The sequence below is a fragment of the Amblyomma americanum genome, chromosome 3, assembly GCF_052857255.1.
Source record: "Amblyomma americanum isolate KBUSLIRL-KWMA chromosome 3, ASM5285725v1, whole genome shotgun sequence".
In the NCBI taxonomy this organism is placed as follows: Eukaryota; Metazoa; Arthropoda; class Arachnida; order Ixodida; family Ixodidae; genus Amblyomma; species Amblyomma americanum.
The window spans coordinates 109,714,444-109,857,845 of NC_135499.1; the positions used below are offsets into that span (position 1 = coordinate 109,714,444).

Below are 143,402 nucleotides of genomic sequence, written 5' to 3' on the forward strand. Positions count from 1 at the left end.
TGATTGGGAAAGGAAATCATAATGATTTGTATTATACTCCTCCTTTGCACGGGCGACAGTGCGCTTAAATGTTGCTGCAACATACTTATAATCCAGCCAATTTTTTGGGCATTGATTGATGAGAAGTTTCTTCCAAGCTGCTTTCCGTCGTCTATATGCACGCGTGCACTCAGCATTCCACCAATTGTTCGCGATTGCACCCTTTGTTCTCTTAACGAAAAATTCAGACGCTTGCCTTGCATGGTCCAGTACTGAACATAGATGTGCAGCCTTGCTTTCGGCACTTATCTGAGCGCGAGTGTCTGAAGTGATTTGGAGGGCTGATTTTAGAGTGTCTTTAAAGCAATTGTAATTTATTAACGAGCGCTGATGTCGCTCAGGAAGAGTTAATTTACACGGAAACTTGAAACTAATCGGTAGATGATCACTGTTTGTTGCACAGTCAACAGGCGCCCAAGACATAACGGAGACTCCTGGGGAGGAAAAAGTTAAATCCAAGGCAGAGCGGCATTGACTGCGAACAAACGTAGGCAATCCGGAATTGTTGCAGATCAAGTTGTTGCCAGAAGCCCAATCAAATAGCCTAGAACCAAAGCTGTCTGTTTTAAACCCCCAAGTCACATGGTGCGAATTGAAGTCGCCAAGTAATAGAACCTGAGATCGGCTACTAGACATGAGTGAGTCAAGGGGCCGAGTATCACGCACACCAGACGGGAAATATGCATTAGCTACCGTAAAGGGCTGTTGACCTGGGACACTGAGGTCAACCGCAAGGATTTCACATTCATTGTCCGCATATTGAAAAGAAATGCATGCCCTGTGGCAAAACTTTGTAGATATGAGCACTAACAACCCTCCCCCTCGTGATGACCGGTCAAGCCGGAACGGATGGTAATCCTTGAGATGATAATTGAAATTTGGAGTTAGCCATGTTTCCTGTAAAGCAACTAAATCTGGTAGAAGCTGATTGCATAGGCAATTTAAATCTATTGAAGCTGAGAATATTGATCGACAATTCCACTGGAGTACACTTAAGAACCCTATCTTGGCGGAAGTGCCGCAGCCGCGACTGCCTTTTCTAGAATACTGGTCTTAGCCTTTTGACTTGCGTTACTTTTCTTTGTCTTTGACTGGGGGCAAGATGGACCTGCAATATTCAGAGGAGACCCACTTCGTTTCTGGGCGCGGAGATCAGACTCCATATCAATACAATCCATAGAGGATGCGTCCATAACGCTATTCGAAGGAGAGGGCTGACAGGCCTTTTGTTGCTCACATTGTTTTTGGCCCTGTGGAGCAGAAACCATTACTACAGAAGGAGAGGTAGCTTCCGAAGCCAAAAAGGACAATAGCGGAGTGGTGGACGCCTGCAGAAGATTGGTCATCTGAGCAGCTATGACCTGCGAAATGCACGTGGACACGGTTTCCATAATGCGATCCATTGCATTTGCCACAGCTTTCTCAACTGCCGCTGTAATAGCCTGGGACAAACTAGAATCCATTATGGGTGGGAATTTGGCGGCCACACTAGAGTAGGCTGAGGCTCTCTCCTTGACTGCGGCAAAAGCCTCTCTCCGCGTGCATCTGCGCTTGTCTATAAGCTCGAGCACCTGAACTTCTTGTGCTCGTGCAGGACAGTCAGGCGAATCAGCAGGATGAGCACCGCTACACAAACAACACTTCTGGTGCTGTTCAGGACATTCCTCTCTGCCATGACGTTCCCCACAGGCACAGCAGCGTAAGGCCGATTTGCAGGCTTTGCCGCTGTGGCCAAATCGCCAGCAGTTTTGACATTGAAGGGGCCGAGAGTTAAAGGCATCTACTCGAAAAACCAATGGCCACACCTTAATCTCTGAAGGGCAAAATAATCCTGCAAATGTGGCAATGACGGACTCCGTAGGAATTTTTACTCCGTCAACCAGCCTGCTGCATCGATGGACAGCAATCACTCCCGCAGGCGAAAGGTTCTCAAGCGTTTCCGCAGGGCTCAATCGAGAGTCGACCCCTCGGACCAAGCCCTTGGAACATGCTAGATGAGGCGGAATGAATGCGCTGACCGGGTGGCTGGCGAAGGTGGTGCACTTTAGAAGATCTTCAATACAGTCTTTATCCGACGACCGGCACAAAACACCACCCCTGCCGAACTGCCGGACATCGGTAATGTGCATAAAGTGCTTCGATGTGGACTGAAGGGCTGCCTGCACTGCCTCCGGGTTGTTCCGTCGGATAGCGCCTCCATCGGAAGGCACTAATGCGACTGGAATGCTTGAAACACCGCTGCGGAAAAAGAGATCAAGTGGGAGCTGGTCTTTAGGAAGAGATGCCGACCAAGGGGAAAACCCCTGGCCAGGAGAAGAAGTCGACATTAAGCTCTCGTCCCGCACCCAATCACCCCAGAACAGGAGCAAACAGGCACAGACAAAAAGAAGGAGAAATTTAGCAAGCTAACGCAACACCGCCAGGTACTTAGCCACTGCCCCGCAGCCTGGGTAGCTGAGCCACGTCAACAGAACAGCAGTCAGGAACGCCAGGAACAGAACAGAACAGGTCCGTGGATCGAAACAACGCTCTGCTATAGTTTTTTTTTCTTCTGTCCTTTTTTTTTCAACATATATATTCAATCTGTACTACAATTTGCCTTCAAATATAGGCTACTTTACTGCGCAGCGGAACCAGCAGAGTGGCGCAGTGCTTGTGTTTTCAGCACCTCGATGAACTTGTGCATCTCCACCTGAGTGGCTATCAAAGCTCGAACCTTTGACGGAACTCAGGGAATTTTAAACTGACAAGGCCTGGCCCTCTTGGAGCTGTAGGCTACCTTTTTGTAGTTTGGGTGTCTACACGTGAATGCTTTTTGTTGTATTCTGTTGAAGCCCGGCAATAAAAAAATAAAAAGCAGAGTGGCGCAGTGGAAGCGTGCTGGCCCCATAACCCAGAGGTCCGTGGATCGAAACTACGCTCTGCTATAGTTTTTTTTTTCTTCTGTCCTTTTTTTTTCAACATAAATATTCAATCTGTACTACAATTTGCCTTCAAATATAGGCTACTTTATTGCGCAGCGAAACCAGCAGGGTGGCGCAGTGGAAGCGTACTGGATTCGACTTCCGGCCACCGAGCGTGACGGACGCGTTATCATGAGCTCCGTCGGAGCGGTTTCAGCGGCCCAGTCGGGCCGCGGTAACAGGTTTTTTGTGGCTACTGCCGATGATTACCAGGTTATTCTGCCCAATCTGCCATCCGGACGCATCGTCGCCAACACCGTTTTCATGCACGGCGATCCAAGAGCCCGGCCGTATCGTGTTGAAGACTACCGGGACACTTTGGCCAACCTTGGTGCGCTTCCCGACGTTGTGGCGTTGGGGGCGTATCAAATGAACCACGTGTGGGCTGTGACAATGACAACTGCTGATGCTGCTCAGAAGCTGCTTTTGGCCGTCGACGTGAAGGTAAAGGATCGCCCATGTTTGCTCATTGATCCGAATAACCGAGAGGTTCGCGTAAAGCTGCACTGGTTGCTGCATGGCGTTACCGACGAAGACGTTCGCGTGGCACTGTCGCCCTACGGGAAGGTGTTGGAAGTGACCCGGGAGAAGTGGCGAGCGCTAGGTGTCACTGAAAAAGGGTCGACGACTCGTACAGTTGGACTAAAATTGCATGCCGACGTCAAAATAGACGATATTCCGCATCAGCTCAAGATAGCCGGAGAGCTAACTCTTGTTGTTGTGCCGGGCCGCGCTCCTCTGTGTCTGCGCTGCAAGAGCACCGGGCACATACGTCGCGACTGCAAAGTGCCGCGCTGTAGTCGTTGTCGTCGTTTCGGCCACGTCGATGCTGATTGCGCAAAGACGTACGCCAGCGTAGCCGGACCAGTGCAGGCAAACGACATATCGGACCACCTGATGGACGAGGAAGACTCAGAGGAAACAGCAAGGACGAGCCGTAACCTGGTTACGCAAGATGCATCGTCGAACTTTCAAGGGGAACAACTAATTGACGGCGGAGATAAACCCGCAGACAACCGGCGACATGACGACGCAGAAGGCGGGAACGAGAAGGATGAGGCAAGCACTACGGGCCACCCCTCTCCCGGAGGAGGCGAGAAACCACCCACCGAGCCGGCACCAGTCACCGTGATGGACAGCGACAGTATTAGTGCCGCTGCAAAGCGACCTCACGGCGCAGGCGAAAATGGGAAGGAGCTCAGTGTCGTTGCTGCAGACGAGCCGCCAGCCAAGACGACTGTTGGACAGCGTCCTTCCTTTCGACCGCAGCCGAACACTTGGGCGGCGCGCAAGACGGCGAAAACGCCGCCTATGCCGCCGTGAGGACCGCCCTGTGCTAGCACACTCCGGATCAAACCGCAGTTGTGAGGTAAGCGCCATGCCCCCGGTTTTCTTTCCCACCTAGCTATGATGACTATGGATAAGTCCATTCGCGTGGCAACATTAAATGTCCGAGGGCTTGCCTCAAGCAGGAATCAGAGTCAACTGTACCGCCTGTTAAGCGACTTTGACCTTGACATTCTAGCAGTGCAGGAGACGAAAGTCGAGGGCGACGTGGAAACCGGGGGCATGGTGCAGCAATTCGTAGCGCGATACTGTGCTATTGTGAGCCATTCCGTGGGATATTCTTCAGGCTGCGCATTGTTGGTCCGACATAGTCTAGGAGCTAAAATAGAAGACGTTACGTCATGCACGTCAGGACGGTTTATTGTATGTGATTTCTTGTTATCGTCCTTGGAGTGGCGTGTCATCTGTTTGTATGCGCCGACTGTTGCCGGGGAAAGGTGCAGGTTTTTTGAACAGCTAAAACAGTATACCCAGTGTAATAGGTTGGTCATTCTTATTGGCGATTTCAACTGCGTTCTTTCATCCCGGGACAAAACTAGCACCCGACCGTACAAGGATGCAAGCACGACTGCCGTAAATGAAATAATAGGGAACAGTAGTTTGGCGGATGTGGCTGAATGCCTTGGTGGTGGAAGAAATACGCAGTACACCCATTTTCAGGCTTCGAGCCACGCTCGTTTGGATAGAGCATACGTAAGCCTTGATTTGGTACCCTTTTGCAGGGAGAACCGAGTGAGCGCTGTTTCATTTACTGATCACTGCTTAGTCAGTTTTCTAGTAGCAAGCACGAAAGAAATGAAAAGAAGCTTCGAGTGGCAGTTATGGAAATTGAATTCAAAATTACTGGATGATGAAATTTTTATGGCAGACGTGACGACGCAAGTTGATGCAATGAAACATATGGGTAATACGACGTACAGAGAAAAATGGGAGAACTTCAAGCAGACAGTTAAAATGAAAGCATTGGAGCGGGCGAGCGCTATACGCAGACAAAAGGGGGCAGAGGAAAAAATGATGCGCAGAAACTTGGAAAAATTGATCAGTGAAGAGTGTAGTAGACCCGGCATGTTCATGGACGATATTCGCGCACTAAAGCATAAAATAGAACAGTTCGACATCGAAAGATACCACGGTGCTCTGGTGCGAGCGAGAGCTGAAAAGCTGATAGCGGGGGAAGTTCCATCAAAAAGAGCGTTGGGCGCAGAAAAGTGGTACGCGCGGCGCAATCAGATAGTGGAAATTGAAGTTGGTGGAAAAGTTAGTGACACAGCAGAAGATATTGAGCGCGCTTTCTTCGAGCACTACAGTGGGTTATTTGCCAACTGCTCAGTTGACATTGATCGTTTCAAGAAGGACTTCCTTTTGTTGATGCCCAGCCTAGACGACAGTACGAAGGAATTATTGGAGGCAGCTATCTCAGTAGAGGAGGTGAAAAACGCTATTGAAAGCTTGCAGCCGGGGAAGTCTCCGGGCCCGGATGGTCTGACCTCAGCCTTTTATAAACGTCTAAAAAGAACAATTTCACCAGTTTTAGCTGCTGTCTATAATGAGGCATTCGATCTCAATGTACTGCCGCCTTCCTTCACATCCTCCCACACTGTTCTTATACCGAAATCAGAAGACCCCTCTGTATTGCGCAGAGTAACTTCTTACCGTCCAATTTGCCTCACAAATGGAGACTATAAGATAATGATGAAAATTTTGGCTAAGCGATTGCAGACAGTCATTACTGACCTGGTGGGGCCGCATCAAACGTGCGGTATTAAAGGCCGATCTATTTTCTCAAATATACATGTAGCGCGTAGTATCCTTGAGTGCTGCGACGCAATGGGCACACAAGTGGCAATGATCCAAATTGATCTGGAGAAAGCTTTCGATAGGGTGCCTCATGAAATTCTTCTGTGCATTCTAGATCATGTGAATGTGGGTATAATTATTCGAGGCGGGGTCGCCATGGCGTACCAGGATTGCACGACAAGTCTAATTGTCAACAAGGTTGTGGGTACACGCATTCCAGTCAAACGCTCGGTGCCCCAGGGTTGCCCTCTTTCGCCACTGTTGTTTTGTTTGTATATAGAGTCATTTTGTTTGAGCGTGATACAGAGCGATTGTATGCGCGGTTTTAAACTACATCAGTTAGAAGTCCGACTGTTGGCTTATGCGGATGATATAGCCATGTTTTGTAATGATTACGACAGTGTAACACAGGCTGTTAAGTGTGTTAAAAGTTTTTGTGCGGCCAGTGGCAGCGCGGTAAACTGGAGTAAGTGCCTGGGATTCTGGCACGGGGATTGGCCGGAGGCCCCAGACACATTTGCCAACATGAGTTTTACTACGACTCCTGTTAAATACTTGGGAGTTCCTCTTGAGTGTTACAAAGACAGCGAGGCCTACTGGAGGAGTGAAGTGGAAAAAATGAGGGAAAGAGTGAATAAATGGAATGGATGGAATTGGTCAATGTTCTCGAGAGCCACAATTTGCAACATATTTTTAGTGAGCAAACTTTGGTATGTCCTTCAAGTCTTGCATTGCTCCAGGGTTCATATCCAAAAATTTCATCGTGTGTTTGCAGTGTTCGTGTGGGCATCTTCCTGGGAAAGATCAAGCCGCACCAATTTATTTCTACGAGTTCGAAATGGAGGACTCAGTTTGTCACATTTGTTTTTGAGACAGGTTGTCAATCGGTATTTATTTCTTCGGGACGTTAAGCACCCGTTTCTACACACTGTCTGTCAACTTCGCCTGGGGAAGCACTTGCCTAATATGGTTGTCTCTGCTGGCAGTATGCCCGGTGGAGTGCATGGTTTTCTACGCGAAGTTGTGGTTTCATGTAGGTTTTTGATGGCGCGGTTTTCACTCCAATACCTGAGTGAAGTCAACCGGAAAAAACTGTATAAAGACCTCTGTAGTGTGGTTCTCCCCGTGCCTTTATATCGGTCCCTTTACAGGGAAGGCATAGGTAATAAGGTACTAAAGCGTGTTAAGGCAATGTTAGTCCCGTCTGGTGTTAAGACTTTCTTTTTCAAATTACACACTGGAACTCTGACTGTCAAACCGTAGATGGCTGAAAAAGGTTTTTTTGTTCCCTGGGGTACTCACTGTATAATATGCAGAAAGGAGGAGACAATTGAGCATGTGTTCCTTGAATGCTGGGATGCTGTGTTCCTTTGGGATGTGCTTCAGCGCACAATCAAAAAAGAATTTCCGCTTGATGGGTACGGAATTCGCTACTTGCCAATTGAAAGTGATGATGGTACCCCATTTGATTTGATCATGCTAATAGCCCTACACAGTATTTGGAAATGCAGAATGGCAGTAAGGCACGCCGATCTCGATGCAAGACCGGCACGTCAATATTTCAAAGAAAGCATAAGCAACTTTGTTCAGGAGAAAAAGATGCTGGAATGTAGTCCAGAGTGGCTGTCACGTGTTGAGTTATTATTGGCGATGAAGGAATTTTAGCATGAACGTGACCGCACAAGCTGAGCGGCCGTTGTTTTAACAAAGATGTTGATTGTGTTTTAGTGCTTATGTATGAATATGTGCTTTCTTTTCATGTGGGTCAAAATACCGGCAATAAAGAAAAAAAAAACAGTGGCGCAGTGGAAGCGTGCTGGGCCCATAACCCAGAGGTCCGTGGATCGAAACCACGCTCTGCTATAGTTTTGTTTTTTTTCTTCTCTCCTTTTTTTCACCATAAATATTCTATCTGTACTACAATTTGCCTTCAAATATAGGCTACTTTACTGCGCAGCGGAACCAGCAGAGTGGCGCAGTCGATTTCGACTTCCGGCCACCGAGCGTGACGGACGCGTTATCATGAGCTCCGTCGGAGCGGTTTCAGCGGCCCAGTCGGGCCGCGGTAACAGGTTTTTTGCGGCTACTGCCGATGATTACCAGGTTATTCTGCCCAATCTGCCATCCGGACGCATCGTCGCCAACACCGTTTTCATGCACGGCGATCCAAGAGCCCGGCCGTATCGTGTTGAAGACTACCGGGGCACTTTGGCCAACCTTGGTGCGCTTCCCGACGTTGTGGCGTTGGGGGCGTATCAAATGAACCACGTGTGGGCTGTGACGATGACTACTGCTGATGCTGCTCAGAAGCTGCTTTTGTCCGTCGACGTGAAGGTAAAGGATCGCCCATGTTTGCTCATTGATCCGAATAACCGAGAGGTTCGCGTAAAGCTGCACTGGTTGCTGCATGGCGTTACCGACGAAGACGTTCGCGTGGCACTGTCGCCCTACGGGAAGGTGTTGGAAGTGACCCGGGAGAAGTGGCGGGCGCTCGGTGTCACTGAAAAAGGGTCGACGACTCGTACAGTTGGACTAAAATTGCATGCCGACGTCAAAATAGACGATATTCCGCATCAGCTCAAGATAGCCGGAGAGCTAACTCTTGTTGTTGTGCCGGGCCGCGCTCCTCTGTGTCTGCGCTGCAAGAGCACCGGGCACATACGTCGCGACTGCAAAGTGCCGCGCTGTAGTCGTTGTCGTCGTTTCGGCCACGTCGATGCTGATTGCGCAAAGACGTACGCCAGCGTAGCCGGACCAGTGCAGGCAAACGACATATCGGACCACCTGATGGACGAGGAAGACTCAGAGGAAACAGCAAGGACGAGCCGTAACCTGGTTACGCAAGGTGCATCGTCGAACTTTCAAGGGGAACAACTAATTGACGGCGGAGATAAACCCGCAGACAACCGGCGACATGACGACGCAGAAGGCGGGAACGAGAAGGATGAGGCAAGCACTACGGGCCACCCCTCTCCCGGTGGAGGCGAGAAACCACCCACCGAGCCGGCACCAGTCACCGTGATGGACAGCGACAGTATTAGTGCCGCTGCAAAGCGACCTCACGACGCAGGCGAAAATGGGAAGGAGCTTAGTGTCGTTGCTGCAGACGAGCCGCCAGCCAAGACGACTGTTGGACGGCGTCCTTCATTTCGACCGCTGCCGAACACTTCGGCGGCGCGCAAGACGGCGGAAACGCCGCCTATGCCGCCGTGAGGACCGCCCTGTGCTAGCACACTCCGGATCAAACCGCAGTTGTGAGGTAAGCGCCATGCCCCCGGTTTTCTTTCCCACCTTGCTATGATGACTATGGAAAAGTCCATTCGCGTGGCAACATTAAATGTCCGAGGGCTTGCCTCAAGGAGGAAGCAGAGTCAACTGTACCGCCTGTTAAGCGACTTTGACCTTGACATTCTAGCAGTGCAGGAGACGAATGTCGAGGGCGACGTGGAAACCGGGGGCATGGTGCAGCAATTCGTAGCGCGATACTGTGCTATTGTGAGCCATTCCGTGGGATATTCTTCAGGCTGCGCATTGTTGGTCCGACATAGTCTAGGAGCTAATATAGAAGCCGTCACGTCATGCACGTCAGGACGGTTTATTGTATGTGATTTCTTGTTATCGTCCTTGGAGTGGCGTGTCATCTGTTTGTATGCGCCGACTGTTGCCGGGGAAAGGTGCAGGTTTTTTGAACAGCTAAAACAGTATACCCAGTTTAATAGGTTGGTCATTCTTATTGGCGATTTCAACTGCGTTCTTTCATCCCGGGACAAAACTAGCACCCGACCGTACAAGGATGCAAGCACGACTGCCCTAAATGAAATAATAGGGAACAGTAGTTTGGCGGATGTGGCTGAATGCCTTGGTGGTGGAAGAAATACGCAGTACACCCATTTTCAGGCTTCGAGCCACGCTCGTTTGGATAGAGCATACGTAAGCCTTGATTTGGTACCCTTTTGCAGGGAGTACCGAGTGAGCGCTGTTTCATTTACTGATCACTGCTTAGTCAGTTTTCTAGTAGCAAGCACGAAAGAAATGAAAAGAAGCTTCGAGTGGCAGTTATGGAAATTGAATTCAAAATTACTGGATGATGAAATTTTTATGGCAGACGTGACGACGCAAGTTGATGCAATGAAACATATGGGTAATACGACGTACAGAGAAAAATGGGAGAACTTCAAGCAGACAGTTAAAATGAAAGCATTGGAGCGGGCGAGCGCTATACGCAGACAAAAGGGGGCAGAGGAAAAAACGATGCGCAGAAACTTGGAAAAATTGATCAGTGAAGAGTGTAGTAGACCCGGCATGTTCATGGACGATATTCGCGCACTAAAGCATAAAATAGAACAGTTCGACATCGAAAGATACCACGGTGCTCTGGTGCGAGCGAGAGCTGAAAAGCTGATAGCGGGGGAAGTTCCATCAAAAAGAGCGTTGGGCGCAGAAAAGTGGCACGCGCGGCGCAATCAGATAGTGGAAATTGAAGTTGGTGGAAAAGTTAGTGACACAGCAGAAGATATTGAGCGCGCTTTCTTCGAGCACTACAGTGGGTTATTTGCCAACTGCTCAGTTGACATTGATCGTTTCAAGAAGGACTTCCTTTTGTTGATGCCCAGCCTAGACGACAGTACGAAGGAATTATTGGAGGCAGCTATCTCAGTAGAGGAGGTGAAAAACGCTATTGAAAGCTTGCAGCCGGGGAAGTCTCCGGGCCCGGATGGTCTGACCTCAGCCTTTTATAAACGTCTAAAAAGAACAATTTCATCAGTTTTAGCTGCTGTCTATAATGAGGCATTCGATCTCAATGTACTGCCGCCTTCCTTCACATCCTCCCACACTGTTCTTATACCGAAATCAGAAGACCCCTCTGTATTGCGCAGAGTAACTTCTTACCGTCCAATTTGCCTCACAAATGGAGACTATAAGATAATGATGAAAATTTTGGCTAAGCGATTGCAGACAGTCATTACTGACCTGGTGGGGCCGCATCAAACGTGCGGTATTAAAGGCCGATCTATTTTCTCAAATATACATGTAGCGCGTAGTATCCTTGAGTGCTGCGACGCAATGGGCACACAAGTGGCAATGATCCAAATTGATCTGGAGAAAGCTTTCGATAGGGTGCCTCATGAAATTCTTCTGTGCATTCTAGATCATGTGAATGTGGGTATAATTATTCGAGGCGGGGTCGCCATGGCGTACCAGGATTGCACGACAAGTCTAATTGTCAACAAGGTTGTCGGTTCACGCATTCCAGTCAAACGCTCGGTGCGCCAGGGTTGCCCTCTTTCGCCACTGTTGTTTTGTTTGTATATAGAGTCATTTTGTTTGAGCGTGATACAGAGCGATTGTATGCGCGGTTTTAAACTACATCAGTTAGAAGTCCGACTGTTGGCTTATGCGGATGATATAGCCATGTTTTGTAATGATTACGACAGTGTAACACAGGCTGTTAAGTGTGTTAAAAGTTTTTGTGCGGCCAGTGGCAGCGCGGTAAACTGGAGTAAGTGCCTGGGATTCTGGCACGGGGATTGGCCGGAGGCCCCAGACACTTTTGCCAACATGAGTTTTACTACGACTCCTGTTAAATACTTGGGAGTTCCTCTTGAGTGTTACAAAGACAGCGAAGCCTACTGGAGGAGTGAAGTGGATAAAATGAGGGAAAGAGTGAATAAATGGAATGGATGGAATTGGTCAATGTTCTCTAGAGCCACAATTTGCAACATATTTTTAGTGAGCAAACTTTGGTATGTCCTTCAAGTCTTGCATTGCTCCAGGGTTCATATCCAAAAATTTCATCGGGTGTTTGCAGTGTTCGTGTGGGCATCTTCCTGGGAAAGATCAAGCCGCACCAATTTATTTCTACGAGTTCGAAATGGAGGACTCAGTTTGTCACATTTGTTTTTGAGACAGGTTGTCAATCGGTATTTATTTCTTCGGGACGTTAAGCACCCGTTTCTACACACTGTCTGTCAACTTCGCCTGGGGAAGCACTTGCCTAATATGGTTGTCTCTGCTGGCAGTATGCCCGGTGGAGTGCATGGTTTTCTACGCGAAGTTGTGGTTTCATGTAGGTTTTTGACGGCGCGGTTTTCACTCCAATACCTGAGTGAAGTCAACCGGAAAAAACTGTATAAAGACCTCTGTAGTGTGGTTCTCCCCGTGCCTTTATATCGGTCCCTTTACAGGGAAGGTATAGGTAACAAGGTACTAAAGCGTGTTAAGGCAATGTTAGTCCCGTCTGGTGTTAAGACTTTCTTTTTTAAATTACACACTGGAACTCTGACTGTCAAACCGTGGATGGCTGAAAAAGGTTTTTTTGTTCCCTGGGGTACTCACTGTATAATATGCTGAAAGGAGGAGACAAATGAGCATGTGTTCCTTGAATGGTGGGATGCTGTGTTCCTTTGGGATGTGCTTCAGCGCACAATCAAAAAAGAATTTCCGCTTGATGGGTACGGAATTCGCTACTTGCCAATTGAAAGTGATGATGGTACCCCATTTGATTTGATCATGCTAATAGCCCTACACAGTATTTGGAAATGCAGAATGGCAGTAAGGCACGCCGATCTCGATGCAAGGCCGGCACGTCAATATTTCAAAGAAAGCATAAGCAACTTTGTTCAGGAGAAAAAGATGCTGGAATGTAGTCCAGAGTGGCTATCACGTGTTGAGTTATTATTGGCGATGAAAAAATCTTAGTATGAGCGTGACCGCACAAGCTGGGCGGCCGTTGTTTTAACAAAGATGTTGATTGTGTTTTAGTGCTTATGTATGAATATGTGTTTTCTTTTCATGTGGGTCAAAATACCGGCAATAAAGAAAAAAAAAAGCAGAGTGGCGCAGTGGAAGCGTGCTGGCCCCATAACCCAGAGGTCCGTGGATCGAAACCACGCTCTGCTGTAGTTTTGTTTTTTTTCTTCTCTCCTTTTTTTCACCATAAATATTCTATCTGTACTACAATTTGCCTTCAAATATAGGCTACTTTACTGCGCAGCGCAACCAGCAGAGTGGCGCAGTGCGTCTTTGTCACAATAATAGCCTGCCATTCTGGAGCGCCATATACTGTGGAGGCCCAAGAGCATTATGAGATCAAATGGTACCCCATCCTCATTGTCTGTGCTTAAATAACGAATTCCCTGCGCGTCAAGTGGTAGTTCTTTCTTTATTGTCCTTTGTAACACATCCCAAAAATAAACCCCTTCCCAGCAATGCAAAAAAACATGGTCTATTGTTTCGGGCTGTTTACGACCTGCCCGAATTTATTTTCGGGAAAGAATGGACTGCTTTCTGGCCATCCAGAAAGCAGCTGCGGAGCCTCCCGAGTGGCTCTCGAGGCTAGAGCCGCTCTGTATGCTTCGTGAATTTTAGTATGACGAAGCCAGACTCATGATGGCTGACCACGACAGTGTCGTATGTACATAGCGTTTTGTGTGTTTTTTGTTGTGTGTTTTTTGTGTAAATGTTATGAGTCAAAGCCAGGCAATAAAGGAAAAAAAAGCAGAGTGGCGCAGTGGAAGCGTGCTGGGCCCATAACCCAGAGGTCCGTGGATCGAAACCACGCTCTGCTATAGTTTTGGTTTTTTCTTCTGTCCTTTTTTTTCAACATAAATATTCAATCTGTACTACAATTTGCCTTCAAATATAGGCTACTTTACTGCGCAGCGGAACCAGCAGAGTGGCGCAGTGGAAGCGTGCTGGGCCCATAACCCAGAGGTCCGTGGATCGAAACCACGCTCTGCTATAGTTTTGTTTTTTTTCTTCTCTCCTTTTTTTCACCATAAATATTCTATCTGTACTACAATTTGCCTTCAAATATAGGCTACTTTACTGCGCAGCGGAACCAGCAGAGTGGCGCAGTGGGATTCGACTTCCGGCCACCGAGCGTGACGGACGTGCGATGACGGGCTCCGTTGGAGCAGCTACAGCGGTCATGTCTGGCCGCGGAAACAGGGCTTTTGCCTCGGATGAAGAGTATCAGGTGATTCTGCCTACCCTTCCTACAGGACGTGTTGTGTTGAACACAGTTTTTTTGCACGCTGACGTGCGGGCCCGTCCTTATCGGGTCGAAGATTTCAGGGATGCGCTGGCTCAGCTGATGCTGCTCCCCGAGGTTATCGCCTTGGGGGCGTATCGCATGAGCCATGTATGGGCTGTTACTTTCGCGAGTGCTGAGGCGGTGACGAAAATTCTTTCTGCCGGAGACCTGAAAGTCAAGGACCGCCGCTGTCTCGTCATCGACCCGGCAAACCAGGACGTCCGCGTCAAGCTGCACTGGCTGCTGCACAACGTGCCCGACGAAGACGTGAGGGTAGCCTTTGCTCCGTACGGCAAGGTGAGCGAAGTCTCCAAGGAGCGGTGGCGCGTCCAGGGTGTCGCCAGCAAGGGGTCGACGACACGCTTGGTTTCATTGAAAATGAATCCTGGCGTGAAGCTGGAAGACCTCCCTCACGAAGTCAGGGTTGGCGGTGAGCTGGCTCTCGTGGTTGTACCGGGCAGAGCTCCGCTGTGTCTGCGCTGCCACGGTACTGGGCACATTCGCCGTGAGTGCAAGGTTCCACGATGCGGCGCCTGTCGTCGCTACGGGCACGAAGAAAGCAGCTGCGTACGCACGTACGCGAGTGCTGCCGTCCCAGTCAACACTGACATTTCGTCCGAACTTGTCATGGACGAGGCTGACGCGGAAGACGCTGCAGCAGAGGCAGGGGACAGCGTGGAGAAGGCCCCTGCTGTGCCCCCTACGGAAATATCCACAAGCGTAGAGGAGCCCAGCAGTAAGCGGCAGCAACAGGCAGCGCAGCCTGCAGAAGTCAAGGCGCCAACGGACGAAGTCTTGAGCGGTGGGGCGTCAGCTCCCGTCGTTCCCCAGCATGGTGACAGCATGGAAGTGTCACATGCATCAACCAGCAACCAAGCAGGGAAGCGACCGCACGAGCACAGTGCGAATGGAGAGCCCAAAGTGAGCGAAGGCGACGAGCCGCCGCAGAAGACTGTTGGTGTCAGGCGACCGACGTTGAAACCGCGGCCGAAAGTACAGGCCGATCAACGAGCGGCGGCTAAGCCGCCGCCTTAGTTGGAGTGAGTGCCCTGTGAGTGGTTTCTGTGGGCGTGAGATGGCCTTTTTCGGTAACGGACTGCATGGGCTGATTTTCCAGTCCATACGCAAGAGGCACTTGTGCAAGAGACTTTGGATTACCGGCACCGCACCCATCGAGCACCTCAGACTAGGCAAGTCACCCGCACCGTCGCCTTGTGTCCCGAGGTATGCACCATATGGCTCCTGTACCTAAACTAGATGGCTTCTACACCTCTTAGAGCGTTGCGCATTGCAACAATTAATGTCAGGGGACTGGCTTCCAAGAAGCGTCAGTACCAGCTAAGCCGGCTGTTCGTTGATAATGACCTAGACATAATAGCCGTACAGGAGACGAAAGTCGAAAGACAGGAACAGGCGGACCTTATGGTGCAGCCTTTTACGGCACGCTACAATGTTTGTGTGTGCCATTCTTCTGGCACATCGGGCGGTTGTGCTGTATTTATTAGGAATTCTCTCGGGATTGTCGAGCAGAATTTAACTGTGTGTCAAACTGGCCGTTTGGTTGTAGTGGATTTTTTTTATTGCAATTTGCTATGGAGAGTCATATGCGTGTATGCTCCTAACAGGGAGAACGAGCGCAAGGAATTTTTTGAGCGCGTTGAACCATATGTGTGCTGTGAGCGGTTAATTGTGCTTTTGGGCGACTTTAACTGCGTTTGTAAAGCAGAGGATAGAATTACAAAAAGACTCCTTCGTGACAAAAGTGCGGAATTGTTGAATTCGATTGTGCAAGAAAATGGTTTAGATGATGTTGCTGAAGTTCTTTCGGTAGCGCCGCATTTTACTCACTTCCAGGGTGAAAGTCACGCGAGACTTGACAGAGCGTATGTGTCGCTTGATCTGATTCCTTTGTGCAATAGCTACGAGGTAAAACACATGTCTTTTACCGACCACAGCTTAGTTACGTTTACCCTGGGGAACAAAGACAAGAAATCTCGTTTCTCGTGGGACCTGTGGAAGTTTAACGCACAATTACTCGAGGATGAACGCTTTGACATTAAAGTTAATGAATGCATTAAAGCATTGCTATCAGCAGATCCTGGGAACTGGGTAATTAGGTGGGAAGATTTCAAAGAACAAGTGAAAATAAACGCGATTGAAAGGGCAAGCATCATATGCCACGATAAACGTGTTAAAGAAAAAGAACTACACTGCCAACTTGACTTGCTCGTAAGCCTGGAAAGTTCCCAGCCGGGAAAATATAAGAAAGAAATAAGAGATACAAAAATTAAACTTGAGATTATCGAAAAAGACAAGTATACAGCTGCCATGATACGGGCCCGTGCTGAACGCCTCTGGCTTGACCAAGTACCTACTAAACGCTCGCTTAGTGACGAAAAGAAGTACGCGACTCAGAACGAAGTAAGACAAATCAGGTACAGAAACGAGGTAACGAATGATAGCAAAGTGATTCAGTTGGCGTTTGTTGAGCAGTATCGGGAATTGCTTGGGCGGCGACGGCTTGAAGAAGAGGGGTTTGCAAACACGTTCTAGTCCCGTATGCCAAAACTAGGAGACGATATAAAACAAGGGCTGGAGGTACCAATCAGCGTAAGCGAAGTGGGAAGAGCAATCGAAGAGCTGAGTGCCGGAAAATCTCCCGGTCCTGACGGCTTAGGTAGTGAATTTTATAAGAAGTTCAAAGCCGAACTCACCCAAGCTCTCCACTGCGTCTTCACCGAAATTTATGAGACAAAGAAAATGCCACCATCATTTAAAACAGCACACGTGGTTTTAATACCCAAGAGTGAGGACCAGGCTAAACTTCTGTCCGTTGGGGCTTATCGGCCGATAAGCCTAACCAACGTTGACTATAAAGTGTTTATGAAGATTCTTGCCAACAGACTGCAAAAGGTCATAAAGGACCTTGTAGGGCCCCACCAAACGTGCGGTATTAAAGGTCGCACCATTGGAACCAATGTGCACATTGCTAGAACTGTTCTTGAATGCTGCGATGCCTTCGGGGGCCGAGTTGCCATGATACAGCTTGACCTTGCAAAGGCCTTCGATCGAGTGTCGCATGACATTCTTTTCGCCTTTCTAGAATATGCCAACGTCGGCTCTGTGATAATACAAGGTGTACAGATGGCGTACGACAACTGTGTTACCCGAATTATAGTGAACAAACAGCTGACTGAACCTGTACCTGTGTGTTCTTCGGTCAGGCAGGGTTGCCCGCTCTCGCCTTTGCTCTTTGCGATCTACCTTGAGCCTTTTCTGTTATCACTGTTGCACAATGATGGGATCTGCGGTTTCACTCTTCTGTCGGCGCAAGTAAAAGTGCTTGCTTACGCTGATGATATTGCTGTTTTTTGCGCGGATCAAGAAAGCGTTAAAGAAGTTGTGAAAGTCGCAGGGGAATATTGCAAAAAGACTGGGTCCGAAATTAACTGGGATAAGTGCATAGGTTTTTGGCACGGTGATTGGGACAGCACACCTGCCGTGTTTGCTAACATGAAATTTACGACCGCCCCTGCGAAGTACTTGGGGGTACCCTTGGAGCACTATAAAAGCAGTACGGAGTTGTGGGGTGAGATAACGCAGAGTGCAAGGAGAAAAGCGGATGGCTGGAAAGGACGTGACCTTTCTGTTTTCGCGCGCGCAAGTGTGTGCAATGTATTTTTAATAGCCAGAATTTGGTATATATTGCAGTTCGTGCTCATTACCCGAGCAAACCTGCAGAAGCTGCATAGAGTGTTTGCTGTCTTTATTTGGAGCTCAAATTGGGAGCGAACAAGTCGAGTTAATCTGTTCCTTCCGGTCAAAAGGGGCGGCCTTGGTCTTTCTAATTTGTTTCTGAAGCAAGTTGTCTCAAGATTTTTGTTTCTACGTGATCAAACCGATCCCTTGTTGCGCACAATGTTGCAGGTGCGCTTAGGCAACGTGTTGCCGGAATTTGTTGTGTCCAGTTACCCGGCCACGAATCGTGCTGTAACAGGTTTTTTGCGTGAAGTTGTGGCAGCCTTTCGCACTTTGAGCGCTCACTTTTCTACACAGTATCTATCTGCTGTACCCAGGAAAAAACTGTACAAAGATTTGCTAGATATATTTATACCTGCTCCCTTATACCGTTCCTTTTGCTGCGGAGGCCCAGGCAAAGATGTGTTAAAGCGAGTTAAGAAGATGCCGGTAAGACCGACTGTCAAATCCTTTTTCTTTAAACTTCATACCGGTACCCTTCCGGTGAAAACATGGCTAAACGATAAAGGCATTTTTGTGCCCTGGACCACCGACTGCATACTCTGCAAAAAACCCGAGACCATCGAACATGTGTTTATAGACTGCTGGGACCCGGTTTTCCACTGGGACATCTTGCAAAGAACATTGAAGAAAGAACTACTTGTAACTCCTTATGGCATCCGGTTTCTACCTATAGAAAGTGAGGAAGTTCCTTACGACATGTTTATGCTACTGGGCCTCCACAGCATCTGGAAAACGAGAATGGCGGCCAGGCACGCCGACGCAAATGTGCGACCAGTGAGAGAAAACTTTATAGAAAGTGCAGTTTTCCTGAGAGATGTTCTTCGCAGTCAACCCCAGCCGCCGGACTGGGTGGCAGTTATGGATGAACTGATTAATATGAAAAAGTTTTAACCCATTGTCTCGGCCAAAGTGTGGCTAGAGATTTTTATGTATTGTTTACCGGTAATAAAGAAAAAAAAAACGGACGTGCGATGACGGGCTCCGTTGGAGCAGCTACAGCGGTCATGTCTGGCCGCGGAAACAGGGCTTTTGCCTCGGATGAAGAGTATCAGGTGATTCTGCCTACCCTTCCTACAGGACGTGTTGTGTTGAACACAGTTTTTTTGCACGCTGACGTGCGGGCCCGTCCTTATCGGGTCGAAGATTTCAGGGATGCGCTGGCTCAGCTGATGCTGCTCCCCGAGGTTATCGCCTTGGGGGCGTATCGCATGAGCCATGTATGGGCTGTTACTTTCGCGAGTGCTGAGGCGGTGACGAAAATTCTTTCTGCCGGAGACCTGAAAGTCAAGGACCGCCGCTGTCTCGTCATCGACCCGGCAAACCAGGACGTCCGCGTCAAGCTGCACTGGCTGCTGCACAACGTGCCCGACGAAGACGTGAGGGTAGCCTTTGCTCCGTACGGCAAGGTGAGCGAAGTCCCCAAGGAGCGGTGGCGCGTCCAGGGTGTCGCCAGCAAGGGGTCGACGACGCGCTTGGTTTCATTGAAAATGAATCCTGGCGTGAAGCTGGAAGACCTCCCTCACGAAGTCAGGGTTGGCGGTGAGCTGGCTCTCGTGGTTGTACCGGGCAGAGCTCCGCTGTGTCTGCGCTGCCACGGTACTGGGCACATTCGCCGTGAGTGCAAGGTTCCACGATGCGGCGCCTGTCGTCGCTACGGGCACGAAGAAAGCAGCTGCGTACGCACGTACGCGAGTGCTGCCGTCCCAGTCAACACTGACATTTCGTCCGAACTTGTCATGGACGAGGCTGACGCGGAAGACGCTGCAGCAGAGGCAGGGGACAGCGTGGAGAAGGCCCCTGCTGTGCCCCCTACGGAAATATCCACAAGCGTAGAGGAGCCCAGCAGTAAGCGGCAGCAACAGGCAGCGCAGCCTGCAGAAGTCAAGGCGCCAACGGACGAAGTCTTGAGCGGTGGGGCGTCAGCTCCCGTCGTTCCCCAGCATGGTTACAGCATGGAAGTGTCACATGCATCTACCAGCAACCAAGCAGGGAAGCGACCGCACGAGCACAGTGCGAATGGAGAGCCCAAAGTGAGCGAAGGCGACGAGCCGCCGCAGAAGACTGTTGGTGTCAGGCGACCGACGTTGAAACCGCGGCCGAATGTACAGGCCGATCAACGAGCGGCGGCTAAGCCGCCGCCTTAGTTGGAGTGAGTGCCCTGTGAGTGGTTTCTGTGGGCGTGAGATGGCCTTTTTCGGTAACGGACTGCATGGGCTGATTTTCCAGTCCATACGCAAGAGGCACTTGTGCAAGAGACTTTGGATTACCGGCACCGCACCCATAGAGCACCTCAGACTAGGCAAGTCACCCGCACCGTCGCCTTGTGTCCCGAGGTATGCACCATATGGCTCCTGTACCTAAACTAGATGGCTTCTACACCTCTTAGAGCGTTGCGCATTGCAACAATTAATGTCAGGGGACTGGCTTCCAAGAAGCGTCAGTACCAGCTAAGCCGGCTGTTCGTTGATAATGACCTAGACATAATAGCCGTACAGGAGACGAAAGTCGAAAGACAGGAACAGGCGGACCTTATGGTGCAGCCTTTTACGGCACGCTACAATGTTTGTGTGTGCCATTCTTCTGGCACATCGGGCGGTTGTGCTGTATTTATTAGGAATTCTCTCGGGATTGTCGAGCAGAATTTAACTGTGTGTCAAACTGGCCGTTTGGTTGTAGTGGATTTTTTTTTATTGCAATTTGCTATGGAGAGTCATATGCGTGTATGCTCCTAACAGGGAGAACGAGCGCAAGGAATTTTTTGAGCGCGTTGAACAATATGTGTGCTGTGAGCGGTTAATTGTGCTTTTGGGCGACTTTAACTGCGTTTGTAAAGCAGAGGATAGAATTACAAAAAGACTCCTTCGTGACAAAAGTGCGGAATTGTTCAATTCGATTGTGCAAGAAAATGGTTTAGATGATGTTGCTGAAGTTCTTTCGGTAGCGCCGCATTTTACTCACTTCCAGGGTGAAAGTCACGCGAGACTTGACAGAGCGTATGTGTCGCTTGATCTGATTCCTTTGTGCAATAGCTACGAGGTAAAACACATGTCTTTTACCGACCACAGCTTAGTTACGTTTACCCTGGGGAACAAAGACAAGAAATCTCGTTTCTCGTGGGACCTGTGGAAGTTTAACGCAAACTTACTCGAGGATGAACGCTTTGACATTAAAGTTAATGAATGCATTAAAGCATTGCTATCAGCAGATCCTGGGAACTGGGTAATTAGGTGGGAAGATTTCAAAGAACAAGTGAAAATAAACGCGATTGAAAGGGCAAGCATCATATGCCACGATAAACGTGTTAAAGAAAAAGAACTACATTGCCAACTTGACTTGCTCGTAAGCCTGGAAAGTTCCCAGCCAGGAAAATATAAGAAAGAAATAAGAGATACGAAAAGTAAACTTGAGATTATCGAAAAAGACAAGTATACAGCTGCCATGATACGGGCCCGTGCTGAACGCCTCTGGCTTGACCAAGTACCTACTAAACGCTCGCTTAGTGACGAAAAGAAGTACGCGACTCAGAATGAAGTAAGACAAATCAGGTACAGAAACGAGGTAACGAATGATAGCAAAGTGATTCAGTTGGCGTTTGTTGAGCAGTATCGGGAATTGCTTGGGCGGCGACGGCTTGAAGAAGAGGGGTTTGCAAACACGTTCTTGTCCCGTATGCCAAAACTAGGAGACGATATAAAACAAGGGCTGGAGGTACCAATCAGCGTAAGCGAAGTGGGAAGAGCAATCGAAGAGCTGAGTGCCGGAAAATCTCCCGGTCCTGACGGCATAGGTAGTGAATTTTATAAGAAGTTCAAAGCCGAACTCACCCAAGCTCTCCACTGCGTCTTCACCGAAATTTATGAGACAAAGAAAATGCCACCATCATTTAAAACAGCACACGTGGTTTTAATACCCAAGAGTGAGGACCAGGCTAAACTTCTGTCCGTTGGGGCTTATCGGCCGATAAGCCTAACCAACGTTGACTATAAAGTGTTTATGAAGATTCTTGCCAACAGACTGCAAAAGGTCATAAAGGACCTTGTAGGGCCCCACCAAACGTGCGGTATTAAAGGTCGCACCATTGGAACAAATGTGCACATTGCTAGAACTGTTCTTGAATGCTGCGATGCCTTCGGGGGCCGAGTTGCCATGATACAGCTTGACCTTGCAAAGGCCTTCGATCGAGTGTCGCATGACATTCTTTTCGCCATTCTAGAATATGCCAACGTCGGCTCTGTGATAATACAAGGTGTACAGATGGCGTACGACAACTGTGTTACCCGAATTATAGTGAACAAACAGCTGACTGAACCTGTACCTGTGTGTTCTTCGGTCAGGCAGGGTTGCCCGCTCTCGCCTTTGCTCTTTGCGATCTACCTTGAGCCTTTTCTGTTATCACTGTTGCACAATGATGGGATCTGCGGTTTCACTCTTCTGTCGGCGCAAGTAAAAGTGTTTGCTTACGCTGATGATATTGCTGTTTTTTGCGCGGATCAAGAAAGCGTTAAAGAAGTTGTGAAAGTTGCGGGGGAATATTGCAAAAAGACTGGGTCCGAAATTAACTGGGATAAGTGCATAGGTTTTTGGCACGGTGATTGGGACAGCACACCTGCCGTGTTTGCTAACATGAAATGGACGACCGCCCCTGCGAAGTACTTGGGGGTACCCTTGGAACACTATAAAAGCAGTACGGAGTTGTGGGGTGAGATAACGCAGAGTGCAAGGAGAAAAGCGGATGGCTGGAAAGGACGTGACCTTTCTGTTTTCGCGCGCGCAAGTGTGTGCAATGTATTTTTTGAATAGCCAGAATTTGGTATTTATTGCAGTTCGTGCTCATTACCCGAGCAAACCTGCAGAAGCTGCATAGAGTGTTTGCTGTATTTATTTGGAGCTCAAATTGGGAGCGAACAAGTCGAGTTAATCTGTTCCTTCCGGTCAAAAGGGGCGGCCTTGGTCTTTCTAATTTGTTTCTGAAGCAAGTTGTCTCAAGATTTTTGTTTCTACGTGATCAAACCGATCCTTTGTTGCCCACAATGTTGCAGGTGCGCTTAGGCAACGTGTTGCCGGAATTTGTTGTGTCCAGTTACCCGGCCACGAATCGTGCTGTAACAGGTTTTTTGCGTGAAGTTGTGGCAGCCTTTCACACTTTGAGCGCTCACTTTTCTACACAGTATCTATCTGCTGTACCCAGGAAAAAACTGTACAAAGATTTGCTAGATATATTTATACCTGCTCCCTTGTACCGTTCCTTTTGCTGCGGAGGCCCAGGCAAAGATGTGTTAAAGCGAGTTAAGAAGATGCCGGTAAGACCGACTGTCAAATCCTTTTTCTTTAAACTTCATACCGGTACCCTTCCGGTGAAAACATGGCTAAACGATAAAGGCATTTTTGTGCCCTGGACCACCGACTGCATACTCTGCAAAAAACCCGAGACCATCGAACATGTGTTTATCGACTGCTGGGACCCGGTTTTCCACTGGGACATCTTGCAAAGAACATTGAATAAAGAACTACCTGTAACTCCTTATGGCATCCAGTTTCTACCTATAGAAAGTGAGGAAGTTCCTTACGACATGTTTATGCTACTGGGCCTCCACAGCATCTGGAAAACGAGAATGGCGGCCAGGCACGCCGACGCAAATGTGCGACCAGTGAGAGAAAACTTTATAGAAAGTGCAGTTTTCCTGAGAGATGTTCTCCGCAGTCAACCCCAGCCGCCGGACTGGGTGGCAGTTATGGATGAACTGATTAATATGAAAAAGTTTTAACCCATTGTCTCGGCCAAAGTGTGGCTAGAGATTTTTATGTATTGTTTACCGGTAATAAAGAAAAAAAAATAGCAGAGTGGCGCAGTGGAAGCGTGCTGGAACCCATAACCCAGAGGTCCGTGGATCGAAACCACGCTCTGCTATACTTTTGTTTTTTTTCTTCTCTCCTTTTTTTCACCATAAATATTCAATCTGTACTACAATTTGCCTTCAAATATAGGCTACTTTACTGCGCAGCGGAACCAGCAGAGTGGCGCAGTGGAAGCGTGCTGGGCCCATAACCCAGAGGTCCGTGGATCGAAACCACGCTCTGCTATAGTTTTGTTTTTTATCTTCTCTCCTTTTTTTCACCATAAATATTCAATCTGTACTACAATTTGCCTTCAAATATAGGCTACTTTACTGCGCAGCGGAACCAGCAGAGTGGCGCAGTGGAAGCGTGCTGGGCCCATAACCCAGAGGTCCGTGGATCGAAACCACGCTCTGCTATAGTTTTGTTTTTTTTCTTCTCTCCTTTTTTTCACCATAAATATTCAATCTGTACTACAATTTGCCTTCAAATATAGGCTACTTTACTGCGCAGCGGAACCAGCAGAGTGGCGCAGTGGAAGCGTGCTGGGCCCATAACCCAGAGGTCCGTGGATCGAAACCACGCTCTGCTATAGTTTTGTTTTTTTTCTTCTCTCCTTTTTTTCACCATAAATTTTCTATCTGTACTACAATTTGCCTTCAAATATAGGCTACTTTACTGCGCAGCGGAACCAGCAGAGTGGCGCAGTGGAAGCGTGCTGGGCCCATAACCCAGAGGTCCGTGGATCGAAACCACGCTCTGCTATAGTTTTGTTTTTTTTCTTCTCTCCTTTTTTTCACCATAAATATTCAATCTGTACTACAATTTGCCTTCAAATATAGGCTACTTTACTGCGCAGCGGAACCAGCACAGTGGCGCAGTGGCGTATTCGACTTCCGGCCACCGAGCGTGACGGACGCGTTATCATGAGCTCCGTCGGAGCGGTTTCAGCGGCCCAGTCGGGCCGCGGTAACAGGTTTTTTGCGGCTACTGCCGATGATTACCAGGTTATTCTGCCCAATCTGCCATCCGGACGCATCGTCGCCAACACCGTTTTCATGCACGGCGATCCAAGAGCCCGGCCGTATCGTGTTGAAGACTTCCGGGACACTTTGGCCAACCTTGGTGCGCTTCCCGACGTTGTGGCGTTGGGGGCGTATCAAATGAACCACGTGTGGGCTGTGACAATGACAACTGCTGATGCTGCTCAGAAGCTGCTTTTGGCCGTCGACGTGAAGGTAAAGGATCGCCCATGTTTGCTCATTGATCCGAATAACCGAGAGGTTCGCGTAAAGCTGCACTGGTTGCTCCATGGCGTTACCGACGAAGACGTTCGCGTGGCACTGTCGCCCTACGGGAAGGTGTTGGAAGTGACCCGGGAGAAGGGGCGAGCGCTAGGTGTCACTGAAAAAGGGTCGACGACTCGTACAGTTGGACTAAAATTGCATGCCGACGTCAAAATAGACGATATTCCGCATCAGCTCAAGATAGCCGGAGAGCTAACTCTTGTTGTTGTGCCGGGCCGCGCTCCTCTGTGTCTGCGCTGCAAGAGCACCGGGCACATACGTCGCGACTGCAAAGTGCCGCGCTGTAGTCGTTGTCGTCGTTTCGGCCACGTCGATGCTGATTGCGCAAAGACGTACGCCAGCGTAGCCGGACCAGTGCAGGCAAACGACATATCGGACCACCTGATGGACGAGGAAGACTCAGAGGAAACAGCAAGGACGAGCCGTAACCTGGTTACGCAAGGTGCATCGTCGAACTTTCAAGGGGAACAACTAATTGACGGCGGAGATAAACCCGCAGACAAGCGGCGACATGACGACGCAGAAGGCGGGAACGAGAAGGATGAGGCAAGCACTACGGGCCACCCCTCTCCCGGAGGAGGCGAGAAACCACCCACCGAGCCGGCACCAGTCACCGTGATGGACAGCGACAGTATTAGTGCCGCTGCAAAGCGACCTCACGACGCAGGCGAAAATGGGAAGGAGCTTAGTGTCGTTGCTGCAGACGAGCCGCCAGCCAAGACGACTGTTGGACGGCGTCCTTCATTTCGACCGCTGCCGAACACTTCGGCGGCGCGCAAGACGGCGGAAACGCCGCCTATGCCGCCGTGAGGACCGCCCTGTGCTAGCACACTCCGGATCAAACCGCAGTTGTGAGGTAAGCACCATGCCCCCGGTTTTCTTTCCCACCTTGCTATGATGACTATGGATAAGTCCATTCGCGTGGCAACATTAAATGTCCGAGGGCTTGCCTCAAGCAGGAATCAGAGTCAACTGTACCGCCTGTTAAGCGACTTTGACCTTGACATTCTAGCAGTGCAGCAGACGAAAGTCGAGGGCGACGTGGAAACCGGGGGCATGGTGCAGCAATTCGTAGCGCGATACTGTGCTATTGTGAGCCATTCCGTGGGATATTCTTCAGGCTGCGCATTGTTGGTCCGACATAGTCTAGGAGCTAAAATAGAAGCCGTCACGTCATGCACGTCAGGACGGTTTATTGTATGTGATTTCTTGTTATCGTCCTTGGAGTGGCGTGTAATCTGTTTGTATGCGCCGACTGTTGCTGGGGAAAGGTGCAGGTTTTTTGAACAGCTAAAACAGTATACCCAGTGTAATAGGTTGGTCATTCTTATTGGTGATTTCAACTGCGTTCTTTCGTCCCGGGACAAAACTAGCACCCGATCGTACAAGGATGCAAGCACGACTGCCCTAAATGAAATAATAGGGAACAGTAGTTTGGCGGATGTGGCTGAATGCCTTGGTGGTGGAAGAAATACGCAGTACACCCATTTTCAGGCTTCGAGCCACGCTCGTTTGGATAGAGCATACGTAAGCCTTGATTTGGTACCCTTTTGCAAGGAGTACCGAGTGAGCGCTGTTTCATTTACTGATCACTGCTTAGTCAGTTTTCTAGTAGCAAGCACGAAAGAAAGGAAAAGAAGCTTCGAGTGGCAGTTATGGAAATTGAATTCAAAATTACTGGATGATGAAATTTTTATGGCAGACGTGACGACGCAAGTTGATGCAATGAAACATATGGGTAATACGACGTGCAGAGAAAAATGGGAGAACTTCAAGCAGACAGTTAAAATGAAAGCATTGGAGCGGGCGAGCGCTATACGCAGACAAAAGGGGGCAGAGGAAAAAACGATGCGCAGAAACTTGGAAAAATTGATCAGTGAAGAGTGTAGTAGACCCGGCATGTTCATGGACGATATTCGCGCACTAAAGCATAAAATAGAACAGTTCGACATCGAAAGATACCACGGTGCTCTGGTGCGAGCGAGAGCTGAAAAGCTGATAGCGGGGGAAGTTCCATCAAAAAGAGCGTTGGGCGCAGAAAAGTGGCACGCGCGGCGCAATCAGATAGTGGAAATTGAAGTTGGTGGAAAAGTTAGTGACACAGCAGAAGATATTGAGCGCGCTTTCTTCGAGCACTACAGTGGGTTATTTGCCAACTGCTCAGTGGACATTGATCGTTTCAAGAAGGACTTCCTTTTGTTGATGCCCAGCCTAGACGACAGTACGAAGGAACTATTGGAGGCAGCTATCTCAGTAGAGGAGGTGAAAAACGCTATTGAAAGCTTGCAGCCGGGGAAGTCTCCGGGCCCGGATGGTCTGACCTCAGCCTTTTATAAACGTCTAAAAAGAATAATTTCACCAGATTTAGCTGCTGTCTATAATGAGGCATTCGATCTCAATGTACAGCCGCCTTCCTTCACATCCTCCCACACTGTTCTTATACCGAAATCAGAAGACCCCTCTGTATTGCGCAGAGTAACTTCTTACCGTCCAATTTGCCTCACAAATGGAGACTATAAGATAATGATGAAAATTTTGGCTAAGCGATTGCAGACAGTCATTACTGACCTGGTGGGGCCGCATCAAACGTGCGGTATTAAAGGCCGATCTATTTTCTCAAATATACAGCTAGCGCGTAGTATCCTTGGGTGCTGCGACGCAATGGGCACACAAGTGGCAATGATCCAAATTGATCTGGAGAAAGCTTTCGATAGGGTGCCTCATGAAATTCTTCTGTGCATTCTAAATCATGTGAATGTGGGTAGAATTATTCGAGGCGGGGTCGCCATGGCGTACCAGGATTGCACGACAAGTCTAATTGTCAACAAGGTTGTCGGTTCACGCATTCCAGTCAAACGCTCGGTGCGCCAGGGTTGCCCTCTTTCGCCACTGTTGTTTTGTTTGTATATAGAGTCATTTTGTTTGAGCGTCATACAGAGCGATTGTATGCGCGGTATTAAACTACATCAGTTAGAAGTCCGACTGTTGGCTTATGCGGATGATATAGCCATGTTTTGTAATGATTACGACAGTGTAACACAGGCTGTTAAGTGTGTTAAAAGTTTTTGTGCGGCCAGTGGCAGCGCGGTAAACTGGAGTAAGTGCCTGGGATTCTGGCACGGGGATTGGCCGGAGGCCCCAGACACTTTTGCCAACATGAGTTTTACTACGACTCCTGTTAAATACTTGGGAGTTCCTCTTGAGTGTTACAAAGACAGCGAAGCCTACTGGAGGAGTGAAGTGGATAAAATGAGGGAAAGAGTGAATAAATGGAATGGATGGAATTGGTCAATGTTCTCTAGAGCCACAATTTGCAACATATTTTTAGTGAGCAAACTTTGGTATGTCCTTCAAGTCTTGCATTGCTCCAGGGTTCATATCCAAAAATTTCATCGGGTGTTTGCAGTGTTCGTGTGGGCATCTTCCTGGGAAAGATCAAGCCGCACCAATTTATTTCTACGAGTTCGAAATGGAGGACTCAGTTTGTCACATTTGTTTTTGAGACAGGTTGTCAATCGGTATTTATTTCTTCGGGACGTTAAGCACCCGTTTCTACACACTGTCTGTCAACTTCGCCTGGGGAAGCACTTGCCTAATATGGTTGTCTCTGCTGGCAGTATGCCCGGTGGAGTGCATGGTTTTCTACGCGAAGTTGTGGTTTCATGTAGGTTTTTGACGGCGCGGTTTTCACTCCAATACCTGAGTGAAGTCAACCGGAAAAAACTGTATAAAGACCTCTGTAGTGTGGTTCTCCCCGTGCCTTTATATCGGTCCCTTTACAGGGAAGGTATAGGTAACAAGGTACTAAAGCGTGTTAAGGCAATGTTAGTCCCGTCTGGTGTTAAGACTTTCTTTTTTAAATTACACACTGGAACTCTGACTGTCAAACCGTGGATGGCTGAAAAAGGTTTTTTTGTTCCCTGGGGTACTCACTGTATAATATGCTGAAAGGAGGAGACAAATGAGCATGTGTTCCTTGAATGCTGGGATGCTGTGTTCCTTTGGGATGTGCTTCAGCGCACAATCAAAAAAGAATTTCCGCTTGATGGGTACGGAATTCGCTACTTGCCAATTGAAAGTGATGACGGTACCCCATTTGATTTGATCATGCTAATAGCCCTACACAGTATTTGGAAATGCAGAATGGCAGTAAGGCACGCCGATCTCGATGCAAGGCCGGCACGTCAATATTTCAAAGAAAGCATAAGCAACTTTGTTCAGGAGAAAAAGATGCTGGAATGTAGTCCAGAGTGGCTATCACGTGTTGAGTTATTATTGGCGATGAAGGAATTTTAGCATGAACGTGACCGCACAAGCTGAGCGGCCGTTGTTTTAACAAAGATGTTGATTGTGTTTTAGTGCTTATGTATGAATATGTGTTTTCTTTTCATGTGGGTCAAAATACCGGCAATAAAGAAAAAAAAAGCAGAGTGGCGCAGTGGAAGCGTGCTGGCCCCATAACCCAGAGGTCCGTGGATCGAAACCACGCTCTGCTATTGTTTTGGTTCTTTTCTTCTGTCCTTTTTTTCAACATAAATATTCAATCTGTACTACAATTTGCCTTCAAATATAGGCTACTTTACTGAGCAGCGCAACCAGCAGAGTGGCGCAGTGCGTCTTTGTCACAATAATAGCCTGCCATTCTGGAGCGCCATATACTGTGGAGGCCCAAGAGCATTATGAGATCAAATGGTGCCCCATCCTCATTGTCTGTGCTTAAATAACGAATTCCCTGCGCGTCAAGTGGTAGTTCTTTCTTTATTGTCCTTTGTAACACATCCCAAAAATAAACCCCTTCCCACCAATGCAAAAAAACATGGTCTATTGTTTCGGGCTGTTTACGACCTGCCCGAATTTATTTTCGGGAAAGAATGGACTGCTTTCTGGCCTTCCAGAAAGCAGCTGCGGAGCCTCCCGAGTGGCTCTCGAGGCTAGAGCCGCTCTGTATGCTTCGTGAATTTTAGTATGACGAAGCCAGACTCATGATGGCTGACCACGACAGTGTCGTATGTACATAGCGTTTTGTCTGTTTTTTGTTGTGTGTTTTTTGTGTAAATGTTATGAGTCAAAGCCAGGCAATAAAGGAAAAAAAAGCAGAGTGGCGCAGTGGAAGCGTGCTGGGCCCATAACCCAGAGGTCCGTGGATCGAAACCACGCTCTGCTATAGTTTTGGTTTTTTCTTCTGTCCTTTTTTTTCAACATAAATATTCAATCTGTACTACAATTTGCCTTCAAATATAGGCTACTTTACGGCGCAGCGGAACCAGCAGAGTGGCGCAGTGGAAGCGTGCTGGGCCCATAACCCAGAGGTCCGTGGATCGAAACCACGCTCTGCTATAGTTTTGTTTTTTTTCTTCTCTCCTTTTTTTCACCATAAATATTCTATCTGTACTACAATTTGCCTTCAAATATAGGCTACTTTACTGCGCAGCGGAACCAGCAGAGTGGCGCAGTGGGATTCGACTTCCGGCCACCGAGCGTGACGGACGTGCGATGACGGGCTCCGTTGGAGCAGCTACAGCGGTCATGTCTGGCCGCGGAAACAGGGCTTTTGCCTCGGATGAAGAGTATCAGGTGATTCTGCCTACCCTTCCTACAGGACGTGTTGTGTTGAACACAGTTTTTTTTGCACGCTGACGTGCGGGCCCGTCCTTATCGGGTCGAAGATTTCAGGGATGCGCTGGCTCAGCTGATGCTGCTCCCCGAGGTTATCGCCTTGGGGGCGTATCGCATGAGCCATGTATGGGCTGTTACTTTCGCGAGTGCTGAGGCGGTGACGAAAATTCTTTCTGCCGGAGACCTGAAAGTCAAGGACCGCCGCTGTCTCGTCATCGACCCGGCAAACCAGGACGTCCGCGTCAAGCTGCACTGGCTGCTGCACAACGTGCCCGACGAAGACGTGAGGGTAGCCTTTGCTCCGTACGGCAAGGTGAGCGAAATCTCCAAGGAGCGGTGGCGCGTCCAGGGTGTCGCCAGCAAGGGGTCGACGACGCGCTTGGTTTCATTGAAAATGAATCCTGGCGTGAAGCTGGAAGACCTCCCTCACGAAGTCAGGGTTGGCGGTGAGCTGGCTCTCGTGGTTGTACCGGGCAGAGCTCCGCTGTGTCTGCGCTGCCACGGTACTGGGCACATTCGCCGTGAGTGCAAGGTTCCACGATGCGGCGCCTGTCGTCGCTACGGGCACGAAGAAAGCAGCTGCGTACGCACGTACGCGAGTGCTGCCGTCCCAGTCAACACTGACATTTCGTCCGAACTTGTCATGGACGAGGCTGACGCGGAAGACGCTGCAGCAGAGGCAGGGGACAGCGTGGAGAAGGCCCCTGCTGTGCCCCCTACGGAAATATCCACAAGCGTAGAGGAGCTCAGCAGTAAGCGGCAGCAACAGGCAGCGCAGCCTGCAGAAGTCAAGGCGCCAACGGACGAAGTCTTGAGCGGTGGGGCGTCAGCTCCCGTCGTTCCCCAGCATGGTGACAGCATGGAAGTGTCACATGCATCTACCAGCAACCAAGCAGGGAAGCGACCGCACGAGCACAGTGCGAATGGAGAGCCCAAAGTGAGCGAAGGCGACGAGCCGCCGCAGAAGACTGTTGGTGTCAGGCGACCGACGTTGAAACCGCGGCCGAATGTACAGGCCGATCAACGAGCGGCGGCTAAGCCGCCGCCTTAGTTGGAGTGAGTGCCCTGTGAGTGGTTTCTGTGGGCGTGAGATGGCCTTTTTCGGTAACGGACTGCATGGGCTGATTTTCCAGTCCATACGCAAGAGGCACTTGTGCAAGAGACTTTGGATTACCGGCACCGCACCCATAGAGCACCTCAGACTAGGCAAGTCACCCGCACCGTCGCCTTGTGTCCCGAGGTATGCACCATATGGCTCCTGTACCTAAACTAGATGGCTTCTACACCTCTTAGAGCGTTGAGCATTGCAACAATTAATGTCAGGGGACTGGCTTCCAAGAAGCGTCAGTACCAGCTAAGCCGGCTGTTCGTTGATAATGACCTAGACATAATAGCCTTACAGGAGACGAAAGTCGAAAGACAGGAACAGGCGGACCTTATGGTGCAGCCTTTTACGGCACGCTACAATGTTTGTGTGTGCCATTCTTCTGGCACATCGGGCGGTTGTGCTGTATTTATTAGGAATTCTCTCGGGATTGTCGAGCAGAATTTAACTGTGTGTCAAACTGGCCGTTTGGTTGTAGTGGATTTTTTTTATTGCAATTTGCTACGGAGAGTCATATGCGTGTATGCTCCTAACAGGGAGAACGAGCGCAAGGAATTTTTTGAGCGCGTTGAACAATATGTGTGCTGTGAGCGGTTAATTGTGCTTTTGGGCGACTTTAACTGCGTTTGTAAAGCAGAGGATAGAATTACAAAAAGACTCCTTCGTGACAAAAGTGCGGAATTGTTGAATTCGATTGTGCAAGAAAATGGTTTAGATGATGTTGCTGAAGTTCTTTCGGTAGCGCCGCATTTTACTCACTTCCAGGGTGAAAGTCACGCGAGACTTGACAGAGCGTATGTGTCGCTTGATCTGATTCCTTTGTGCAATAGCTACGAGGTAAAACACATGTCTTTTACCGACCACAGCTTACTTACGTTTACCCTGGGGAACAAAGACAAGAAATCTCGTTTCTCGTGGGACCTGTGGAAGTTTAACGCAAAATTACTCGAGGATGAACGCTTTGACATTAAAGTTAATGAATGCATTAAAGCATTGCTATCAGCAGATCCTGGGAACTGGGTAATTAGGTGGGAAGATTTCAAAGAACAAGTGAAAATAAACGCGATTGAAAGGGCAAGCATCATATGCCACGATAAACGTGTTAAAGAAAAAGAACTACATTGCCAACTTGACTTGCTCGTAAGCCTGGAAAGTTCCCAGCCGGGAAAATATAAGAAAGAAATAAGAGATACAAAAAGTAAACTTGAGATTATCGAAAAAGACAAGTATACAGCTGCCATGATACGGGCCCGTGCTGAACGCCTCTGGCTTGACCAAGTACCTACTAAACGCTCGCTTAGTGACGAAAAGAAGTACGCGACTCAGAACGAAGTAAGACAAATCAGGTACAGAAACGAGGTAACGAATGATAGCAAAGTGATTCAGTTGGCGTTTGTTGAGCAGTATCGGGAATTGCTTGGGCGGCGACGGCTTGAAGAAGAGGGGTTTGCAAACACGTTCTTGTCCCGTATGCCAAAACTAGGAGACGATATAAAACAAGGGCTGGAGGTACCAATCAGCGTAAGCGAAGTGGGAAGAGCAATCGAAGAGCTGAGTGCCGGAAAATCTCCCGGTCCTGACGGCTTAGGTAGTGAATTTTATAAGAAGTTCAAAGCCGAACTCACCCAAGCTCTCCACTGCGTCTTCACCGAAATTTATGAGACAAAGAAAATGCCACCATCATTTAAAACAGCACACGTGGTTTTAATACCCAAGAGTGAGGACCAGGCTAAACTTCTGTCCGTTGGGGCTTATCGGCCGATAAGCCTAACCAACGTTGACTATAAAGTGTTTATGAAGATTCTTGCCAACAGACTGCAAAAGGTCATAAAGGACCTTGTAGGGCCCCACCAAACGTGCGGTATTAAAGGTCGCACCATTGGAACAAATGTGCACATTGCTAGAACTGTTCTTGAATGCTGCGATGCCTTCGGGGGCCGAGTTGCCATGATACAGCTTGACCTTGCAAAGGCCTTCGATCGAGTGTCGCATGACATTCTTTTCGCCATTCTAGAATATGCCAACGTCGGCTCTGTGATAATACAAGGTGTACAGATGGCGTACGACAACTGTGTTACCCGAATTATAGTGAACAAACAGCTGACTGAACCTGTACCTGTGTGTTCTTCGGTCAGGCAGGGTTGCCCGCTCTCGCCTTTGCTCTTTGCGATCTACCTTGAGCCTTTTCTGTTATCACTGTTGCACAATGATGGGATCTGCGGTTTCACTCTTCTGTCGGCGCAAGTAAAAGTGTTTGCTTACGCTGATGATATTGCTGTTTTTTGCGCGGATCAAGAAAGCGTTAAAGAAGTTGTGAAAGTTGCGGGGGAATATTGCAAAAAGACTGGGTCCGAAATTAACTGGGATAAGTGCATAGGTTTTTGGCACGGTGATTGGGACAGCACACCTGCCGTGTTTGCTAACATGAAATGGACGACCGCCCCTGCGAAGTACTTGGGGGTACCCTTGGAACACTATAAAAGCAGTACGGAGTTGTGGGGTGAGATAACGCAGAGTGCAAGGAGAAAAGCGGATGGCTGGAAAGGACGTGACCTTTCTGTTTTCGCGCGCGCAAGTGTGTGCAATGTATTTTTAATAGCCAGAATTTGGTATTTATTGCAGTTCGTGCTCATTACCCGAGCAAACCTGCAGAAGCTGCATAGAGTGTTTGCTGTATTTATTTGGAGCTCAAATTGGGAGCGAACAAGTCGAGTTAATCTGTTCCTTCCGGTCAAAAGGGGCGGCCTTGGTCTTTCTAATTTGTTTCTGAAGCAAGTTGTCTCAAGATTTTTGTTTCTACGTGATCAAACCGATCCTTTGTTGCGCACAATGTTGCAGGTGCGCTTAGGCAACGTGTTGCCGGAATTTGTTGTGTCCAGTTACCCGGCCACGAATCGTGCTGTAACAGGTTTTTTGCGTGAAGTTGTGGCAGCCTTTCACACTTTGAGCGCTCACTTTTCTACACAATATCTATCTGCTGTACCCAGGAAAAAACTGTACAAAGATTTGCTAGATATATTTATACCTGCTCCCTTGTACCGTTCCTTTTGCTGCGGAGGCCCAGGCAAAGATGTGTTAAAGCGAGTTAAGAAGATGCCGGTAAGACCGACTGTCAAATCCTTTTTCTTTAAACTTCATACCGGTACCCTTCCGGTGAAAACATGGCTAAACGATAAAGGCATTTTTGTGCCCTGGACCACCGACTGCATACTCTGCAAAAAACCCGAGACCATCGAACATGTGTTTATCGACTGCTGGGACCCGGTTTTCCACTGGGACATCTTGCAAAGAACATTGAAGAAAGAACTACCTGTAACTCCTTATAACATCCGGTTTCTACCTATAGAAAGTGAGGAAGTTCCTTACGACATGTTTATGCTACTGGGCCTCCACAGCATCTGGAAAACGAGAATGGCGGCCAGGCACGCCGACGCAAATGTGCGACCAGTGAGAGAAAACTTTATAGAAAGTGCAGTTTTCCTGAGAGATGTTCTCCGCAGTCAACCCCAGCCGCCGGACTGGGTGGCAGTTATGGATGAACTGATTAATATGAAAAAGTTTTAACCCATTGTCTCGGCCAAAGTGTGGCTAGAGATTTTTATGTATTGTTTACCGGTAATAAAGAAAAAAAAGCAGAGTGGCGCAGTGGAAGCGTGCGGGGCCCATAACCCAAAGGTCCGTGGATCGAAACCACGCTCTGCTATAGTTTTGTTTTTTTCTTCTCTCCTTTTTTTCACCATAAATATTCAATCTGTACTACAATTTGCCTTCAAATATAGGCTACTTTACTGCGCAGCGGAACCAGCAGAGTGGCGCAGTGGAAGCGTGCTGGGCCCATAACCCAGAGGTCCGTGGATCGAAACCACGCTCTGCTATAGTTTTGTTTTTTTTTTCTCTCCTTTTCTTCACCATAAATATTCAATCTGTACTACAATTTGCCTTCAAATATAGGCTACTTTACTGCGCAGCGGAACCAGCAGAGTGGCGCAGTGGAAGCGTGCTGGGCCCGTAACCCAGAGGTCCGTGGATCGAAACCACGCTCTGCTATAGTTTTGTTTTTTTTCTTCTCTCCTTTTTTTCACCATATATATTCTATCTGTACTACAATTTGCCTTCAAATATAGGCTACTTTACTGCGCAGCGGAACCAGCAGAGTGGCGCAGTAACACATCCCAAAAATAAACCCAAAAATAAAGAAAGAGCTACCACTTGACGCGCAGGGAATTCGTTATTTAAGCACAGACAATGAGGATGGGGTACCATTTGATCTCATAATGCTCTTGGGCCTCCACAGTATATGGCGCTCCAGAATGGCAGGCTATTATTGTGACAAAGACGCACGACCTGCCCGCATTTATTTTCGGGAAAGAATGGACTGCTTTCTGGCCATCCAGAAAGCAACTGCGGAGCCTCCCGAGTGGCTCTCGAGGCTAGAGCCGCTCTGTATGCTTCGTGAATTTTAGTATGACGAAGCCAGACTCATGATGGCTGACCACGACAGTGTCGTATGTACATAGCGTTTTGTGTGTTTTTTGTTGAGTGTTTTTTGTGTAAATGTTATGTGTCGCAGCCAGGCAATAAAGAAAAAAAAAGCAGAGTGGCGCAGTGGAAGCGTGCTGGGCCCATAACCCAGAGGTCCGTGGATCGAAACCACGCTCTGCTATAGTTTTGTTTTTTTTTTCTTCTCTCCTTTTTTTCACCATAAATATTCAATCTGTACTACAATTTGCCTTCAAATATAGGCTACTTTACTGCGCAGCGGAACCAGCAGAGTGGCGCAGTGGCGTATTCGACTTCCGGCCACCGAGCGTGACGGACGCGTTATCATGAGCTCCGTCGGAGCGGTTTCAGCGGCCCAGTCGGGCCGCGGTAACAGGTTTTTTGCGGCTACTGCCGATGATTACCAGGTTATTCTGCCCAATCTGCCATCCGGACGCATCGTCGCCAACACCGTTTTCATGCACGGCGATCCAAGAGCCCGGCCGTATCGTGTTGAAGACTACCGGGACACTTTGGCCAACCTTGGTGCGCTTCCCGACGTTGTGGCGTTGGGGGCGTATCAAATGAACCACGTGTGGGCTGTGACAATGACAAATGCTGATGCTGCTCAGAAGCTGCTTTTGGCCGTCGACGTGAAGGTAAAGGATCGCCCATGTTTGCTCATTGATCCGAATAACCGAGAGGTTCGCGTAAAGCTGCACTGGTTGCTGCATGGCGTTACCGACGAAGACGTTCGCGTGGCACTGTCGCCCTACGGGAAGGTGTTGGAAGTGACCCGGGAGAAGTGGCGAGCGCTCGGTGTCACTGAAAAAGGGTCGACGACTCGTACAGTTGGACTAAAATTGCATGCCGACGTCAAAATAGACGATATTCCGCATCAGCTCAAGATAGCCGGAGAGCTAACTCTTGTTGTTGTGCCGGGCCGCGCTCCTCTGTGTCTGCGCTACAAGAGCACCGGGCACATACGTCGCGACTGCAAAGTGCCGCGCTGTAGTCGTTGTCGTCGTTTCGGCCACGTCGATGCTGATTGCGCAATGACGTACGCCAGCGTAGCCGGACCAGTGCAGGCAAACGACATATCGGACCACCTGATGGACGAGGAAGACTCAGAGGAAACAGCAAGGACAAGCCGTAACCTGGTTACGCAAGATGCATCGTCGAGCTTTCAAGGGAAACAACTAATTGACGGCGGAGATAAACCCGCAGACAACCGGCGACATGACGACGCAGAAGGCGGGAACGAGAAGGATGAGGCAAGCACTACGGGCCACCCCTCTCCCGGAGGAGGCGAGAAACCACCCACCGAGCCGGCACCAGTCACCGTGATGGACAGCGACAGTATTAGTGCCGCTGCAAAGCGACCTCACGACGCAGGCGAAAATGGGAAGGAGCTCAGTGTCGTTGCTGCAGACGAGCCGCCAGCCAAGACGACTGTTGGACAGCGTCCTTCCTTTCGACCGCAGCCGAACACTTGGGCGGCGCGCAAGACGGCGAAAACGCCGCCTATGCCGCCGTGAGGACCGCCCTGTGCTAGCACACTCCGGATCAAACCGCAGTTGTGAGGTAAGCGCCATGCCCCCGGTCTTCTTTCCCACCTAGCTATGATGACTATGGATAAGTCCATTCGCGTGGCAACATTGAATGTCCGAGGGCTTGCCTCAAGCAGGAATCAGAGTCAACTGTACCGCCTGTTAAGCGACTTTGACCTTGACATTCTAGCAGTGCAGGAGACGAAAGTCGAGGGCGACGTGGAAACCGGGGGCATGGTGCAGCAATTCGTAGCGCGATACTGTGCTATTGTGAGCCATTCCGTGGGATATTCTTCAGGCTGCGCATTGTTGGTCCGACATAGTCTAGGAGCTAAAATAGAAGCCGTCACGTCATGCACGTCAGGACGGTTTATTGTATGTGATTTCTTGTTATCGTCCTTGGAGTGGCGTGTCATCTGTTTGTATGCGCCGACTGTTGCCGGGGAAAGGTGCAGGTTTTTTGAACAGCTAAAACAGTATACCCAGTGTAATAGGTTGGTCATTCTTATTGGCGATTTCAACTGCGTTCTTTCATCCCGGGACAAAACTAGCACCCGACCGTACAAGGATGCAAGCACGACTGCCCTAAATGAAATAATAGGGAACAGTAGTTTGGCGGATGTGGCTGAATGCATTGGTGGTGGAAGAATAACACCCATTTTCAGGCTTCGAGCCACGCTCGTTTGGATAGAGCATACGTAAGCCTTGATTTGGTACCCTTTTGCAGGGAGTACCGAGTGAGCGCTGTTTCATTTACTGATCACTGCTTAGTCAGTTTTCTAGTAGCAAGCACGAAAGAAATGAAAAGAAGCTTCGAGTGGCAGTTATGGAAATTGAATTCAAAATTACTTGATGATGAAATTTTTATGGCAGACGTGACGACGCAAGTTGATGCAATGAAACATATGGGTAATACGACGTACAGAGAAAAATGGGAGAACTTCAAGCAGACAGTTAAAATGAAAGCATTGGAGCGGGCGAGCGCTATACGCAGACAAAAGGGGGCAGAGGAAAAAACGATGCGCAGAAACTTGGAAAAATTGATCAGTGAAGAGTGTAGTAGACCCGGCATGTTCATGGACGATATTCGCGCACTAAAGCATAAAATAGAACAGTTCGACATCGAAAGGTACCACGGTGCTCTGGTGCGAGCGAGAGCTGAAAAGCTGATAGCGGGGGAAGTTCCATCAAAAAGAGCGTTGGGCGCAGAAAAGTGGTACGCGCGGCGCAATCAGATAGTGGAAATTGAAGTTGGTGGAAAAGTTAGTGACACAGCAGAAGATATTGAGCGCGCTTTCTTCGAGCACTACAGTGGGTTATTTGCCAACTGTTCAGTTGACATTGATAGTTTCAAGAAGGACTTCCTTTTGTTGATGCCCAGCCTAGACGACAGTACGAAGGAATTATTGGAGGCAGCTATCTCAGTAGAGGAGGTGAAAAACGCTATTGAAAGCTTGCAGCCGGGGAAGTCTCCGGGCCCGGATGGTCTGACCTCAGCCATTTATAAACGTCTAAAAAGAACAATTTCACCAGTTTTAGCTGCTGTCTATAATGAGGCATTCGATCTCAATGTACCGCCGCCTTCCTTCACATCCTCCCATACTGTTCTTATACCGAAATCAGAAGACCCCTCTGTATTGCGCAGAGTAACTTCTTACCGTCCAATTTGCCTCACAAATGGAGACTATAAGATAATGATGAAAATTTTGGCTAAGCGATTGCAGACAGTCATTACTGACCTGGTGGGGCCGCATCAAACGTGCGGTATTAAAGGCTGATCTATTTTCTCAAATATACATGTAGCGCGTAGTATCCTTGAGTGCTGCGACGCAATGGGCACACAAGTGGCAATGATCCAAATTGATCTGGAGAAAGCTTTCGATAGGGTGCCTCATGAAATTCTTCTGTGCATTCTAGATCATGTGAATGTGGGTAGAATTATTCGAGGCGGGGTCGCCATGGCGTACCAGGATTGCACGACAAGTCTAATTGTCAACAAGGTTGTGGGTACACGCATTCCAGTCAAACGCTCGGTGCGCCAGGGTTGCCCTCTTTCGCCACTGTTGTTTTGTTTGTATATAGAGTCATTTTGTTTGAGCGTGATACAGAGCGATTGTATGCGCGGTTTTAAACTACATCAGTTAGAAGTCCGACTGTTGGCTTATGCGGATGATATAGCCATCTTTTATAATGATTACGACAGTGTAACACAGGCTGTTAAGTGTGTTAAATGTTTTTGTGCGGCCAGTGGCAGCGCGGTAAACTGGAGTAAGTGCCTGGGATTCTGGCACGGGGATTGGCCGGAGGCCCCAGACACTTTTGCCAACATGAGTTTTACTACGACTCCTGTTAAATACTTGGGAGTTCCTCTTGAGTGTTACAAAGACAGCGAGGCCTACTGGAGGAGTGAAGTGGAAAAAATGAGGGAAAGAGTGAATAAATGGAATGGATGGAATTGGTCAATGTTCTCGAGAGCCACAATTTGCAACATATTTTTAGTGAGCAAACTTTGGTATGTCCTTCAAGTCTTGCATTGCTCCAGGGTTCATATCCAAAAATTTCATCGTGTGTTTGCAGTGTTCGTGTGGGCATCTTCCTGGGAAAGATCAAGCCGCACCAATTTATTTCTACGAGTTCGAAATGGAGGACTCAGTTTGTCACATTTGTTTTTGAGACAGGTTGTCAATCGGTATTTATTTCTTCGGGACGTTAAGCACCCGTTTCTACACACTGTCTGTCAACTTCGCCTGGGGAAGCACTTGCCTAATATGGTTGTCTCTGCTGGCAGTATGCCCGGTGGAGTGCATGGTTTTCTACGCGAAGTTGTGGTTTCATGTAGGTTTTTGATGGCGCGGTTTTCACTCCAATACCTGAGTGAAGTCAACCGGAAAAAACTGTATAAAGACCTCTGTAGTGTGGTTCTCCTCGTGCCTTTATATCGGTCCCTTTACAGGGAAGGCATAGGTAATAAGGTACTAAAGCGTGTTAAGGCAATGTTAGTCCCGTCTGGTGTTAAGACTTTCTTTTTCTAATTACACACTGGAACTCTGACTGTCAAGCCGTGGATGGCTGAAAAAGGTTTTTTTGTTCCCTGGGGTACTCACTGTATAATATGCAGAAAGGAGCAGACAATTGAGCATGTGTTCCTTGAATGCTGGGATGCTGTGTTCCTTTGGGATGTGCTTCAGCGCACAATCAAAAAAGAATTTCCGCTTTATGGGTACGGAATTCGCTACTTGCCAATTGAAAGTGATGACGGTACCCCATTTGATTTGATCATGCTAATAGCCCTACACAGTATTTGGAAATGCAGAATGGCAGTAAGGCACGCCGATCTCGATGCAAGACCGGCCCGTCAATATTTCAAAGAAAGCATAAGCAACTTTGTTCAGGAGAAAAAGATGCTGGAATGTAGTCCAGAGTGGCTGTCACGTGTTGAGTTATTATTGGCGATGAAGGAATTTTAGCATGAACGTGACCGCACAAGCTGAGCGGCCGTTGTTTTAACAAAGATGTTGATTGTGTTTTAGTGCTTATGTATGAATATGTGCTTTTTTTTTTCATGTGGGTCAAAATACCGGCAATAAAGAAAAAAAAAAGCAGAGTGGCGCAGTGGAAGCGTGCTGGGCCCATAACCCAGACGTCCGCGGATCGAAACCACGCTCTGCTATAGTTTTGTTTCTTTTCTTCTCTCCTTTTTTTCACCATAAATATTCTATCTGTACTACAATTTGCCTTCAAATATAGGCTACTTTACTGGAAAACGAGAATGGCGGCCAGGCACGCCGACGCAAATGTGCGACCAGTGAGAGAAAACTTTATAGAAAGTGCAGTTTTCCTGAGAGATGTTCTCCGCAGTCAACCCCAGCCGCCGGACTGGGTGGCAGTTATGGATGAACTGATTAACATGAAAAAGTTTTAACCCATTGTCTCGGCAAAAGTGTGGCTAGAGATTTTTATGTATTGTTTACCGGTAATGAAGAAAAAAAAAAAGCAGAGTGGCGCAGTGGAAGCGTGCTGGGCCCATAACCCAGAGGTCCGTGGATCGAAACCACGCTCTGCTATAGTATTGTTTTTTTCTTCTCTCCTTTTTTTCACCATAAATATTCTATCTGTACTACAATTTGCCTTCAAATATAGGCTACTTTACTGCGCAGCGAAACCAGCAGAGTGGCGCATTGTTTTATACAAAAAATCGCTAGAAAAACGCGTTGAAAGAATCCTAACACTTGCTACAATCTCTTTGTAGTAACCAAAAATTCCACCCGAGAGCTCTGCTGTGGTAAAAACAAACTCGGGCAGCAATCGCCGCAGCCTCACCTGACACGCGGTGCGCAAGAACGGGTCTGAGACGTCGCGAAAAAACAAAAAGCGGTTCACCAGCTGCCTTAAAAAGAGGTGCCCTAGCCCCAACCTACCATCTTTTACCCGCCGGAACAGGTTCGTTCGGCTGCAACGTTCCCACTCGGAAACCCATATATAGACGGCAAAAATCCGGTGTATCTTCTGAATGCGCACCCGAGAGCAATGCAAAACCTGCATCACATACCAGAGCTTGCTAATAAAAAACAGGTTGCAGACTGTAGCTCTGGCGGAAATGGAGAGATTGGTGCCTTTCCATTTTTCAGCTCTGTCACGTGATTCTTTCGTTTGCTGTTTCCAATACTCCTCGCTTTCGCGATAAGCATCGAGCAGAACGCCCAAATACTTGCCGGGGGTCGTCGCCCACGATACGTTGCCAAAATGGTCCGGGTGGGATGGCCACCATCCATGCCAGAGTCCGAGGCATTTGGACCAATTAATCCCGCTACCGGTGACTTCGCTGAACTCGCGTACACACCCGACAGCTTCGCTTATGCTCCCCTGATCAACCGTGATTACAGCGACGTCGTCAGCATACGCCACCAGCTTAACTTCAGCAGATTGCAATCGAAACCCATTAATGCTATTGTTTTCTATTATTTTCCTACAGAGCGTTTCGATGTAAATACAAAAAAGAAAAAAGTTGTACCATGATCTTTGTGATATTGTTTTCCCAGAGCCTATGTACAGGGCCTTGTACAGTGTTGGTCCGGGAGCTGATGTTTTAAAAAGGGTGAAGAAAATGCGGGTGCCACCAGGAGTAAAGACCTTTTTTAAATTATACACCGGGACACTCCCAGTTAAAAAGTTTTTGGAGGGAAAGGATTTCTTTTTACCGTGGGGATCGAACTGCTTAATTTGTAAACAGCCCGAAACAATAGACCATGTTTTTTTGCATTGCTGGGAAGCGGTTTATTTTTGGGATGTGTTACAACGGACAATAAAGAAAGAGCTACCACTTGACGCGCAGGGAATTTGTTATTTAAGCACAGACAATGAGGATGGGGTACCATTTGATCTCATAATGCTCTTGGGCCTCCACTGTATATGGCGCTCCAGAATGGCAGGCTATTATTGTGACAAAGACGCACGACCTGCCCGAATTTATTTTCGGGAAAGAATGGACTGCTTTCTGGCCATCCAGAAAGCAGCTGCGGAGCCTCTCGAGTGGCTCTCGAGGCTAGAGCCGCTCTGTATGCTTCGTGAATTTTAGAATGACGAAGCCAGACCCATGCTGGCTGACCACGACAGTGTCTTATGTACATAGTGTTTTGTGTGGTTTTTGTTGACTGTTTTTTGGTTAAATGTTATGAGCCAAAGCCAGGCAATAAAGAAGAAAAAAGCAGAGTGGCGCAGTGGAAGCGTGCTGGGCCCATAACCCAGAGGTCCGTGGATCGAAACCACGCTCTGCTATTGTTTTGGTTTTTTTTCTTCTGTCCTTTTATTTCAACATAAATATTCAATCTGCACTACAATTTGCCTTCAAATATAGGCTACTTTACTGCGCAGCCAAACCAGCAGAGTGGCGCAGTGTCTTTCTACTTCCGGCAACCGTTCGGTGCGGACGCAGAATCATGAGCTCCGGCGGAGCGGCGATAGCGGCCCTTGCTGGCCGCGGAAACAGGTTTGCTGCCGACGCAGATAAGGAATACGAGATTGCTCTGCCTACTCTGCCAACAGGACGTGTTGTGCTTAACACGGTGTTTCTGCATGGTGATGTGCGAGCGAGGCCCTACAGGGTGGAAGATTTTCGGGACGCCCTCGCCAACGCTGGTTCGCTGTAGTCGAGGGTTTGACGGCATACCGTCTGGTCAGGAATCATGTTGATGCAGATTGCTGGTCACTGGCCAAAGTCAAAAGATGATAAGACGTTTCGGGAGCACTACGGCTCCCTTGTTCACTATGAAGCAATCGGCGCACGGATTCGTCCTTTTGTAGCACCCAGTAGCGTTTTTAATGATTTAGCATAGATAGGATGTAGAGTTCCGTCGTTCCTGTTTAATGTGTTAGACGATGTCTGTATGATAAGGGACTCAAGATTCTGCCGTGCTGATGTGTTCTTTTCTGTTGTCAATATCTTTACTTGATCCCAGTTAATCTCGTGGCCGGATTCTTGCACATGCTCGGCGATGCCGTTAGATGCCGCTTTCCGGTTTCGGACGTCGTTCTGGTGCTCTCTCAGGCGTCTCCTGAAGTCCTTTGTTTCACCGATATATATTGATGAGCAATCGGCGCAGTCTATCTCATATACAACACCTGGAAATCTTTCACGAGGGAGCTTGTCCTTCACGTTCACCAGTTCTGTTCGGACCTTGCCAGCGGGGACGTGCGCGATGTTGACGCCATGCTTGCGGAAAATACGTGCAAGCGCTTCGCTAATTCCCGCCACGTATGGGACAGCAGCTCGTTTTTCTTTTGTTTTTTCTCTGCTCTCGCGTTCTTCGGAGGTAGGCTGATTCGCTGTCATTCTTCTTTCGGTGTTCCTGATGAAGGAAAGAGGGTAGCCGTTTCTTCGAAGATCCGACTCTATTCTTTTCATTTCGCTCCTTTAGATCGGCATGTTGACTGCAGACCTGTCTGGCACGGTTGATCAGGGAGACAACTACAGACCGTTTGTGAGCGACTGGGTGCACAGAACTGAAATTTAAATATCTTCCAGTGTGCGTAGGTTTGCGGTAAACATTAAATACGAGGCCAGTAGGAGTACGGGTTACCGTGGTGTCCAGGAATGGGAGGCAGCCGTCGGTTTCTTCCTCAAAAGTGAACTTGATTGAGGGTTCAATGGAGTTCAGGTGGTCTAGAAAAAGGGCCATGTGCTTGCGCTCTAGGACACAGAAACAGTCGTCCACATACCTTAGAAATATTTTTGGTCGCGGCTGGAAAGTGGTTAGGGCTTTGTTTTCGATGACTTTCATCGTGATGTTCGCCGCCGTCACCGAGATTGCTGCGCCCATTGCTGTTCCGAAGGTCTGTTGGTAAAAGGTGCCATTGTAAGTAAAATAGGTGTTAGCGAGACAGAAGCGCAATAGCTCGCAAAGCTCTGCTGCGTCGAAAGGGGTCCGATCTTGCCATGAGTCCTCATCTTCGAGACGTTGCCTGCAAGCTTCAAGCTGGTGGTTCGTTCAAGCTGGTACCTGCAAGCTGGTTCGCTCCCCGACGTCGTGGCGTTGGGGGCGTATCAGATAATCATGTGTGGGCGGTGACGCTCAGCAGAGCTGAAGCCACGAAAAAGCTTGCTGCGTTGAAGGAGCTACAAGTGAAAGGACGCCGGTGCATCATTTTCGACCCGGAGGATCAACAGGTAAAGCTGCGCCTGCATTGGATGCTGCACGGTGTGGCCGACGAAGACATCCGGACTGCTTTCGCGGCGTGCGGAAACGTGACGGAGGTGACGCGGGAGCGTTGGCGCGTCCAAGGGATGAAGGAGAAAGGCTCAACCACCAGGACCGTGCTACTCAAGTTGAAGCCGGGAATGAAGGTGGATGATTTGCCACAGCAGTTGCGAGTAGCCGGTGAGCTGGCCCTCGTGGTTGTGCCCGGGCGACCGATGCAGTGCTTGCGTTGTCACGGCACGGGCCACGTTCTCCGCGACTGCAAGGTGCCCAGGTGTTCCCAGTGCCGGCGCTATGGACACGCGGACTGCGTCCGTACCTACGCGTCGGCTACCGGTCTCAGAAAGGCGAATGACACCACGGAACTCATGGACGTCGCCGAGGCGGAGGAAGCAGCGACTGGCACGGACGAGGCGGGCAAGTCGGCTTCGCCGCTTGCCACGTGTGTGAGCTCCGGGGATAGCAGCAAGGCGGCCGACGAACCAGCGAACCAACCGCCGACGGCAGACTCCCTCGGTGCCGATAACGTGACAGCTGGGAACGGGGCTAGCCCAACAGAGCCCGAGGCCGTCCAGTCAAACGACCCGAACAAGGACGACCACGGGAAGAGCGGCGCTTGCACAACAAGCGTCACGCCCCCCGTCACCACCCCGGCGAAGCGTCCCCACGACCAGACCAGCCCCGAAGGGGACAAGGTGGTAGCGCCCGGCGTCGAAGAACCCCCGGCGAAGACCTCTCAATCCCGGCGTCCGAAGTTCCGGCCGCGCCCGAACCTTTCGGATGACAAGCGGGCCGGCGGCAAGGCACTCCTCGAGCAGGCCTATGTTCTTCCGCCGGATGATACCGGCGTTAACAGTGCCGTCTAGCCGCGCGCTAGACGTGGGAGGTAAGCACCATGCTGTTGGGTCCTTCCTTTTAAGTTAAAATGGCTCCCGCCTCCGCCTTTAAAGTCGCTATGCTAAATGTCCGGGGCCTGGCGACCAGGAAAAAACAAGGCCAGGTGTATCGACTTATTACGGAGCTTGAGATAGATGTATTGGCCGTGCAAGCGACGAAAGTGGACGGCAACGAAAGAACCGACAGCATGGTGCGACGTTTCACGGCTGGATTTTTTGCTGTCGTCAGTCATGCAGTGGGGACATGGGCTGGTTGCGTGCTCTTTGTAAAGAAGATCCCGGGGCTAGAGGTGCAAGCTTATTTTTCGTGCGTGTCTGGCCGGTGTATTGTCCTTGAGTTTTCACTGAATAGCATTGAGTGGCGCATTGTTGTCGTGTATGCACCGAATGGGGTAGAGGAAAGAGTTGCTTTTTTCCAAAGCCTCCAAGAGCGCGTTCGCACGGGGAGGCAGCTCATCGTCTTAGGCGTCTTCAATTGTGTCCTAAATGCGCGCGATAAGTCAAGCATCTGTGGGTTCCGAGACAGGAGCACTGAAGTGTTGATCAGAATTATTGATAACGGGAACCTCGAGGATGTGGTTGAATGGCTTGAGGGTGCGCGGGCAGTGAAGTTCACCCATTTTCAGGGCTCAAGCCATGCACGGCTGGACCGCATTTATACATCAGTTGACCTTGCCCCTGTATGCAGCCGGTACAAAGTTGTGGGAGTGTCCTTCTCAGACCACTGTTTAGTTGAGTGCTGCCTCGGAAGAGTGAAGCGAAGCAAGGCATTTTCATGGGATATGTTGAAGCTAAACAACACGCTTCTTCGCGACGATATGTACTACCGAGCAGTAAAGGATGAAATAGGGAAAATAAACCCGTGCAAGAACCTGAAATTTTGGCAACAGTGGGAGCTAAGCAAAGAATCTTTAAAAATCAAAGCAATAGAAAGGGCCACTTGTATCCGGTATAAGGAAAAACAAGAAGAAGATGAGTTAAGGGCACTGCCGCAAATGTTGCTGAAGCAGGAATGCAAAGCGCCTGGGCAATGGATAGAAGATGTCAGGAAAACCAAGCAAAAGATAGAGCTCATGGATGAACGGCGTTTTCGCGGAGCACTGGTGAGGGCGAGGGCGGAAGACACAGCTGCTGGCGAAGCGCCATCAAAACGTGCTCTCGGTCTAGAAAAAACCCACGCTGAAAGTAATCACATCGATAAAATAGAATGGGGGGGTATCTTATCGGCAGACACTGACCACATCGAAGCAGCCTTTAAAGAATTCTACGAGAAGCTTTTTTCACGGCATCTGGTAGACGCAGTCGGATTTAAGCATCAGTTTCTTGGGGCAATGCCACGGCTGGACGAAGAAAAGAAAACGAAAGTGGAACTAGCAATACCTGAAAACGAAGTAGCGTAGCGATAGATGAATTAAACCTCGGGAAATCACCAGGACCATATGGATTCAGTGCGGCATTTTATAAAGAATTTAAGCATGAAATTTCTCCGGTGCTGTGTACAATGTTTAATGAAGCCTATAGAATAAACTTTTTGCCTCCGTCTTTTGGGACTTCCCATACAGTACTCATTCCGAAAACTGATGATATAGAGAAATTGCAATCTGTTACCGCATATCGACCAATAGCACTAACTAATGTGGACTAGAAAATCTTTATGAAGGTATTGGCGCGAAGACTGCAAACAGTGATATCGGATATTGTTGGACCTCACCAGACATGCGGAATAAAAGGGCGATCGATTTTTTCCAACATTCACAAAGCGCGCAGTGTACTTGAAAGCTGCGATGATATTAATGGGCGAGTGGCCATGCTTCAGATTGATCTAGAAAAAGCTTTTGATTGTGTTCCTCAAGAAATCTTGTTTTCCGTTTTAGACCATGTGAATGTCGGTTCAGTTATTCACGAGGGTGTAGCCCTGGCGTAACGAAACTGCACGACAGGATTGATCGTTAACAAGTGTCTGGGGGCTCCCATTACCGTGCAGCATTCGGTGCGTCAGGGCTGCCCCATCAGCCCTCTTATTTTGTATTTACATGGAAACACTGTGTAGAAAAATAATAGAAAACAATAGCATTAATGGGTTTCGATTGCAATCTGCTGAAGTTAAGCTGCTGGCGTATGCTGACGACGTTGCTGTATTCACGGTTGATCAGGGGAGCATAAGCGAAGCTGTCGGGTGTGTAGGCGAGTTCAGCGAAGTCACCGGTAGCGGGGTTAATTGGTCCAAATGACTCGGACTCTGGCATGGATGGTGGCCGTCCCACCCGGACCATTTCGCCAACGTACCGTGGGCGATGACCCCGGGCAAGTATTTGGGCGTTCCGCTCGATGCTTATCGCGAAAGCGAGCTGTATTGGAAACAGCAAACGAAAGAAGCACGTGACAGAGCTGAAAAATGGAAAGGCACCAATCTCTCAATTTTCGCCAAAGCTACAGTCTGCAATCTTTTTTTGATTAGCAAGCTCTGGTATGTCATGCAAGTTTTTGCTCCCCGCAGGGGGGCGCCAGCAGCTTGCAGGCGTCGCGACGGTGATTGGCGACACCGCGGGATCCCGAGCATCCGCAGGGACATCCCCGCAAGGGGATGATGGTGAACTGTGCATCACCACGGACCCGAGCACCCACGCTTCGCCGTGCGTGGCATCGCCGTGACCGGGGAAAAGGGGATGCTGGTGGTTGAGCCGATGCCGAGCGTTTGGACCTTTAAGGCCCCTCGGCGGAAGCAACACACCACTTTGGCCCCAGCTTCACGTAGACGGCACCTCCGGCCTGACCCGACCGGGGGAAATCGGCAGTCGCATTTTCCTATCCTCCACTCTGTCTTTCACTTTCCTATCTCTTTCTCACAACTCTCCTATCTCCTACTCACTTCTTAGTTTTTTTCACTTTTAATAGGCGGCGAGGGTTAACCTTGTGCGGCCAACCACCCTGAGTTGTGTCGGATTTGGTTATAGTTGAGGTGTACAGCTGGCGTGGGCAGGACTTGCGTTCAAGTTCCAGTCCCGTCCCCTTGTTGGACTCCATGGTGGGTGGCTGGCACCATGACTGAAAAACTTCATTTTTTATGGCTCCCCCATTTCAAAACCCGATCGCTCTCTCAAGAGAGGGCGGAACGAAGCAGCAGACTTTTTTTCAAAAAAGAAACCGACATTGACATTCACCAAGTTCTATGTTATCCACAGCGAAAGTAATGAAAAACAAGCAAGAATAATTTCTCCGTCCCTTGTGTCTAAATGCCTAACAGATACCCTGGGCCCTGGCTACAAGGTTTCTAAAATGGCCAGCGGAGACTTATTGTTAGAACTCCTTGACAACACCCAGAACTCGAAAATCGCAAACATTGCATCCATCGGAGAAACCCCAGTTTCCATAACAGCGCACCGGTCCCTAAACTCAGTCCGTGGAGTCATCTCTGAAAACGACTTCATACACCTAACCGAGAAAGAATTGCTGGAAGGCCTGTCTGACCAAAATGTCACAGATGTGTACAGAATCAAAATCCGGAAAGACAATAAAGAAATAGAGACAAAACACTTGGTCCTAACATTCAATACAAGTACATTACCCGAAACCATCGATGTAGGATACTTAAACGTAAATGTCAGGCACTACATTCCAAACCCACGAAGTTGCTTCAACTGTCAAAGGTTTCGCCACGGCTCACAGAGCTGCCGCGGCCGCAAAACGTGCGCAAAATGTGCTTCCAAGGATCACATTTCTGAGGAATGTGACGCAGCCCTGCGCTGCGCTAACTGCGAAGGAGAACATGCTGCATACTCCAGGGCCTGTCCGTCCTGGAAGAAGGAAAAAGAGATTATCACGATAAAAACCAAGGAAAACATTTCATTTAGAGAAGCAAGAAGGCGGTTTGCCGTTACCAACCAGTTCTCCTTCACAGCAAAATCCAGCTTTGCTGATGTGGCGCGCAGGGGCGGTGCACCACACAGCACCCCGGTCGCTGCCGAGGCCACTTCCATCGAGCCAATGGCAGGACCATTCACGCCCCACGCAGGGTAAGCGAAAGCTGCCCTGCCAGTGTCAAAGCAGGGAGCGCCGGTCCATGCGTCGGCATCCCGCAGGACTTCCCCCTACCGGGGGAGGACTGAAACCCACAAACCCGCGGCTTCCTCGCGGTCCTCCAGCGCTTCTCGTGAGGCGATGGATATAACTGCCACTCCGCCTCCACTACAGAGGCGGAACAGCTCTCTTGAGCGGAAAAAAGACAGGCCCCTAATAACGGGCCCACTACTTAAGTAAATCCCCTTTCATTTCCTCTCAAAAACATAAACATGGCTTTTTTAATCCATTGGAATTGTAGAGGACTTATGCGGAATTACAGCGACATAACACATATTTCAGGGTCAATGTTACCCACAGCTTTATGTCTTCAGGAGACCAATCTTGGTCCACAACATGTACATATCCTGAAACATTATAAAACTCATAGACGCGATCGAGAGCAGGCAAATCGGCTATCGGGAGGCTTCGCGATAGTCGTTCAAAGCAGTGTCCCTGCTCAAGAAATTAAACTGAAAACAAAACTTGAGGCGGTTTGTGTCAGTATCGTAAGCTAGAAAACACTAACAATCTGTTCCGTATACATTCCTCCACATTTTACGTTAACACTCCATGATCTACAGCAACTGATCAGAGAACTTCCGGAGCCATATCTGTTACTTGGGGATTTAAATGTTCACTGCTCCCTGTTGGGAAGCGAACGCTGTGACGCTAGAGGTCAAATAATCGAATATTGTATCCTGACGAATAATGTATGTCTTTTAAATACGAAAAATGCCACATACTGTTCCCCAACATCTGGGAAAATGAGCAGTTTAGGCCTGTCTTTTTGTTCACCTTCTGTTTTTAGCGATTTTAAGTGGTACGTTTTAGACAACCCGTTTGGGAGTGATCACCTACCAGTTTTTATAAGCCTATCATCCTCACCTGCAGTCATCCCTACCAGACCACGGCGATGGAAGCTACATCTTGCTGATTGGGCGTTGTTTAGAGAAAAGGCCAGATTAGAGGACATTTACTCAGAAACACTTAGCATAGATGAAATCAATGAAATTCTCACAAAGTGTATCATCGATGCTGCACGGCTAGCTATTCCCCTGTCCACAGGCGTGGTGCGCCAGAACCACAAGGTATGGTGGACGCGAGAATGTTGGGAAGCCAAAAAACAACAAAATAAGGCCTGGGGTGTATTTCGTAGGTATCCAACTCACGAAAATCTAATAGCTTTCAAAAAGGCAAAAGCTAAAGCCCGATATATATGGCGGAACGCGGAAAAAATGTCTTGGCAAAATTATGTGTCTCCCATAAACAGCTCGGTAACATCAAAAAAACTGTGGGAGCAGGTCAGAAATGTAAATGGCAGCTATTCCCCATTCACCCTTCCTCTGCTGATGGATCCTGGTATTCAGACAAGTATTAAAGAACAAGCAGACATTTTGGGGCAACATTTTTTTATAGTTTCTAGTTCTTCCCACTATACACAGTCATTCTTAAAATACAAAAACACAGTCGAAAAACAAAGACTCCCTACGACAGGCAGCACAAACGAGCCTTACAATAATTTGATTACACTTCAAGAAATACAGAGAGTACTGTCTATAGGTAAACAAACTGCACCAGGCCCCGACGAAATTCATTATGAAATGCTGTCCCATCTATCTGAGCAATCTGTAAAAGTTCTGTTAAAATATTTTAACAAAATATGGGTCGTAGGGAAAATACCAGCTGCTTGGAAAAAGGCCATTATTGTTCCATTTCTAAAACCAGGAAAGCCACCAACCTCCCCTAACAGTTACAGGCCTATAACCTTTACAAGCTGTCTTGCCAAATCTTTTGAGAGTGTTATAAATATTAGATTAATGTTTATTCTAGAATCCCGAGAGCTTCTTGATGTCCACCAATGTGGTTTTAAAAAAACATTTTCCACAGTCGACCATTTAGTCCGCCTGGAAAACACAATCCGAGAGGCCTTTATACACAGACAACACTGCCTTTCAGGTTTTTTCGATATGGAGAAGGCATATGACACGACCTGGAATTTCGGGATTCTTCGCGACCTGGCAGAGCTTGGTATCCGCGGGAGGATTCTGAAATATTTGAGCGACTTTTTATCCAACCGTTCTTTCCAAGTTCGTCTCGGCGCAACCCTCTAAAATAATTTTACTCAGGAAAACGGCATTCCTCAGGGATGCATTTTAAGTACTACATTGTTCATAGTAAAAATGAATTCTTTAACCAGTAAAATTCCACAGTCCAATATGTACTCGGTCTACGTTGATGACCTTCAAATTGTGTGCACATCTTCTAGCCTGGCAACTTGTGAGAGACAACTACAACTCACAATAAACAAATTAGCACTTTGGGCAGACAGAAATGGATTTAGGTTTTCTCCACACAAAATTGTTGCGGTTCTTTTCTCGCTGCAGAGAGGACTGCAGATTGATCCCACCCTCCACTTGAACGACGCCACACTTCCAGTAAAACAAGAACACAAATTTTTAGGCTTAACTTTTAACAAAAAGCTAACGTTTCTACCACATATAAACACCCTAAACAAGAAAGCCACCCAATCCCTGAATATAGTCAAAGTACTCTCTCGGAAGCGTTGGGGATCCGATAGGAGGTGCCTATTGCACATCTATCGCTCTCTAGTACGCTCTTCGTTAGACTATGAATCCACAGTGTATGGGTCTGCGAGGCCATCATACCTTAAAAAGCTAGATCCAGTACAAAACCTCGTGTTGCGCCTTTCAACTGGTGCTTACAGAACATCACCCATAAAGAGCCTTCACGTAGAAGCAAATGAACCGACCCTCACCAACAGGAGAACAATGCTTACCTGTGCATACGTACTGAAAATAAGGTCGCTACCGAAACATCTTTGTTACACCATAGTTACAAAATGCCCATCCAGAACACTGTTCACCAACAAACCTCAAGCTGTAAAACCATTGCTCCTCCGCTTTGAAGAAATATGCCAAGATATAAACATACTAGATGCACTTCCTGGTGTTGCCCAGAGACCCGATAGGTTGCCACCTTGGTACTTGTTTCCTGGTGTATGCGATTTCGCACTGACACACATTCAAAAAAGACATACCCCACTGGAATATATACAGCAAGAGTTTCTTGGTGTAAGTGAAAAATACAAGAATTGCACAGATTTCTACACAGATGGCTCTAAGACAGCACTCTATGTAGGGAGCGCGATAGTGCAAGGGAAATGGGAAAAAGTAGTCAGGCTGCCTCAGTGCGCTTCAATCTTTACAGCAGAATGCTACGCCATTGCTCTTGCTGTAGAACAAATATCGAAGAAAAACATACAGAACAGTGTTATCTACAGTAACTCTCTCAGCGTAATTACAGCAATAAACGCCAGAAATGCAACTGAACCCTTAATAGGAAACATAATACATAATGTTATACGAGCTTATTCACAAGGACATACAATAAAGTTTTGCTGGGTTCCCAGTCACGTGGGCATCAGCGGAAATGAGAGGGCTGATGCAAGCGGCGCACTTGCCCTTAACGCAAAATTAAAACCAGTAAACATACCGCATAAGGACTGCATCAAGTCAGTCCAGAATAAATTGAGAGAAAAATGGCAGGCCTCTTGGGACAACGAGGTTAACAACAAGCTGCACTTTGTAAAACACGTCCTTGGTGAATGGAAGACCTGTAGGCACCAGGAACGATTTATTGAAGTAATTTTATGTCGTCTCCGCATTGGACATACACACATTACACATAATTTCTTACTAACCAAACAAGACAAACCTCGTTGTGAAAGATGTGGAGACGAACTAACAATAAACCATGTTTTATTCTCTTGTGCAAAACTCGAAAAACTAAGAAATAAGCACTTTACGAAGTTTTATAATGAATACATTCCTTTACACCCAGCGCTGCTTTTAGGCGAAAATGCCATTGTTAACATATCTTCCGTTTTTAGCTTTTTAAAAGAAGCAGATGTTCTTCAGAAACTGTAAACTTTGATCCACAGCTTTGCTTTAAAATAAGATGCATTTCAGCCATTTTATCATTCCATGAGAAGAGGGCTGAGGTAGTTATTTGAATGGTTGGGAGCCTCAGGATCCTTGCCCAGCCAAGGATGGCTACTGAGGTTATCTGACCTTCTTGAAAGCGTTTATTTTTAGCCATTTATAAAATTTCTTCTTTCTCTTATTACTACCAGACCGAAATAGCAATTTAAGTCCTCTACACAACCATGTTTCCTCCCCCCTACAGAAAAGTGTTCATATACCTTGAGCCTGGCGCATGATAGCCTTAGCTGCTTATGTGCCATTAAACCCAACACAACACAACACAACACGCAAGTTTTGCATTGCTCTTGGGTGAACATTCAAAAGCTACACCGGATTTTTGCCGTCTTTATATGGGGTTCCGAATGGGAACGTTGCAGCCGAACGAACCTTTTCCGGCGGGTAAAAGGCGGGGGCCTGGGGCTAGGGACCTCTTTTTAGGCAGCTGGTGAACCGTTTTTTGTTTTTTCGCGATGTCTCAGACCCGTTCCTGCGCACCGTGTGCCAGGTGAGGCTGCGGCGATTGCTGCCCGAGTTTGTTGTTTCCACAGAACAGGTCGCGGGTGGAATTTTCGGTTACTACAAAGAGATTGTAGCAAGTGTTAGATTTCTTTCAGCGCGTTTTTCCAGCGATTATTTGTATAAAACTAAAAGAAAAAGTTGTATCACGATCTTTGTGATATTGTTTTTCCAGAGCCCATGTACAGGGCCTTGTACAGTGGAGGTCCGGGAGCTGATGTTTTAAAAAGGGTGAAGAAAATGCAGGTGCCACCAGGAGTAAAGACCTTCTTTTTTAAGTTACACACCGGGACACTGCCAGTTAAATAGTTTTTGGAGGGAAAGGTTTTCTTTTTACCGTAGGGATCGAACTGCTTAATTTGTAAACAGCCCGAAACAATAGACCATGTTTTTTTGCATTGCTGGGAAGGGGTTTATTTCTGGGATGTGCTACAAAGGACAATAAAGAAAGAGCTACCACTTGACGCGCAGGGAATTCGTTATATAAGCACTGACAATGAGGATGGGGTACCATTTGATCTCATAATGCTCTTGGGCCTCCACTGTATATGGCGCTCCAGAATGGCAGGGTATTATTGTGACAAAGACGCACGACCTGCCCGAATTTATTTTCGGAAAAAAATGGACTGCTTTCTGGCCATCCAGAAAGCCGCTGCGGAGCCTACAGAGTGGCTCTCGAGGCTAGAGCCGCTCCGTATGCTTCGTGAATTTTAGAATGACGAAGCCAGACTCATGCTGGCTGACCACGACAGTGTCTTATGTACATAGTGTTTTGTGTGGTTTTTGTTGAGTGTTTTTGGTTAAATGTTATGAGCCAAAGGCAGGCGATAAAAAAAAAGCAGAGTGGCGCAGTGGAAGCGTGCTGGGCCCATAACCCAGAGGTCCGTGGATCGAAACCACGCTCTGCTATAGTTTTGGTTTTTTTTCTTCTGTCCTTTTTTCTCAACATACATATTCAATCTGTACTACAATTTGCCTTCAAATATAGGCTACTTTACTGCGCAGCACAACCAGCAGAGTGGCGCAGTGGCACGTGTGTGAGCTCCGGGGATAGCACCAAGGCGGCCGACGAACCAGCGAGCGAACCGCCGACGGTAGACTGCCCCCGCTTCGCTAACGAGACGTCAGGGAACGGGGCCTGCCCAACAGAGCCCGAGGACGTCGAGGCAAAAGAACCGAGCGAGGACATCCACGAGAAGAGCGGCGCCCGTGCAACTAGCGTCACGCCCCCCGTCACCATACCGGCGAAGCGTCCCCACGACCAGACCAGCCCCGAAGGGGACAACGTGGTAGCGCCCGGCGTCAAGGAACCCCCGGCAAAGTCTTCTCAATCCCGGCGTCCGAAGTTCCGGCCGCGCCCGAACCTTTCGGATGACAAGCGGGCCGGCGGCAAGGTACTCCTCGAGCAGGCCGATGCTCTTCCGCCGGATGATACCGGCGGCAACAGTGGCGTCTAGCCGCGCGCTAGACGTGGGAGGTAAGCGCCATGCTGTTGGGTCCTTCCTTTTGAGGTAAAATGGCTCACGCCTCCGCCTTTAAAGTCGCTACGCTGAATGTCCAAGGCCTGGCGACTAAGAAAAAACAAGGTCAGGTGTATCGACTTATTACGGAGCGCGAGATCGATATATTGGCCGTGCAAGAGACGAAAGTGGACGGCAAGGAAGAAACCGACAGCATGGTGCGACGTTTCAAGACTAGATTTTTTGCTGTCGTCAGTCATGCAGTGGGCACATCGGCTGGTTGCGTGCTCTTTGTAAATAAGATCCCGGGGCTAGAGGTGCAAGCATATTTTTCGTGTGTGTCTGGCCGGTGTATTGTCCTTGACGTTTCCCTGAATAGCATTGAGTGGCGCATTGTTGTCGTGTATGCACCGAATGCGGTAGAGGAAAGAGTTGCTTTTTTCCAAAGCCTCCAAGAGCACGTTTGCACGGAGAGGAAGATCATCGTCTTAGGCGACTTCAATTGTGTCCTAAATGCGCGCGATAAGTCAAGCATCCGGAGGTTCCGAGACCGAAGCACTGAAGTGTTGATCAGAATTATTGATAACGGAAACCTCGAGGATGTGGCTGAATGTCTTGAGGGTGTGCGGGCAGTGAAGTTCACCCATTTTCAGGGCTAAAGCCATGCACGGCTGGACCGCATTTATACATCAGTTGACCTTGCCACTGTATGCAGCCAGTACAAAGTTGTGGGAGTCTCCTTCTCAGACCACTGTTTAGTTGAGTGCTTCCTCGGAAGTGTCAAGCGAAGCAAGGCATTTTCATGGCAAATGTGGAAGCTAAACAACACGCTTCTTCGCGACGATGTCTACTACCGAGCAGTAAAGGAAGAAATAGAGAAAATAAACCCGTGCAAGAACCTGAAGGTATGGCAACAGTGGGAGCTAATCAAAGAATCTTTAAAAATCAAAGCAATAGAAAGGGCCACTTGTATCCGGTATAAGGAAAACCAAGACGAAGCTGAGTTAAGGGCACTACTGCAAACGTTGCTTAAGCAGGAATGCAAAGCGCCTGGGAAATGGATAGAAGATGTCAGGAAAACCAAGAAAAAGATAGAGCTTATGGAAGAACGGCGTTATCGCGGAGCACTGGTGAGGGCGAGGGCAGAAGACACAGCTGCTGGCGAAGCGCCATCAAAACGTCCTCTTGGTTTAGAAAAAGCCCACGCTGAAAGTAATCACATCGATAAAATAGAATGGGGGGTATCTTATCAGCAGACACTGACCACATTGAAGCAGCCTTTACACAATTCTACCAGAGGCTTTTTTCGTGGCATCCGGCAGACGCAGTTGCATTTAAGCATCAGTTTCTTGGTGCAATGCCACGGCTGGACGAAGAAAGGAAAAAGAAAATGGAACTAGCAATAACTGAAAACGAAGTAGGGCACGCAATAGATGAATAAACCTCGGAAAATCACCAGGACCAGATGGATACAGTGCGGCATTTTATAAAGAATTTAAGCAAGAAATTGCCCCGGTGCTGTGTACAATGTTTAACGAAGCCTATGGGATAAACTTTTTGCCTCAGTCTTTTGTTACTTCCCATACAGTACTGATACCGAAAACTGATGATATAGAGAAATTACAATCTGTTACCGCATATCGACCAATAGCACTCACTAATGTCGACTACAAAATCTTTGTGAAGGTATTGGCGCGAAGACTGCAAACAGTGATATCGGATATTGTTGGACCTCACCAGACATGCGGAGTAAAAGGGCGATCGATTTTTTCCAACTTTCACAAAGCGCGCAGTGTACTTGAAAGCTGCGATGATATTAATGGGCGAGTGGCCATGCTTCAGATTTATCTCGAAAAAGCTTTTGATTGTGTTCCTCATGAAACCTTGTTTTCCGTATTAGACCATGTGAATGTCGGTTCAGTTATTCGCGAGGGTGTAGCCCTGGCGTATCGAAACTGCACGACAAGATTGATCGTTAACAAGTGTCTGGTGGCTCCCATTAGCGTGCAGCGTTCGGTGCGTCAGGGTTGCCCCCTCAGCCCTCTTTTATTTTGTATTTACATAGAAACACTGTGTAGGAAAATAATAGCAAACAATAGCATTAATGGGTTTCGATTGCAATCTGCTGAAGTTAAGCTGCTGGCGTATGCTGACGACGTTGCTGTATTCACGGTTGATCAGGGGAGCATAAGCGATGCTGTCGGGTGTGTACGCGAGTTCAGCGAAGTCACCGGTAGCGGTGTTAATTGGTCCAAATGCCTCGGACTCTGGCATCGATGGTGGCCATCCCACCCGGACCATTTCGCCAACGTACCGTGGGCGACGACCCCGGGCAAGTATTTGGGCGTTCCGCTCGATGCTTATCGCGAAAGCGAGCTGTATTGGAGACAGCAAACGAAAGAAGCACGTGACAGAGCTGAAAAATGGAAAGGCACCAATCTCTCAATTTTCGCCAAAGCTACAGTCTGCAATCTTTTTTTTATTAGCAAGCTCAGGAACGTCATGCAAGTTTTGCATTGCTCTCGGGTGAACATTCAAAAGCTGCACCGGATTTTTGCCGCCTTTATATGGGCTTCCGAATGGGAACGTTGCAGCCGAACGAACCTTTTCCAGCGGGTAAAAGACGGGGGCCTGGGGCTAGGGCACCTCTTTTTAAGGCAGCTGGTGAACCGTTTTTTGGTTTTTTCGCGATGTCTCAGACCCGTTCCTGCGCACCGTGTGCCAGGTGAGGCTGCGGCGATTGCTGCCCGAGTTTGTTGTTTCCACAGAAGAGGTTGCGGGTGGAATTTTTGGTTACTACAAAGAGATTGTAGCAAGTGTTAGGTTTCTTTCAGCGCGTTTTTCCAGCGATTATTTGTATAAAACTAAAAGAAAAAAGTTGTACCACGATCTTTGTGATATTGTTTTTCCAGAGCCCATGTACAGGGCCTTGTGCAGTGGAGGTCCGGGAGCTGATGTTTTAAAAAGGGTGAAGAAAATGCAGGTGCCACCAGGAGTAAAGACCTTCTTTTTAAATTACACACCGGGACACTGCCAGTTAAAAAGTTTTTGGAGGGAAAGGATTTCTTTTTACCTTGGGGATCGAACTGCTTAATTTGTAAACAGCCCGAAACAATAGACCATGTTTTTTGCATTGCTGGGAAGGGGTTTATTTTTGGGATGTGCTACAAAGGACAATAACGTAAGAGCTACCACTTGACGCCAGGGAATTCGTTATTTAAGCAGTGACAATGAGGATGGGGTACCATTTGATCTCATAATGCTCTTGGGCCTCCACTGTATATGGCGCTCCAGAATGGCAGGCTATTATTGTGACAAAGACGCACGACCTGCCCGAATTTATTTTCGGGAAAGAATGGACTGCTTTCTGGCCATCCAGAAAGCAGCTGCGGAGTCTCCCGAGTGGCTGTCGAGGCTAGAGCCGCTCTGTATGCTTCGTGAATTTTAGAATGACGAAGCCAAACTCATGCTGGCTGACCACGACAGTGTCTTATGTACATATTGTTTTGTGTGGTTTTTGTTGAGTGTTTTTTGGTTAAATGTTATGAGCCAAAGCCAGGCAATAAATAAAAAAAAGCAGAGTGGCGCAGTGGAAGCGTGCTGGGCCCATAACCCAGAGGTCCGTGGATCGAAACCACGCTCTGCTATAGTTTTGTTTTTTTTTCTCTCCCTTTTTTTCAACAGGAAGATTCAATCTATGCCACAATTTTCTTGACACCGCAGCACAGTAGCCTGGTACCGCTTTTCAGATGCATCCTGCGGTGGGAAGAAAATTACACATTATCAGTTGCAAGTGGGCGGTTCATTATACATGGTGTTTCACCTATGATTTTACAAAATTTCTAAAAAAGGCTTTCTGAGTTTGAAGAGCCCTTTTTTGACATAGCATTTTCAGGGGTGAAGTAGAGCAGAAGACAGCTAAAATGTGCTAACTAGCAGCCTGGTTAACTAATATTGAATACTTAATATTTTAACTATTACAATTAGGCTCCATAATTACTGAAAGGTGTATAGCCCATCGCAAGTATAGCGCATCCTTGGATTATATATGCATTGTGAACCAAAAATAAACCAATAAAAAAAGTAATATCCATATCAGTTTTCAGAATTTCAAAAACACGGTTACCCTCGGCGCTGTGACCCAACCAATTTCGGCTAAATCGCGCCAAAATGCACGCGCGTTCGAGAAGCTTGCAAGGAATGCAACCTCTGCAGTGCACGGAACTCTTCGGAATATCCAACATTTGTTAGACCACAGCGCCGAAGCTAATTGCGTTTTTGAAATTCTAAAAACTCATATGGATATTGCTTACGGTGGGCTACACACCTCTCAGTACTGAAGTAGCCTAACAGAAATAGTTAAAAAGATACAATTCAATATCAGCTAACCAGCCTGCTAATTAGCATCTCCTAGCTGTTTCGAACACATTTTTTCGAAAGTCTCCTAGGCTCTTAGTATACGTGCTCGATTTAGGCATATTTTTTAGTAAGGGTAAAGGTGCTGCTTTACAACGGGTTAGTACTGTCTGTTATGCAGTACCCGGGCAGGTGGGAACTGGGGGTATCTGCTACAGGCAGCGCCGGTGCTTGGGCGGGAGAGGTTGTTGCGACGCGCGTCTGTTGTTTCAATCTTTGCTCTCACATCTCTCAACCCTCCTCTGCCTGCACGTGCCAGCGACTATGGCTCAGCTCATGCCAGTGCCCAGACCCGTGCGTATATTTTCGATGTGCGCCTTCTGCCGATATAAAGAAACCAGGAACAGTGGGATGGTCAAGCTGCCTGCAGGCAGCTTTCTTCCAGCCGCCTTGCCATCTGATATGCAAAATGCAAATAAAACATTGTTATTATCACAATCATCTGTGTGCACACAGAGTACGCCGATGAAGACGAAATTGGGATGTCGCCCTGTCTGTACCGAACGTTTCCAACAGCACCAGAGCCTGAGCCATGGGCCCATCTTTCCTACAGCGGATTTCGAACACGTAAAATTCCTATGGAACAACGTTCTTGCGCATCAAAGCAATGTGAGGTTGCATGGAGCTGTTGCGCTGCAGGATTCATCGCCTCAATCATTATTTATGCCGTTCATGGTTCATAACGTCGAATCTATTTGCGTCAGGTGGGGATGTTGAAACGACACATATTTCATCCTCTTCTGCCGGCGGTTTGCACGGCAGAGAATTAAGGTTTTGCAAAATCCTCTGGCTCAATTAAGGCTGCCGTTTACTCATCCCGTCCTCCTCTCCTTAGGTGCAACCGTATAATGGCATGCCATTAGGCAGGTATGGGAGCTTCTTCACAGGTATGCTATATAAAACGGGTGATTTTTGTGTTCACTTCTCTTTGCCTTTACTTTTCTCTCAAAATTACTTAATTTCAGATTATTGAATTAAAATTTATTTATTCAATCCTCACCGCTTTGTTTCCTCGATTTTTAATCTGATTTCCTCAACATCTCTCAAAATTTGTGACTTTTTTTACAGATCCTTCTATTTATATTCATTAGATGCTTGACATAAACCTGGATGAGTTTTCTTTTGTTTGGATCTGCACCAAACCCTGGCCCATCCCCCAACGTGAGTATGTACTATCACTTTTGAGGCAACAACTAATACAATCGATCGGCTACGTTTGTGCTTTGATAGGCTGTGTTTACCTTTCTGGCCATAGTGCCACCTCCTCACGATGCCTGAAGAACCCAAGCGATCCAGAGGATCTCAGGGCAATCGCTCCGACGTTGCCTTCCCAATTCCGACGTTCATTCTGAGAGGCGGTTAGGCCTACCTCAGCCGGGCCGATTGACATGAACAGTAGTTATGAAATGGAAAGATCACATCCTGCTATCAATGCTTCTGCACTTTTGTCTACCCTTCAGCCTCAAGGACGTGTCCTCAGCACCTCGGCGCCTCCTGCCCCCGGTATTTCACCGCTACTCAAGTCGCCGTCTTCACTTCCAGGGGGCAATTCATCGTTACCCTCTACCACCTAGCCTACTACGGTGTCTAACCCTGTGCTACTCCTGCGCACTCCTGTGCAGCCAGTTTCTGAAGCCAGCATTCAATATTTCTATATTTTTCGTATGAAAATTATGGAAAGCAGCATTACCATATTTCATTCCATGGAACGCAAGCCATCCGTCAAAGACTACACCGAGAGTATTCGCCTTGTCCTTCGTCTTTCTCCAGATGAATTCGCTTCGCAAGTGGCTCTTCAGTTCTTTCCGAATTATGACTGCCCACCTGTACCTGTTCCAATCGGTCCCAAATATGAGGCAGAAGGTAAGATCACATGCCCGTTCACTACGGCTGACCTTACAGGTGCCATTGAAGACATCCGCCCCAACACTGCACATGGCCTTATGCCCTATTCCGTAATCCGGACGGTGAAGCATAGACCTCAAATCTGAGAATTTTTTACGAAATCTGGAATTTCAGTGAAATGCCATTCTTTGGAAACATTCAGTAGTAGTTCCGGTACAAAATCCCGGCAAATCACCCACAACTCTTGGGGCACTACGTCCGATTTGTCTAAGTCCAACTATTCGCAAGCTGTATGAAAAACTGCTTCCCACTCGACTCTCCTAATGACTCGACCATCATCAGGAATGTTTTTTGTTCCAAACAGGTATCCGACCAGGATACTGATCCGAGGATGGTCTTGACCACTTTGCCAACGACGTAACACGTGTCGCACTCCTCAGTGATATCTCGTTCGCGCAGCCCTAGCAACAGATATCACGAAGGCCTCACGCAGCTATTCTCAAAACTATGTCTTGGCATACCCTTGCAGATTTGTTGAGCAATTCATGCTTTTCTTTCTCATGGGACATTTGCTATCCTCGTTAATGGTACACCCAAAGGACACTTCATTTCTAACTGAGCAGTACCGCAGGGCTCTGTTTTAGCCCCTAATCTATTTATCATCGCATCCATTGATCTCATTCGCACTCTTTCCACTCTTACTAGTGTTCATGTTCGAGCACATGCAGATGGCATCACTCTGTGTTCGACAAAAAGCCAGGCTCAGGTGCAGCAAAACAACCTGCAAAATTCCCTCAATCTTCACAAATTTTTTTCAACACTGGCCTCTCCCTCAACCCCTCTAAATCCTGCTATGCCCATGTGGCCAATAAAGCTAGCCGCCTTAATTTTAGAGCCACTCCGTTCCTATTAACTATTCACAATGCGCAACTTCCTGAATTAGAACATACCAATGTTTCGGGCCTGCACGTTCATGCTTCAGGCAAAAGCATGGCTTCGTTGTCAGCTATGTGCAAGAATGCTAAAAACACTTCTGGCCTTATCCGCATAATAGCCTATTGTACTGGAGCTGGCCGCTCAGATACAGCTCGTGGTCTTGTTCGTGCTGTCTTTCAACCTCGGCTCGTACAGCAGGCTCAGTTTCAACAACATACGAAAAGACGCTGGTCCACACTTGAAGCACTCAAACACGAAGCCATGCATGTCATTACTGGCCTACCTTGAGCAACTCATATTTGTCGGCTGCAGGAGTATGCGCAGCTCAATACAGTGGAAGATTTAATTACCCAGCGACAAGCCAACAGAGCGCGGAAAGCTTCCCTTCATCCCACGCCCGAGCCCCAACCACCTCCGTGGGGCTACATTCACATTACTTCAAACAAGCCTGCTCACCTTATGAAGTCAGAGTTCTCCTCTACTCCATTTCCACCATATTTTTCTACGAAGCATGGTGGCTCTATCCTCTACTCAGATGTCGGCACAACCCCAACGGGCGCATCAACTGCTTTTATAAGCCCAACACTCCTCACATCTACAGCCCCCGAACCTACCCTACTAACAATTCATCTCCTCTTGCCTTCGAACTGCAAGCCATTTAAAAAGACGCAGCAGCTTTACCTGCCGACCCTCCTTATAACCAGGTGTACATATTTACTCATTCACACGAAGCTCTGAAGAATATAAAGAAAGTTCGTGGTGCCCTTCGAGTTTCCCGGGCTTTACATGCTGCTTGTCAGTCCTATCCGGAGCGTACAATCATCCATTGGGTTCAATCTAGCACAGATGTTCATAAAATCGCAGCTGACATACTATCCCGTTTAACCGGCATCCCACAAACTCCCCCTGCCTCTTTGTCACCAGATCTACTTCTGACGTATTTAACATCTTCAGCCTGCTTCAGGCAGAGTACACATGATCTTAAGAATTCCCAAGTATACTTACCTCATCCCCCACCTATCGCGGGTGGAGGAAGTCTCTCTGAAGCGTCTGCAGGCCGGAGTTGCCCTTACGCCTACAGTTCGCCACTAGCGGCCAAGTGAGAAGATTGCTGCGCCGGAAAAAGTGCCCTTACTGCGAAGCACCCGCTTCCGACACCATAGTGCACCACTTACTGTGGACTTGCCCAGGAACTTCGCCGGTGCGCGCTTGCGTTCTTCAAGAGACAGTCCTGTCTTCCAATAATGACTCGAATTTCCACTTGTGGTAGACGAAAATCATTTACGGTCCAATTTTTGAGTGGTTTTAACATATCACTAGACTTTCTGCTTTTCTTGCTAACTTTTTATAACGTTCGTTACTGGCATCACATTTTGTGCCCTGTGGAACATATAGCGCCACAAATAGTAATAATAAACATAATAATAATAAGCATCTGTGCGCACACTTTTGAGGGCATGACAAGCAGAAGACGAAAAAAGTATTCGAGATCTTTCTTTCCAGCCACAACCGTTCCGTGGTCGTTTCTTTAGGGCACATTCATTTCGGTATCTCCTAAAATGTTGCCTATTCTTTTTTCGAATGCAAGTCAATTGGGATAGCAAAAGACGATGGAGCACACCACGCTGTGGGCCGAGAAGAAGACGAAGTGGGAAAATAGAGGATATAGACTTCTGACAAGGGGCCATAAAAAAACTATCTTTCTCTAAAAGAGCTTTTGGGTATTCTATATATTTTATTCTGTTATTCTCTTCCGGTGTCTTGTTTTTCCTTCTCTTTTTAATTACTGGCAAATTTCACCCAATGTACAATCACTAGCATGACACCAGTTTACCCTATTTTATGGGGTCTCCCTATTAAACCCTGGCCAATCCCCCGTCGTGGGTATGTGCCACGTCACGAAGGCCACAACAACAACGCCGAGGGGCATTCTTGACAACGCCAGGAGCAGAAGGCCAGCGGACCTCCACAAATCCTCTCCTGAAATCACCAAGGACATGCACGCACCAGGAGCTGCTCCGGCTGCAGCGCCGGTGGCAGCGGCCAGAGTGTTGCCCTTCGGCGTCGGACATAGGCTCCGGGCGTGACGCAGAGGTGCCGCTGGAGTTCCCAACCTGCCGCCATCGCTGCTGCACGGGATGCACCGCCTGGCGCTCGTCGTGGCCGCGTACTACGTGTCGCGTGGCCATCCTCCGGGTTACTTGCAAAATGCCTGAACTCCTCGCGCCTTCGTTTTCTACTGCACCCGGAACTGAGGCGACATCGGCGTTGAGCGCCAGTACTGCTGCTTGGACGGAGAAGACCGTGCTATGGGAGGAACCCGGGCTGCCGTTTCCAAGCCATGTGCAGTCATCCCCAGCCACCTCCTGGACAAGGAAGGTGAAGAAAGGGAGCGCTGCCTCATGACTGACTGGGGATGGGCAGCTTAGGCCATCTGAACATCAGAAACGTGATGGGTTGGAGAAGGCCGCACTCAACGGCACCCAAAGATCAGACGAAGTGATCGCCCTCAGGACTCGACGCCACGGCCGATGGCAGCGAGAACAGCGGGGCCTCGCGTCGTGGAAGTGCGAGGACTGAGCAACAAGAGTTGGCGAGCACAAGTCAGTCCACGGTGACCGAGGGCTTAACTAAGTGTTGTCGCTCTTCGGATTCGCTCTGCTACCCTTCGATGCGCCTGGCAAAATGCTTCGAGAGATATTAAACTGATAGGCAATGTGCAAGGACGACAACCTGTGATATACCACGCAACTTCGGGAAGAGCCAAACCAAGAGCCGAAAACTCTGCAAATAATCCGGGAAAATAATCAACGATACGAACGAAATACATCGAAATAGCGTGCTACCGTGCGCGGGTCCTTTGTCGTGTACGCTGATTGAGGACTGCTTTCAATTTAAACCTTGCTTTTTGTTTTAATTGAAGTATTTGCGAGGCAATAGCGTGCGCGCGGCGGAAATGCCAGACTACACGACAAGCCTCCGCTTTTCGGGAAATACTCGGTGCATAAAGCGCCTTTTGGGGGTATCTGGCTAGACGACGTAGTTTTGTCGGGTCGTTTTATAATGATATCTTCGAAATACACGTACCATACTTTGTAACACACTTGTTTAATGCACTCCCCCACTGTTCACAGTCGCGCGCTGTGCGAAATTAGAGGAAAATATTTCTTAGCGTTGCTTACGTATTTTTCTATCTGCCACGCTCCCGCCCCGCACCGCCTGCCGGGAGTCATCCCCACGTGCGCGTAACGTTCTGTTTTAAAACTTTGAAATGACGCTTCGTACATTCACAGCCCCTTCGAGGATGAACTTGGTAGTTCTTGACGAAAGGACGACATCATAGACGGACAGTGAAATAGGAGAAACTTTTTAAAACTTTTCTTTGCATGATTCCTGCGGGTGCTACCAGTACTCTTCACCCCGAGTCATGAAGTTTGTTACCGTAAACTAGAGGGAAAGGTGGCGGCCCTCCACTACAACCACCAGAGACTCCGATGTATCCCGGGAAGCTGGAGGCTTCGGATTGACGTCTGGTTGGTTGTTTACTATGCTGCCGATTAGATTTCTTGGTTGCCCACTTTCGTTTTCATTGATGTTCTAACGCGGTACGCTTAAAGAGCCCGTGTATCAGAAAATTTGGCGCCGTCGCCGTCGCTGACCGTGAGCGAAATATCTACGACAAATCCCCAGAGAAGCAACACAAGAGGCAAGCTGGCCACTTCGGTGACGTCACGTTGCTGCGTCATCACAACCTGCGCACCGAATTGCGAGCACACTGCGCACCATGGTAGGTGGAAATTAAATAATGATTGGTGAGGAGTGTTTCCCGTGAAGGGCAACTTGGGTCGCACAAGCCCCACCAGTGGAAACACCTGCCATCGCGGGCAGTGGTGCATCGCTGCAGCCGCTGGGCCACTGCCCCAGGGTTTGTATGAGCACTGCAAGGGATCTATGAGTGCTAAGTGGAGAATGACCATTTCTGCATATGTGGCCATTAACCTATTAAAGCTATCGCGTCCTTCTCTTAAGGCGGAGCTTAAGAGCCCTCTCCAATTTGTGTTCGCTTTGTGGTGGTGTGGTATCCAGCTATGCACGCAGATCTTTTAAGATCCATAGCATTCGAATGCGTTTGAAACGAAGTCAGGTGAGCGCAATGTCTGGTGCCGGTTAGGCCTGAAGTCTGTCCGCCATATCGCTTGGAACCATTTGCGCACCAGACGGGATTTGCGTACCAAACTGTGCTATACTTGTGCACTGCAAAGTTAAAGAAGGGAACAAAGACTCGGAGACATTTTTCTTATAAAAGGAGATAATACTTCGACAACCCCAACTTATGTGACCATCACTCGTCGAGGATTAAATTTGCTTAATTTCGAAGTCTGGTGGTGGCCGTGCATTGCGCGCCGGAACGACTTCCACTTTATGAATTAACTGAGGAAAATACTCACTTTGCACTTGTCAGCATGAGCACGGTACTCACTTAATGGTAGGACAGGTTTACATTTCTTATTCATGTTTTTCTGTGCAAAATCTGAAAGCGCAGTCTCATGAAAAGGTGAGAGCGGGCATGTACAAACCAGTTTCTTACGTAAAAGTGCGGTTAGAGAAAGTCTTTCAATACACCAACCAAGCCCATACACGAACGTCGGGCGCGAACAGCAAAAGCAGACGACATCATGAAACGTTTCATTTTCACAGCGCGTCAACGGAATTAAGCATGTATAGTACACTATTTCAAGCGCTAAGAACTATTTTTAATAGTTAGTCCATAAAGTGTCTATCTTAAACGCAAAAAAAAAATATTTGCCGACACGAACAGAAAGGCCTCTCTTTTTCAGGAATTTTTTCCCCTTTCCCAGTGTACCCATATAGGGGCCTGTTCGTAAACATTAGGCGAGCACATTGAAAAAGAAGGTGATGGAGTGCAGTACGAAATTTCGATGCTAACTTTTTAATGTGGCACGTTAAACGCGTGTTTTCAAGCCGGGAAACTTTAAAAGAATTTCTATACGCTCGGTGTTTTCCTGAATCGCGCAAGCTTCTCGTGTAGTATTGCTTGCTGCCAAGTGCGCTGCACTTGCTGACTAATACAGTCGTACTAAAGTCGTGCTCACTAACATGTAGAGCACTAAAAAAGTACGCTACATTTGCTCAATAATACATGTGCATATGTGCATTGGATGGCTCGCAACCTTCAGTGGCAAAGTCCGCAGAGTTTTTCCAGCACCAGGCGCTTCGCATTACGCGTTACCAAGCCCTTTTATTCAGATAACACTGTCCGAGAGAACTGACGGAACATATGACACGTTCGAAAAGACGGTTCTCAAAGATCATTTAACAAGCGAAACTCTACAGTTGATAGCCGTATTCTGCTAAAGCTATTAACTAAGCTAGTCGCTTACTGACTCTACAGAGTACTGCAGGCCAGAACAGCAGAACTAGCATGTCTCCTGTCATTTCTCTCCCGTCCATTTTTTTGTGCTAGTTGCTATGTTTGGAGTCTTACTATGCTGGGTCAAGTGATCCATTCTTATAGTCCTCACAGCTCCGCAACAAACTTTCTTTCGTTTTAAGTTTTCTCTCGCGCCATAACTCGATACAGTACAAGGTCTCTAAATGTGTAATTGTGTCCGACGTAATTACCTACACGTTTTTATTTTTCTTATTCTTTGCTTTCAAATGGCAGCAAAGTTGCACATGTGGCAGAAAAACAGCCACATGTTCCGTTTGCTTGCGATGTATCTTATTCGCCGCGTTCCTCAGCGTCCTCAACATTTGTCCATCTATTCTCTAGCAACCCCATCAAAAGTACGTTTTCGCTCGGAAATGAATGCGTGAAATAAAGCGTGTTCAAGTTGGCCTCCATTTTATTCGTTTTTCTTTTATGTCTGCTATGTAAGAGATGCATGTTGGTGAGCGACGCAACACCAAACGCACAGGGTCTGTTGTTTACAAAGCACCTGACCAAGCACACTCCAAGGGGCGTAACACTAATTCGAAGAGCGACAACACTTAGTTAAGCACGGTGTCGTTGTGAGCTAACTTGTGTGCGCCACCTCGTGCTGCGCTGTCCTCGCACTTTCACGACGCTAGGCGTTCGCTGTTCTCGCTGCCGCCGGCCGCGGCGTCCAGTCCTGAGGGCGACCTCTTCGTCTGGTCGTTTGGTTTCATTCGCTGGTGCCTTCTCCCCCACAACACCCTCCTGATGTATCGAGAGTCTCCGCTGTCCATCCCCAGCCAGTCTAGTCGTAGCGCTGGCTTTATTCACCTTCCTTGTCGAAGCGGGGGCAGGGGAAGACGGCGTATGGCTTCGCGATGGCAGTCCGGGTCCTTCCATTGCCACGGTCCTCGTCGTCCATGCAGCTGTACTGGCGCTCAACGCCGACGTCGCCTCAGTTCCGGACGCAGTCGAGGACGAAGGCGCGAGGAGTACTGGCATCCGCAAGTACCCCCAGAGCGGCCATGCGACACCAAGTACACGGCCACAATGAGCGCCAGGCTGCCCATCCCGGCAGGCACAAGAAGCAGGCATGCCGGCGGCTTTGACGAGGCTTGGAACGGTTGAGGTCGCCGAGGCCGCGTTCGGCTTCGGCCGTTACACTCAGGGTGGTCGTGAATTCGGCCACCGCGATGGCGGCGCCTCTGCGTTTAGGCCGCGGCCGATGTTCGGCGCCGATGGGCACCGCTGCGGCCGCTGCCGGTGCTGCTGCAGCTGGAATAGCTCCTGCTTCGTGCGGGTCTTTGGTGGATTTCAGGAGCCGGGGTGTCTGGTTGCTGGCCGGCTGCCTTGTGGAGGTCGGCTGGCCTTGTGTCACTGCCGTCGTCAGCAAAGCCCTTTGTCGGAAGACTGCATCCGCCATTCTCACACTTGTTCTTACTCTTCGTCTTCCTCCTGGTGTTTAGCGTGGTGTGCTCCATCATCTCTGGGCATCTGGAACGTCTAGCACTCGCTAAGGTAACTGGTGCCGTTATATGCGATGCTGAAATGAATTTGCCCCACAAAATCGAGGACGTATCTGTTGTGGCTGCAAATGAATATCGCGAACATATGTTGCTCCTGCTGCTTCTCATGCCCTTGGAAGCGTGCACACCGTTGACTATACAAATAATATTGTTTTGTTTGCAATCTTGCGTATAACACGGTAGTGCGTCGAGAAGAAAGCTGCACACAGGAAGTTTTCACTAGCCCACTGTTCCTGGTTTGTTTATATCCGCAGAAGAAGCTCACAAAAAATATTAACAAAATTGGCACCATAAGCGAAATGTTAGATAAGCGTATTAGTAATCGTGCTTTGAACGAAAGCAAATCCCAGTAAAAGTAGATACAGAATATTTTTTGAAAAAAAACAAATACTCAAACGTAAGCATTTCGCAGGAGGCGGAGATTCCAGTATGAAGAAAAAATCAACTCTTCAATTTGTAGGCATTCAAAAGAGAGCGTGACGTGTATGATGAACGCTACTGTCGAGTATTAATACTGAAAGTAGGAACCAGCCAGCTTTCTGCCTAGCGCCTGGCATGCAACACTGAGGTGAACCCAACTTTGCATTTTTGAAAGGTTCGAACCCGGGACCTTTCAAAAATGCAAAGCTGGGTTCACCTCTGTGTTGCATGCCAGGCGCTAGGCAGAAAGCTGGCTGGTTCTTACTTTCAGTATTAATACTCGACAGGAGCGTTCATCATACACGTCACGCTCTCTTTTGAATGTCTACAAATTGAAGAGTTGATTTTTTCTTCATACTGGAATCTCCGCCTCCTGCAAAATGCTTACTTTTGAGTATTGGTTTTTTTTAAAATATTTTGTATTTTTTTTACTGGCTGCGTTTTTATGGAGGAAAAACGCTAAGCCGCCCGTGTGCTGTGCGATGTCAGTGCATGTTAAAGATCCCCAGGTGGTCGAAATTATTCCGGAGCCCTCCACTACGGCAACTCTCTTCATTTCTTCTTTCACTCCCTCCTTTACCCTTTCCTTACGGCGCGGTTCAGGTGTCCAACGATATATGAGACAGATACTGCGCCATTTCCTTTCCCCCCAAAAACCAATTATAATTATATATTTTTGAAAGGGACACCCTGTCACTTTGACAGGTATTTGGCCCATGTGCACCCGCTCCCGCAAGTACTTAACATATTCGGGTGTGGGGCGCGTGCATGTGAAACAGAAGCTGCTTCTTTTTCAGGCAAGGTGAGTCGCTCGGTATGTTACCTTTATGGGAGTGAAATTTTTTCCAGCGCGCTTTCTTCATCGATAGCCAGTGTTAAAATAATGAAATACACTTTTTTCACCCCCTTTTACTACCAGCTTTCGTGCACTATCATAATTCTCATTAATTCCAATGCATAAACCTTTGATGAGCAGAAAAAAGTTGAATAATTTCTGCATAAAATCGGGTGCGAGGCCTTTTATTATGCCTCTGCTGATGTGCTGTAAGGCAAAACTCTTACTCGTAAACAGAAATAAAAAATTGTCTAAACAAACAGCCTCTGTTCCTGCTTTCTTTATCGAAAATTCCTTAAGCATGCCACATCAGCAGTATCGAAACACCTCTCCCTTTATGAACAAGATTTTGATGCGCTAACATTATCCTGTGGTCGTTAGGACCTGATCCCCTAATGAGGCATAGTGTAAACTTAGACAAATTGGAAGTGTGGTTGAAACGGCAGTGCGGTTAGTTCTGCTAGAGTGAAGGAGCTCACTCTAGTTCTGGCAGTAGAATAAGCATAAAATACTGAAGATCCACTGCAGCCACCCCTACCAGTTCTGCTGTCGCGTAGAAGGCAGGCAGAACTATGTTGTACATGAATAAATAATAAATAACATTACTACTGGTAAAACCTGTTCAGCATTGTTCTTATGTAGCACTTTGTAACCACTCACTCCCCTCTGTAATGCCCTCTGCATGGGCTATAAAGTGCCTTGAAATAAACAATAAACAAATAAAATAGCAGGCAAACCTAACAAGACACTGCACAGCCATACTCAAACTCCAATACATATGAGAACTGCACGGCAAATCTGTGCCTTTTCACCTGCTTGGGCGACGCGTGCAGATGCGTCTTTCATATTTATAAAAGTTGTTCTTGTTCAATAAAGGTTCAGGTGCTTACACCAGGACAGTGCCATTTTTCACCTCTCCTCTTCTGCCGTCCGCCGTTTTGAGCTGTTCCAGTATGGCCAGCCAATATAGACAAGCTCGCGCTTCTGTATGCCCGACTTTGTGCTCGACTGCGGCGACTAGAGGACGCCGCCGGTGAGTTATGCGAACGACTACCTTAACCAGAAAAAGTGCAAAGCAAATTGCCAGGCCTCTCCTAAGGACGCAAACGCTGAAGCAACAACGTTTTGGCCATCATTCGCGGCCCTGCCTTCACCTCACCGGGAAGTTGGCACATGGGAATTGTTTCTTTTGTACGACCTCATCGTATGCCTATAAGTTATTTAAACATGTCAAGCTCTTAGCTGCTGTATTGTATCATTTACCATTTTTATGCTCGAAAAGATTTATTGCGTTCGAGAAGATGAAGATTAACATCAGCGGGTGATCCTCGGCGATGCGTCTCAATGCAGCAACCATATGTAAATGTATTCGTCATTTCAATTTTTTTCGTGTTATTTCACGTTCACAACGCAGCGACTTTTTACTTCTCACCTCTTTTTTTTGGGACATGCGCTCAATTTCGGAAAGGCTTTTAGATTTATTGATTGCAGTTGCTGGACTTTCTCACCGTTCCAGCGCCGCTTACGCGTGTAAGCAGGTAGCCGAAAAAGACTACAAGGTCGTTCCCGCAGAAGCATTCTGTAAGGTACACCCCATGGGCTCCGAAGCAGCTTGCGTTGCAGTTTCAAGTCAAAAAGCATTCTCCGGATAACATGGAGCCCCTCACCAACGAAAGTGCGTTCTCTACAACGGCTGGCGTCTCCTACCCGTCATCATCGTCCTCAACACGCGGCTCTCGGTCTACCAGCCACGACTTGACGGCAAGCAGCAGCAGCAGGGTGAGGTTTTCAGTTATTCTGCATGCAGCAATTCACTCGTAATGCAGATAAATATGCGAGAGGAATCGATTTGAAGATCTCCCGAAAAGGCAGCCGCATATGACTGACCTGGTTTATACTTTAAAATTTTTCGGAGGGGATGGCGTGCTCAAAACTCCGAAGGCTTTGTTGTTATTCATATTCATAATAACCATTTAAGGATTCTTAACACCTCGTAGTCTCCCCGCTCATGCTGCAATCTAGACCATCTCAGCCTATTTAGGCAGTCGTAGATGGCGATCCAAACTGTTTACTTCATTATTCAATGCAAGGTATGCTTCCTGTGCAGACCGAGAAACGAGGGGTCGACCCATCGCTCCAGTTGGAGTCGCCTGGCGAGATAAAGGAGGACAAAGAGCTCAACCTGGCGGCCAAGTTGGCAGCGGTCGGCGTCCTCTCGGTGCTGATGTTGAGTATGCTTATGCTTCTGCTACACGTAGGCCGCTGGTACCTGCATACCCCTGTGGCCACAAAGAAATTTTCTGATAATTTCTCCGGAATGGTGCTGCCGGAGGTCGCCAGCAGAACGCCTCTCCCGGTTCCGACGCTCAAGCCACCGCCCGTCATCCCGCCGGCAACGGAAGTAGGCGCCTCGACTATGGGGGAGCCTACAATGACCGAGACCATTAGTTTACCAACGACGGAAGTGGAGATCACGGAAGCGTCTCATTCAGAAATAACCATCGAGCCAACAGCGAGGGAAACTGTTAGTTTGCCATCGTCGGAAGCAGAGGTCACTGAGGCATCTGATTCGGAAGGACTAACCACCGATTCATCAGCAACATCTAGCATGGAATCAATCACGACGGAATTGCCAGAACAAGAATCAACCATCAACTCGACGATGAGCGCGGAAGAGCCCACGCGCGTGCCTCAATCGGATGAACCAACCGCCAATTCATCAGCGGCATCGAGCATAGAGTCAACCACGACGGCATCAGCAGAAGCATCTATCCCGGACTCGTCGACGATGGAATCAGAAACAGCACAGTCGACAGTGGACGCGGCCACGGACGCGTCGGTGACAGAACCGGAAACAGCAGAATCCACAACGGGCGCACCCACGGACTCATCAGCGAGACAACCAGAGACGTCAGAGTCGACAGCGGAAGGCCCTATAGGCACGTCTGACATGCGTACGCCCAAGGACACTTCGTCGACTGAACGAGGAACAGAGTCAACCGCTGAAACAGCCGCAGACTCGACTGCAGAATCGACCAATGAGAGGTCGCCGTCAGAAGCAGAAACATCAGAGTCGAGCACAGAAGGCACGACGGACACGTTGGCGATGGAAGCAACTGTGTCGACAGTGACCCAGAGCTTTTAAAGAGCGCGCACATCGCAACTGTCATTAAGACCGATATGAACGATCCATCCGCCACTATTGCACGCACTGCTTCGTAAGCGAACTTCTCTCGACTTAGCGTGAATAAAGGCCCTCGTAAAAAATCTTCATACTTAATCGGTAACTTCGGGGTTGGTTGTAGGCCAGTTGGTAGGACATCGTGAGGAGAAAAACCGCCCAGTGTTGTCGCCTGCCTCGATCCCGACCTGTTTTGTGGTTTTGCTCCTCACGATACTTATTCTAACCTGCACTAACTCCATCTTTTCTTCCAACGTTCTAACAACATTGCGCCCCCGTTCAAATCCCCCGGTGCTAAGAGGCCTCAGCATATCACCATCAGCCAGACTACACCCACTGAAGGCCAAAGGCCTCTCTCATGTCTCTCAAATTAACCCGGTCCTTTGCCAGCTGCGCCCCACCCTATGCCTGCGAACTTCTTAATTTCATCCGCCCACCTAACCTTCTGCCGCCACCTGCTCCGCTTGCCTTCTCTTGGAATCCACTCCGTTACCCTTCAGGACCAGCGGTTCTCTTGCCTTCGCACTACTCTGCCCAAGCCCATTTCTTCCTCTTTATTTCGACTAGGATGAGGAGAACTCGAGCAGCTGTGTTGGCCGCCTCATTGCCCGTCGAGCGTCTGGCACGCAGCCTCTCTCTGACACAGTTGACAACCCCTTACCCTTACTAAGCTACGCATAAATTACGGAGTACTATAAGATCACAAGAAGGAAATATCCTCTTCCTTACAAAACCCTAAGTAAATATGAAGAGCACATAATCTGGTTACTTAAAACTAAAACTCTGCCCAATCCTTACCTAATGAGTAAATGGTACCCAGACACCTACGATTCGTCCTGCCCCTTCTGTGGAGCAGTAGGCACACACTTTCACGCGGTTTGGGAATGTCAAGAAAACCCAGACTTGGACAGCAATCCCGATCCGACTTGTGAGCGCTGGGAGGCAACCCTTCATAGCCACAACCCCGTCGACCAGAAATCGCTGGTTGAGAGGGCCGGATTGTGATGGCGACCAATGGGTTCTCGTACTGAACCCACCCAGTTTTTACGCTCTGAATAAATGTTTTTCCTCCTCCTCTACTAGGATGTCATTAACCAGCGTTTCTTCCCTCCCCGCTCTGCCCGCTTCCGGTCTCATAACGTTACACCTATATTTTTCTTTCCATGGCTCGCTGCGCTGTTCTTAACTTAAGCTGAACCCTTTTCGTTAGCCTCCATGTTTCTGCCCCGTAGCTGAGTTCCGGCAAGATAAAGCTGTTGTACACTTTTCTATTGAGGGATATTGGTAAACTGCTATTCATGATCTGAGTGAACCTGCCATATGCTCTCCACCTCATTCTTATCCTTCCAGTTATTTCCCTCTCATAATCCCGATCAGCTGTCACTACCTGCCCTAACTATTCCTTTACCACTTCCACCACCTCGCTTCCAATTGTGAACTGCTGTTACCTTTCTAGGCTGTTGATCATTATTTTGGTTTGCTGCGTGTTAATTTTTAAACCCACCGTTTTGCTCTGCCTGTCTAAACCATTAATCATGTTTTGAAATTCATCTCTTGAGTGACTCAGCAAGGAAATGTCATCAGCGAATCACAGATTAATTAGGTATTCTCCAATTACTCTTATATCCAACTGTTCCCAATTCAGGCCTCGGAATACCTCCTGTAAACAAGCGGTGATTAGCATTGGGAAGATCGTGTCTTCTTGCCTGACGCCCTTCATTATTGGAATTTTACTGCTGGCTTTATGGATGGCTATGGCAGCTGTGCCGTTGCTACAGATATCTTCCAGTATTTTCACATAAGGCTCTTCTACACCCTGATTGCGCAATGCCTGTATGACAGCTGAGGTTTCCACAGGGTGGAATACTTTCTCGTAATCAAAGAAGGCTATATATAGGGGTTGGTTATATTCAGCACATATATCTATCACCTGAGTGATAGTGTGAATATGATCTATTCTTAAATATCCTGATCATTTGGTTGAATAAAGTCTGAGGTTTCCCTGACTATATTAGCGATTCACTTAGTAAATACCTTATAGGCAATGGACAGTAAGCTGATCGGTCTGTAATTTCTCAAGTCTTTGGCGTCTCCTTTCTTATGAATTCAGATAATGTTTGCGTTCTTCCAAGCTTCTGGTACGGCCGAGGGCATAAAGCATTGCGTATACAAGGTGGATAGTTTTTCTAGCACAATATCCCCTCCGTCCTTCAGTACATCTGCTGTTACCAGATCTTCACCAGCTGCTTTTCCCCTTTGCATTGCTTCTAAGGATTTCTTTACTTCCTATTTCGCTACTGGCGGGATGACGCGTTGCTATGCTCTACTGTCTCTCTCATTAACGCTATTACATTCACAACTGTATAGATTTGTGTAGAACTCTTCCGCTACTTTAACTATCTTAGCCATATTGCTGATGACATTGCCCTCATTGTTTCTTAACGCATACATCTGATTTTTACCAATGCCTAGTTTCCTCTTCAACGCTTTCAGGCTACCGCCGTTCTTTAGAGCATGCTCGATCCGCTTCATATTGAGCTTTTTTATGTCGCTACCCCCCCCCTTTCACTTATTTATTAATTTCGATAACTATGCTAGTTCTATCCTGTATGTAGTAGGGTTAGACGCCCTCTTGCTTCGGCGTTTCTTAACCAGATCATTCCTCTCCTGAGATAGCTTGCCGGTATCTTGTCGAACCGGCCTACCGCCTACTTCTACTGCGCACATCGTTAGGATGGCTGTCAGATTGTCGTTTATTGTATGGACATCAGGATAGGCTTCCTCAATTAAGGCTGAGTATCAGTTCTGCAGCGACATCCTGAATTCCTCTATTTTCCCTCTTATCGCTAACTCGTTAATTGATTTCTTCACTAGCTTCTTTCGTTCCCTTCTCAAGTCTAAGCTAATTCGAGACGTTACCATTCTGTGGTCGCTACAGCGCACATTTTCGAGGACGTCCACATCCTGAAGGATGCCAGGTTGAGCGCATTGGTATTGTTTTTCTACTCTCCACGCATCGCTTACAGGCCAGAAGTTTTGAGCACCGGTTGGCTACATGACAATCACTCACGTACAGGGGGCTACTCGCCGCGGTGGCTCTGGCTTTGGTGTGTTGACATGCCGACACCAGTGAAGTCAAAATACACAAATGGTCTGCTGCACTGCGGTGTCACCGCATGGTGAACAAGTCCAAGGGGCAAAATTAATCCCAAGCCCTGCAAAACGGTGCCTGTTAGTGTCAATGTGTCGCATCAGGATCTGGAACTCCAGAATGTACAATCTGAATCCAAGGGGTGCTTATACTAAATGTTCGATCTGTAGACAGCAATTTATTTCATAAGACTACTTACACCTTTGCTATGCACATAATCAAATATCTTTCTACCCGGAATAAAAGTACTCTGCCAGGCTCTGAAGTCTTACATTCTGAAGCTGAGATTTCATGCCAGCAGGGCGAGCAGACGAGGACAGATACAGAAATTTCAGTGTTAGTCCGATTGGTTGCTTCTGTGCTTATTTGGCAGTGTCATTACTACACGGTGTCGCTTACGCAAGTTTACTTTGTTAACTCACAAACCCTGTCTGTTTTCTACTTGTGTTCTTCAGTATTGGTACATGGCGATCTGAATCAGTGTCAGCAACACGCAACATGGGCAAGGTCTATATAAGGCGAAATTGGCCTGTACCCGACTCTGAGCATGAAGATTCCTTGCTTACCTCCAAATGGTACGAATGGAATAAGGGTAACCAGTGGCAGATCAAGGTAAAAGTTTACAGCTATCATGTTAAAACAGACAAGAGATAGAAAAAAAGATATTGAACGGCTTCTGCTACATAGGTATTCATTTAGCGTCGCACTTAGCGGACTCAAAAGAAGCACGCCATCATGTTTACCCAAGCTGGCGCAGCGCTGTCGGGTGTATAAGGAAACTGCCCATTATTGTGCTGGTTTTGATGCCCCACATGATGCGTTTGAAAAACTGTACAAGGCTACTGTGCTGCGGCACCCAAAAAACTGGGGCCACAGATTCATCGTTCATAAAAAAAAGAAAGAGGGTAGGAAAAAGGTTAAAACGATAGCAGAGCGTGGTTTCGATCCACGGACCTCTGGGTTATGGGCCCAGCACGCTTCCACTGCGCCACTCTGCTGATTGCCCAGCACTGCAACGTAGCCTATATTAGAATGCAAATTGTAGTACAGATTGAATTATAATGTTGAAAAAAAGGATAGAAGAAAAACAAAAAAAATAGCAGAGCGTTGTTTCGATCCACGGACCTATGGGGTATGGGCCCAGCACACTTCCACAGCGCCACTCTGCTTTTTTTTTTTCTTTATTGCCGATTCTTACATGCTAACACAAAAGTAGAAATGATAAAAACAGCAGCAGCAGCAGCCTGCTTGGCTGGCACGGGACAGGTTAAAATCTTCTCAAGACAACTAAGTCGTCCAGAACAGAGGTCCATTCGGGCGGTTCAGCTTGCTTACGATACACTTCTCTCAGGCTCACAACACTTTCAATAAAGTTTTCTCGCACCGAACGGACATTAACATCGGCATGTCGCACTTGCATTCGTGTCCTCCATAGGCTGTGGAAGCCCAAGAGCATGATTAAATCATATGGCACTCCTCCTTCGTTTGTGATCGGCAAAAACCTGATGCCGTATGGAGGCAGGGAAAAATCTTTTTTTCTCGGTTCGTTGGAGGACATCCCAATGAAAAATTGGGTCCCAACATTCAAGAAACACGTGCTCCACCATTTCAGGCTTTTTGCATAGTAGGCAGTTGGTCGTCCATGGGATGAAAATCCCCTTTTCATGCAGCCACGTCTTAAAATGAAGTGTATTACAATGTAACTTAAAGAATAATGTTTTTATGGTTGGTTTAACCGGCATTCTTTTAATTCGTTTTAAGACGTCTTGTCCTGGGCCTCCACGGTGCGGTAAACGATAAATGGGAATCGGCAGCACTGTTTCCACAAGATTCCTATACAACTCTTTTTTGGAAACATTACACAAGTACTCAAGTGAAAAACGCGCGTACAGTAGTCGAAAAGAAAGTACAACTTCTCGCATGTACTCATTGACAGCACCGCACATACCTTCACAACATGAGTCAACGATTTCTGGGAGAAGTCTCTGCAACCTTACTTGGATAACAGTCGCAGAAAAGGATCCCTTTGATCTCGGAGAAAGATAAAACGCGACACAACTTGGCGCAAGAATAGGTGCACGAGGCCGAGCCCTCCTCGTTTAACCGAAAGAAACAAATTGGTACGGCTAGTTCTCTCCCAGCTTGACGCCCAAATAAACACAGCAAACACGCGATGCATCTTTTGAATGCTGGCCCGACTCGCACACAGAACATTCATCATGTACCACATTTCCAAAACAAGGAAAAGGTTGCAGATGGAGGCGCGTGAAAACATTGATAACTGCCTCCCTTGCCATGTATCTGCTTTCTCTCTCTCCCTTGAGCATTGCTCGTTCCAACTTTCACTTGGGTCTCGATAACAGTTAAGGGGGCGCCGAGATATTGCGTTGGCAGGCATGACCATCGCAGATGGGAGAAGTGATGAGGCCTCGTTTCCCAGTCACCGTGCCAAAATCCAGAGCTCTTGCCCAGTTTATCATACACCCCGTTTGCTTGCAAAATTTATCAACGATACTGATCACTTCAGTAATATTGTCTCGATTGGAACAGAATACTGCGATATCGTCCGCATAAGCGAGGATTTCGACATGTGCCGACTGCAATCGAAAGCCCGAGATGCGGTCACTTTTGGCAATAGCTAAACATAGTGAAACAAAAGGGGCGATAGAGGGCATCCCTGCCTTACTGACGAACGCACTGCCAGCCTATCTGTGAGGTCACCATTTAGAACAATGCGCGTGGTACAGTTTGCATATGCCATTCTGACGTCTTCTATGATAATGCGGCCAACGTTACCGTGCTCTAATATGTGAAAAAGTAGATCATGTGACACGCGATCAAAGGCTTTTGCCAAATCCAGCTGCATCATAGCAATGCGGTCCCCCATCGCATCACAGCATTCCAATGCAGTACGTGCGACGTGTACATTCGTGGCAATGCTGCGTCCTTTAAATCCGCAAGTCTGGTGCGGTCCAACCAATTTTGTTATTATGCTCTGGAATCTCCTAGCTAGGACCTTCATGAATATCTTGTAGTCAAAGTTGGTGAGGCTTATCGGGCGATAGGACCCCACCAGCAAACGCTTCTCTAAGTCATCTGATATTGGGATCAACACCATGTGCGATGTGGTGAATGACAGCGCTACTTGCTCACGTTCATACGCCTCATCTAGCACTCTTAGGAGTAACTGAGCGACTATGGGCTTAAATGTTTTGTAAAACTCGGCGCCCAGCCCATCAGGTCCCGGAGCTTTACCGGTCTGTAAGTCGTCAATTGCAGATTCTATTTCATTCTCAGTTATGGGTACCTCAAGGCTCTCCTTTACATCATCCTCAAGTCTTGGCATGAAAGACAAAAAGTCTGAAGAGAAAGCATCACCAATCTCTCTTGCTTGGCCAAGAAGGTCGTTGAACTTTTGAAATCACTGCTGGATTACATTGGCATCACATGAAAGTTCAGCACCATTTCTTATCTGCAAGATTTCTTTGTCTAGCGTACCGCTTTCCATCTGTTAAGGCTCGCTTTGTCGGCGTTTCACCGGCCCATAGTTTTTGTGCCCTTGCGCGTATAACTGCTGCTTTATACATTTCACTGTCAAGTCTTTCAAGCTGGCTTTTCACATCTCTTATATCTCTTGCATATCTGCCGGGCTCGTAGCTTTTCTTGCTTAATAAAAACTGCAGTTGCTCGCGCGCTGCTTTTTCTTGTTTTTCTTTGTGTCGGTTGGAGCAACTCTTTTCTATGGCTTTACTTTTTAGCCACTGTTTCAAGTCTTCCCACTGAACGGCAAAAAGACTGGGCTGCTCCTCGAGCAACCTCTGCATTTCATTTACGATGGCTTTTAAAAATCCCTCGTCCTCCAAGAGTTTGGCATTGAATTTCCAGAGATTCCAGTTGAAGCGCGTACACCTTTCTTTAACACCGAAACTTCCTATCACAAGAGAATGATCACTAAACGCCACAGGTTCAACTTTGTAACCTGTGCAAAGGGGCACAAGTTCAACAGATGCATAAATGCTATCCAATCTGGCATGGCTATCACGTTGAAAGTGTGTGTATAGCGGTCTATTACCGCCGGTAAATATGCTGCCAATATCCTCTAAGTTGTTGTCATTAACCAAAGCGTTTATTAATTGTGCACTCCTATCACGCACAGGCGGATGCTTCACTCGATAGGCAGCGGCACACACACAGTTGAAATCTCCCAAAAGCAACAGCACTTTATGACAATGTAAGACATCAATCTGTTAAAAAAATCTTGTCGTTCCGAGTCAACGTTCGGTGAATACACGCATATAAGGCGCCAGTATAACTTCGAAAAAGAAAAGTGAACTGCAAGAAGGCGTCCACTTGGACAAGAAAAAATCGACTCCACACTGATGCCTAAATTATTGCGCAGAAAAAGGGCGCACCCACCCGAGGTGCCAACAGAATGGCAAACACAGATATTAAAGAACGGACTAAAGGTGGACACCATACGCCCAGTAAACTCCTCACTTTCAATCTTCGTCTCCTGTACATCTACAATGTCCAGCGCATTGTCAGCAATAAGACGATTAAGTTGACATTGGCGCTTACGAGCACCAAGACCCCTCACATTGAATGTTGCTATGCGCAAAGCTGTGTCAAGTTTCATCGCCATGCGCGAGGAATAGCCGACATATGATGTACAGTGCCCACCATAATAGACAAAACACTTCTAGACTCACATTGCGCTCTGTGCGGCGTCGCCAATCCATTAGTCCATTTGCAGGCACCGGGAAAACCGCTAGGCAGTCCTCCGCCAGCCTTTCCAGACCTTGGAACTACCTCTGCTTGGTACTTCCACCCACAACCGCGGAAAACAGGAACACACTTACACAAACACATTGCTGCGCTAAGGAGGCGGCTTCTCCGCCTGCAGTGACTCAGCCGCAAAGTTGGGCCGTGGTTTCAAAGACGAGCGCCGAACTCCCGGGCATTTCGACGGCGGCTCGTCAGCGCCAGCTCCTACCTGTGGCTTTTCACCGACGCTTTCCTCGTGGGGGCGCTTCCCAGCTATGAGGCCGGCAGCCTCCTGGTTGGAATCCATGGCCTCGCTGTTGTCCGGTCCTACGTTATCGGGATATTCAGCAACAGCTCCCATCGCTTCCTTCTGCGTGCTCACGGGTTCTGTTGGAAGGTCACGCTGCACTGGTACGTCCGCCGCAACTGCGGTGGACGTCTTCGCCTCTTGCTTCGTTAGGCGCGTCAACGTAGGACCATCCCGTGTCGCTGGCTGCCCAGTTTCACGGGCCGCGTCCTCCGCGTCCGCCTCGTCCAATAGCAGCTCAGCCGAGTCTTCACTGGTCCCGGGGCCAGCAATGCTCGCATAAGTGCGGGCACATTGGCCCCCTTCGTGGCCGAATCGTCGGCAGGCTCCGCAACGTGGGACTCGACACTCTTTTCGAATGTGGCCCGTATTGCGACAGCGTAGTTATAACGGGGGCCGGCCTGCTACGACGACCAGCGCCAACTCACCGCTAACGTTCAGCTGGTGCGGCAAGTCGTCAAGCTTAACTCCGGCTTTCAATTTTAGTGTGACGAGCCTCGTTGTCGAGCCCATTTCTAGCACACCCCGCACTCGCCAACGCTCTCTAGCGATTTCCGTGACTTTCCCGTACGGCGCAAAGGCAGCACGTACGTCTTCGTCCGGTACGTTGTGCAGCAGCCAGTGCAGCTTCAGTCACACAAGGATGTGCGACTGAGGCAGCGGCTTTCTTTCACAAGCATTTCACCGACGCTCAACATCTTCGTTACGGCTTCGGAATCCTTGAGAGTGACTGCCCAGACGTGGCTCATCCGATATGCCCCCAGGGCGATAACATCGGGGAGCAGCGCGTGCTGAGCTAGGGTATTCCGGAAATCCTAGACCCGGTACGGGCGGGCTCTTATATCGGCGTGCAAAAAAACTGTATTTACAACGAATCGCCCTGTAGGCAATCCTGGCAGAAAAACCTGGTAAGCATTTTCCTCACCAGTAAACCTGTTTCCGCTGCCAGACATGGCCGCTGAAGCCGCTCCTACGGAGCCCGTCATCACACGTCCGTCAGGCTCGGTGGCCGGAAGTCGAATATCGCCACTCTGCTCATTGCCCTGCACAGCAACGTAGCCTATATTAGAAGGCAAATTGTTGTACAGATTGAATCTTACTGTTGAAAAAAAAGGATAAAAAAACAGAAGACAAAAACCATAGCAGAGCGTGGTTTCGATCCACGGACCTCTGGGTTATGGGCCCAGCGCGCTTCCACTGCGCCCCTCTTTTTTTTAATGCTGGGCTTCGACAGAATACAACAAAACAACATACACGGGTAGACTCCCAAACTACAAAAAGGTAGCCTACAGCCCCTAGAGGGGCAGGCCTTGTCAGTTTAAAATTCTCTGAGTTCCGTCAAAGGTTGGAGCTTTGAAAGCCACTCAGGGGGAGATACTTGGGTTTTCAGCACCTCGATGAACTTGCGCATTGTCTCACGGAAATATAATCGCGCAGGCCACGCATCCGGGTCACAACGAAAGCCTGCCATTCGGGAGCGCCATATGCTATGGAGGCCCGCGAGCATTACTAAATCAAACGGCATGCCATCTTCTTTTGCTGTAGGCAGGAATCGAATTCCATACGGATCCAATGGTAATTATTTTTTGATGGTCCTTTGAAGGACGTCCCAAAAATATACCCCATCCCAACAGTGCAAGAAAACGTGGTCGAAGGTTTCTGGTTGTTTACATATAAGGCAGTTGGATCCCCAAGGTAGGTAAAACCCTTTTTTTCTTGAAAATATTTTGCAGACAGGGTCCCGGTGTGAAGCTTGAAGAAGAAATTTTTTGTTCCCGGTGGTGCCTGCATTTTTTTTCACCCGTTTCAGGACATCTCTGCCTGGGCCTCCGGAGCATATTGCCCTGTACATTGGTTCCGGCAATAACACGTCACATACATCCTTGTACAATGTTTTCCGCTGAACACCATTAAAATAATTTTTTGAAAACCTCACCGTCAAAAACCTGACGCTAAACACAACCTCTTTAAGAAAACCAAAAATACCGCCAGTCATAGTCTCCGTTCCAACAATAAAATCTCGCACGGCACGCCCGAGCCTGACTTGGCATACGGTACGTAGAAAGGGATCTTTAACGTCTCGGAGAAACAAAAATCTGTTTACTATCTGCCGTATGAACAAGTGCCCCAGACCAAGTCCCCCTACCTTGACGCTCCTGAACAAATTTGGCCGGCTGCACCTCTCCCATTTTGAGGCCCATATAAAGACAGCGAAAATACGGTGCAGCTTTTGCACATTTAACCATGAGCAGTGGAGTACTTGCATCAAGTACCAGAGCTTGCTTATCAAAAACAAACTGCACACAGTTGCTCTTGGAAATACAGACTAATTAGCAATTTTCCATTTTTCGGCTGTCTCATGCGTTTCTTCAACCTGTGTTTTCCAAAAAGGCTCAGTTCCCTGTAAAATTCGAGTGGAACACCTAGGTATTCCACGGGTGTTGTCACCCAAGAAACGCTGGCGAAAACAGCTGGAGTTCACGGCCATTCTCCGTGCCAGAATCCCAGCCACTTGCCCCAATTCACCAAACTTCCGGTGACCTCACTGAAACCCTTTACTGCTTCGATTGTCCTGCTTATGCTATCTTGGTTAACGCAGAAAACAGCAACGTCATCTGCGTATGCTAAGAGCTTCACTTCTTATGCCTGTACACGAAAACCATGAATAGCCTCATTTCCTATAATGTTTAGGCAAAGGGTTTCAATATAAATACAAAACAGCAGGGGGCTGAGATGACAGCCCTGGCGTACCAATCTCTGCACACTAATTGGGGCCCCCAAGGTCTAGTTTACTATTAACCTCGTAGTGCAGTTGCGGTAAGCCATGGCCACACCCTCCCTGATAACAGAACCAACGTTAATGTAATGTAGAATGCAAAGCAGCAATTCGTGCGCCACACAGTCGAACGCCTTCTCAAGGTCAATCTGATGAACTGCGACCCGAGCATATATTGCGTCACAACACTCAAGCACGCACCTAGTCTAGTGTATATTCTGAACAATGGAACGCCCCTTGATCCCACACGTTTGGTGAGGTCCGACTATTATATGCATTACGGTTTGTAGCCTGCCTGCAAGAACCTTCATGTAAATTTTGTAGTCTACATTTGTGAGGGCTATGGGCCTGTACGATGTTACCTGTCTGAGTTTTTCTGTTTGCTCGGTTTTTGGTATGAGCACAGTATGCGAGGATGCATATGATGTAGGCAGAGCATGCAACACAAACGCTTCACCAAATACCACTGAGGGGAGCGGTGCTAGTTCCTTCTTGAAAGCTTTATAAAAAGCCGCGCTCAGGCCGTCAGGCAACGGCGACTTTCCTGAGTTTAATTTATCAATAGCCTGTTCCACTTCTTGTTCGCTAATTGGCAGCTCTAATCTAATTCTGTCTGCGTCATCAATACGTGGCATGGCCTCTAAAATTTCTCCTTAAATCTTCCCATGTCAACATGCCTCGAAGCGAAAAGTGCTTGATAGTACTAAAAAAAAAGCCTTTGCTATGATGTCATCGTCAGATGCAGTGGCACCGCCCCATTGAATTTCCACGACATGGTTTCGCCGACCGTGCGCCCTTTCCATTCCTAACGCCCGTTTTGTGGGTGTTTAGCTCGCGGCGAATTGCTCAGCTCTCGCGTGCACAAGTGCGCCGCGATATCGCTTTTCCTCTATCGTTTCTAGCTTTTGTTTGGTTTTTCGGACGTCTTCACTGAAAACACCCAGTGCCTTGCAATCCTCAGCTAATAACTTGTCCAGTAAGGCCTTCAAATGTGCCTCGCTTAACCTTACTTGAAAACGTATGCAGCTGGTTCTTTCCATTGCATACACTTTTATCTGCTGTTTGCAACTTTCCCATTCTTCTCCAGCTGCTCGATTGTGATTGTCATTTACGTTTATTTTATTAATTTCCTGTGCTGCAAACTCGGAGAAAATGTCGTCTTCCAGACGCTTATTGGTGAATTTCCAGAAATCCCACTGGAAAGAGTTTTTACGTTTTACCGCGCCTATACTGCATTTCACCAAGCAGTGGTCCGAGAAAGTTGCAGGAACAACATCGTAGCTGTGACATTTTGGCGACAGGTCGACCGATACATATATTCTATCAAGGCGGGCATGGCTACTTCGTTGAGTTGAGTGGTTGTAAATTACCGGTGGGATTAGCCTTGCAGTTGCTGCCGGCAATTGCTCCACCGTAGCGACACCTAAATAGAAATCCAGAAGCACTGTCCGCATAAAACCCAAATAGACACTCCTGAGGTCACCATGTGGAGGCCAAATCCGTGTCCTGCAGGTAAAGTAGAAGAAGGCGAGAACCATCCCTTCTACTCGACTGGCTCCCGCGCGGGAAAACAATGTCCTGAAGAGAACTGTGAGGAACTCCTACCTTCTTGAGGGATCCGAATAACACAGCCCGTTCCGCGTTGTACAAAGTACAGCACAAGAGGTAATGTTCTATGCCACCACACACACCACACCTTGAACACAATGGTGACAACGCTAGGCCAGTCTTATACATCCACGCCGGCATACGAGCAGAATCCGTGCGAACGCGGTGCAGCAAGGTGGCTTGGTACCTTTTCAGACCCTTGGTCACACTTGGCTGATGAGGAGAGCTCCACAAGAACTGAAGTGGCACAACACCACATCTCTGAACATTTGCTTGACTTCATGAGGGACGCCATGTACTGGAATCCCGGAGAGAGCTGTATGGGCGAGGTTGTCTGCTATCTCGTTGCCTAAGACACCTATGTGCGAGGGCATCCATTGAAAGCTAGAGGAGCCTTTGCTATGTAGATTCTGCACCAAACGTAGGGATCTAAGACTCAAGGCATCCATCGGGAACCCGTACTCTAACCTTTGAAGGGCAGATTTTGAATCTCTAATTATGACAGTAGGTTGAGGCGTAGTACACCGTAGCTTCTTTAGAGCTGCCTCAATGGCAACGCTTTCGGCCATTCTGGAGGACACAACTTTAGGAAAACGAACAGACCAATCATACTTCAAAGACGGAATATGAAAAGCAGCTGCACTAGATCCTCAAACCTTGTCCGCAGAGCCGTCTGTAAAAATTTGAAGGTGACTGGCATATTCGGTCTCAAGATGTTCCAGTACGAGCGAACGCATTGCCGCTAAAGGAGAATTCAGCTTAGCGTGAACGTGGGGAATTGTCAAGGAACAATCGAGGCTCGGAAAGGACCAAGGTGGTTTCAACGTCTTAGGTCGATCTCGAAGGTCGAGACCCAGAGAACGAAGAGTATTGAAAGCCAACTGCGCCCGGGACTCAGATATCTTTCGAAGGCGCTGTAGAAGCGCTCTCCCGGCAACAGTCTCTCTGAGGCGGCCAATTTGCAGCAAAAGTCTTTGTGAAGCGGCTAGCCGAAGAGGTTTCGATTGAGACTCATACAGTACTGCATTGTTTGGAGCAGCCTGCGGAACGCCGAGAGCCCTCCTTAGTCCCATTCTGTGCAAAACCTCGAGGCGTTCCAGCTGCGATACCGAGGGGGAAATTAAAGGGAGCTGGTACATTATGCGACTTGTCACCAGGGCATCGTGAAGCCTGATCATTGAAGCAAGATGGTGTCCCCATTGCTCACTAGCAACTCTACGAAGCACATTGAGACGCGAAGATAGTGAAGCCACAATCGAGTCCACAGCTCGTCGCCACTGTAGACGTGAGTCAATAGTGACGCCCAAAAAACGTATGTGGTTAACCTGACGAAGGCAAGACTGATCAAGGTCTATGCTCAGCAGCGCATACCGTCGTCCCCTACCTGGAAACAGGACGAAGCCAGATTTTTCCACCGAGAGAGTCAACCCAACACCTTGAAGGTAACTTTTAACTGAAAGCACGGCCTGTCGCGCTAATAGAGCTAAGCGTTTGTGTTGATATCCGGTTAACCAAAGACAAATGTCGTCTGCATATATCGACATATGGACATGCCTACAACGTTTTTGCACTTTTGCGGGAAGGCCAGCCACGACAACATTAAAGAGCGTTGGAGACAGGACACTACCCTTAGGTACCCCTCGCGATACCGCCCTTTCGGAGCTCATTGTACTGCCTAACCGCACTCGAAATTTACGATCACTGAGAAATGAGTGAATGAATCGCAGAAGATAGCCTTGTACGCCTATGACCTGCAGACTATTCAGTATTGAGCTCTGGAGGACGCTATCATAAGCCTTTGATACGTCTAGGAAAATAGCTAGTGTTGAAAGTCCGAAAGCACTCTGATGTTCAATGTGGCTTATCAAGTCCAGGACGCTATCTTGCGCGCTTAAACCTGTGCAGAATCCAGTCATGCATGCTGGTAGTGCCCTTTTATCCTCAAGCCACCAAGACAAACGCTTACATGCCATCTTCTCCATGAGCTTAGCCACACACGACGTCAGCGATACAGGACGATACGAAGCCGCGTCTGTCATCTCTTTGCTGGACTTCAGCAGTGGGACTACACAAGCCACCTTCCATGAAGGGGGAACGTCACCAGACTCCCACACTCGATTGAGATAGGTTAGGAGCATCTTCCGGTGTTCCAGAGGCAGGTTCTATAACATTTGATTGGTAATGCCGTCAGGACCTGGTGCACAGCGATGCCGCAGTCTGCGGAGCGCTGTCTGTAGTTCTCGAAGTGTGAACGGGGCGTCCATAACAGACGGAGACGTAGCAGGCAGAGCGCAGGGATGAATGCCTGGTCTGGAATTTACAAATGCATCCGCAAATTCCTCTGCCAAGCACACGAGATGTTTCTGCGTGCGCAATGCAAGCGCCTCGAAAGGTTTATTCGGACGAGAGCCACCAGCAAGACTGCCAACGACACGCCAAATTCTCGTTATCGGTGAGAAAACAGTCAAACTAGCGCAAAAGGGTACCCACTGGGACCTACAGAGCCTGTTCGCATGACGTCTAATGGCAGAGTTGAGCCTGTTGAAAGTTGTCTTCAAGGCTCTGTCGTCCTTCATCCGCAACAGTTGTCGCTCCGCCCTTCTGCGCGCTGCGCTGAGGTTCCTGAGTTTTAATCCGGAGTCGGAAAATGATCAGGTAGCTTGAGCGCCGTGGTAGCAGCCATCTTAGCATAAATAATTTTGTCTGTCACATCACCGGAAACACAGGCTAAGTGCTCTCTGTGTTTGTCCCAATTAACAACATGGCAAATTTTAGTACCACGCAGATTGAAGTCGGCAGTAAACACAAATATCGGGTAGTGATCACTTCCCATTCGGTCAGCTCTAGTTGACCACTGCACACGGACGTCAGGTGAATGTAAGGTTAGATCTATAGATGTGGGTGAGGTTCGAGGCCGAAAGAAAGTGGGACTTCCGTCATTGGCCACGCACAGGTCCAAACTGTCGATGACTTCTACAAGTTGGCGTCCGCGAGGATCTGTGTTCCTGTCACCCCAGGCAGGGTGGTGGGCGTTGAAGTCACCGCAGATGATTCTGGGTGCTGGGCAGCGGTCACAAAGTTGCTGGAGGAACAAAGCCATATCGACCTTCTTCCGCGGGGACACGTATACTGATGCAATGGACAGAGTTCGGAAGGCGAGCCGAATGCTCACAGCCACTACCTCAATACTGTCGGTACAAAGATCGGTGACGTTCAAAGCCACGTGAGTAATCTCCCTTCGTATGTAAAGGGCGGCACTTCCTGCGGGAAAAGACTTTATGCTGCAATTCTTGTGGGCGACGTATCCCGGCAAAGACCTCCCACCTGGCAAGCCACCCTCCGAGAGGGCCAGTACTGGAACACAGGTCTCTTTCAAGAACAATTTTAGTTCTGCTAATCGACTTATAATCCCAGCGCAGTTCCATTGCATGATAAACGGCACTTTTCTAGGGTTTTTAGTTGCAACGGGTTGAAGAAAACTAGCCATCTAGGAGTTGAAGTTCTCTCCGAAGGCGGTGATCAAGGTCTCAATGGAAAGCACCAGCTGTATAAAGTTCTTCAAAGTGCCAGGCTGCATCGCTTGGCTATATGAACGCAGGACATCAAACAAAACGCGTGGAAGGTCGGAGAGATTCCGGCTTTTGAGCTCCTTATTTTGCTGCACGCACTGGCGCACCACTTCGACAAAAGACAGGGACTGGGACCCACTCTTGGCCACGGTAGCTGGTGTCTGCATCTCTTTTAAGGCAAGGGGATGTCCTCCATGCTGTCGAGTCTTGCTGTGATCTGGTCGCTGAGGAACATGGACACTTTTTGCAGAAGCAGATCGAACAGCCAGCTCACCTTCGGAGGCCGTTGCCGACTTGCTCGGATCAGGTCGTGCAGCGACGTTGATTGCTACCACGTCCCGAGCTTCCGACTCGAGCGCAGGGAACTCTTCACTTCCATATATCGGCTTCTAAATAGGTTGTGGTTTGGGGCTACTAATGAAGGACTTGCGACGGTGTAAGGCGCTTACACGGAATGTGCAGCCACTGAAACTTGCTGGATGGTCACCTACACTATTAGCGCAAGCAAAATCTGCCTTGCACTCTTTGTAATCATGGCCACCACCACACCGCTTGCAACGTTGAACTTTGTTAAATCGCTCGCTACATGTCCAAAGCGTTGGCACCTGAAGCACCGGGGAGGAGTTTTAACGAACTCGTGGACTGCATGTTTGGTGAATCCAATGTCAATTATTCCAGGGCACTTGGTCTTGGGAGCAAACGCTAGCACAATAGAGTTTGTAGGCTTCGCTGCCCATTATTGTTCTCAAGGCTCCACCCAGCGCATTAACCGTCGCACGTGCAGAACACATTGCGGTTTCAAGTAGTCAAGAAGGGCACTTTCCGAATACCACACTGGTCCTCCCCTTATAACACATGTGTTAATCATGTAGGAGTGTGGCAGCCGCGCTTGAACTCGTATGCCACCGATCTGAGAGCACCGCAGAAGAATGTCTACTTGCTCTTCCGTTGAGATATCTAGATGAAAATCCCCTTGCGTTGTGAAGCAACTGCGAATCGGAGCAGATCCCAGCAGTACTTTAATATCCTCGAACAGCCTGATAGGGTTCCACTCTCTGAAGTCAACACCTTTCTCTTTTGGCTGAACTATCACTGGGATGCCGACTGTCCGGTGCATCCGATGACTCACCACTTTGAAGCCATCGTTGTCCATTTCAGCCATGTCAGCCACTTCCACGTCAGAGGCGACGATAGTTGAGTCGTCCCCACTGAGCGATGATGACGCACTGCACTGCTGGACGTCCCTGATGACTGGCAGATCCCCGCCAAGTGATGCCATGGCCGCCTCCGCCCCACTGGGCTCCTTCGGATGGCGCTGTCCCTTTAAGGATACCGGCGCCGGAGCTGCCGTACCCTTCCCGTAGGGACAGTACCGCCTTAAAGACGCGGCCGTCTTCCAAGGATGGAAATAGCCTAGTTAAAAACTTGAAAACAAGGCAAAATTACTGAGCTGAGGTGACAACAAATCGAGCAGCGTCGTCTTCCTCTCTGGCTACTTCGTTGGAAGTGCATGATGTTCACGCACTTGGCTACTTCGTTGGAAGTGCGTGAACATCATGCCGTGCTTGTATACCACACATTCAGTTACGTCCTCCAATGCAAACTTATCGATCAAGCGACAGAGAAGTTCGGTGCTTTCATCGCGGTGGGACCGCGTGCTGGTTCTGTCAGCCGCGCTCAAGATACAATTAAAATCTCCTAACAACACCATGCGTTTTTTTGTGCTTAAGAAACGCTGAGTGCTCTCAAAAAAATCTACCCTATCCTCGCCCACGTTAGGTGCGTAAACGCAAATTAGTCGGCATTAAGAGCAGGCGAAAGCAAAATCCGCTACTACACAACGACCCGAAGGGCACGATGCGTACGCCTGCACGTCGAGGCTAGGCAGCTTTTTTATAAACACAATGCATCCGGCAGATGTGCCGACGGCATGGCTCACGACAGCATAGAATCTTGACGTAAAACGTTGCACAATGCTCTCGGTGTCTTGTACCTCTTCCACTTTCGTTTCCTGAATAGCAAGCAGATCGATATTATGATCTGTTAACATGCGGTGCACTTGGCTCTGGTTCCTCATAGCGTCAAAACCTCTGACATTGAGCGTTGCAAAAGTCAAAGGAGGTAGCAGAAGCCATATTTAAAACGTGTGAAGACGCCGAGAGCACCGTGCAAACCTTTCACGTCTAGCATGAAGCTAGACGCCGTTGCCACCACCGGAGCCGTCAGGAGGGGATGTCTGGTTTTGCTGCGGAGGCAGGGGAGGTGCCTTCTCGGCGACCCGCTTGCCTGCCGCAAGGTTGGGCGTTGGCTTGAGTGTTGATCGCCTGGACTGGGCTGCTTTTGCTGGCGGCTCCTCAATGCCGCCAGCTGCGGGCTTGTCCTCTTCGTTGTCGGTCAGGTCGTGAGGTCGCGTGGCTGGGGCGGTGACGGTCGTCACACGGGCGCCGCTCTGGTCCATCTGTTCCTCGCTGGTCGGTGGTTGGTCGACATTTTTAGCCGGATGACTGGTCCCGTATCTGGACTACGCTTCATTTGTCCCAGCAGGAATTACCGTCCCCGGTTCCTTCCCACCGCCGCTGGCCGTGTTTCCGTCGCCGCTCGGGTGTCCCGAAGACTCCGTCGTCACCACCGGTGTCGTCGTCACGTCGGTTCCCTTTGCCGCCTCTTCTGTCTCGGCGACGTCCATAATGTGCTCCGTCGTGTCGACCCCCATTGCCAGCCCGGTTGCTACTGCGCATGTGCGGACGCAGTCGCTGTCGGCGTGGCCGTAACGCCTGCATTTAGAACACCGGGGCACTTTACACTCTCGCCGAACGTGGCCCGTGCCATGACAGCGGAAGCACTGCATCGGTCGCGCCGTCGCCACAACAAGGGCCAACTCCCCGGAGACACGTATATGGTGAGGCAGATCGTCGACCTTCAAACCAGGTTTTAGTTTTAGGAGCACAGTTCGTGTTGTAGATCCCTTGTCGTGGACGCCTTGGACGCGCCACCGTTCCCGTGTAACTTCGGTTACCTTCCCGAACGCAGCAAAAGCCGTCCGGATGTCTTCGTCGGCCACGCCTTCCAGCATCCAGTGGAGCCGTAGCTTGACTTGTTGGTCTTCCGGATCGATGATAAGACATTGCCGTCCTTTCACTTTCAGTTCCTTGAAGGCGAGAAGCCTCTTGGCTCCTTCAGCGGTCATGAAAGTCACAGCCCAAACGTGATTGATTTGGTACGCCCCCAAATCCACCACGTCAGGGAGCGTACCAGCCTGAGCCAGCGCATCACGAAAATCCTCGACCCGAAAGGGCCTAGATCGAACATCACCGTGCAGAAAAAGTGTGTTTAAAACCACACGTCCTGTAGGCAGCTGTGGCAAGATCACGTGATAATCCGTATCTTCGTTTCCCTCGATCCTGTTTCCGCGGCCAGCAAGGGCCGCGGTCGCCGCTCCGCCGGAGCTCATGATCCTGCGTCCGCACCGAACGGTTGCCGGAAGTAGAATGATGCGCCACTTTGCTGACTGCGCTGCTCGTAACGTAGCCTATATTAGAAGGCAAATTGCTGTACAGATTGAATCTTACTCTTGAAAAAAAACAATAGAAGAAAAAAAACTAGAGCAGAGCGTGGTTCCGATCCACCAGGGTTATGGGCCCAGCACGCTTCCACTGCGCCACTCTGCTTTTTTTTTTCTTTATTGCCGACTAGGCAGGAAAAACAAATACAACACGTTAAAAGGTGCTATCTGAACAAAGACAGCACTCGTAGGTTAAAACCGTTTCAGGGCAACAAGGTCATTCAACAGAGTTTACCATTCTGGTTTATCAACTTTTTCCTTATACGCATCTCTTAGGTAAGCAATACTCTCCACAAAGTACTCTCTAGCGGGTCGCACATTTTGATCTGCATGATGGACACCCATTCATGTCTTCCATACACCATGCAGTACCAACAGCATGAACAAATCATACGGTGCGCCGTCTTCGTTATTAACTGGCAAAAAACGGATACCATACGGCGTTATTGGAAGGTCTTTCTTTAGCGTTTTGCAGGATGTCCCAAAAAAAGACTGCATCCCAACAGTCCAAGAATATATGGTCTACAGTTTCTGTTGCAGCATATTAAACAGTCTGTGCCCCATGGGACATATATCCCCTTCTCTTCCAACCATGGCTTCACGGCAGTGTGCCACTATGTAAGTGGAAAAAGAAAGTTTTCACCGATGGCCGCACGGCCATCTTCTTCACTCTTTTAAGAACATCATCACCCTGACCATCACCATTCAGTAAGCGATAAATTGGCACTGGTAACATCAAATCTGACAGGTCCGCAAAGAGCCGCCTACGTTTTACGCCACTAAGGTACTGCATCGAGAATCGCACTTTCAATATTTGAAATGCTCCAACCACTTCACGCAAATACCCCTGCACACCTCGACGATGAAACCCTTGCGTACAAACCAGAAATTCGGGTAAAAAGTTTTGCAGCAGCACTTGCATCACTGTCCTCAAAAAGGGATCCTTTTGGTCTCGCAAGAAAATGAATCTCGAGACAACTTGCCTTAAAAACAAATGTACAAGACCCAAACCACCATTCTGCACTGAGCGAAACCAGTTTTTCAGGCTCGTGCGCTCCCATGTTGATCCCCACACTTACACAGCTAACACTATGTGCAGCTTCTGAACACACATTCTTGTCATGAACATCGCCTGCAGCACGTACCATACTTTCGCGACAAGGAAAAGGTTACACACTGTTGCGCGAGCAAAAATGGAAAAATCCCTACCACCCCCTTTAGTTGTTTTCGAACGCACATGCTCAGTTTCTTCTCGCCAATACTGTGTCGTGTCCTTGTAGTGCTGAATTGGTACGCCTAGATACTTTGTAGGCACGTCTGACCACTGAACACTTTGAAATACGGAAGGAGAGTCTTCCCACTCCCCTGCCAGAAACCCAGGCATTTGTTCCAGTTTATAACACTGCCGGTACATCTGCAGTATGCTGTGGCATCGTTCAGGGCCTCCTTGACACTTTCTTTGTCTTTGCAAATAATAGCAATATTATCAGCATACGAAAGCACCTTCACTTCTGCTGACATTAACTGGAAGCCTCTAACCCTTTCATTGTGCAGTACTTTCAAGCAAAACGGCTCCAGATAGATGGCAAATAGCAAGAGGGATAAGGGGCACCCTTGCCTGACAGAGGAATGGATTTCCATACTATCGGTGAGTTCTTTGTTGACTACAATATTGGCGAAACACCCCTTGTATGCCATTCTCACACCATCCGAAATCACTGAGCCCAAGTTTACATATTCCAATATACTGAAAATTGTGTCGTGATGGACACGATCGAAAGCTTTTTCAAGATCAACCTGTAACATAGCTGCGCGCATTGAGAAAACGTCACAACACTCTAAAATGCTCCTCATAATGTGAATGTTAGTGGTTATTGACCTTCCTTTGATGCCACAAGTCTGGTGTGGTCCCACAACATCTTTGATGACAGTTTGCAATCTCCTTGCTAGCACCTTCATAAAGATTTTATAATCCACGTTCCTTAACGTTATAGGTCTGAAAGACGAAACCAATTGCTGCTTCTCGCGATCATTACTCTTAGGAATTAGTACTATATGCGCTCGCCGGTAAGACGGTGGCAGCTCTTTTTTTTCGTACGCCTGCATTAAAACAGCGTGTAATGCCTCTGCCACTTCTCGAAACCGCTTATAGAAAGCCGCGCTCAAACCCTCTGGACCAGGCGTCTTGCCCGGACTAGGATCATCTATGGATTTTTCAATTTCTTGGATTGTAACTGGAACTTCTAGAAATGATTTCCTTTCTTCGTTGAGTTTTGGCATGAGCGACAAAAACGTGCTTTCAAAACCCTCTGCAAGTTTGTTTCTGCACCCAAATAATTCGCTGTAGTGTTCAACAAAGGCTCTTTTAATCATTTCCTTGTTTCGGGTTACTGCATTTCGAGCCTTATCTCTTGGATATCATTTTTCGCTGCGTAGCTCTTTTCATCCGCAAGTGCCCGCTTCGTTGGCATTTCACTAACCCAAAGCTTTTCTGCCCGTGCCCGTATAACTGCTCCCTTGTACTTATCATTGTCTAGCACTTCAAGCTGCCTACGAACATCTGATTTCTGTACTGCGCAGTCCCGGCTGCGCACATTCTTGACTGAGTAACAGATCCAGCTGGCATTGTAATTGCTTCTCAGCCATTTTTCTTTTTTGTTGTTTCGCTGTACTGTGTTCGATAGCGCTCTTCTTAACGTTTTCTTTGAAACACTCCCACGCGCAAACAAAACTATTAGCCCCACTTGTCAGTACTTCTCGTATACTATCTTGTGTCTTGCTAACGAAGGTCTCGTCTTCGAGAAGTTTGTTATTCAACTTCCAAAGATGCCAGTTAAAGCGCGAATTCCTTTGTTTGGTACCTAATGTAAACATAACCAAGCTATGGTCACTGAATGATAAATGTTTCACTATGTAATTTGTACACAGTGGCACGAGGGCGACGGATCTGTAAGCTCTATCAAGTCTAGCGTGAGAATCGCGCTGGAAATGAGTGTACTGTGGCAGACTAGAATTCGATAGCAGCAAAGCTACATCTTCGGACTTTTGCTCTGTGATCAATGTGTTCAAGTAAAGAGCGCTGCGGTCGCGCAAAGGGTGCACCCTTGCACTATCTTCACGCATACAAACACAATTAAAGTCACCAAGTAAAACAAAATTTCGCTGTGCACTGACATGGGGCACAAGTTCCTCAAAGAAAACTCTGCGCTCTTGTTGCTTGTTCGGGGCATGTATACAGATCACTCGCCATTTCATCTGAGCAAAGAAAAAATCACAAACAATAAGACGACCACTTGCGTCTACTTCTACACACTCTACAACAATACCAATTGAGTTTCGCATCAAAAGCAAAACACCCCAACGGCAAGACTCACACAGATGTCATAGCGGGATCGAAAAGGTAACAACACGCGGTCAGTTTGCTCTTCAGATTCTACTTTTTTCTCTTGTATAGCCGCAATGTCGATGTCATTTTGCAGTAGAAGGCGATTAAATTGATACTGCCGCCGCTTTGTGGCTAGCCCTCTCACGTTAAGCATTGCTATACGTAATGCTCCATCTTTTTTTACCCTCCATCTTTTCTTTTTAAAGCAAATTGTACGGCCTATATTTTACTTTGTGAACAAGGAGGCTACGTGCAGCAACGTCGCTGAACTCACAATAGTCCATGGTTGCGCTGACTAGGAAACTTGAAAGGCGACGCTGCCTGTTGTCCGTCGATGCTGCCGCTGCACGCGAAGGCACCCAGGTGCACGCGGTCGACCTAACTTCGGAGGCGGCTTGGCCGCCTGCCGCGAGTCGGGCGGAACGTTAGGCCGCGGCTTGAAAGACGGACGCCTCACTCCAGGAGCTTTCGCCGCGGGTTCTTCAGCGCCTTCTTCAGGAGTATGCGGCGCATCGGAATTCTTTTCTCGTGGTGGCTTTCCAGCCTGACTGCTACTTGCAGCCACGGATACCACCATTTCCTCCTGCTGACTTTCAGCATTCTCCGAAGCTTCGTTAGGACGGGCGGCGGCGTCTTCCAACACAGCAGCCTTCTCATCAGGCAAACCGTCTTGCGGGACACTGGATGCAGGCTCAAGCCTCCCGCTCCCCTCTGCGACACTGGTTGAAAGGGGCACCAGTGTCTCCAAAACGTTGCATCCCTTTCCCGTCACTGCTTCTTCGGCGTCAAGCTCTTCGATCATCAGCTCGGACGCTCCTTCGTTAGAAGAGCGCCCGGTCACGCTGGCATACGTTCGCGCACACTCACTCTCCTCATGCCCGAACCGACGGCACGCACCACACCGCGGAATTTTGCAATCACGCCGAACATGACCCTTGCCAAGGCAGCGCAAGCAGAGGGGGGCCCTGCCCGGTACCACAACCAGGGCCAATTCACCAGCGATGCTCACCCGATGCGGCAAATCGTCCAGCTTGACTCCCGCTTTCAGCGAAAGAGACACCAGGCGCGTTGTCGGCCCTTTATCGGTGACGCCTTGTACCCGCCAACGCTCAGCCTTGACATCAGTTATTTTTCCGTACGGCACAAAGGCCGCTCGCACGTCTTCATCTGGCACTCCGGGAAGCAACCAGTGAATCTTCATTCGAACATCTTGGTTTTCTGGGTCAATTATCAAACACCGACGTTCCTTCACTTGCATTTCACCAGCGGGGAGCATCTTCTTGACAGCATGAGCACTGTCGAAAGTCACCGCCCAGACGTGACTCATCCGATGCGCCCCCAAGGCGGTTACGTCAGGGAGCAACATGAGGTGAGCCAACGCGCCACGGAAATCTTCGACGCGGTACGGTCGTGCACGGACGTCAGCGTGAAGAAAAGCGTTATTAAAAACTATGCTACTTGTAGGCAGACTTGGTAGGATGACCTCGTACTCGTTGTCAGTTTCAAAAAACCTGTTTCCGCGGCCAGACATGGCCGCTGTAGCCGCTCCTACGGAGCCCGTCATCACACGTCCGTACGCTGCGGCGGCCGGAAGTGGAATCGACTGCGCTGCTCGGTAACGTAGCCTATATCAGAAGGCAAATTGTTGTACAGATTGAATCTTACTGTTGAAAAAAAAGGATAGAAGAAAAAGAAGACAAAAACCATAGCAGAGCGTGGTTTCGATCCACGGACCTCTGGGTTATGGGCTCAGCGCGCTTCCACTGCGCCACTCTGCTTTTTTTTTATCTTGATTGCCGGTGTTTTGACCCACATAAAAAGAAAACACACAGTCCTACATAAACACTAAAACACAATCAACATCTTTGTTAAAACAACGGCCGCCAAACTTGTGCGGTCACGCTCATGCTAAAATTCCTTCATCGCCAATAATAACTCAACACGTGACAGCCACTCTGGACTACATTCCAGCATCTTTTTCTCCTGAAACAAAATCACTGCGCCACTCTACTGACTGTGCTGCTCGGTAACGTAGCCTATATTAGAAGGCAAATTGTTGTACAGATTGAATCTTACTGTTGAACAAAAAGGATAGAAGAAAATGAAGACAAAAACCACAGCAGAGCGTGGTTTCGATCCACGGACCTCTGGGTTATGGGCCCAGCACGCTTCCATTGTGCCACACTGCTTTTTTTTTCTTTATTGCCTGACTTCAGCAAGAACCACAATACACAAATACACTTACAGGGCACAATGAACAATACTTAACACAATCCGCCTGGTGGGTTGCGGCTTCGTCATATTAAAACTCAAAACTCTCTATGCACCACCAGTGGCTCTACTCTGTCGAGCCACTCGGGTGCTTCAGGAGCGATTGTCTGAATTTCAGTATACTTATACATACACTCCTCAAAATAGATCCGTGCCGGCCGTGCATCAGGATCGCAATGATATCCTGCCATTCTGGAGCGCCAAATACAGTGGGGTCTCATTAGGATAACAAGTTCGAATGGTGTCCCATCCTCACTCTCTACAGGCAAGTACCGTATTCCATGATAGTCTAGCGGAAATTCCTTTTTTAAAGTCCTTTGCAAGATGTCCCAGAAGTATACCCCTTCCCAACAATGAAAAAAACGTGGTCTCTTGTCTCCGGTTGTTTTGAGATTAAACAATGTGATCCCCAAGGTAGAAATAAATGCTTCCCCTCCAAAAATTTCTTTACTGGTAGTGTTCCGGTATGTAACTTAAAGAATGTTTTTGCACTTGGCGGCACCTGCATCGCCTTTACACGCTTAAGTACGTCACGTCCCTGGCCTCCATTGTATATGGCCCCGTACATAGGTTGTGGAAGAACTACATCGCACAAATCCCTATACAACTTCTTCCTGTTAACAGAAGACAAATACTCATATGAAAACCGTACAGATAGGAATGCAACACTCGCGACAACCTCTCTGAAGTAACCAAGAATACTTCCCGATAAACTTTCGGTTGAGACAACAAAATCCGGCAGTGCATTTCCAAGCCTTAATTGGCACACAGTGCGCAAAAACGGACCCCTTACATCACGCACAATAAAAAATCTGCTTACGACCTGCCGCAGAAATAAGCGCCCCAGACTGAGGCAACCGTCCTTGACCCGCATAAACAAATTCGTCCGGCTGCATCGTTCCCAGCCTGCAGCCCATACAAAAACGGCAAAGATCCGGTGCAATCTCTGTACCTTTATCCTTGCACAATGCAACACTTGCATCACGTACCACAACCTAGACATAAAAAACAGATTACACACTGTTGCCCTTGCGATAATTGACAGATGTTGCCCTTTCCACCTCTCAACCTCTTCACACATGGCTTGCGTCGGTTCTCTCCAGTACGGTTCGCTATCGCGATAACCGTCTAGTGGGACGCCCAAGTACTTTACTGGGGTCGTCACCCAGGACATGTTCGCAAAATTGTCGGGCTTCGTTGGCCATTCTCCGTGCCAAAACCCCAGGGACTTTGACCAATTCACTTTACTGCCTGTGACTTTGGTGAATACTTTTACACATGCCACGGACTCGGGTACACATTCCCGATTCACTGTGAACACTGCCACATCATCCGCATAGGCCTGCAACTTAAATTCTGCCGCCTGAAGCTGGAAGCCACGAATTTTTTCATTTTTCATGATATTCAAACACAACTCTTCGATGTAAATGCAGAATAGAAGGGGACTAAGGGGACAACCCTGGCGCACCGAACGCTGCAGGACGATGGGGGCCCCCAAACTCTTATTTACAATTAGTCTTGTCATGCAGCTCCGGTACGCCAAGGCCACTCCCTCACGAATAATGGACCCTGCATTTACATGGTCGAGTATGCAGAACAGGATTTCGTGCGGAACACAATCAAATGCTTTCTCAAGATAAAGCTGAAGTATTGCTACACCTCTATTTGTATGATCACAACATTCATGCACACACCTCGCTCTATGAATATTGGTAACAATGGAGCGTTCCTTGATCCCACACGTCTGGTGAGAACCGACTATACCTTGAATAACTGACTGTTGTCTACGGGCTAAAATCTTCATGAAAACTTTATAATCACGTCTGTGAGTGCGATATGCTGTGACCTGTTGTAACTTTTCTGCTTCATCATATTTAGGAATTAATACTGTTTGGGATGTACCGTAAGACGGAGGCAATTCATTTACTTTGTAGGCTTCATTATACACTGCTTTCAGTACTGACGCTATTTAGTGTTTATATGCTTTGTAAGAAGCCGCACTTAATCCATCAGGTCCAGGTGATTTTCCAAGGTTCAAATTTTCTATCACATGCTCGACCTCTGACGCACTTATCGACAGCTCCAACCTTTCTTTCTGTTCGTTATCTAATCGCGGTAAAGCGCCAAGAAACTTTTCCTTGAATGCGCTCACATCCACTTCTTGCTTTGCAAACAGCACCTGATAATATTCAAGAAATGTCTGCCTGGTGGACACGAGCGCTTGCTCCAGACAACGCCCCACCCCAATCAATCTTTTCAATGTGGTTTCGCTGAGCATGCGTTTTTTCGATTCCTAGCGCTCGTTTTGACGGTGGTTCCCAGAAGCTACATCTTGCGCCCTAGCCCGCACAAGCGCGCCACCATAGCGTTCTTCTTCTAAGAGTTCAATTTTGCGTTTTATTTTTCTAATGTCGTCGATCCATTTTCCCGGCTCTTCGCTTTCTTTTTCGACAAGTTTAGCCAGTAAAGATCTTAATTTTTCTTCCTCACGCTTCTCCTCTTGTCGTGTACAGCTTGACCTTTCGATCGCTGCTATCTTTATTTGTTGCTTGCAAAGTTCCCACTGCTGCCATACTTTCAGTTCCCCGCCCGTCTCTAATTGGCCGATTTCTTCATTTACTTTCCTGCTAAAGATGTCGTCCGTAATGAGCTTATTATTTAATTTCCACATGTCCCAAGAAAATTGATTTTCTGTTTTCTTTGTCCCTATCCCACACTCCACTAAACAATGATCAGAAAATGATACCGGTACTACACTGTAGGTACTGCATTTTGAAATAACATCCGGAGACACATAAATGCGATCTAGCCGTGCATGGCTTGACCGCTGAAAATGTGTGTACCTCACACAGCGCTCGCCTTCTAAACATTCCGCCACGTCATCCAGGTTGCACGTCGCTATAACCTCTGAGAGTGCCTCAGTGCTTCTGTCCCTAAACGCCCGTGCACTGGTTTTATCACAACCTCTCAGGACGCAATTGAAGTCACCCATGACGATCAGTGATTTCTCACAAATTAAGTACTTTTTAGGTTCTGAAAAAAACCTGTTCTTTCATCCACCGCATTTGGAGCGTACACACAAATTATGCGCCAATATGTTTTGTTGTACACGAAGTCAACCAAAACACATCTACCCGACGGACACGCCATATATCCCTGAACCTCAAGTCCCGGTACATTCTTAAAAAAAAATGACAACCCGCAGATGTGCCTATAGCGTGGGACACTACTACAAAAAACCTAGACGTGAAACGTCGCACCATGTTCCCGGTCTCATCTTCCCCGTCAACTTTCGTTTCCTGCACTGCCAGAACGTCAATGTCATGCTCAGTTAAAATGCGGTATACCTGGCTCTGCTTCTTCTTGCTTGTCAGTCCCCTGACGTTAAGTGTACCGACTTTTATGGGGGACGCAGGAGCCATTTTCATACTGAAGAAAGAGGCCGGGAACTTGTGCTTACCCTTCCTGTCTAGCGCGTGGCTAGACGACGTCTTTGACACCGGAGCCATCCGGTGCTTGTTCAAGGCCTGGCTGCGGGGGCGGTTTATCGAGGGTTCTCCTCCCCGTCGACACATTAGGTCGTGGTCGGATGGATGGCCGCCGTCCTTGGGTCGTTTTTGCCGGCGGCTCCTCGACACTGGGGGCTGCCGCCTTGTCTCCATCGATTCCGGTCTGGGCATGTGGTCTCTTCACTGGGGCAGAACCACTGGTAGTACGGGCGACGCTCTTGTCATGTTTTTCGTTCGGAGTCGCTGGCTCGGATTCTTGGAGCGCTGATTCGGTTTCTTGGAGCGCCGGCGCGCTTATTTCATCACTCGACGCCTCCATCCCATTTGTCGAAGATTCTGCCCCTTCAGGTTTCCGCCCACCGTCGCTGCTGGAGGGTCCCGAAGAGTCCGTCGTGCCTGCGTGCTTTTCGGGTTCGCCTATGCCTTTTGATGATTCTTCGGCCTCGGCTACGTCCATTAGGAGTTGCGCAGATTCGTCTTTCGACACAGCGCCCGTAGCCACCGCATAAGTGCGGAAACAGTTGGTATCCGTGTGACCGTACCGCCGACACTTCGTACAGCGGGGTACTTTACATTAACGCCGCACGTGACCCGTACCGTGGCAGCGCAGGCACTGCATTGGACGTCCAGGCGCCACGACAAGAGCCAACTCTCCGGCGACGCGTACCTGGTGTGGTAGGTCATCCACTTTAAGACCGGGCTTCGATTTCAGTAGACAGTTCTTGTCATTGACGCCTTGAATCCGCCACCGCTCTCGCGTAACGTCGGTCACTTTGCCAAACGCCGCTAATGCCGTCCGGATGTCGTCGTCGGCCACACCATGAAGCATCCAGTGTAGCCGCAGCTTTACCTGTTGGTCTTCCGGGTCGATGATAAGGCAGCGGCGTCTCTTAACTTGCAGCTCACTGAAGGCGAGCAACTTCTTTGCTGCCTCCGTGCTCCGCAGGGTAACCGCCCACACATGGTTGATTTGGTACGCCCCCAACGCGACCACGTCGGGGTGCGTACCGGTCTCGGCCAGGGAGTCACGGAAATCCTCGACCCGAAACGGCTTCGCTAGCACGTCTCCGTGCAGAGAAACCGTGTTGAAAACAACACGTCCTGTTGGCAGTGTCGGCAAAATGATCTGGTTATCCTTATCTTCACAGTCTTCAATCCTGTTTCCGCGGCCACCGAAGGCCGCTGGAGCCCATGATACTGCGATCCGATCAGCTCTGCTGCCGGAAGCAGAATGATGCGCCACTCTGCTGACTGCGCTGCTCGGTAACGTAGCCTATATTAGAAGGCAAATTGTTGTACAGATTGAATCTTACTGTTGGAAAAAAAGGATACAATAAAAAGAAGACAAAAACCATAGCAGAGCGTGGTTCCGATCCACAGACCTCAGGGTTATGGGCCCAGCACGCTTCCACTGCGCCACTCTGCTATTTTTATTGCCGGGCTTCGACAGAATACAACAAAAAACTTACACGTGTAGACTCCCAAACTACAAAAAGGTAGCCTACAGCCCCCAGAGGGGCAGGCTTTGTCAGTTTAAAATTCCAAGAGTTCCTTCAAAGGATTGAGCTTTGAAAGCCACTCAGGGGGAGGTGCTTGTGTTTTCAGCACCTCGATGAACTTGTGCATTGTCTCACGGAAATACAATCGCGCAGGCCGCGCATCCGGGTCACAATGAAATCCTGCCATTCGGGAGCGCCATATGCTATGGAGGCCCTCGAGCATTACTAAATCGAACGGCATGCCATCTTCTTTTGCTGTAGGCAGGAATCGGATTCCATATGGATCCAATGGTAATTCATTTTTGATGGTCCTTTGAAGGACGTCCTAAAAATATACCCCATCCCAACAGTGCAAAAAAACGTGGTCGATGGTTTCTGGTTGTTTACATATAAGAGAGTTGGATCACCAAGGTAGGTAAAACCCCTTTTTTTCTTGGAAAGATTTTACAGAGTGACGGTGTGAAGCTTGAAGAAGAAATTTTTTGTTTCCGGTGCTACGTGCATTTTTTTCACCCGTTTCAGGACATCTCTGCCTTGGCCTCCGGAGCATATTGCCCTGTACATTGGTTCCGGCAATAACACGTCACATACATCCATCTACAATGTTTTCCGCTGAACACCACTTAAATAATTTTTTGAAAATCTCGCCGTCAAAAACCTGACGCTAAACACAACCTCTTTAAGAAAACCAAAAATACCTCCAGTCATAGTCTCCGTTCCAACAATGAAATCTGGCACAGCACGCCCGAGCCTGATTTCGCATACGGTACGTAGAAAGGGATCTTTAACGTCTCGGAGAAACAAAAATCTGTTTACTATCTGCCGTATGAACAAGTGGCCCAGACCAAGTCCCCCTACCTTGACGCTCCTGAACAAATTTGTCCGGCTGCACTTCTCCCATTTTGAGGCCCATATAAAGACAGCGAAAATACGGTGCAGCTTTTGCACATTTACCCGTGAGCAGTGGAGTCCTTGCATCACGTACCAGAGCTTGCTTATCAAAAACAAATTGCACACAGTTGGTCTAGCAAATACAGACAAATAAGGACTTTTTGATTTTTCGGCTTTCTCACGCGTTTCTTCAACCTGCGTTTTCCAAAAAGGCTCAGTGTCCCTGTAAAATTCCAGTGGAACACCTAGGTTTTTCACGGGTGTTGTCACCCAAGAAACGCTGGCGAAAACAGCTGGAGTTGACGGCCATTCTCCGTGCCAGAATCCCAGGCACTTGCCCCAAATCACCAAAATTCCGGTGACCTCACTGAAACCCTTTACTGCTTCAATTGTCCTGCTTATGCTATCATGGTTAACGCAGAAAACAGCAACGTCATCTGCGTATGCTAAGAGCTTCACTTCTGATGTCTGTACACGAAAACCATGAATAGCCTCATTTCCTATAATGTTTAGGCAGAGGGTTTCTATATAAATACAAAACAGCAGGGGGCTGAGGGGACAGCCCTGGCGTACCGATCTCTGCACACTAATGGGGGCCCCTAAGGTCTTGTTTACTATTAACCTCGTAGAGCTGTTACGGTAAGCCATGGCCACACCCTCTCTGATAACAGAACCAACGTTAATGTAATGTAGAATGCAAAGCAGCAATTCGTGCGCCGTACAGTCTAACGCCTTCTCAAAGTCAATCTGAAGAACTGCGACCCGAGCATATATTGCGTCAATACACTCAAGCACGCACCTAGCCTTGTGAATATTCTCAACAATGGAACGCCCCTTGATCCCACACGTTTGGTGAGGTCCGACTATTTTTTGCATTACGGTCTGTAGCCTCCCTGCAAGAACCTTCATATAAATTCTGTAGTCTACATTTGTGAGGGCTATGGGCCTGTACGACGTTACCTGTCCGAGTTTTTCTGTTTGATCGGTTTTTGGTATGAGCACAGTATGCGAAGATGCATATGATGCAGGCAGAGCATGCAACTCATACGCTTCATTAAATACCACTGAGAGGAGCGGTGCTAGTTCCTTCTTGAAAACTGTATAAAAAGCGGCGCTCAGGCCGTCAGGCCTCGGCGACTTTCCTGAGTTTAATTTATCAATAGCCTGTTCCACTTCTTGTTCGGTAATTGGCAGCTCTACTCTTATTCTGTCTGCTTCGTCAATACGTGGCATGGCCCCTAGAAATATCTCCTTAAATCTGCCCATGTCAACACGCCTCGAAGCGAAAAGCGCTTGATAGTAATTAAAAAAAAAGCCTTTGCAATGCTGTCATCGTCAGATGCAGTGGCACGGCCCCATTGAATTTCCGCGACATGGTTTCGCCGAGCGTGTGCCCTTTCCATTCCTAACGCCGGTTTTGTGGGTGTTTCGCTCGCGGCGAATTGCTCAGCTCTCGCGCGCACAAGTGCGCCGCGATATCGCTCTTCCTCTATCGTTTCTAGCTGTTGTTTGGTTTTTCAGACGTCTTCACTGAAAACACCCGGTGCCTTGCATTCCTGAGCTAATAACTTGTCCAGTAAGGACTTCAAATGTGCCTCGCTTAACCTTACTTGAAAACGTATGCAGCTGGTTCTTTCTATTGCATACACTTTTATCTCTGTTTGCAACTTTCCTATTCTTCTCCAGCTTCTTGATTGCCATTAACGGTTATTTTATTAATTTCCTGTGCTGCAAAACCGGTGAAAATTTCGTCTTTCAGAAGCTTATTGTTGAATTTCCACAGGCCGCACTGGAAATAGTTTTTACGTTTTACCGCGCCTATGCTACATTTCACCTAGCAGTGGTCCGAGAAAGTTGCAGGAACAACATCGTAGCTTTGACACTCTGGCGACAGGTCAACCGATACATATATTCTATCAAGGGGGGCATGGCTACTTCGTTGGAAGTGCGTGAACATCATGCCGCGCTGTTATACCACACATTCAGTCACGTCCTCCAATGCAAACGTGTCGATCAAGCGCAGGAGAAGTTCGGTGTTTTCATCGCGGTGGGACCGCGTGCTGGTTTTGTCAGCCGCGCTCAAGACACAATTAAAATCTCCTAACAATACCGTGTGTTTTTCTGTGCTTAAGAAACGCTGAATGCTCTCAAAAAAAGCTACCCTATCCTCGCCCACGTTAGGTGCGTAAACGCAAATTAGTCGCCATTCAGAGCAGGCGAAGGCAAAATCCACTACTACACAACGACCCGAATGGCACGATGTGCACGCCTGCACATCGAGGCTAGGCAGCTTTCTTATAAACACAATGCATCCGGCAGATGTGCCGATGGCATGGCTCACGACCGCATAGAATCTTGACGTAAAACGGTGCACAGTGCTCTCGGTGTCTTGTTCCCCTTCCACTTTCGTTTCCTGAATAGCAAGCAGATCTATATTATGATCTGTTAACATGCGGTGCACTTGGCTCTGCTTCCTCTTAGCGGCAAAACCTCTGACATTGAGCGTTGCAAAAGTCAAAGGAGGTAGCAGAAGCCATATTTAAAACGTGTGAAGACGCCGAGAGCACCGTGCTCACCTTTCACGTCTAGCACGAAGCTAGACGCCGTTGCCACCACCGGAGCCGTCAGGAGCGGATGCCTGGTTTTGCTGCGGAGACAGTGGAGGCGCCTTCTCGGCGACCCGCTTGCCTGCCGCAAGGTTGGGCGTTGGCCTGAGTGTTGATCGCCTGGAATAAACGTGCGTGCTCTGCTTTCCGGCCTACACACGCCAGCAGCACATAGCGTACTTCAAGTGCTGGACGCGCTACATCCAGTTCCTGCAGCTCTACAGTAGACGGCATCATGGCTCCTTCACACCTGTCTTTTCAAAAGAAAGTGAAGCAAGGTTTCATTTTCCATTGGAATGCTCGTGGGCTCCAGCCCCGGATTTTCGATTTAAGCCACTACGTCTACGAGAATCACTTCCCCATTCTGGTGATTTGTGAACCGAAGACCCCGGCAATTTTGCGAATATCCGGTTACGAGGCATTTTCATCACCCACGTGCAACCGATCCAGCAAAGTCATCGTCTACATTCGACGTGAACTTACATATGTGCAACATTCAGTTCCTGCGAAGGAAGACAATCAGTACGTTTGCCTGACAGTGAAGAGCCGTGACCTGACGTTTACGCTACTGGCGGTGTACTTGGCGCCATCAAGTCTTTTCGACGCCAGAAGGTTGAGTGGTTTGATGGCAGCTACACCTGCTCTGTGGGTTATTATGGGTGACTTCAATGCTCATCACACCATGTGGGGAGGCGTTAGGATGGACGTTCGGGGAAGACAGGTTGTGACCTTCGCCTCTGACCATGACCTCCAGTGCCTGAATGACGGAAGCCCGACCTATATAAGAGGGGTGACTTATAGCAGCTGCTGGGACTTGACTTTCGTTTCAAAGTGCCTTAGCAACAGCGTCCGGTGGTTTTCGAATGCAGGAACCCATGGCAGCGACCATATCCCAACCTATCTGATTATTACCGGCCATTCTACATTTTCCCCAGCCACGTGTAGGCAGCGCATTGACTGGACAGTTTTTAAATTACTTATGGAGGCTGCTTGCGCAGAGGGCTTCTCTACCGGTCTTGAACAAAAAATTAAGGAGGCCACGGAACACGCCACCTGCCCCTTTAACCCTGTCGCTAACTACACCGATTTTGACTTCGAATTGCAGCGACTGCGATCACAACGGCGCAGGGCAGAGCGCAGATACCGACGCACAAAGTCGCGCCTAGACCTAAGAGATGCTAGGCGCATACAGAAGATTCAGCGCAGAATTCAGGCACTGCAAACACAACGGTGGAGGAAATTTTGCCAAACACTTTATCCACGGAAGCCTTTGTCACGCGTTTGGAGTGTAATTCGGGGTCTTCGCACATACCCTCAACAGCGCTACCCGTTCAAATCCGTAGCGCTCCACCAAAGGCGCAGTGTGGATGAGGTAGCTGAAGATTTCTGCGCAAGAATAACAGGCCCTCCGATTCCAGGCGCAACGCTCCACTGCAACAATGTTCCACCCTCACGGGATTCTCGGATGGATGCACTATTCTCTATGGAAGAGCTTGATGCTGCGCTGGCTTGTTGTAGAAGGTCATCATCACCAGGGCACGATGGTGTGACGTAATCCGCGCTTGCCAACCTTGGCAAAGAAGCTCGACGGGCTCTCTTGACACTTATAACTAGTCATGGACTGTTGGCATAGTTCCTCATGATTGGAAGACAAGTCGTCTGGTTCCTCTTCTTAAGCCGGGGAAATCACCGCTCGACCTTTCATCATACCGTCCAATTGCACTCGCCAGCTGCGTCGGCAAAGTCACGGAAAGAATGCTGCTCACACGCGTGGAATGGTACTTGGAGCGGTATAAGATTTATCCAACCTTCATGTCTGGGTTCAGACGGGGCCGCTCTTCTATCGACAACGTGGTTAACCTTGTAACGTCGGTGCACCACAGCAAAAGTTTGCAAAGATTGACCGTGGCATTGTTTTTGGATATCAAGGGCGCGTACGACAACGTAACGCATCAGGCCATTTTGGACGCAATGGAAGCTGCTGAGATTTGAGGCCGCACGTTCAGCTGGATACGCAGCTATTTATCAGAGAGGTCGTTTTTTGTCCTGACTGTGGACGGACCAACGTCCTTACACCGAAATTCGCGCGGAGTCCCTCAGGGTGGAGTGCTGAGCCCAGTTCTCTTCAACCTTGCTCTTATCGGCCTGGTCGACGTAATGCCACAATCTGCTCAGATCTCGGTATAGGCAGACGACATCTGTATTTGGGCATCAGGGGTGACCCGTCCTAAAGTTCGTGCAAGACTTCAAAAGGCGGCATCGATATTGACATCTTACCTTCGCTTGCAAGGGCCTGAACATTTCGACCGAAAAGTGTTCACTTGTGGCGTTCACACGCAAAATAATTTCACGCTACACCATTCGCATTAATGGTGAAGCCATTCCCGTCGAGAGAAGCCACAGATTCTTTAGTGTTGTCATCGACAGGAACCTCTCGTGGAGTCCACATGTCTACGACATGAGAAAGAGACTAATTGCGATTGTCCACGTCCTCTCCTTCCTCGGGGGAAAGTCCTGGGGCGCATCAGTGCGCTCTATGCCCCAACTGTACCGTTCCCTATTTCGGGGCTACATGCGGTACAGTCTTCCGATATTCAGTTCCATTATAAAGACAAATATTAAGACTCTTCAAAGTGTACAAGTGCAAGCTCTCCGTATCTGCCTTGAACTGCCTAAATGTGCATCAACAGCAGCAACTGTTCTTGTTGCCCGGGAACATCCTGTTACTACATACATTGCTGTTGACACCATGAGAACACATATTCGGCACCTCACACGGGTTCCGTGTCATCACCTCGCAACACTCCCAATAATTAGGCCGCGTACTGCATTCGCCAAAGTCATTGAAGCTCATCGCACATATCTTCCATCGGAGTTCACCCCTGCTTCAAGACCGTGCTCACCCTTATGGAGTCTTCATTGAACCTCGGGTTCACCTCTATATTCCTGGAATTACGAAGAAAGCTGGTGTATCACTACCCGCTCTCAAACAACTGACATTGAATCACCTGCATTGTTACCACAGTCACCGCATACATGTTTACACAGATGGATCAGTTCACTCGACCAGTTCTGCGGGGTCGGTGGTGATACCGGCCAGATCCATCTTCATGAAAGTGAAGACGACCTATCCAACATCTTCAACTGGTGCGGAACTCGCAGCCTTACGGGCTGCGGTAGAGTTCATTAGTCAGGAACCTCCACTTGACTGGACGGTTTTCACCGACTCTAAAGCAGCCCTTCAAGCCCTGCACGCTGCGCTACGCCGCCCGTCGCAGGAACAACTTCTTGCTGAGATCCGTCTACTGTACCACGGCACCATTTCCAAAGGTCATGACATCATTTTTCAATGGCTGCCAGGACACTGTGGTATTAACGGTAATCACCAGGCCGATGCGGCTGCGCATTCGGCTCACAACGACAGACTTCCAGTGAGGATCCCAATATTAAGACCTGACGCAGCGTGTGGGCTTCACCCTTTGGCGCTGGAGCTCACAATTTTAGCTTGGAACACGGGAGAGTTTTGCAACCTCCGCCTCAAGGCACTGGACCCTGGACAGCGCCTTCGTCTTCCACGTAACTTCGCACGTCACGACTCAACATTGTTATGCCGTTTATGGATCGGCGTTGCTTTTACCAACCACTATGCTTTCCGGATGGGGATGGCCGACAGTCCTGCCTGTGAAAGCTGCAGTTGTGAGGAGACCATCGCTCATCTTCTCTGTGAGTGCCCTGCATTTGCGAGTGCAAGACATACACTGTGCTGTGCCCTGGACCGCCTCGATCTTTGCCCATTAACAGAGCAAAAGATCCTCGGTCCGTGGCCACAGCAGTCGACTGCCCTCAAGGCATACAAGGCACTCTTTGCCTACTTGAGAGCGACTGGATTGAGTGACAATTTGTGACAGCGTTGTGCGTGTGTGTGTGTGTGTTATGCCTTTTTCCCCTTCTCTCTTCCTCCTATTAGCCCCCTAATCCCTCTTCCCCAGTGCATTATAGCCAACCGGAACCCCTTTCTGGTTAACATCCCTGTCTTTCCCTCCTCCTCTTTATCTATCTATCTATCTATCTATCTATCTATCTATCTATCTATCTATCTATCTATCTATCTATCTATCTATCTATCTATCTATCTATCTATCTATCTATCTATCTATCTATCTATCTATCTATCTATCTATCTATCTATCTATCTATCTATCTATCTATCTATCTATCTATCTATCTATCTATCTATCTATCTATCTATCTATCTATCTATCTATCTATCTATCTATCTATCTATCTATCTATCTATCTATCTATCTATCTATCTATCTATCTATCTATCTATCTATCTATCTATCTATCTATCTATCTATCTATCTATCTATCTATCTATCTATCTATCTATCTATCTATCTATCTATCTATCTATCTATCTATCTATCTATCTATCTATCTATCTATCTATCTATCTATCTATCTATCTATCTATCTATCTATCTATCTATCTATCTATCTATCTATCTATCTATCTATCTATCTATCTATCTATCTATCTATCTATCTATCTATCTATCTATCTATCTATCTATCTATCTATCTATCTATCTATCTATCTATCTATCTATCTATCTATCTATCTATCTATCTATCTATCTATCTATCTATCTATCTATCTATCTATCTATCTATCTATCTATCTATCTATCTATCTATCTATCTATCTATCTATCTATCTATCTATCTATCTATCTATCTATCTATCTATCTATCTATCTATCTATCTATCTATCTATCTATCTATCTATCTATCTATCTATCTATCTATCTATCTATCTATCTGTCTGTCTGTCTGTCTGTCTGTCTGTCTGTCTGTCTGTCTGTCTGTCTGTCTGTCTGTCTGTCTGTCTGTCTGTCTATCTATCTATCTATCTATCTATCTATCTATCTATCTATCTATCTATTATAGCAACCGTATCCACGTGCATTTCGCAGGTCATAGCTGCTCACATGTACAATCTTCTGCTGGTGTCCACCGCTCCGCTCTTGCCTTCTTTGGCTTCGGAAGCTACTCCTCCTTCTGTAGTAATCGATTCCGCTCCACAGGGCCAAAAACAATGTCAGCAACCAGACACCTCTCAGGCCTTTCCTTCGAACAGCGTAATGGACGCATTCTCTATGGACTGTATGGATATCGAGTCCGATCTCCGCGCCCAGAAACGAAGTGGGTCTCCTCTGAATATTGCAGGTCCGTCTTGCCCCCAATCAAAGACAAAGAAAAGTAACGCAAGTCAAAATGCTAAGACCAGGATTCTAGAAAAGGCAGTCGCGGCTGCGGCACTCCCGCCAAGATAGGGTTCTTAAGTGTACTCCAGTGGAATTGTCGATCTATATTCTCAGCTTCAACAGATTTAAATTGCCTATGCAATCAGCTTCTACCAGATTTAGTTGCTTTACAGGAAACATGGCTAACTACAAATTTCATTTATCATCTCTAGGATTACCGTCCGTTCCGGCTTGACCGGTCATCACGAGTGGGAGGGTTGTTAGTGCTCATCTCTACAATGTTTTGCCACAGGGCATGCATTTCTTTCCAATATGTGGACAATTAATGTGAAATCTTTGCGGTTAACATCAGTGTCCCCGATCAATAGCCTTTTACGGTAGCTAATGCATATTTCCCGTCTGGTGTGCGTGACACTCGGCCCCTTGACTCACTCATGTCTGGTAGCCGATCTCAGGTTCTATTACTTGAAGACTTCAATTCGCACCATGTGACGTGAGGGTTTAAAACAGACAGCTTTGGTTCTAGACTATTTGATTGGGCTTCCGACAACAACTTGATCTGGAACAATTCCGGATTGCCTACGTTTGTTCGGAGTCAATGCCATTCTGCCTTGGATTTAACATTTTCCTCCCAAGGAGTCTCTGTTATGTCTTGGGCGCGTGTTTACTGTGCAACAAACAGTGATCATCTGCCGATTAGTTTCAAGTTTGCGTGTAAATTAACTCTTCCTGAGCGACATCAGCGCACGTTAATAATTTACAGTTGTTTAAAGACACGCTAAAATCAGCCCTCAAAATAACTTCAGACCATTGCGCTTATACTAGTGCCGAAAGCAAGGCTGCACATCTATGGTCAGTACTGGACCATGCAAGGCAAAAGTCTGAATTTTTGGTTAAGGAAACCATGGTTGCAATCGCGAACAATTGGTGGAATGCTGAGTGCACGCGTGCATATAGACGACGGAAAGCAGCTTGGAAGAAACTTCTCATCAATCAACGCCCATAAAATTGGTTGGATTATAAGTATGTTGCAGCAACATTTAAGCGCACTGTCGCCCGTGCAAAGGAGGAGTATAATACAAATCATGATGATTTCCTTTCACAAGCAGGAAATAAACGAGCTTTGTTTAATTTCATGAGGTGCAACAAGATGATTCCACCGGCTGCCAACATTGAATCCCTCGTTCAGTCCCTTGCTGACATCTGCAAAGGCCTTAGAGGATATTGCGTGTGGCCTAGAGCTTCGCTTTACATATTGTCTACCTCCTCCTACTATATTCACATGCACCTCAAGTGATTTCATTGAGGTCTCTATGCCTGAGCTGTCGCAAATTGTCCTGCGCTTATCCCCAGTGGCTCCTGGCCCCGATAAGGTCACTTCATCTATGATCAAAATTTCGTTCAATGAATCTCCTGCAGACCTGTTGGCTCTAGTTAACCATTCTATAAAAGCTCCTTGGATACCTCATGAGTGGCGTCTTGCAGAAATAGTTCAATTGCTTAAAAAGCAAGGGGAGGGTTTAACTTTAGGGCTTAACATACGCCCTATTTCATTAACATCGAACCTAGTGAAATTGGTGGAAAGGGTCCTTCTCAGCCGTGTCATGTCATTCATTTCGGAAAATGCTCTCTCGAATCCATGTCAAATTGGTTTCAGGCCGGGTTGTTCAATTTGGTGTGCTCATACTGACCTTGAGAGTCGTATTAAATTAGCTCACAATAGAAAACAGTTTGCTGCGCTTGTCACCTTGGATGTCAGTAAAGCATACGACAGCGTGGAGCACTCGACTCTATTACTAAGATTACAGGAACTCAACTTCCCAAGCTATTTTGTAGCCTGGATTTCTGTTTTTTTAGAAAATAGAGAATTTTACTGCTGCCAAAATGGTGTTTCCTAAAGGAGATTTCCACAGACAAGAGGTGTACCGCAAGGATCAGTTTCTCACCTGTTCTTTTTAACATTTTTCTAAGCTCCATTCCATGCATTCAAAATGTGAAAACTTATGTGTACTCCGACGATACTGCATTTTTTGCATAAGCAGGTTACATTCACACTCTTTATCGAACCCTGTAAAATTACCTCAATGTTCTTGACTACTGGTTAGGAAGAATTCATCTGTCCCTGAATGTGAAGAAATGCGCATTGTTAGCATTTCCGGTTTCTGTTCCTGTAAATACCTGCCTGGTCTACAGAAACAACATAATACCTCAAATTCAGACGGTGAAGTATCTCGGAGTAATATACGACTCTACTCTATCCTGGCGGCCACACATTGAGCAAGTTTCTGCAAAAGGATTTCGGGTCATTGGCATCCTACGCAGGTTTTGTAGTGCTAAATCAGGCATGAGAAGGCATAAACTTTTGATTTATATAATGTACGTCCGCCCAATTTTGAAGTTCGGGTGTGTTTTATTCTCAGGAGCTCCTGCCTATAAAATTCGCCCTCTTGTGCTGTTGGAGTGTGAGGCGTTGCGCCTTTGTCTGGGGATTCCAAAATATGTCGCAATTGCTGTTCTGCTGCTTGAGGCACGAATGCCATCGTTATCAGCTAGGTTTCGCCTTTTAACAGTTCAAACGTTTTTAAAATTGTGCGACTCACCTCTTCACGCTTGCGGTATAATTTCTCTTAGTCAACCTTCCGCCTTTTTTAGTGCCGCCTGGTCTCGTTTTCAGACTAAGCAGATATGTTACGTGCAGTTCCTCCTTGATCCCATAAATACTCATTTCACAGATGTCCGCCAAATGTATAACAACTCATCATCTGTCCTGATTGAATTCGATGACATTTTCCCATCGAATGCAAAGCCGCAGCCCTTCCCGCTTGTTCAGGGTCTGTTGCAGGACCACCTAAGGTCATTTCCCTCTCATGTTCTTATTGCTACCGATGCCTCGCAGGATCGCGAAAAGGCAGGTGTGGGAATTTTTTCGCCTTCACTGGATTGGTCTTTTTCTCTCCGTCTTCCTGACTTCACTCCAATTTTTCTGGCTGAATTATTAACAGTAATCTTAGCCTCACGAAAATTAGAATCTACCGTTTCCCAGGTCGTGGTTATGACAGACTCTCTGTCCATTTGCTCTTCATTATCCTCACCCACTGAGTCTCGGGCATTACGCCTCTTTAAGTTCCTGATTCCGCTCCACCTAAATTTGGTAAGATTGCTTTGGGTACAAGGTCACATGGGCTTTCACTTAAATGAGGTTGCAGATTCCTAAGCAAGAGCCTCTCTCTGCGGCCCAGTTGTTGCTGTCCTGCCAACGAGTGCATACACACCTGCGGTGAGGTTTCGCAGCTATACAATATTTCAGGAATTTGCTGCCTCGGCTCTTACATCATCTCCCGAATATCAGCATCTTCTGCATCCTTGGAGTAGCAAAGACTGGCGCACGCGCATACTAGATGTCTCTTTCACGTGTTTGCGTTGCCGGGTTCCCCTTTTAAATTTCTACCTTCACAGATCTGGCCTGGCGGCTTCCCCATTGTGCCCTTTTTGTGCCGAACCTGAGACAATAGATCACTTCCTGCTGTTTTGCCACCGCTTCTCTCATTTGAGGAAGCGTCTTTTGCAAATTCCTTTTCATCAACGGGGCTTGCTCTGTCCTCCGCGGTTGTTCTTTGCATTGGCGCTTCTTTGCTTGGACGAAGCGACAGGAGTGTGTGCTCGGCTGCGCAAAAGTTTCTTCAAGAAACGCAGCAACCCCTATTCTAATTTCTAATTTCTTTTTCCCGCTCTCAGTCAGTACAAAATTAGAACATTACAGGCATTGTATACTATAATGCACATTTAGCCATTGTCCCGTCCTCGATCTCCAAGTTAACAGGCCCCCTGTCCTTCCGTCTTGCAATCTATCAGATTACATACTATTACCAATCCTTTACCTGTCAAAACGTTCCTGTATCAAGCCATTAACCGCCTGTGTCTTGGCCACTCCCCCGTAGTGGGTATGTACCAGAAACGTCTGAGGCCTTCCTTCCTTCCATTTCGACCACTTGGGGATCTTTAACGTGCACTGACATCGCACAGCACACGGGCGCCTTAGCGTTTCACCTCCTTCCTCGTTGATCTTGTTTTTCGTCGTTGAGGCCAGTCTCTTGAAGGCTTTTTTTAAATACTGTTCACAGTGTGAATTCACCCTTCAGAGAGTGGCAGACCGTGCATGAGTTCGCTAAATCGTGCGGCCTCAGTTGCTCGCCACAGAAGTCGGAGTTACGCGTCATCAAGCCAAGAAGAAAGGAAGAAGACCAAGAGAACGTCCGCATCACCATCGACGGCACGAGCATAACGCCAACTACGCAAGCACGTATCCTGGGTGTCATCCTCCAGACCAACGGCAAGGCGGGGCGTCGATCGACAAGATCAATGTTTCAACGGAAGAAATTTCGTAATGATCAGAAAAGCCACGAACAGAAAAAGAGGATTGAATGAGGACGATGCACTGACGCTCAGCCAGATCTTCGTGACGTCGCGCATCGTTTACATGGCGCCATACCTCTAGTTACTCAAGAAAGACAGCGAACAGTTCAACGTCACTATACGCAAGGCAACTAAGATGGCGCGGAGCATGCCGAATCATTCTTAGACCGACAAGCTTCTCGGCATGGCCAAGCGCAACGTCTTTGAAGGTTAATAGAAGGTCCTCTGTCGAATTAAAGAGTTCGGCTCAGTCAAACTTCGGCGGGACGTCGCGTTTTTGCCAAGTTGGGCTGACAAGAGGCAGACCGGAAGGAAATAGGGCCGTTACCCAGGTTGTGGGCGCATAAAATCGACAGTAAGCCGCTGCCTCGAAACATGAGGCCAGTCGTAACGATGGCCGCAGAGCGGCTCGTATAGCGGCCTTTACGGAGACTTTATATAAATTAGAAGAAGAAAAAAGAGTCACTCTCTTCACAGACGCTTCGTTATCCAAGTTTTCATCGGAAGCCACCTGTGTCTCCGTCAGGACGTCTTTTCCGGAGGTGGCAGAAGGGGCCCCGAAAGCGCTAGCGCTCGCGCAGTCCAAAGTGGGAATTAAGAATTGTCACTCACTCGCAAAAAGGCGTACAACAGCTACAGAAAGGAGTGAGTGTCTCTTGCAGCACTAGATATTTTCAAGAGTAAACGCGATATACCTGAAAGGAAAGTTGAGTTGATATGGACACCGGCTCACACCGACTCGAAGATATATTCTTAACTACTACCGAGATACCCGGCTCGTTTACGCATCGCCAGCTCCCTTTCTAACCTAAACCCAGGCCTGCCACTGGCGCCGACTCCAGAGCCGAACTACTCCCTACCCTATTCTCCTTCATGCCCGCTACCCCGATCAATTCCTTTCTTCTTGTAAGCTCTGCGGGAAACCGGGAGACTTCCTTCATGCCCTACTCACATGTCCTACCTTCCCACACCCTCCATCTCCAACCACGGCGGAGTCATACTGGGAGGCTCTCCTGGCCAGCTCCTCTCCTGCTGACCAGCTCCGGATAATTACCGACGCCCTGAAGAGGGTAGCCCTCCAAGGGATGTCCTTTGTCCTGTAAGGGCAGCCGCCTAAGGGCTGCCTCGTGCCATGTTAGGTGGTTTTCCCTCCTCTGTATTCGGCAATAAATGTTTACACCACCCACCACTCTGGGCTGGAGGGCAACGAACTTGCCCATCAATTTGCCCAGAGATGGAACACCGGGTAGAGGAAGGTGACCCCCAGTCCATAATTAGTTATAGGGACATTACGAACCATTACAACACGGAGAGGCGACGTTACCCCGATCCTCACAAATTCCTTAGCAGAGAACAGCCAGCGATTTACAGACAGATACAGGCAAGATCCTTCCCGCACCCTGACCTTCAAAACAAGGTGTACCCGGAAAGCTACGAGAAGGAATGTAATTTCTGCAAGACTCAGGCACGCTTCAACACATCATTAGAGTTTGCGATTTCGTCAAGGCAACCCCCAACCTCTTACCTGCCTCACTACCCCACCCCATTCCTCATCCTCCCTTACCGAGCGATGGGAGAACTTGCTAACCAGGCCCGCCCTGGAAGACCAGCTCGTCCTGATCTCCAGGGACCAGGCGCCTAGGGAAGCATATGGGTCCCGTGAAGAGGGAACCACTTGCATTGACGGCGTCTAAGAAGACGTCGTAATTAGCTCGGCTCAATAAAGTTGTTTCTCTTTCTCCATCGAAATGTAGCCACCGCGGACGAGTTCGAACCCGGGAATTCTGGATCAGTAGCCGAGCGCCCTAACCACTAAGCCACCGCGGCGGGTACGCAACTAAAAGAGGCTTTTTTAGAACTCCTGTTTTTAGAACTCCTTCAACAGCACACAGTGGCTGCTGAAGCTAAAGAAGGGAAATGAACGAGAGAAATCGCGAATCGTGTCTTCTAGCGCCCGACCGGGGCTTCGATAGGTTCCTGCGGTGACGCCGTTGCCTTCTTTAGAGACGCGTAGGAAACGACCGAGGGAGTTCAGCGATGCGTGAGCGCTAATCGCAAATTCCGGCACGATTTCGGTGTGCTCCACCCGTAACGTCGCTGTACCTCGTCCTTACTCACTGGCTTTACTGTGGCCAATCTAAACAGCGGTGCTCGCATTTGGTTTTCTCATGTGATGCGTTTGCTCTGTTTGGTTCCAGTAAAACGGCGCATGCTTTGAGGCAGTGCTCAAGGGATTGATTCACACCGAGTAGACACTCTGGCACTTGAACTTGATCGCATTTTTCATGATGAAGCTTATTAATTCAAAAGCCTAAACTGTTGGGCTGCGAGGTATAGTTTTCATTTAAACTTAAATTTTCCTACGCAGAAACACAGAGGCAACAAGAGAGCCCGTGTTCGTCGTCTTTCAACTGTGCCAGTCTTTTTGCACTAAAAACTTCAGTTGAAGCATAAACTGCATATTAAGACGCGTTAATGTCGCCTTCTTTCAGCGCCTTATGTAGGCACGATGGTTGTCGAATCGTGCTCATGTGTTTACAGTTCCTCACCATCATTTGTGGCGGGTTTGGAATTTGTTTTGGAGCAAATAAACTCACACCCGACCACAGAAGGCGCCTTTCGTTGGCGGAAACGTATCTCTTACCTCATTCTCTTCACTTCTTTTAGTGCGAAATCACTCCTTAAAGGGGTCCAACCCCAGCCAAGAAAACTGTGGGAAGTTTGACATTGAGAGCGTCCGCGCGACCAGAGCTCGTTACTAGCCGTGCTTGTAGATGGCGCCACGGAATCTGTATCGCGAGCGCGCGCATTACCGAAAGACGGCAGCTAATGCGGAGTTGTCGCCTCGCTCAGCATGTGCCACCAGCATTTGTCGAGGAGGCTACGGCATCGCACATTTAGCCTCTGAATGCTTGTGCTCTGTGCTGCCTTTTTCTTCCATCGCCCGTGCGAACCCTTTCTACACTGGGGCAAGTGGTGGGGAAAAGAGGAGGAGGGGGAAAGGTAGGGAGGTTAACCAGAATAAACCGGTTTGCTACCCTGCACGAGAGAAAAGGGCGGAGGGGATATAAAAATGGAGAAAAGGGAGTAACAGGTGAGGAAAGAGTTCATCCAGAACAGGTGCATATGTCTACTGCCCCTCAATCGGTTCCTCACCGTGAGGTTCTGCCGCTGCCATGTTTGGCGTCTTGTGTTTTCGTCTCACCTGAAACTTGGTTGTCCAACTGGGTAATTTTCGAGGTGCCAAACGACGGCCTGCTGGCGGGGGCACTCACGCCAGAAAAAGGGTGATTGGTGAGCGTGAGATCGATGAACCGAGCCGCTGTTGGAGGTCCACATTTTCGCTGACTGAAAGATGCGTTTCGCTCTCTCGGATCGATGCCTAAATAATTGTTTTGATGCTTAATGATACCAGAGCTTTCGGTGGGTCCAGAAAATGTAAATAAAAAATGCAGTACAGCTGCAAACGAAGCATGCCTGAAACAATGGCACGTGTTAACAATAGTCAGCTGCAAATCACTTCGTGTATATTTTTGTGGAATGACGTTGCCCTGGTGTTTTCTTTGATCCTCGAACCAAATGAAATGTTAAATGTTATAACATTGGAACATGCTGCTGGACGTGATATTCAGTAACCACCTCTGTTTGATTACACACCACTTTCGTTGTTTAGGCAGACCGTCTTAAATTCAGGGAGGACGCTTCTTGTGTACTTCATTATTTTGATCTAATATTAGCGATCAATTTATTTCCTGCAAAATAAAGAAAGTATCCCTCTTGAGTACAGTTCTCATAAGCATGCGGAATGAGAAATTTCTTGCCCACATGCTTAGCTTATGTTCCGAGTGCAGAGAGCTTGTCATACTTATATGTACAACTAAGCTGCCTTCTTCCAGTAACACATGAATGGTGCTGGACTCTTTAGATGGAGTTCGAGTTTTTTTTTAAGGAATTGATATATCATTCTGCGGTGATAAGATTCTAGCGCTATAAAATTGCTATCTGCATTTCAGGATACTGAACTATTCAAAATGATTCACGCTTCTCGCTTAAGTATATCACTACGACAGCCTCATTACAGGGAACGCATGCTTTTCGCTTAGTTTATATCGCTACGACAACCTTATTACCGGTACGGAGCAGCGCAGCAAGTACACGGACAAATAAAAGAAAACAGAGCCACGAGTGCTTTTTTTCTTTTGTTTGGCGTGTCTTTTCTCTGCCGTTCCGTCCCTATGAACTACCCTCCAGCCCATTCATTCGTCTTAGCAAACATCATTACTTCCTTACATTAAATTAGTGTGGCACAGTGGATCTCTTTTTAACGTCTTATCCCATTCAGCGGCAACCCCGGCGTCGGTGGTGTTGGCGTTTCGAGAAAAAAGGTTACCCAACTGCCACCTAGGCCATGTGACCTTGTTACATCATCACAACCTGCCCAATGTGGCAGGTGGGAATCTGCCGACCGAACTGTGAAGAAACTGACCACAACGGCAGGTGGTAGTTAAATAAGCCATTGGTTGAGTGAAGTTGCTGGGAGAACCAACCTGGGTCCAACAAGCCTCACTTGTGATTGTGTTTGAAAATGTCACCGGCGGGGCAGCGGCGCATCGTTCAACCGATGTATCACAGCGCCAAGAATGATATGAGGGGTTCCTGTGATCAATAAATGTAGAACAGAGAACGATAAATTCCGCGTATAAGGGCATGTAGGCAGAGCCAATACGTGATTGAGAAAGTTAATTTTTGTGCAAGGAATCTCCAGTGCTATCGCATCGTGTTCTTGAGGGTTGGTTAAGCGTTATGTCATTGTGAAAGGTCCAGTGACCGTGTCTGCGAAGTCGTACTCGAAGAAGACTCCAGGTCTCTGAGCGAACTCATTGCAGCTATAGAGTCATAGCCTTAAGGCGGAGCTTAAGTATGCATTTAATATTTTGTTTGCACATTGGGGCTACTAACAAAATGAGGGGTAAGTACAGAATGGTAGTGAAATCAGGAAGGGCTTCTGCAATTTTCTTATCCTTTATTTTTATCCTTTATTGTGACATCTCAGCAATAAAACCAACGAATTACTAAATGCGCAGGCTGTAATCTAATAAACTTATCAGCTAATATGTTAGCGGTTAAAAACAAAGCTGATCAGAACAAAGAGAAAAAGGCGGCGTGCACTGACCCTTATAACATAGCTGGGCTACAGTAAGAGTACGCCCGAGAGAAAGCATCCAGGTGTGGCGGCACTTTCTGGACACGAATTCCGGACATATCTCGAACAACTGAGTTCTTCGGTTACTACCTTTATAGAATCTCAGTCGCACCACATATATCTGTCAACTGCTCATGCACTGATAACATAAGTCACTTAAGGCAAAAAAATCTACATACTGCTGACATAACGATTAACTAATGCTCTTGACTGATAATAATGTTTACGTAAGCGTCTGTTCTTTGTGTGACTAAGATATCCACGTGTGATATACGAAATAGAGCAAATGGCCGACTGCAGGTATGCGAAAGGTTGCAATGAGAGCGTTCTGCAGAGCCAAAACAGAAATGGTGCAATTTTAGTAACAGTATAGCTTTGTTGCGAAAATGCTTTCTACACTGTGAAACCCAGAATGTGCGCTACAGAAGCTTGTGTTTCGTGCATTCCACGCCTAACGTGGCCCGGTATCCGCCGCTGACAGAGTGACGCCAAAGTCCGGTCTGGTTCAGACGCTATGAACGCGCGAAATGGATCAGAATGTGACTGTGCGTGTTACGCCAACTTTCTTTCGGGAGTGAGAGAAGCATTCAGAATTAGGCTGTATCTAAATAAATGCGCTTTTTTACGCTGCAGACTCTTCCGTAATAGATTTTCGAGCCTCTCGAGCTCTTTAGTAGTTTCGCCTCTACTCGAATATTTCAGGCTCTTTTCAATGCTTGACTACTACCGAGGGGTACAGAGCTGTCTGCTTTATTGAAAGGTCGACCAGTACGTTCCTTTTCAAAAATCATTTTCTACCTGATGAAGCAATAGACTAATGCACGTGCATTTTAATATACACCTTTGGTAATGGTTGCCAGCGACCGCACTTTTTTACTCTAATCTTATAGCATGTACATTTATTTTACAAACGATTACATCAAACATACTCCGAAAACGTTTCGCTCTTTCAGACACCTTCCGAATGAGACTTCTTGCATAACTTTATTCGTTTGAAAGCTACCTCTGCATTGTATTTTAGATACATGCTTGAGCAAATACACTAATATTTTCGCTGGAAACCATTAGCGATAATGTTTTAGCTTCATGGAGGAAAGAAATCAAGGCTTGAGATACTTTGGTTTCCTTTTCATCAGACACCCCGGCATTCATGTGTATGTGGCAACTCCTGGCGGAAACCGTGTAATATGCAGCCTGAATCGCTGAGTTTTTACAATTCGAGTCGTAGCGGAGGCTTTCCTTATCTAGTGTTGTCTCCGCTGCTATCAAAATATGCTGTTGCAAAAAAGTTACTCTCTAAACGAAAAAAAAACATCTGTAACAGAAGAAATCTTACAGTTTGCGAAGGCACGGCAATAAGCCGCAAGAGCGTTCCGCGGCTTCGCGTCTTAATTTAAAGCTAGGTTAAGTTTAGCCAACATGCTCTTGATAAATAATACAAGCAACAGGAGGCAAGCGCTTTTTCTGGACAACTTACTCTTCTAAGCCAATATTTGAATTTCATGTCATGCACAAGCCCGCACCTAGAGAACATCAGTAGTCTCTCTCTAGAAGCAGCCGTGAGGAATCAAATATCGTTAGAGAAACGAAAGGCTTAGATAAAAGTAAAAATAAAATCAGGGAACCAATGGAAGCTAACGTTCCAAAAACGACGACTGGACTGTTTTATGAACCCGCCGCGCTGGCTCAATGGTTAGGACGCTCGGCTACTGATCCTTGAGTTCCCGGGTTTGAACCCGACGGCGGCGGCTGCGTTTTTATGGAGGAAAAACGCTAAGGCGCCCGTGTGCTGTGCGATGTGAGTGCACTTTAAAGATCCCCAGGTGGTCGAAATTATTCCGGAGCCCTCCACTACGGCAACTCTTACTTCCTTTCTTCTTTCACTCCCTCCTTTATCCCTTCCCTTACGGGCTTTGTTCAGGTGTCCAACGATATATGAGACAGATACTGCGCCATTTCCTTTCCCCCAAAACCATTATTCTTATTATTTATTTTATGCAAATCACAGCAGCCTGGTTCGTCGCTTGAAGGTACTTTGAGTTTGATTTTGGTACTAAAAGTAACTGCCTTAACGGGCTCCTACGAATGGAATGCTCTAGACCATGATCTTTTTATTTCTGCTTCAGGGTTGAAGGTCATTTAGTTAGTCCCCCTAAGCCGACTGCCTGCTCCCTTGCTACAAGCTGTGCATGCTGAAAGCTTGCTTGTGGATCCTGTCGCCGCTTTGCAAAATGCTCTCTGGGAAATAAAGACAGCGCTCACGTTACAGACACATAAGTCGAGCTCAGAAGAGTAGTTTTTACTTCCTAGGATCCTTATTTGTACGCTGTCGGCAGAAGTGGATGTTGAGACGATATGAAAACCGAATCTTGTGCAATACACAGCTGGAGTGTAACACCGCGAACAAAATCCTTATTTTTTTTCACTTCGATTAAGCTCACGCATAATACCCTTTCTCGCTCAAGGCAAACTCAGTGTCGTTCCCGAAATAGCTGTTGCGTATTGTGCTGAAATAAACATTATTGCTCGCACCATTTTGCCCGCACATTAGTGCTTTAGTAAATCAGGCGGGTCATTCTTTCTACACGATAAAGAACACACTTTGGTTCACATATTGCGCGAGTGTTTGAACGAACCCTCTTTGACGAGCAGCGTACTGAATGCCAATGAATATAAAACACAATAACGAAAATCAGACAAAAAGATTTAGCTATGTGACAACGAAGCTCCTGAGCATAAGGTGTGAGCGCCAGGCGAAGGACAAAAGTAACTGTAAAGCACTGAGAGAGACATTTGGCGTATGCGCATTTGAACTAACGGCGGTAATGATGTATCTGCTTAAAATTAACGTAGAGGTGTACTACATGGCTATATCAACCTCCCGACCACAGTGAGTCTATGTATAGTTGGCTTTACGCCGATTTACTCCAGGTGCATTGCTTTATCTTGACCAGGAATTCGCGCGTTCTTGGTAAAGTTGACAACTCCGGATTTGCGCACGTAAGTGCGTTTCGGTAGTTAAAGCTAGTCTGCTTAAAAATCCGGGCTAAAAGGGCTAGCGCAACCCCGAAATATCTGCTTACATGTGGCACATCTTAAATTGAATACAGGATTGGGATACTACGGATGATAGTGCATATCACATATTATATCAAAAAGGGCAATCAAAGAAAAAAGATTTTCATCACCTCGGTAGAAACCTAGAGTGGTGGCACCGAATAAATATCGCTACTTTCAAGAAGTGCCGAGAAGTCGTCCCGTTCAGCAGTGCTTGTTTTCGTTTTCTGCCAGAGAAAACTTCACTTTCATTCTTGCAATGCAATACCATACTGGGGAATCATTTATATATTTTGTTCGTTGATTTTCCAATCGTAATCAAAGCCAAAAATTTGACATCCCGGTCAGCAGTGCAATCTGCAGAAAATAAAGGGAGGTTCGGGTGCCAAAAAGCATAAAAACTACTTCTGACGAGAGCGGGTTTCTATCGCTATTGCACTCGTTCGCTAGCAGTGAAGGCCCAGTGGTCAATTTGATAGGGTACAAATTGCTTCAGGTCTGACCTAACGCGTTAGTGAAACAAGCTTAAAGCGATCCATTATGGTCAGAAACGCTCTTTTTCGAAGATCAAACAACCGCCACACGGCTGCCATCCAGGCATGAAGCCAAGTAAAAGTCAAGACAGCACTTTGCACGGCGCTAGAAACGCAGAATGAAAATAATATGGGAACGAAAACAAGGAGAACGACGGTGGTCATCGTGAAAGCTTCGATATTGGACGGCGCAGAAATAAACGAGAGAAATCGGCGAAGTCGCTTTGTTTCGACATGGCTGAGTTTGAGGAAGCGAGGGACCAGACTAAGAAAGAACGGCGTAGACAACAAAGACTCTACTCATGGTTCCTTTCATTTTCGGGTAATGAAGAGCAATTTGAAGCGCAGAACTCAGTTGTGGTATAGTGTAGGTAAAGGAGAGCGAAGTTGAAAGAGAAAGCTTTCTGTAGTGGATTCCATGTGATTAGAGCTCGATGAGGATCGAACGATTGTTGGAATATTGTAATTACGCCACCAAAGAGTTTTCGGCTTCATGGTCCTCCTAATGCTTTGGCATTAAAATCGAACTTCAGAACTTTCGCGCGCGTACTTCTCAACCCATGGCATGCTCGCCTCCTTTTAAGCAACTAGTAGTCTTGATACCTCGCTGTCAGTCTTCTCATTCGCTCGTGCCTACTGCGGAGTAGCAACGGCGTTTTGGTGAACTGCTTCCGAGCGGCGGACTGTTGGTCGGGCAGTTCGGATGCAGACTCCGTTGGTGTTGTCGCGGCATATCCAGCGGAATAGCCAGAATAGGCAGCGCTTCCCTCTGCGTCCTCAGCTGGCACGACTTCAGATGCGTCTCTATAGAAAACTTAGCAACTCACTGAAACGACCTTCCCCATGAAATCGCAGCCACCACCTGCCCATCAACCTTCATAGACAAACTCACATCGCACCTATCATGAAAAAATAAACGATCTAGTTTCTATGTTGAACCCACGTACCCCTTCTGTAATGCCCCCAAAATGGCGGTCCTTAAAGAAATAAATGTGAGGCGAAGTGAAGACAGTGGCGGGGTTGTCGTATACCCCTTCCGGTTCTTTAGATTGTGTTTTTGCCAGTGCTTTGACTTTGGCTCTTCTTCTACCCTTCTGCCGTTTGTGGTGCATGCGTCTGGGTATCGGATTTACATAGATCTCTCTTGCAGGTGTCGGAATTTGGGACTTGCTCTCACTGCTTCACAGTGCCTACCATAGCCCCTGTATCTACAAGATATCCCTACCCGCTTGTGTTGCGGTTAGACGTTTTAATACGGTCGTTTGGTTTGGTTTAAGGGGGTTCAACGTCCCAAAGCGACTCACGCTATGAGGGATGCTGTATTGAAGGGCTCCGGAAATTGCGACCCCCTTGAGTTCTTTAACATGCACAGACATCGCACAGTACACTGTCCTCTAGATTTTAGACTCCATCGAAATTCAACCTCCGCGGACGGGATCGAACCTGCGCCTTTCGGGTCAGCAGATGAGCGCCGTAACCAGTGATCCACCGTGGCGGGGCATAATAGGGTCGTGGTCGCGCAATGAGTTCTGCTACTGCAGGCAAAGGGACGCACTGATGTTTGTGTATTAATATTTTCGTCTTTCTATTTTTTTCATTCGCTCCTAACCGCCACTCTAACTATCATGCTGTGGAATTAAAACTGATTTCTGCTCAGCGCACACTAAGCAGTTGTAGAACAAGAAAATTGTGGCCCAAAAGGCAGACACCACTGACCGTGCAATAATAAAAACTGTGAAAATTAAAAGTAAATAGTCCGAACAGTCGCTCGGTATACATCGTGAAGAAGCGCCAGAAAATGGAAACCAAGATATGCCGTATAAGTGCCTCCTTTGTCTCCGCCTTTCGGTGTTACCTAAATTTACCCTAAATAAGAACATATCTGCTTTCACATTTGCAGAGCAGTACGCTAAGGGCGCAGTAATTATAGTTGGTGCTCTTAGCCCCAACTAGCACGTAAATGCATCAGTCTTAAAGCGTCTTCTGCAACCGTTCATGAGACAGCTTCTGCCGTGTTCATTTTCACGCATTTATCGTCAGGTCTTTGTTTTTTCTTTCTATGTCACTTTTAGTGCATTTCGCGACACCGTTCAGTGAACACTACGCTGGAGTACAAAAAAAGGAATATATCTAATTTGGGCCGCTTGTCAGCCCGTATCGGTTCACGCTTTGCACAACATCCAAGTTATGACGGAGTTTCACGAACGGGAGGACGAGGGATTGTCAAAAGCTCAGGGAACTGAGTAGCGGTGCTGGGCTGATGAACGCTTTCGAGAACGCGAAGCCTTTCGGAGGAAAATACGCCGCTATTAGATAAGAGCAATTTGTTGCCGAAAGCAATAAAAGGAGATTTATGAGTTGCACAACCTCAAGACGCTTTAATCTTCCTCTAGTTCAAAGAGCAGGGCGCCAGACGATTGACTCTCGTTGGTAAGAAGAAAAGTTCCCTCTAAACTTCTTAGGGAATCAGGACTGCTCTTTATGCATCTCTTCCTGTTTCCGCCTCTCTCTCTCGCACTTTCTGTTCGCAGAAAATGCCGTGCGTGTGCTTTGTTCGCTGCAGGATAAGTACGCATTAAGACCTCTCGGTGCTTGCAGCTAATCCGGAACTTTTTATCATCCTCTCTCATTGTTCGCAGTTTAGCTTGCGCACTACACGAAGCTTCAGTTCACGTCCCAACTACACGGGTCCGGCTCACGATGAGGCCTTTCTTTTTCCGCCTGTCGACTCACGTTTCGGCGATTTCAGTGCCAACGAGCTTTTTTCTGCGACACTGCCTGAAGTAGCTTTCAAGAAAAAGCTCGGCGGTCAAGGGCGGCTTAGTGGTAGTAAAAGTAAAATCACTACTTGCTCGCTCACAGTCCGGCACCAAAAAGGGAGCGGGCCTGGCGCATGAGGGCGCCAGTTGGTCTTGCAGATGATCCGAGGCGAGCCAGGCACCTCACGAAAGGAGGTTTGGGGGCGAGAGGTGGGGAGACTAAATGACTCTGGGGCATTCCAGAAGGGGATGGGCCCAAATGGCATATGGTTCCGGGCAGGTATAGCATGCAGGGAACGTTGGGACGTGTAAGAAGGAAGCCGCGGTGCCGGTATGAGCAGGACGTTTAGTTGATTTTACGAAGGCTTCTAATGGGTGAAGTGGTTTGCCTGTTCTCGTGGAGGCTGCCAAAATGGAAGTAGATGGGCCTCTTGTTTTGAATGACTTCCTTGCTATACCGAGGGTATGGCTGCGGGACTGCAGGAGCCCGGTCTACTGTATCGCGGTATAGCACGTTTATCACCTCGTCGCCTGCAATCCCGACGTGGCCAGCACACCGCATCCAGAGAGGCATGGAACCGAGTGCATCTGCCAATTCTACACGCAGTGTAGATGAATCTTGAAATAAGGAGATGGTATAATATGCCGTAACCGAACATCAAATGTAACGAAAAGTTATAGATATAGCGGAGTGCTGCAGCATGTAGTAGCAGAAAATTGGATATAATTAACTACACAGGATGTAACAAAATGGTGTATTATGTCGCAGGCGAGAAATTAAAAGTGGTGTAGCATGTCGTAACTGAAAACTGGATAACAGCAGGAGTAGAAAAATGCAATGCTTACGTATTTCTCCCCTTAAGCAGACTTAAGTGCCCTCATAATTTTTTCTTTCATGCAAAAGTCCTCCCCCATGAGGTCACTGAGGTGTTGGAAATAAATGAATAAAAATTTACGCGCTACGTGGCACAGAAAAAGAAATAGAACCAATTTCGACAACAACGAAGCAAGGAACCGAACATACCTGACATGCCATAGTTCACTCATTTCTCGACATCGTGTAAAAGATGCGAACGCGGTTGCAGAAGTCGACGATTCCCCACGCGCGGGACAAGAATGTTCAGCCAGACTATAAGAAAGCAAGTCTCCTGCGGGGAGTGCATTGATCTACACCTACCCATGCCAAAGCAACGCACCGTCGGTCAGTATAGGGACGAGTGCGCAAACCGCCACTGAGACATTTGTGTGCATGTATACATGCAAGCTATATCTCCACCCCTGGCGCGTTGTCAAGGGCAGCTGCTGCAGTCAGTAACAGTACACAGCAGCGAAACATTCTCGTATACCCCTCCTCGTTATACCGCAAGGCTCTTCGCCATGCATACCTCTCGGCGTTGCGACTGTGGGAACGACGCAACGACAGGGCGCCTGCTGCACGTCCTCAATGTGAGACCACGCTTACCATGCTTAGATTGTTACCCGCCGCGGTGGCTGAGTGGTTAGGGCGCTCGACTACTGATCCGGAGTTCCCGGGTTCGAACCCGACCCCGGCGGCTGCGTTTTTATGGAGGAAAAACGCTATGGCGCCCGTGTGCTGTGCGATGTCAGTGCACGTTAAAGATCCCCAGGTGGTCGAAATTATTCCGTAGCCCTTCACTACGGCACCTCTTTCTTCCTTTCTTCTTTCACTCCCTCCCTTATCCTTTCCCATACGGCGCGGTTCAGGTGTCCAACGATATATGAGACAGATACTGCGCCATTTCCTTTCCCCAAAATACCAATTACTACTAATACTTACTACTTAGATTGTCCATGCAGACTACGCGAGTTCAATGACCAGGCGCTGCGCACACTAGTCGTTACTTTACGGGAAAAACTTCAGCGGCGGCCGGACGTGCCTTCCGTTCTTTTGTTATTATGAGTGTGCGCTCATCCTTGCCTTGTCGAGATCAGGCGCACAGAGGCACGAAAACACATCTAATTGGAATGCGTGTCTATTTCTCCGCCTCGCAGACCTGCGTGGAGCAGGCCTACACGCGGTGGGACAAACCAGACACACTCGGTGTGGTATGTTGCATGATTGGTCTGGATATGCGATTACTTATAATCAGCGGAGTTTCGCGTTCGTATGACGTCACTGCTGGCGGTTCTCGAACGGTGCTTAGCAAAGGAGCGCGTTACGTGTTGTTGGAACACGTCTGTAGCTGCGTGTCTTCTTTTACCAAGCTAATGTTTTTACAGATCTTTGAAGGGAGCGTCCAAGAGGCCTTTACTGATGTTTAGCTCTTCCCGTCAAAGCTGCTTTGTCGTTTCTTTGTCCATGACCAGAAAAGAATTAAAACAAAGCAACGTAACACCAAAGATGTCCGCAGACATCAAATAAAAACAATACTCTCCCAGTTAGGAAACCCAACGCGTACGGCCATCTCTCTGCGAATCGCAATGGTCCTTTATAGCGAAAGAAAAACAAACAAATAAATAGAACAAATTTTGCCGCGACTGCGATTTGAACCCGCGGCGGCGCGATCAGATCACCTTTGCTCGCCAGTGCTCGAGAGCTCTGTGCTATATGACCACTTTTTTTAAAGATGGTATTTATTACGGTGATCCAATGTTCTATTTACGTGAACTGTGTACAAACAATGGAGACAACAATCGCAAACTGACAAAATGCACAATACGGCACACCTAAACAAGCAACCACGAGAAATAAAAACACAAGGCCCATCACTACTACATCATTTTAGGCGACACCTAAGCAACGATGCACTAGAAAGAGGGAAATGAAGAGCATAGCACCGGGATTCGTTGCTGCCCCGGTTAAAACTCGGTCTGGATATACAATGCCTTTAGATGCACAATGATTCTGCTGAAGTGGTCTTTTGCAGAAATAACAGATTCACATTGTCTGTCCATCATACGAGTTTTCCAAAGGCTGTGTAGTCCGGTCAAAAACAACTTGTCTCAGGGTTCATCAACAAAGGGCAGTGCAGTGGGGCAGTTGTAGTTGTAACCCTCACACAATGGCATATGCCCACATAGGCGGATTGGCCAAGAATTGGGGTCAGAGAGAGTTTTTCAGGTAAATATTCCCTGGACGAAAATAAACAGAATACTGAGGAAGGAAGAAGTAAACAAAAAGGAACAGTCAAATGAAACGGGAAATGCATAACGCACGCAGGAGATCGACCCTGAGGTTTATAGCCTAGTGGTTTACTGATAATGATAATTGTAAGAAGAAAAATAATGTTGAAAAAAAGTCACCAAGGTAGCCGATTTGATTCTATTTAAAAATTTGGCACGGCGGTAAAAACAGACTTTTGGCTGTACACAAGTATGGTGGCTCCAAACGACAATATGACTGGGCTGCTCAAACAAAGGCCAAGCTTTTGTAATGGCTTCTCTAAAAACAGCCTTCTCATCGTGGTGTAGCGGCGGCACAACAACAAAAAATTGGAGGGCTCTTAAGCTTCGTCTTTAAGAGTGAGACGCGACAACGTGTCGCAGCGTGTCCGAGGAGTACACGGAACGCCATCACCCGTTCATCGCGACGCGTGGCCCGTTGGACAATTTAAGGAAAGGACGCCTGCCTCACATATATCGGCGGACACCCGAACCGTGCCGTAAGGAAAGGAAAATGAAATGAATAATTGCTTTTAAGGAAAGGAAATTACGCCTGTCTCACATTTCTCGCTGGACACCCGGATCGCGCCGAAAGGGAAGGAAAATCGATGGATCGATCAGTCAATCAATCAATCGATCGATGGATCGATCGATCAATCAATCAAGCAATCAATGATCAATCAATCGATAAATTGATCAATCGATCGATCGCTCAATCGATCAATCAATCAATCAATCAATTCATTATTCAATTCATCAATCAATCAATCCTTAACGCTGCCGCGGTAAAATCTCTTCCCTTACAGCGCGGTTCAGGTGTCCACCGAGATGCGCCATTTTTCGCTCACGGCCAAAGACGCCTACGCCGACACCGGCTTTTCTGCGACACAAGCTCCTTAACACTGTCGAGTTAAAAATGGTCTATGGTTTTGTGCTCACCACACAACACGCAGATGGGATAAAGCGCCAACCCCGACCTGTGCAAATAAAAATTTAAGGGTGGGATCCGGGAGCGGAGCCTTGATAGAGAGACCTCAAGCTGTCGTGAATGGCATGATTGCTTGCTCCACGAATACCTCAGGTGCAGGTAATCATCAGATCTTAAAAGAGATCCAGTTTTAATTTTTAACAAATTTTGTCGTCGAAACCTAGCTGCTGTGATGTACGCTGTAGCAGGAACGATAGTGGCACGGGGCCACTGAGGGACGCCTTTGCCAGGCAGTCCGCAACTTCATTGTCTGTCACACCGTTATGACCTGGCACCCATATCAAGTGAACAAGGCTCAAATGCGGAGGTAGTAATGAATGGAAGGTGCTCAAGATGGGCGAATCCACAGCCGAAGCAAGGGTCAAACACAAAGAAAGAGAGTCTTTAATTACACTCACTGAAGAAAAAGATGGCTCTAGTTTGCGAAGAAGTTAGGTTTAGAACAGAATGCGGTGCCAAATTAGACCTGTTTTTTTTTCAATGCCCGATGTAAGATACCCCAAAAGAGCACTGCATCTTTGCAATATATGAAACAATGCTCAATCGCTCAATCAGTTCTGGAACATCACAACGACGGCAAATTACCGTAGTCACAAGAATGCTATTTTTTTCATGTTTTAACTGGCAATGTCTCGCTATGTAGCTTATATAAAAATGTCTGCGTACATGGTGAGAGGGGCATTTTACGTACTCTCTTCAGTACGTGATGTTCCGGTAAACCAAAATACACAGAGCGGTACATAGGCGCAGGGAAGAACATACAATTTAAATCCTCGTGTAAACGTTTCCTCGACACTGCATGAAAACAGGAACTCAGGGAAGAAATGAACAAGCAAGAAACGAACCGCCAAATTACACAATGCATTTAGTCCTCCAAACACGGGTGGTCAGAAAAATTTGAAGGCACAGTGAGGTTCAGCAAAACATTAACTAATTTAACAGGCAAGAATGCACGCAATGTTGGGTGTGTAGCGTCACGGAAAAACATGAAACGTGAAACTATCTGTCGGATATACAGGTGGACTTAACCAAGGCCACCAGCTCTTACAGGCCGAAAAGCTTAACACGCCTCATAGATTCGAGAGACAAATCCCACACAAAAGTGGCGACAATTCTGTGAAAATGTTGTATATAGAATCTTTTGCAATCAATAATTTGGGAAGGATAATAAATTTCATTGGCGGGAAACAGATTTCATGCGGTCGCCCTGCAAAATTTGGGAGACCGTGGAAGACACAAGTCTGAGCACAGCGCTGAAGAGTTGGCACTCTGTCTTTTCCGTAATGTGCACTATGCTAACAGGCCCTCAAAGGGACGCCAAGGTACAGTCTTGGTCAAAAAACCTCAAGCCACTGTAAATGGCGCTGAAGAAGAGGGAGAGGACAAGGAAGCATGTTATAAGAGGACGTAGAAGAAGAAGAAGAAGAACAAGAAGAAGAACAAGAAGAAGAAGAAGAAAAAGAAAAAGAAGAAGAAGAAGAAGAAGAAGAAGAAGAAGAAGAAGAAGAAGAAGAAGAAAAAGAAGAAGAAGAAGTAGTAGTAGTAGTAGTAGAAGAAGAAGAAGAAGAAGAAGAAGAAGAAGAAGAAGAAGAACAAGAAGAAGAAGAAGAAGAAGAAGAAGAAGAAGAAGAAGAAGAAGGAGAAGAAGTGTGTCTCTGCTAAAAAGTGGCTGCACATCACTCTTCAGAAAAACCTCGCCATCCACGTAAATATGTTCCCTATTTGAAGAGAACTGCATCCTCGCATTCTGAAGAAGCTCCGGACGTCCTCACACCGTCTGAGTACTCCTGGGAACCATGCATGAGTGCAACTGAGCTGGGCACTGACGCTAGGCTTAGTGCCTTCGCTGCTACGCTGGCGGTTGTAGCTCTGCCGGCGTCTCTCATGGCAGCACCTGTCACGCAGTCGACACCTGATCCGCGGCGCCAGGTCCAGCTTTGTGCTCCCGGTTCATCGGCAGATGCACCCCTCCTGCCTTCCCGAAATGCTGGACTGCTCGTGAGTGATCTGCCACCAGGGCACATGGCCATCAACTCTACACAACCGGATAGGCCTCAAACCGCACGGCATGATGAACAGGGCATTCCAATGAACTTATCGGCACCTCTACCCATGCAAAATTGCCCTCGCGCAACTCACAAGCGTCCCTCAAACGACATCCAACCGATTCCATCTTCGGCAAGTGATGGCTCCCAAGGCAAGCGCACTTGTCTTACGATCGTGAACTCGGTGGAGCCTACACCCGGATCGTCTTCTTACAAATTGACCATTAAATCACTGGCCAACAAAAGCCTCACGGATATACCGAACAAGATTTTACAAGCTGACTTGGACGCCTGCCTCGGAACCAAAGGTTTTCGGGGCTTCACAGCCAGGACAAAGTCCAACACCACTGCAGTGTGGCTTCCGACTCTGACTGCCGTAGAAAAGCTGCAAACGCTCACCAGTATTTCACTGACAAGCGAAATCTCAGTGCCAGTACAAGTGTATTTAGTTGAAGGCTCCGACTTGCAGCGCTGCGTCGTCTACAACGTCGATATCACTGAGGATCAAACTGCACTCCAGCGTGAGCTGCACTGTCCCACGCACCGTGTCATCCAGGCCCGGCGCATGGGAAAGGAGCGCTCTTGCATAGCCAACTTGCAAGGCCCTCTGACACTACCAGCCCGTCTTTACTTTTATGGATGTATATTACGGCCTCGGCCATATAAACCTAGTGCGGTATATTTCTATGACTGGTTCCGTACTGGACATATGCGCAAATCCTGCCCCTTCGCTGCTGCCGGTGAAAGTACATCGGAAGAGAAAGTGGCTTATCGATGCGGCCTTTGTAAATCCGACGACCAAGAGATAACATTTCCAAGCTGTCCGGCAAAACAAAAGGCAACACAACAGGCTCGTCGTCGAATGACTAAGCATTGGCCAATACAAGACAGTATAACTTTATTGCACACATCCAATCGGTTCGCAGCTCTCCAGTGGGATGACGACGAGTGGCCGGAGCTCCCTGAGCACACCTCGCATGATCCTTCAGCTCAGCCGCCTTATGTGCGAAAAGAACGCCTCCGAAAATAGCCAACAATGCAGCGCAGTGTGCCTGAACTAGCGCAGGACGATATGGCCGCAGTCGACGGACAAATCGCACGTCTTTTAGCGGAGGTCACCAAGCTCCAGCTCCGCAACAGCGTGAACTGCTCGCTCGGCGTAGACCACCAGCGGAATCATCCGCCACATATATCAATGGCGCAGCAACATCGCCTTCCTGCCGCCCACCAGTGTCATTTCCTGTCGCCTCTTCCCAGATTACCACAATGCCACTGGACAACTCTGCGACTTCTTTGCTCCGGTTTATGATCAATCAGTTGTCCAACCTGACAGTTGTGATTCTACGGGGCTTGGGCTAGTTACTAGAAATGGCAAGTTCCAGTCGTGCTGGTGTGCTGCAGTGGAACTGCAGAGGCATTTCCACGAAGGTGGGAGAGCTCAAGACCTGACTATAAATTCACAAGCTCCAGGTATGGGCCATGCTGCTACAGGAAACAAACGCCTTGCCATCGATTATAGGCTTCAGTGCCTACATGTCTCCTTCAATGATAGACCGTCGTGTAAAACCTGCTGCTCCCCCGGGAAAGGCGGCGGTGTATGTGGACTCACGTTTTCCGCATGTACGCCTTGCTCTCGAAAAGTGGTGCACGTCGTATCAAGAAGTAGTGGCAGTAGCTGCGAAACTTAAGGAGGGAACCGTTGTGGTCGTTTCATTTTACGTTAGACCAGCCGGTGGTTCTTCGTCCCGTATTAATCTTGGCTGGTTAACAAGTGTCCGTCGGCAGTATCCCGGGTGTCCGATTTTAGTCGGGGGCGACTTTAACGCCCCTCACCAGGTTTGGGGGTACCCCACTTCAAGCCCATCCTATGCTCCATCCTATGCTTCAGTGCATCCTATGCTCCAAACTTGACGTTGTGATCGGGGCACATGGAGCCAGAATGCTGGGGAAGTGATCATCACCCTATGATCATCCGTCTTCACACCTCACATTTCCAACCTTTATGCTACAAATGTTCTGTGATCGACAGGGACAGTTTTCGCTCCTGTATGGACAATCTCTCCGCAGATTCTTCGCCAGTCCTTGTTGAGCGCATACAAACAGCGCTCAACAGTGCTACAACTACCACCTGGACTGATGTTGGTCGACCGGCACCAGACCTCGGCTTCCTTAACTTGTGGGCGGCACGCCGTCAAGCCAAGGTGGCTGCTACGCGAGACCCTACTTCGTCGCAGGCACGTACGCGATTGCACTATCTTACAGCTAAGGCACGCAAATATGAACGCGACCTCTCTCGGCGGCAGTAGCATGCGTGGTGCGAACAATTTTCTGCAAAATCCACGAATGCCTCTCTCTGGGAAACATTGCGTACAATGGAACGCAGTCGCCGTTCGACTGACGCAGCTGAAACCGCATGCTTCGCGGCTAACTTGTCTCCAGATGATTTCGCCAAAGAAGCAGCGCGAAAGTTTTTCCCAAAATACGATGTTGTGCCTTCTTCATCCGCTAGTTTAAATATGGCATGCATCCCAGCACATGTATATCAAATGCCGTCTGATGTCGACGTAGATGGAATTGCGTGTCCATTCTCTATGCCCGAGTTGCTGGCAGCAATAGATGATGCGAAACGGAAAACAGCGCTCGGCCCGGACAATATTCAGAACGAGGTGTACAAGAACCTGAGTATGGCTGCACTCCCTCAACTACTTGACACCATAAACAAATTATGGCTGGATAGCGTAGTGCCCGAGAGCTTTAAATCCGCTGTCGTGATTCCTATCCCGAAACCAGCAAAGCCTCCGACGGATCTTGCAAACTTGCGACCTATCTCCTTAACTCCTACGCTGTGCAAGCTGCCGGAGAAAATGCTAGCCACACGATTGTCATGGTGGCTAGAGCAGCACAGGTTTTATCACCCAGCACAAATCAGCTTTCGTCCATGTATTGGTACAGAGGACGGGTTGGCTGTCTTAGCATCTGAAGTTTTGTCATCCACCCGCAGCCGCAATGTGCGTACTGTTTTACCAATGGACGTTGAAAAGGCATATGACAACATCAGTCATGCAGCCAATCTGAACTCCATTGGCATGCTTCATCTCCCTCTGAGAGTGCGTAGTTTTGTCCAATCATTTTTGGAATGCAGAAAATTTGCAATACGCCTCAGCGGCGAAGCGGTCGGATCATTTGTTCCTCTCTGCGGCGTGCCACAGGGATCAGTATTGTCGCCGACGTTATTTAATATTGCTTTCATCCCGCTGGCTTGGCGCTTGCATGACATCCGTGACATAAAATTTCTTCAGTACGCAGACGACATCACGGTGTGGAGTACTCACCAAGATCTCCGTACTCAGGAGGCTGCCCTTCAATATGCCTTGGATGTTACCTGTAATTACGCATCATCCATCGGAATTCAACTATCCGTGCATAAAACAACATACACGACAGTCGCCAACCGCTGGGGACGCCGTAAACTTGCTGCAAGTCTAATCCGTCTTTGTCTATCTGGCATCCCACTATAGGAAAGTCCGACTGTAAAAATCCTTGGCTAAATGATTCACCAATCAGGATCAGCGAGTGCATGGCTTTCTCAGGCAAAAAGGCAAGCTATTCAGACTTTGGGTTTGATTAGAATTGCCCCTAAAACTGGTGGCGCAGGCTCGTTCGTTGCACGGCAATCGGTGAGGGTAGTTCTGCTGCCATGTATTGTTTATCAAGCCCAGTTTCAACATCTTACAAAAGCCCATTGGGATCGCCTTGAAGCCGTGAACCGAGAGGCTATGAGGACTATTACGTGCCTTCCACGCATCACACCGGTAATAGTTTTAGAAGAGAATGCGCAGCTCAATACCATTGATGAGCTGGTGCAGCAGCGCCGTGAAGCGCGCAGCCTTAAGGCCAGTCTATCGCACTCCACACATGCACTGAGGACTTATGCAACGTCAAACTCCATTCTTCAGCCGCCAACGCTAGTTCTTCCCCCATGAAAGTTTATACAGCTCAGCGACAAGCCATCAGATAATCGCCGGCCAACATCTGCTCATTCAGCATCGTTGCTTCGCTAGAAATTTGAGGAACAAGTCACTTGCCTGCCTGAAGGATCCATTGTTGTCTAGGTAGACGCAAGCATAAAAGGCTGCAAAGCAACAACAGCTATCTACTGCCCGTGCAGACCTGCCCTGAATCAAACCTCTTGGTTTCAGCTTACGGAATCCCCTTCGTCCTTTTGTGCTGAGCTCGTTGCAGTTCAAGAAGCACTCTGCTTCGTGGCTGACGTAACTATGCTCCCTGCGGCCCGCGTTGTCATCCGCACTGACGCCCTTCAAGTTGTCCGGTTGCTACGACGTATTAGCCGCTGTCCAACGATATGTGAGGATATCCACCGGCTCTCGGCACGCATCCTGCAGCCAGTACGTATTGAGTGGGTCCCAAGGGATCTGCTGACCTATCAAAGCCAGGCAGATTTAGCGATCTGCCTTGCGAATACAAACTCATCGCCACCTCGGCTCCTTTATTTGGACAATTTTACCCTTTTTTCATCAAGAAAGGAACAATTCCGGTGCCGCAGACGTTCTCTCATCCCTCTGTGTGCGGTAACCCTCCCCCGCGGTCTTACCTGTGCAGAGGAGGTTGCGCTTAGGAGGCTCCGGGTCGGGGTTGCCCTCACACCAGCCATCACTCGGAAGTGGCCTCAGTTCCGAGAATTGTTTCCTCGGCCAGGGTGTCCGATATCTAAACACGAGGACTTTGAGGCCGACATTCATTACTTAATGTGGGACTGCCCAGCTCTCAAGCCTACAAGGATCCGGCACCTGATGGTAGCAGGTCTTTCACCAAGCAACCCTGCTTCATACATTGCCTGGACGCAGGGACCGTACCATCGTTTTCTACTGGGCTTCATCAAATCAGCTAACCGTTTTCTATTCATTTAAACTCTACTACATCATTCATTACACCTTCACCCATCATTGATGCCCTAGAGCAATAAATTTCGCTTAAAAAAAAAGAACATAGTGCAGCTTTAATTCTACCTGCTGCGGGTTTATCTTCAGGACGCCGCTCCACGGCGCTTTGTGCGAGTAATTGCACTGACCAGGGCGAAGCTTTCCGATCCCTCGCATCGCGCTGTGTATGGAAATTTCCCTAATTGCCAAGATTGCTAATTCTTATATTTTGTCCTACACATTCAGAAGCCCAATCCTTTAAATTACCCTGATAGATATTTTGCGCATTGCGAATGAGTCGACCGATAAGGTTTCATATTTTCAATGTGTTGCTGTTCGATTAGGAGACACAAATTTAAAACGTAAGCTTGACTTGTCTCAGAGCACCATTGTGTGTAACCAAGCTGTGTTTCTCTGTGGGAACTACTTGCTCACCTTCTTTGAAAACGCGATCAGAAGCCGCAATTTCGACTGCAAATGGCTCCCTTCGGGAAGGGAACGCAGCCACTTCTGTAATACACAATATCTGAAATATGTCGTAAACCACACTTGCCCACTAAGAAACGACTGTGTACTTGTGATCGGAGCAGCGGTTTTGTTTTTATAAATCCACAGACATAGTGTAAGAAAGTCTCGGAATTATAGGATGGTCTCCATCTCTGTCTAACCATTCGAGTTACAACCACTCCTTCCCCACTTTGGAATGTGTCCACTGTCGCGTCTGTGTTAATGACATGTAGAATACTGACTCATTCCCGTTCGGGTCCCCTTCCATGCACACATGATCCGATGCAAGTGGGTCCCGTGCTCATTAGGCGTTGCGGTTACGTGAGTTATTGCTCTAAATTCGGAGTCGTGTGAAGTAGACCACAACCACGAGATTATCACCTTGTGATAATGGAGATCAGCTTGATGGTCGCGTGACGACCACGGCCAGGAGACGATAAACGCACTGCTTCCTTTTTACATCCTGCTCTTTACAAAACCAGTGTATCAAAGTAGACGAGTTATTGTGAATAAGCTCACAATAAAGGAATGAAAACGTAATAAAAATCGCCCCGATTCTCTGTGCTACATCACGGTGAGTAAATTTTCACGGCTGCTCAAAAATCGCTCCAGTGCAGGGCAGCTTCGCCCTGTCCACCGTTATTACTCGTTTAAAGCGCCGCAGCGTGGCAGGCTTATGACAAGAACGCAGCAGGCAGAATGAACACTGCATTAGACTTTGACGGGCGCTGTTACCAACAGAAGCTCGAGAGTGAAGGGCACTTTTCCCTCGAGCTCATTATCTTCAGAGCAAGCTCACAGCGTCCTGAGGTTTTTTGACCAAGACTACTTGGGTGGCCTACGCGTCCATTGCATACCAGCACATTGAGCAGGTTGGATCCACACATTTCAAACCAGGAACCGCAACTCTTAAAACGATTAATCCGAGCATCTGACACTGAACAAAGACCTCCAATAAACGAATAACTTCATTGGTGTTTGGCTAATCAGAGCAGAAAAAGGCGGTGTCATCTGCATAAGCTAATGCCTTCAGATCGTAAAGCATAACACGGAAATCACTGACGGCTCTACTGGTTATAACATTGATGCAAAGCGCCTCCAAGTATATTGCGAACAGGAGCGGGGACAGTGGCAACCTGCTTTCACAGAGGACTGAATACAGACAGGCTGTGAGGGACAGCCGTTTACTGTTAAGCGCGTATAAGATTTTGTAGCAAAAGCGTATCTCCGAATAGAGAGAATTTAACCAATACTAACGTGATCCAAAAGAGAAAACATTGCTGGTAGATTAGGCCTGGTTAACCCTCGTCGAAAGCGAAAAGCTGCATCTCCCTGGCTACGTTCGTGGTCGAGCGACTGGCGGCAGGCGTCTCATCGATCACTCCTAGCCTTCGGCTGAACGCATCTAACTGAATCGGCGTTTTAACTGCGCATGAGATGCGGCCAGACGCTTTCCCGTTCGACCGAACGTTAATGTCAAAGGTCAAAGTAGAGACAGGGTGTGTAACAGCCGCTATGTCGCTGCTGTAGCTGACGTCATGTGTCGAACCTGACTACCACCAGTTATGCTCATGGTCTGACCTCTACCTACATTCAAGGTGAAAC

The 143,402-nt window shown here is 48.0% G+C and overlaps 3 protein-coding genes, 15 non-coding genes and 2 pseudogenes across 18 annotated transcripts; 17 read left to right on the top strand and 3 right to left on the bottom strand.

The window, feature by feature from the left end:
• Positions 1 to 3,134: 3,134 nt before the first annotated feature.
• LOC144123986 (uncharacterized) lies at positions 3,135 to 4,325 on the top strand. The gene has a single exon (XM_077656677.1). The coding sequence runs from the start codon at positions 3,135 to 3,137 to the stop codon at positions 4,323 to 4,325; it is 1,191 nt and encodes a 396-aa protein (XP_077512803.1).
• Positions 4,326 to 8,168: 3,843 nt separating this feature from the next.
• On the top strand, positions 8,169 to 9,699 carry LOC144123987 (uncharacterized). The gene is made up of 2 exons (XM_077656679.1): positions 8,169 to 9,164; positions 9,670 to 9,699. Exons 1-2 carry the CDS (start codon positions 8,169 to 8,171, stop codon positions 9,697 to 9,699), a joined length of 1,026 nt encoding a protein of 341 aa, XP_077512805.1.
• Positions 9,700 to 13,642: 3,943 nt separating this feature from the next.
• On the top strand, positions 13,643 to 13,714 carry TRNAM-CAU (transfer RNA methionine (anticodon CAU)). The gene has a single exon. It is a non-coding gene; the product is annotated as a tRNA-Met (tRNA).
• Positions 13,715 to 13,815: 101 nt separating this feature from the next.
• Positions 13,816 to 13,887, top strand: TRNAM-CAU (transfer RNA methionine (anticodon CAU)). Its single transcript has one exon. It is a non-coding gene; the product is annotated as a tRNA-Met (tRNA).
• A 189-nt stretch (positions 13,888 to 14,076) lies between these two features.
• LOC144123988 (uncharacterized) lies at positions 14,077 to 56,461 on the top strand (annotated as a pseudogene).
• On the top strand, positions 23,953 to 24,024 carry TRNAM-CAU (transfer RNA methionine (anticodon CAU)). The gene has a single exon. It is a non-coding gene; the product is annotated as a tRNA-Met (tRNA).
• TRNAM-CAU (transfer RNA methionine (anticodon CAU)) lies at positions 24,126 to 24,197 on the top strand. The gene has a single exon. It is a non-coding gene; the product is annotated as a tRNA-Met (tRNA).
• On the top strand, positions 24,299 to 24,370 carry TRNAM-CAU (transfer RNA methionine (anticodon CAU)). Its single transcript has one exon. It is a non-coding gene; the product is annotated as a tRNA-Met (tRNA).
• On the top strand, positions 24,472 to 24,543 carry TRNAM-CAU (transfer RNA methionine (anticodon CAU)). Its single transcript has one exon. It is a non-coding gene; the product is annotated as a tRNA-Met (tRNA).
• Positions 30,178 to 30,249, top strand: TRNAM-CAU (transfer RNA methionine (anticodon CAU)). The gene has a single exon. It is a non-coding gene; the product is annotated as a tRNA-Met (tRNA).
• On the top strand, positions 30,351 to 30,422 carry TRNAM-CAU (transfer RNA methionine (anticodon CAU)). The gene has a single exon. It is a non-coding gene; the product is annotated as a tRNA-Met (tRNA).
• Positions 35,610 to 35,681, top strand: TRNAM-CAU (transfer RNA methionine (anticodon CAU)). The gene has a single exon. It is a non-coding gene; the product is annotated as a tRNA-Met (tRNA).
• TRNAM-CAU (transfer RNA methionine (anticodon CAU)) lies at positions 36,398 to 36,469 on the top strand. Its single transcript has one exon. It is a non-coding gene; the product is annotated as a tRNA-Met (tRNA).
• Positions 41,828 to 41,899, top strand: TRNAM-CAU (transfer RNA methionine (anticodon CAU)). The gene has a single exon. It is a non-coding gene; the product is annotated as a tRNA-Met (tRNA).
• On the top strand, positions 43,539 to 43,610 carry TRNAM-CAU (transfer RNA methionine (anticodon CAU)). Its single transcript has one exon. It is a non-coding gene; the product is annotated as a tRNA-Met (tRNA).
• TRNAM-CAU (transfer RNA methionine (anticodon CAU)) lies at positions 55,842 to 55,913 on the top strand. The gene has a single exon. It is a non-coding gene; the product is annotated as a tRNA-Met (tRNA).
• Positions 56,462 to 60,039: 3,578 nt separating the features above from the next.
• TRNAM-CAU (transfer RNA methionine (anticodon CAU)) lies at positions 60,040 to 60,111 on the top strand. The gene has a single exon. It is a non-coding gene; the product is annotated as a tRNA-Met (tRNA).
• A 19,026-nt stretch (positions 60,112 to 79,137) lies between these two features.
• Positions 79,138 to 79,209, bottom strand: TRNAM-CAU (transfer RNA methionine (anticodon CAU)). Its single transcript has one exon. It is a non-coding gene; the product is annotated as a tRNA-Met (tRNA).
• A 15,780-nt stretch (positions 79,210 to 94,989) lies between these two features.
• LOC144123226 (uncharacterized) lies at positions 94,990 to 96,318 on the bottom strand (annotated as a pseudogene).
• Positions 96,319 to 98,477: 2,159 nt separating this feature from the next.
• Positions 98,478 to 99,746, bottom strand: LOC144123989 (uncharacterized). The gene has a single exon (XM_077656680.1). The coding sequence runs from the start codon at positions 99,744 to 99,746 to the stop codon at positions 98,478 to 98,480; it is 1,269 nt and encodes a 422-aa protein (XP_077512806.1).
• Between the last annotated feature and the right edge of the window lie 43,656 nt (positions 99,747 to 143,402).

What these genes read in the sequence shown, in the direction of transcription:
- LOC144123986 (XM_077656677.1), top strand. Translation starts at nt 3,135, where the DNA reads ATGAGCTCCGTCGGAGCGGTTTCAGCGGCCCAGTCGGGCCGCGGTAAC.
- LOC144123987 (XM_077656679.1), top strand. Translation starts at nt 8,169, where the DNA reads ATGAGCTCCGTCGGAGCGGTTTCAGCGGCCCAGTCGGGCCGCGGTAAC. An exon ending in CCGAGCCGGCACCAGTCACC is followed by an intron (nt 9,165 to 9,669) that starts GTGATGGACAGC and finishes GATATTCTTCAG; the next exon opens with GCTGCGCATTGTTGGTCCGA.
- LOC144123989 (XM_077656680.1), bottom strand. Translation starts at nt 99,746, where the DNA reads ATGACGGGCTCCGTAGGAGCGGCTACAGCGGCCATGTCTGGCCGCGGA.